The 144,179-nt window shown below is 34.0% G+C and overlaps 2 protein-coding genes across 3 annotated transcripts; one reads left to right on the top strand and one right to left on the bottom strand.

Annotated features, from left to right (window-relative positions):
* Window positions 1-5,238: 5,238 nt before the first annotated feature.
* LOC105203208 (protein GVQW3-like) lies at window positions 5,239-5,715 on the bottom strand. The gene has a single exon (XM_011171978.1). It carries the CDS (start codon window positions 5,713-5,715, stop codon window positions 5,239-5,241), a length of 477 nt encoding a protein of 158 aa, XP_011170280.1.
* A 7,462-nt stretch (window positions 5,716-13,177) lies between these two features.
* LOC105203209 (neurotactin) lies at window positions 13,178-114,728 on the top strand. Of its 2 annotated transcripts, none has more exons than XM_039457522.1 (7): window positions 13,178-13,536; window positions 40,393-40,611; window positions 90,057-90,245; window positions 91,542-91,755; window positions 99,289-99,784; window positions 100,617-101,288; window positions 113,947-114,728. In XM_039457522.1, the coding sequence occupies exons 2-7, from the start codon at window positions 40,402-40,404 to the stop codon at window positions 114,335-114,337; spliced, it is 2,172 nt and encodes a 723-aa protein (XP_039313456.1). In that variant the 5' UTR covers window positions 13,178-13,536; window positions 40,393-40,401; the 3' UTR covers window positions 114,338-114,728. The 2 variants fall into 2 exon arrangements, with proteins under 2 accessions (XP_039313456.1, XP_039313451.1); XM_039457517.1 differs by having other exon boundaries at window positions 13,179-13,361.
* The last annotated feature ends 29,451 nt before the right edge of the window (window positions 114,729-144,179 follow it).

Here is a 144,179-nt window from a genome sequence, read left to right on the forward strand (position 1 = left end):
AATAAAACTGCTACATTCAGACAATTTTCATGCTAGAACAAAGCTAACAGGAATGAAACGAGGAAAGTAAGGAAAATAAAAAGGGTGACGGTGTGCCAATAGAAAGAGTGTTAGGAGAAATGTTAAAAGAATAAGACGGTAAAAACAAGGGAAAAAACAGCTATAGAAAAGATAATAAGACAGATAATGCAAGGAATCTGATTTATGGAGAATAGTTTATGTAAAACGGAGGATATATTATAAATGAGAGAATGAATGAATGGAAGGAGATTGGAAGGAATGTATAGAGATACGGAGACGGTGAGAAGAGTGACAGTATAGAAAAGAAGTAGCGAAGGAAAATGTATATAAAAATGTAAAATAAGAAGAGAAACAGGTATAGATATAGGTATCGATATAGATTGTGAAAGTAAACGTAAAAGAAATAAAAAATGTAAAGGTATAAATGAATGTATAAATAATTGTTAATTAAGGATCTTGGGCGGCTTGGAATATGAAAAAGAAGACAGAGAAAACTCAGATTATCGGCCGTTGGAGATTAAAGTTATAAAGCATAAAGGATGGAGGAAGAGATATAGGAGACAAATAAGAAAAAAAAGGAAATAGAATAAATATATAAGACAAGGAGGCGACAGAGGTGTATAGGCAGAAAGGAAAGAAGAACCAGAATTTAAGTAAGAATTGGAAGAAAGGGAGGCTGTTAGATTGTTAAAGAATAAGGAACAAAATGAGACAGCAAAATATTTTTGTATAAAAGATACAAGAATAATATAAATATTATGAGTATATTATATGAAAAATAAAATATATATATATATATATATATATATATATATATATATATATATGTATATATGTATATATATATATATGTGTAAAATTGTATGCAATAAATAGCTATTATTGTGTGTGTGTGTGTGTGTGTGCGTGTGCGTGTGCGTGTGCGTGTGCGGTGTGTGTGTGTGTGTGTGTGTGTGTATAAACACATTTATTATTATTTGTGACGTGTATAAGTGACATTAAATAAGACATCCTATAGGAAAGCCTTTTTGAGATAATTTCAGTAGTTACCGATAAGGCAACAATATTTTAGTAATATAATTTTCAGTTAATTTTGAAACGAAAATTATTGGACACAATCACCAATATATTTACTACCATTTCAGTGGTGAAAAAACAGTAATAATATATTTTGATTATTATGACTAATTCTTTTTTAAATTAATTGGAAATCATTATTAAAATATTGTTGTCTTATCAGTAACTACTAAAATTATTTTAAAAAGTCTCTTTTATTTAGGCAGTAATATTTTGGCAGTAATATATTTTGGCAGTGGTACGAAATAATTATTGACTTCTATGTAATTGCCAATAATATTTTGTGTAATATTCTGTAACATTTCCTGTGATATTCAGTAATATTTTTTGTAATATCCAATAATATTCCTATGTAATTATCAGTAATATCTATGTGTAATCGGCAATAGTTCTTTTTTGTAAGGGCCAACATCAACTGTGCGCATTATTGCGTATAATCGACAAAAATAAATATCACACAGCAAAAAATAAACACGAAATGTTTCAAATACATTTAACTGGACACGATACATTCCAAGTTTTCAAAAAAAAATCTTTTTATCTTACTTAAATTTCGAAGAAATGCTGATTATCAGAAATTACTTTAACTGTTGCAAAACACATTTTTCACCACTACGATTTCAATATGACGCCGTTGCCAACAAAACTTTTTAGCAACATCGTTACATTAAGACGTGTTTATAGTATTTAAAGTAAATTTTTAATATGTACCTATAAAAAGATATTTCCAATTATCGAATTACCCTGTCTAACAATTTGCCTCGGTCTCCCCTATTTTGACAGCTGATATAGCAAGGCTTGCTTGTGAAAAAGTGCAATTGATTCTATGCAGTAGTTTTTGTTTGTTGCCCTATCAAATATGGAAAGTACAAAGCAGCATTTTCGGCATATTTTACTTTTCTACTATCAAAAAGATAAAAATGCTGTTCAAGTAAGAAAAAAATTATGATGTGTACGAAGAAGATGTATTGACAGAACGCCAGTGCCAAAACTGGTTTGCAAAATTTTGATCCAGCAATTATGATGTTGAAGATGCACCACGTTCTAGAAGGCCAGTTGAAGCTTATAAAGACATAATAAAGGTATTAATTAATGCAAACCGACAAATAACAACTCGTGAGATCGCTGAAAGGTTAAGTTTACCGTTTCACCCAAATTCGACCGTTCATGATCATTTGAAACGCCTAGGTTTAATCTCAAAGCTCGACATATGGGTTCCTCATGTTTTTACGGAAAGAAATCTGTAGCGTCGCGTTGACGTCTCTGATTTACTTCTTAAACGTCAAGAAAATAATCCGTTTTTGAAGCGCATCATCACTGAGGACGAGAAATGAGTTGTCTACAACAATGTTAAACGCAAGAGATCATGGAGTAAAAAAAACCGGTTCAAAGCACTTCAAAAGCCAATATTCATCAAAAAAGGTCTGGACAAATTGAATGATTCACTTAAACAGAAAAGGCCAGAGTTGATTAATAGAAAAGGTGCAGTGTTCCACGAAGATAATGCAAAATCTTACACAAGTTTGATAACTCGTCAAAAGCTTTTACAGCTTGGATAGGATATACTGTCACACCCACCATATTCTCCAGATCTGGCACCTTCTAATTATTATTTATTCCGATCTCTACAAAATTTTTTAGACGGTAAAACCTTTACTTCAAATGAGAAAGTCAAAAATCATGTTAGATCAATTTTTTGCCAGCAAAGAACAAAAATTTTATGAGCATGGAATCATGCTACTGTCAGAAAAATGCCAAAAGGTATTGGACCAGAATAGACAATATATAATTCAATAAAATATTTATTCACTATAAGAAAATCGTCTTTCATTTTCATAAAAAAAAAACAAAATTACTTTCCAAACAACCTAATAGTTCGGTACGTGTCCAAAAGATGGCTGGCTGTTGTGAATATGTCATAGTGACAGTTGATTCCATTGGTTTCAGAGAGGTTAGACATCTGTCAATAATATTCATATCGCTTTGAGTTTTCATACAAAATCTCTGTTTTTTACTGTGTTGAACTTGTCAACTTTTGTTTTAACTAAGCAGCATTTGCGGGAGGTTTTAGTTTTCTGCTTTAATTGGAAGAAAAGTGTAGCTGAAACGCTGGTAGAAGTCTATGATGACAATGCTCCAACTGATAAATCATGTAGGGAATGGTTTCAACGTTTCAAGAACGGTGATTTCAGCATTGAAGACAAGTCTCACTCTGGACAGCCAAAAAATTCGAAGACAAAGAATTGGAGGTATTACTCGATGAAGATCCGTGTCAAACGCAAGAGGAGCTTGCAGAATAATTGAAAGTTACGCAACAAGTAGGTTCCGTACGATTGAAATCCATGGGAATTAGGAATGGACTAATTTGTACCCCTAATAATAATTAATAAATTCTTTTAAAATTTTTGTTTAAATCATTACACAACTCTTATACAAAATAACTTTAATAATTTAAATTAAAACCAGGAAACAATGAGCTCAAGAGCCACGCAGGATGTCAGACGCAAATAAATAAATCAGCTTAAATCTAATGTCAAGCAAACATTTCGACCTTTAATGATGGTCTTCTTCAATACAGATTTACAAATCTATAACACAACAAATTAATCGCACTTATTAAGATATAAATTTATTGAAATAAACAAATAAAGATCAAAAATAAAAAATAAAAACAAGTTACCGAATAAATAGAGATTGTGTAAAACCGCGATGTACATCTTTCAACGTCTTAACATAATAATTTTGTCTCATTACATGAAAAAGACGAAAATTTTTCTACCGACTTAAGGTAAGGGATCGTAAAAAATCTTCTCACACGTTTATCCCAACGCAAGTGTCATCTTTATAAAAAAGGTGTTTGAGTCTGAAAGGACCCCGCACTAATTATATAGGAAATTGGATTTCGGTGAAATCGCGTAATTTTTTAATATGTTGTGGCTTATAACCTACTGAACAAAAAATGTAATGGACACAAAGCTAAATAATGGACAGTTTTTGAGCTACAGCCAGTCAAATATGAAAAATTATGGTCTGCGCGAGTACTATATCCCTACTCTTGGCATAACCCAGGACCAACGAACATGGACGTAGTAGGGGGCTGGTCCCATATGTGTGTGTGTGTGTGTGTCTGTGTGTGTGTGTGTGTGTGCGTGAGTGCGTGCGTGCGTGCGTGCGTGCGTGCGTGCGTGCGTGTGTGTGTGTGTCAGCAGAGATAAGGACCCCACGGTTCGTCACTCCCGTAGTATTTAATGACTCCAAATTCTCTCTGTTGTGTGTGTGTGTGTGTGTGTGTGTGTGTGGGGGGGGGGCTCAATAAAAATAAAAATAATGATTTTAATTGATACACATTTAAAATAACTTATTTCATTGTACTCCACATCACTCATTTTCCTCAACATTCATATTCTGTTGAGGTGGTCTCTCAGCAGCATCTACTTCATTGTAGATCAGGTGCAAGAACTGTGGGTACTTGTGCGCACGTAGCCAGCGTGTTATGGTATTTAGGAGACGCGCGACACCAACCCAACTTTCGTTACCCTTCTTCATCATTATTAAATAAAATATTAGATGCTGCTGAGAGACCACCACAACAGGATATGAATGTTGAGGAAAATGAGTGATGTGGAGTACAATGAAATAAGTTATTTTAAATATGTATCAATTAAAATCATTATTTTTATTTTTATTGAGCCGCACGCACACGCACACACACACACACACACACACACACACACACACACACACACAGCAGAGAGAAATTGGAGTCATTAAATACTACGGGAGTGACGAACCGTAGGGTCCTTATCTCTGCTGACACACACACACACACATACACACGCGCGCTCACACACACACACACACACACACACACACACACGCACACACACATGGGACCAGCCCCCTACCACGTCCATGTTGTTGGTCCTGGGTTATGCCAAGAGTAGGGATATACTACTGTGTTCAAAAAGTAAGATGAATTTTGTTATAAAATAAAAAATCTTTATTTATTCATTCAAATCAATTTCATCCCCTTCAAAGTATTCCCCCTCCGATACAATGCACTTATGCCAACGTTTTTTCCATTCCTCGAAACATGCCAAAAAGTCATTTCCCGGTGTAGCCTTCAAAGCGCGCAGCGATTTACGATTTTTTTGGTCTTGCCTCGCCTTTAGCACGATATTCACTCGATTGGTCGGTTGTTTCCGGATCATGAGTATAGATCCAAGTCTCATCTCCCGTAATAATGCGTTCGTTGATGTCCTGATAGTCAGAAATCATCTCTTCACAAACTTTAACGCGACGCTCTTTTTCGAGAAAATTGAGTGTTTTTGGCACCAAACAAGATTTGACTTTTCTAAGGCCCAAATGATCCTTCAAAATTGTTTGAACTGATCCAATTGAAATGCCAACCATATCGACAAGGTCTCTAATTGTCAATCGATAATTTTCGAGCACCAATTCCTTGATTTTCTTTACGTGTTGCACATCAGTTGACGTTGATGGTCGTCCGGAGCGTTTCAAGTCATCAGCACGTTCTTTGCCTTCTTTGAAGTCTTTGTACCACTTATAAACATTTTTCTGCGACATAGTCGATTCACCGAACATCCTCTGCAACATTTTGCACGTTTCCGCAGCCGAAATTTCATTCCGCAAACAAAATTTAATGGCACTTCTTTGCTCAACAAAATCAGACATTGTAAAAATCGCCAAAATCACTTTTTGTCGTTTAGAAAACACAAGCGTAACTATATGGCTAATGATGACATTCACATGAAATTTGGCACAGATGTCACTAACAGTAGTACCAACATAAAAATAAAACAGTTTGCTTGAATCGATTAGCGCGGAAAGTTTAAATTAAAAATTCACCTTACTTTTTGAACACAGTAGTAGTACTCGCGCAGTCCATAATTTTTCATGTTTGACTGGCTGTAGCTCAAAAACTGTCCATTATTTAGCTTTGTGCCCATTACATTTTTTGTTCAGTAGGTTATAAGCCACAACATATTAAAAAATTACGCGATTTCACCGAAATCCAATTTCCCATATAATTAGTGCGGGGTCCTTTATCATGAAGAAGATAAAATTTACGTAGAAATTTTAGATAAAGAGCCATCTTATGTTAAAAAATCTATATCCGAGATGTTACACATCAAAAATCAATTGCACTCAATAAACAAAGCGATACCGAACTCTTCTCGGATGCGTATCTTCCTATCCTCGATCGTATTCTCCCTTCTTAGATTCGTCATCCCTTCTTCTTCTATTCCTTTCGTTCATGCCACTGAGGACATCTTGTTTCGGTCGTTGTTATTTGTATCTATTCTCACCGAGATGTAACATCCCATCTCACAATGTTGTGACACGAGTTTTGATGCTTATAGGTATTTTGTATATAATTTTTTGCTTCGTTTTATTTCCTTTTTCTTTTTTTGAGTTTGCATAATTTTTATAATGCGTTTCTTTACAATTTTATATCTTATGACTTGTGACAGTTTTCTTTTATTTCATATTTAATTTCATTTTTATTTATTTTCCGTTTATTTCTTTCAACTATTTAATTTGTATTGTTCTCTCTCTTTCTCTCTCTCTCTTTCTCTTTGTTACAAATTTTAAAGTCATTATTTTAATATCATTTTCTTATTTATTTATTTGTTAGCAACCAATTTATGTGGTTCGTACGAAGCTCTTGTCTCTGCACACGCTCGTTGAGGTCGTTTATTATGTTATTATGTTAAGACGTTGAAAGAAGATGTAAATCGCAGTTTTGCAATCTCTATTTATTCGGTAACATGTTTTTATTTTTTATTTTTGATCTTTATTTGTTTATTTCAATAAATTTACATCTTAATTAGTGCGATTAATTTGTTGTGTTATAGACTTGTAAATCTGTACTGAAGAAAGCCGTCATTAAAGGTCGAAACGTTTGCTTGACATTAAATTTAAGCTGATTTATTTATTTGCGTCTGATATCCTGCGTGGTTCTTAAACTCATTGTTTCCTGGTTTTAATTTATTTATAAAAGCCTTAACTTTTGTTTATTTAATAATTTACACTTCAATTTTTAAAGATTTTTAAAAATATTTTTTTTATCTTTTCTTCTATTTAAACAAAATATATTTTACTTGAAAAATTATTTTATAACTCCGTTATTTAAAAGAAAAATGATTATATACATTTGACTCAAATACATTGTACATATAAAAAAGTTGTTTTATGTCTCTTCCCACATAGAAATTGACTTCCAGTGGATGTCCATCGCCCTTCCATAGCTCCATGGGACGTCTATCTCCATGGTGGAAGTTAGATGGACGTCCATTAGAAGTCCATGAAACCTCCATAGCTACATGGGATTTTACTTCCATCATGGAAATTAGATGGACGTCCATTAGAAGTCCATGAAACCTCCATAGCTCCATGAGATTTTACTTCCATCATGGAAGTCAAATAGATCTCTATTAGACATCCATCCAACCTCCATAGCTCCATGAGATTTTATTTCCATCATAAAAGCCAGATGGACGTCCATTAGAAGTCCATAAAATTTCTATAGCTTCATGAGATTTTACTTTCATCAGAAGTCAGATAGATTCCTAAAAGCGTATAATGCGCATGACGTAATCCTTATTGATCACCAAAAGTTAAACAAGGATAAAATGTTATATTACGTACATCATGCGCTCTCTTTACGGAATTTGATCATTATTTTTTTGTCAAAACAATTATGCAACTAATTTGTTTATAACAATTATAATAACTATGACAATTAAAAAAGCGTCATGTATGTTTCTTTAGTAATTTTTCCCGGTGAATCGATTGGCGCAATCAATTCTCCTCTACAGTCATTTTTGACAATTTGTTTATAACAATTAATTGCAAAATTAACTTTGGCAACGGGCTCTTTACGTCATTAATGTTTTTTCATGCTCCGATACTATTTCTAATTGTTGTTTTTTGACTGATTTGGCCATGGGCAGAAACAGATTTTAATTATTTATATAATTTATATTAAAAATATCTAAGGCTAAATAAACAAAGGGTTAATAAGAGTATTCGCGCGATACTCAAGATGCCAGTTTCTTCTTGTTCAAATCAGCTTTACTTCAAATATAACTTTTTATTAACAATGTCACAAGTGTACGTTTAGCTCATGTTAAGATACTAGGTTATCGTTCCGAAGATCTTAGGTTCGAATCCCGCCAGCACCGATGCGTTTCAAAAATTTATAAAATAATACATAATTGTAATTAGTGAATACAGATTAAGCTATAAAAATAATAAAATCTGTTAAAAAAAAATTTTTTTTACCGTCCACTGAAAGTCCGAACCTCCACGGCAGACGTCCATTAATAATCCATGTAACGTCTGCTGAGACTCCATAAAGTCTCTATTAATGATCCACGTAACGTTTAATGGACATCAATTGTTAACGTCTAATGGACGTCCAATGGACGTGCGCAATGCGGAACTGTGGATGCCTAGTGGCCGTCCATTGGATGTCCATGGAACGTCCACTGGAAGGTCCGAACCTCCACGGCAGACGTCCATTAGACGTCCATTAGAGGTTTTAGTTCTATGTGGGTTACAATCATACAAAAATAAATATATGGGGCATTCCACGTAAAAGAGGTTCACCTAAAAATAAACTGTTTGGAATTTTTTAAATGATAATGAAAACATGTTAGTGGATGTATTGTATAAGGTTAATGATAAAAAAAGTAAGCATTATATGCCTTGCATCGAAGATATTGAAGGCTATTGTTTGAATTTAATAAAAAAAGTTTTTTTTTTAACATTTTTAGCTAAAATTAAAAATTTTTTAGAGACATGTTTTTTAGGATTTTTTCGTACTTTTAGATAAAAATATTAATTTTAGTGACAAAAATTTAACAGTTTCAAAAAAATTAATTTTTTAAGATTTAAATAAAAAAATGAACAATTTTATCCATTTTTAAAAATCAAAAAAAATTCTTAAAAATACTTCAGTACATGTAGAATATTGCACCATAAAGCAAATTTTGGGATCGCGATAAGATCCTCTCGAAAACAAATATTTTTTCCAATACAAAATTTCACCCAAAAGCTAAATAATATCAATTTTTATTGGCCAATTATTTAGTACTACATAAATAACATATTTCTAATAAATAACTATAAATACAAAATAGTTGTGACGTCTGTATTATATATTACTTAGACTTATTTTTTTTAATTTTTTTTGGAAAAAAGTCTCATTCCTTATCAAAACAGAATTTTTTTTTTAATTAATTGATCTTCTCTTGCAAGAATAATTGCATGATATTTTAATGTAGCCAGAAAGTTTTTGGAACCAAGATTTGCATTAACGAAAACGATTCCGGGTACATTAAAAAATCATGCGATTATTCTTGCGAGAGTAGATCAATTAATTAAAAAAAAAATTCAGTTTTGATAAGAAACGAGATTTTTTCCAAAAAAATAAAAAGAAATAAGTCTAAATAATATATAATGCAGACGTCACAACTATTTTTTATTTTATAGTTATTTGTTAGAAATATGTTATTTACGTAGTACTAAATAACTGGCCAATAAAAATTGATATTACCTAGCTTTTGGCTAAAATTATAATTTTTTATTGGAAAAACTATTTGTTTTTGAGAGGATCTCATTGCGATCCCAAAATTTACTTTATGGTGCAATATTCTACATGTATTGAAATATTTTTGAGAATTTTTTCTGATTTTTAAAAATGGATAAAATTGTTCATTTTTTTATTTGAAACTTAAAAAATTACTTTTTCCGATACTATTAAATTTTTGTCACTAAAATTAATATTTCTATCTGAAAGTACGGAAAAAATCCTAAAAAAATCATGTCTCTAAAAATTTTTTAATTTTAGCTAAAAATGTTACAAAAATTAAAAAAAATTTTTTAAATTTAAACGATAGCCTTCAATATCTTTGATGCAAGGCATATAATGCTTACTTTTTTATCATTAACCTTATACAATACATCCACTAACATATTTTCATTATCATTTTAAAAATCCTAAACAGTTTATTTTTAGGTGGACCCCTTTCACGTGGAATGCCCCATATACTAAAATATAAATATAAATATTGTTAGAATATAAAGAGTTGATTGCAACGATTATCGATCGTATGGTCGATCTATCGATTATCGATTATCTCGTTGCTTCTTCGCTCTTGCTTCCCTCTCCCTCCTCTCGCTGAATTGAGTGACCGTGTGAGAACACTGATTTTAACAAGCTCGTTTAAATCTGAAGTGGACACTTTGGTTACTTTTCTTGTAAGATAAAGATGAAGATAATATACGTTATAATATTTTAAATAAAGATAAGATAAAGCTATTTCATTATCTAGATACTATTAGTGTTGTAGCCTAAGCTAACACCACTGCATAGCAACAAAAAGCGATTTCGTTGCTATACATATTAATTTTAGGCAAATACTTGCGCTTCGGAATCGACCGAAACGCGAGAGCAACGGAAGGCACAAATTGTCTTTCGAAACTTTTTTTTGAAAAACGTGCAGAAATCGCGACAATGACGGAAGACGCAGATAATCTTTCGCCGGATGTCGTACCGTCGCCGATTCAGCGTGCAGGCGACTTGCAATTCAGGATCATCAATATGAGAGGATAAAAAGGGCCTCCAAATCGGAAAACAGCGGAGAATAATTTGAACAACCGTCAAAGTAACATCACGGCCGTGCGTAACATATACATCGAGCCGTAATGCGATACGAAAGAAGATAACGCGCACTGCAGCCCAATATAACGGGGCACCTAAGAATAAATACTACATGTACGACAAGAATATTTAAAAATAAATCAACATTATATTGTGATAAAAAAAGGTGTATCTTAATTAGCAACCCGTCTGAACTTGCTGCTGTCCCGTGAGTTCTAACTCTTCAGGCAAAAGCGAATCTCGAAGTAATATATATTTAGTGCTCACCCTATATTTCGTGCTCACCACACGAAAATAACATTATATAGATAACGGCAAACACTGGATGTCTGAGTAGTTTATCCAAAGTTCAAATAAATATCACCAGGTGATAGATATTTATAAATCCTATAACTTTCATTTGAAACATTTTTCCATTAAACTAATATTTTCCGAGATATTTTGCCGTTCCAAAACTTTTGCCACACCTTGTATATATTTATATATAGTTATATTTGATATGTATACCTTTGTATAATTATATGATATAATTATTTATATATAATTATATACAGAAATTTTTTACCAGGAGTGACTAGAGCACACAGTCTCATAAAACTGTTGGGTTTCCAATAAGAGTACGGGCTATCTCGCAATTTATTTACAAAACAATGTTTAAATTTATAATATGGTATACAGAGAATGATTCAAAGCAGAGTCGAAATGATTATGTTTATTTAAGATTGTTAAAATTAAACCAACGCGTCTCAAAAATTGCGCTTAACTCTCATTTGCCTGTTTTTTATATGTATATTTTTTAACATAATAATGTAACGTCGGGCTCTGTGTGATTGTTTTGAGAATTATAACACAAAAATATATTTTTAGTACATCCAAGAACTTTGATTCTGTTCATGGGAAAATTTTCCAAACTGAGAAGTTGTTATCTTTCTACATACTTACAGTTCATGATTAACGTAACGACCAATAAGCTCTAGTAGTTTCATTAATCATGAACTGCGAGTATGTAGAAAGTGGTAACTTCTCAGTTTGGAAAATTTCCCCATGGACAGAATTAAAGTCCTTGGGTGTACATTGTTATGTAATTGATGAAAATTATCATTTTGAATAAAAATTTCTTTAAAAGGACTCGTTCTTAAAAGATTAACTATTTAGTTTACAAACTACAACATTTAAAAATAAAAATCTTTATTTAAAAAATTAAATAATTAAAGTTGAAAAAGTAAATTATTTTTTCGTTTGGTTTCCTTCAATTTAAATCCATAGTAATTAAATAAAGACAAAAGAAGAAAGTATTGTGATGTATGTTATTCTTTTCTTATTATGAAAAAAATTCTGATATTTTATATATTAAAAAAGTTTTCATAATTTTAAATATATGAAAATTTCTAAAAGAAAGAAAACTTTAAACTTTATCAATCTTCAGCAATTTTCTTTAAAAATTAAGTAAAAAAAGAAAATTTAGAATATTTTTGAATTTACACGTATTCTTACATAAAAAATTCTAGGAATGATATAAATATTTTCTCAATATGCCTGAAAAGTGTTCTAATGTGTTTAAAAAAATTTAAAAAGTTTTTTAAAAAGTAATAAAGTTTATATCGAAATTCTGAAAAATTGTGTAAAAATATTACGAAGAAAATTTTTCACCAGTTTTATATCGTCAGTATTAAAATATAAATAAAAGGAAACTAAAGATGTATATGCATATGTATATGTACATATGTCAATATTCCTGAAGAAGTTGATAACGTCTTGTCAATGTTAAGGTCGACCGTTGCACACCAAACAGTCGATCTTTTGTATCATCAAGATGGCGCTCCAAGGTGTGTCGACGAGGAGAATACAGTATACTTCCCTCGGATGTATTGAGCACAGTGCCGTAATAATTTGTTTGCATTGACTGAAATAGCGTTCTCTTAAAAACTGTAATGTCACCTAAGTAAAATTTCTTTATCAAGAGTATATTATCAAAAATTAATAATACCATTATATTATAAAAATTATATTATCAAAAATTAATAAAATCGTTATCATTATTTATACATTTCATAAATTTAATTTTTTATTAAATGCTTATAAAAATTTTACAAAAGTCATCATTTAAGAAATTAATTTTCTCCTAATCTTGTTTTAAATAATTCTACTTTAACAGCACATAATATCCTACAAATTTCGAACAAATTCGTACAATGTTATGTGTTGTTAGGGTATATTTTTGCCAAATTTTACTTTTTGGGTATATGATTCTTTTTAAATGTTTTCTTAATGTTGAAATATTTTTCAATATTCAAATAAAAAATTTTTTTCTAAAATTTGTCTAAAAATTTGTGGCCTAAGGGATATAACCTATTCAACCCATGTCTTAATACGGTACTGGCCGAGTACTCTCTTCACCGGCGTCCCAACATTCAACGGTAGCGCCAGTCGCATACTTGGCGTCCTCGTGAGGGTTTCGTGATTTTGTGTCGTTCTTCACTTTCGTAAGAGTTCCGCGGCGTCAGTGACAACAGAAAAGCTGTGGCACGCACGTACGCAACGTGTCTTCACTATTTCCGCAGGACAATAAACGGTAATGTCATTGATCTTGGTTGCGGCTTTTATGATTTTGTAACTGTATTTGCGCGCGCGCGTGTATGTGTGTGTATGTGTATGTGTTGTATGTTCGTGAGTGAGTGTGTGTATGCGCGCGCGCGAATGTAAGGGAAAACGATAACGGCGTCCATCGGTACCTTTTTATCGAGAGGGTGAGTTTCTCGCGCTTTTGTTTCTATGTTTGTACTCGCACGCGCACAAATGGGATTAGCCGATTTTAGGTCGTATTATTAATACTGTGAGTGTGAATTCGAGATCAAACTACAAAATTTTCAAAAATTTTCGTGCAATTTCGCATAAACGATCGTGATTTGGCTAAAATATCGTATATAATTTTGTTCTAATCTCTTCATGATTTCATCTCAGCTTGTTCTTTTACAAATAGGTATCTTAAATTGAATGAAGATTTGTAATTAACTCGCGAATCTAGTTACTTTGGCGCACGATATTTTTCGCGTCGTTAACCCAAGCGTGGACACCTGAGTACGTATTTTGTACACAATTTTTGTTCTTAACGATAGCTATCGATATCATTGCGCAACTTTTTTTGCTATAAAACATATCTGCGCAATGACACCGACAACTATCGTTAAGAACAAAAAGCGTGTATAGAATACATACCCTGGAGTGTTTTTACATCCCAGCAGCAGAAATGCTCAAGTCACAGTTGTTTTTTACTGACCAAAAATCCATATTTATTTTTCAATTGAAGGTTTCAGATCCTAACTTGTATAATAAAGCGTTTATAACCCGTACGTTCACTGTAATAATTCATTGAAACTCGTTGGAGCATTCAAAACACTCCAAGTGTTCGTTTACATAAGGTTTGTTCGCATTGCTTGAAATTAACAAAAAATCTTGTACTTGAAATGAGATAAATATATATTAGAAAAGAGAAACAATGAAAATACTGTGTACAAAAAATATAACCAATGCGAACAGATCTATAATGTAAAGATTTAAGAGTATGATAAAGCTCTGCGTACAACAGAAGAAATATGAAGAATAAATAGTAAATATTAGATCTAAAAATTAAGAATAGAGATTAAATATAACATACAACAAATATAAGACATAGATGAGTTACACGGTCATAATATAAGCTCAATAATATAATTATTGTACTTCAGTGCATGAATCTCACAGAATAGTTGATCTAATCTATAAGAAAGTGTTCATTTATGTTTAAAGTTTGATACAGATAGTGACATGTTATTTGGCAAAAATTTCTTCCTTTTTACCAAGAGATTATTATTTATTTAGTTATTTTTGTAGTCTTTATCTTCTTTATTGCATAAATGTAGATACATTTTTATTAAATTAATTAATAATTTGTCATCTTTATTATATTAACCTATATTTTCATTTTTCATGTAATTTTCAAGAATATTGTTTTATCAATTTTTTCTATATTTAATGTATTCACGTAAGTAGCTATGATCAGCGATCTTCACTATTATATAAATTATATTTTATTTTTAATATTTTATCACTTTTATTTCTAATTTCTTCATTGTGCGTTTGGTCATTCTATATCATGATTTAAAATAAAATGATTCTTAAATGATTTTTTAAAGCCCAAGAGTATATATAATATTATAAATTTGGAATAATAATAAAAGTGTTGAATAACACATACAATATATTTGTAAGAAATTCATAAAAGACTCTAGCGAATAATTCATTTGTTAATTTATATTTATTAGGGAACATAAATATAATGAATAACTTTCGGTATTTAAAAAATACAATATTTAAGCAGTGCTAATAAGAATCAAGAGCAATTATTAACACACAATTCTAATTATGAATTCTCCCAAAATTTATTGAAACATGAATATTTCGATTTACTTTGAAATTATCGTCAGCGTAACAATATTTCCAAATTTCATGTAATTGGTCTTTAGTTCGATAACGGTTGAGTTAATCACTAGCGAATTACTAAATCCGAAGTGACAGCTTTCATTTGTAATGTTATTTTAGAGGAAGTGAAATACTTTTTTCTGTAAATATATATGATAAAATATTAAATTGACAAATATGTTAATTAATCAAATTGTTTAAATGTGATTCACGCGAAATAAATGAGAATGTGTAAAAATGCTCTGGATTCCAGTTTAACATACATCCGTATCATAATTTAAACCGTAGATAAGAATTTGCAAAGACAACGTGGTTATTGTTCAAGATCCGATTTTTTAAGATATGTATCCGTCCATTGTATTATACATTATGTCAACTGACCAAATATATGAGAAAACAAGTAAGAAATGTCAGGTGAGAAAGATATAAATATAAAAAATATTTATAAAAATAAAAATAAGAATGTGACTTGTCAAACAGTAAAAAGAAAAAGTACAACTAATACAGATGTAATGAGTATGTCATACAATATATTCAATTATGTTAAGTGAAAAAGTTACTTAAATAAATAAGCATTAAAATAATAATCTCTTATAATTTTTTCAAAACTGATAAATATGATTGATGTAAGCATTCGGTATCAGTAGAGAGAAACCCAAGAGTGGCTGTTTTTATGAAACCATTGATACTTCTGTACACTACCGTCAGTACACCCATTTTTGAAATTAGTATTACATTATAGCACATATTTCACAACACTGCTGAAAAATAGCTCAAGTCTGTTTTTAAATCATACAGTGTGTATACTGAAAAAAAATATCCCGAATTCAAAAAATTTTATTTGATTCAAAAACATAATTTCATTGTATACTTGCAAAGGGATTTTTTATTTAAGTCAAATATTATATATGTTTAAATTAAAAAAATATACCGTAAAAGCAAAGACGTAATTTTGTTTACAAATAATAAATTATATTTAATTTTAAAAAATGTCTTTTTAAAGGGACAATCTTTATAAATACTAAGAAATAAACAGATTTTATAGAAAGATATATTTATAAAGAAATAATTATTTTTTAAGTAAAAGAAAGACTTTTTACACAGAGAAAACAATTTTTTCAAACTTAATAAATTTTATTGCATCCAAACGAATTTGTTATTTGGAATGGTCCAAATAATGTTTGAATCAATAAGTACGATTATTTGAGTTTGAAACATTATATATCTTTGCCTTAAATAAATTATTTGTTTGAAAGTAACAAAATATATACTTAAATTTAACTAAACATTAAACATTAAATTTTTTTTACTTTTTAACGGATTGTATTATTCTTGCAGCTTAATGTGTATTCACTGTTTTGCATATAAGATTCTATTTTACTAATTACAATTACGTATTATTTTACAACTTTTGAAAACGCATTGGCGGGATTCGAACCCAAGATCTTCGGAACAATAACCTAATACGCTAATACTGAGTTAACAGTACACTTGTGATACTGTTTATAAAAAGTTATATTTGAATTGAAGCTAATTTTAACAGGAAGTTATTTGCGTCTTGAGTACCGCACGAATACTCTCACTACCTTTTTGATTATTTAGCTTTATATATTGTTTCATATTTATATAAAAAATAAACTATAAATGATTTAATATTTTCAATAAAATATTTATTACATTTAATTCAAGCAATCGTTACAAAATAGTATAATATTTTTAAATAAATTAAAAATTGACTTTAAAAAACATTTCTTTTAAAAAAATATATATTTCTTTTAAAAAAACTATTAATTTTATATTTTTAAAAAACTAAATTTAAACAAATATTTACTAAAACGTTATTTTTAAAATTAAAAAATCTAGATTTAATTTTTTTAAAAATCATTTACTAGATTTTAACAAATGTTTTATCGTAATTTATTATTAATAACTTTTTAAGTTTAAATAAATAATTATTTAATATCAATCTTGTTTCAATTTTTGATTGTTAGAAGGAAACATGTTTCTTTCATTTTAATACATAGCATATTAATTTTACATATATAAATATTTAATAACAAATTTTTTCTGAATTTTTATCTGGTGGTTTTAAGAAAATTAATTTCTTTTATTTTAATAAATCATTTTTCAACTTTCAATAAATTATTCATTAATATTACGCGTTTCTATTAACTTTCGATTGTTTGTTTAAAAGAATCAGCTTTTTTAATTATACTAGGGAAAAAGGCGCGCGCTATGCGAGCGCTATACAGCTTTTGTAATTTACTCGGTACACACATTAACTCTTGACATACATAATTGTCAAAATCTTCGCAATGACAATAGTACACAAAAAGTAAGTAGTACACGAAAAGAAGTAAGCACAACGGGAAAACCAATCAGCATTGTGGGAAAGCGTCAACAATAAATTTCGAGAGATGCGCGACTATCGATTTAACATGAATTTTTTCAGATAGGATTAAATTATTCTTGTTCTTTGAATAAATAATTATTTAATTATAAAACTTTTTTTCAATTTTGGGCTGCTTGTTTTATGGAAACTGGTTTCTTTTATTTTAATAAAACATTTTTTTATCACAAATTAAATACTTATTTAATCAACCTTTGTTTATTTATTTTTGACTACTTGTTTTAAAAAAATAGGTTTCTTCTTTTTATTAAATAATCTCTTATAATCAAATTAACTGTTATTTAATATCAATGTATAGAATAATTCAATTTAAAAATGATAATTTTTGTTACATGCAAACAATTGTTTATTTATTGTAATAAAATGTTTTTGGAAACAAAGTACACATTCAATAAATTTAAAAAATCAAATTTAAAAAAATCGGTTTATTACATTAAATAAAATTTTTTTTTCAGTGTATGTTATTTTTGTATTCTCTACCATATAATTTTAGCACAGATTTGAATTTTTATCGACAATGTTATAAATTAAATGTGCTATGTAGTGCTAATTTCAAAAATAGGTAGATTTATTGGTGGTAATGTAGACTCATGCAAATTGAATCTTAGGGCGAATTAAATCATTATAAGTTTTAGGACAAGTTTTTATTAGATTTTTATTTTATACGATCTGTTTTATCATATTATTTACTTCTGCGCGTATCCTCTGCAGTGAAAACAATAAACAATTATATATTGTGATTCAGTGTTGGTTGATGATACAAACGCAGAGATCATAAGTGCACGAAGAAATTTTGTTTCTTGTATAAAATTACGATCCCAATTTTGTGAGTTTGTAATGAAAAGGCTTAATGGACCCTTTTAAAGAGTTTACTCATTTATTTTTATTTTTGTTCAATTTTATTTCTCTTAAATTGATGATTTGCTTCACACCCTCTGTTTAAAACAAATCGGACAATTTCCATTTCTTTCATTGTGCAATAAGAAATGCTATATTTATGTATTATTTTATTATAAATATAAAACTCAAGTTAAAGATGTTAAAAATTTATAGTAAGCTTAATAACAAAACTAATATTTTATTATTTTTTGCCTATCTAGAAAAATTGATCTGATTTGCTTCGACTTATTCTATGGAAGGTTTCAACGGTTTTATGAAAAAAGGGAGAAATAGCTGTTTTTAGGTTTCTCTCGGATATTAAACTGAGTCTTATTTTGCATTTGAATATGAAGTATTTCTGACATCAATTATTTATAGAATAAACGCTCATTATCAAGATTTAAACATTTTCTCAGTTAAAATCATGATTAAATTTTATCGTACTTTTTGTAACAGAAAGTTTGGTGATGTTCCAATTAATGTGATCCAGTTAATATATACAAACATTCTAGTTTTTAATTTTCTTTTAATCTGACGCGTCACATACTTTACATGCAATTTTTTACATTATGTTTTTCTAAATTAACTATAGAAGAATATTCTAATGTACCTGCCAAGCTTGTAAATCTAAGCTTGTATTCTAATGTACCTACCAAGCTACTAAAAAAAATGCCATTTTACAATTTGTACTATTCTGATGATCTTAAATTTATTCAATATTATATGATATAAACAAATCAAGAGGATAGTTCTTTATTAACACCGTTCTTTACTAATGTCACTTTTTTGTTTAAATGTGTGTTTATAAAATAGCATTTAAAAATGTGTGTTTAATGTGTTAAACTAAATTGTTGGAATTATTAGTAAAAAGTGTATTATGTCGTTAGGAGCCTTCTCTTTTACACGAAGTGCACCCCTTAAGTAGATTTTTAAATAAATATCGTTTTAACGCAAAATAAATAATGCAACATTGTTGAAATGATATTTTGATAACTAAAATAAATGTTGTTCGAACGTAAGAGAAACATTCACGCAATATTGTTGAAATATTATTTTGTTAATTGGGATAAATATTGTTCTAACATTAGAAAAATGTTAATGTAACATGATGTGTTACGAAACTTTTATTTTAATGTTATTGAAATCTCAAAATGTACGTGAAAATTAAATTTGTTTACAATGACGTTGTATACAATGTTACGAACTACATATTTTAAAAAGTTATATATTTTTAAACATTATTGTGATGTGAAATGATATTTTGCTTATTGAGACAGATAGCTTGACATCTAAAGTCGCAAAATTTAATTCTTAGAAAGATTAATATCTCGTTTTAAGGGCAGAGTGATGCTTTTTCTACTAAATTTTCTCATTTTATGCAAAAACGCGTCAGATAAACTTTATTTCATTGAAATTAAAAATGAGATAACTAAACTAAATGGTTACCGATAGATATAAAATAGATATTCGATTTTAAAATATAGTTGTTGGGATGACAACTTTGAAGAGGAGAGGTATTTAATGTAAATACGTGACAGTTGATTAAAAATATCAAGACAAAGACAACCAACGACGATAGCTGACTATCAACCCTGTAACGATACGTTCACGCACCGGACCGTCTATACTGGATGTAACACTATTCTAACATGAAAACGGTTCAAGCTAGATGAATAAAGATTATCATTTTTTTTGTAGAAAATCTAATTTTCTATTCTTTTTTTTATTTAAAAACTTTTTTCGTAATTTTGGTCTATAATCATAGTATGTGTTCTTCCACTTGTTTTCTTTTAAGATAGCGGCCAAAATACGACCGATTGTCATATTTTATCATTATATTTATAAGCAAAAATATATTGGAAATATGTGTACGCTTTAAATTTTTTTGATGCTATAACTTTTCCAAAAGTTTACAAAAATTTTTTTCGTACTTAGAAACTAAAAAATCGACATCTATAATTTTGCGCACTTTTTTTTTAATCCTATAGATTTTAATCATTAGAATTTTTAGTCATTAGAATATAATCCTATGAGAACTATTCACAATCTCAACAAAACTTGCAAAAATCTTGAAAGTGTTTTCATACTTTGAAACTACAATGTTGATATCTGTGACTTTTTCATTTGTAGACTTTTGTTATTATGATCTTTGATAGAATTTCGCGGGAAAAACTTTCCAGAACTTTTCAAAACTTTCAACGAAACTTCTCATTTTTGAGAAAAATATTTTTTGTATTTAAAACTACAACGAATGTTGATATCGAAAAACAGTTTTCGGAATAGGAAGGGGGTGGGGGGTATTGTAAAAATACTTATAAGTATCAAAATTATTAAATTAACTAGCAATTTAAACATCGATAATGCTTAACAAGCTTTTTCGGTCAATGCGTATATATAATATAAACGATATCCTTAATATGATCAGAAAGTGCGTCAAACAAAAGCCATACCAAAAGCAGACTTCAGTGTTCAATTTCTTAGGTGAATTAACAAGTTCAAAAATCTTAATAAGAAAATTATGTACATTAACCTAATATTTTAAAGTTGCAACAATTTTTTTGGTACTACTTTTGAGTACTTAATCTTGTTCTTTTTTTACTTTCTTAAATGGAACTGTTTCTGAAGGATATCGAGAATTCTAGAACTTGTCGAAAGGAATCATATATGTTATTCAAAATTATTTGATGCTAATGTTAGATGTGAAGTTAGCATCCTCATTTTTCAATTAATTAATTAATTAATTAATTTTTTTGTTGTTGTTATAATAAACAGAACTATATGTAAAAACTATTTAAGTAGTACACTCGCAATAGTAGTATCCAAAAGTTAGATTTCATCGCGCACTCAGTGACGATACTCCTGCCAGTGAGCGAAAACTTTTGGTTGCGTCGCACACACACGCAGACAGAAATAAATACAAATAGATGCAGACTAACGCAGCTTGATGTTCACTGGCCAGATGCTCGCTGGCCAGATGCTCACTAGCCGTTCCCTACAGTCGTTTCCATATGTCAAACACAATAAAAAATTGTATTCTTTTCACGTCTCTATTTTTCTAAACTAAAAAATTATGATATTTTTTTTCACAATATCGATTTCATGTTCCTTTATCGTATGTTTGTTTTTTATTAACATTTCATTTCTAATTTATGCATCATAAAAATAAATGCGACATTTTTATAAACTTTGTATAGGCGACTCGTATAAAGATATAAAATGTACAGTTTTTAATTACTTATCTTAGCATATTGAAATGGCCAATCTCATTGTAATTGTATCAACGTGTCTTTTAGTACAATGTATAATTTCAGTTTTCAAGAAATTTTCATTATTTTCAATTTGCGAGTAGATTACTTTCAGAACTCTTCCTTTTATCTTTTATAGAATAATCTAGAATTCTTAACAGAACTACAATTTAGTATAAGGGTGACTATAAGGTTGATAACTTGACACATCCAAAAAACATATCAAAAAACAGTAGGATTCAATTTTATTGCACGCATTAGCAATAATTAACATCCGATCCAGTTGATGACGTTTAAGATCTGTTATAAGATCGTCAAAGAATTTCGTATTCGCAATATTACGGAAAAAGTTTTATAATAAAGAAAAATGTTACTCTATATAAAAAAATAATTTATTTGTATATTTCCAAGTAAATATTTATTTGAAACTAATTATATATTTTGTTAAGAAAAAAAAATTTTTTCAAACAAAAAGTATTTGATAAAAGAAATTGAAGAATTAAAACAAAAGGTAAAATATTAAGCACAAATATTTACTTCGTTGAAAAGATTTTTTTTTTTTTTTTAATTGTATATATACGAGTATATGTATATGTACGTATATACAGCAAATTTAATGTATATAGAAAATCTTATCATTACAATAATTTGCATTATTTTTATATTACTATACGCTTGTGATCCACTCTATGGCATATGTTTATTATCAATGTGTAATCCTTCTGTTATAAAAATTTAATTGCAATATTTGTATTACATGTAACAATGTGCATGTGATCCGTCGCTTAATATTTTCGAGCGGGACAAACTCTTAAAAAATTTCAACTCTTCTACACAAGACTCAACATCTCTATTGAGATAGCTAATAATGTCTTCAATTTTTTAGAATTAACTTTCATTAAAACAAATGGTTATCTATTTTTTCAATTGATACACACTAACACAAACTGACTTTCTCAGGCATCTAAATTTCCATTCACAACATTTTAATATATAGAAGGTCACAATTATAGACTTAACGGTTGAAATGTTATTTTTGTCGCATTATAAATTTTATAAAAAACTTTAATTACTACTACGTTAACGGAACATGATATCATATGAATCTTCTGTTTTCATGGAATATATGAATAATATCTCAAATATAATATGCTCAAAATATTTTTATAATATTTCTAGAATATTATTTTTCATATGTTGCTACAATATTATTGTTGCTAAAAATATTATTAATACATTTTGTTATTTATACTTATTTTTTAATACAAATTTTTTCATATTTAATTTAATTATTGTATCATATTGACTTTTTTTCTACAAGTTGTATTCTTATTTAAATAAATAACAGAAAAGTTATTCCAGATGCTATTTATTTGTAAAAATCATTAAAAAGAATTATAATATTATATATGGTTATATAAATAATATACTTTAATCATATATATTTCATCTTTTTGATAACATAACTTGATCTACCAATAATAGAGGAGAAGAGGGTAATATGACATCCATTTTCATTTTATTGAATGCCTTTGTTTATAGTTAATATTTTCTATTGAAACTTGAACGATTACATTCGTCAAAGTGTTGTTTGACAGGTTCTAGACTCAAAGTAATAAAATATTTATTATTTAAGACGTGATTTATAAAAGTCTAATGCACTGCATTTCTAATCGGAAGAAAAAAAGTGATTGTAATATGACTATTAATAAAAATAATTTAAAAAAATTACTTTAGTTTGCAAGAAACACAGTACCTTGTTACAAAATTATATATTCTTAATTTTTCATTGTTTAGAATTTTCCCGATTTAGAATTTTCCTGCGTTCAGAAGCTTTAGAAATACAATTAGAAATTTCTTTAAAAATATCATTTTATTCCTGTTTAACATTAAACAATAAGCATAAAGTGATGTCTCTAATATTTCTAAACACCGCTCTTTAGAATGACAATTGATTTATCGAAGAAATATTTTGCTATAAAAATTTTGCTTAAAAACCATATTAACAAAATTTTATGTTATTGTTTTAACTTTATATAACTTGAAATGTGTTTACGGCCACATAAAAAGTTAAATAACAAAAAAAAACGCTCGAGTGTATGTACCTTTGTGTGATGATACACTCAAGTTTAAGAATAATGAGGAGTACATGTAACTAAAGGTTAAATGTGTACCTTGAAAAAGTTTAGAAGTGCTCAAAAGTAAAAATGCCTTATAATAATTGTCAGTCATTATGTATTGGCATATTAGCAATACCAAAAACGGCGGGCTACTAAACGAATAACTCCATAAGCAATTGTTAGAATACGTCACCTAACAACGGAAATAATAAAGGTAGCCATATTGTCGACAGTAGCTATAATACTCTCTTCTTCTCTACATGTATTAACACAAAGTGTTCACAGATCACTAGGGATCAGTTTGCAGAAGTCTTAGAAATCAAGCAACGTTCTGGTGCGGTTGGATGGGTGACTGTTTGGAAATTTCCGGAAAGAATTTCTAAGGGATTTTATTTTTGTTGCAGAAAATATTTTTTTAAATGTTACAAAAATATATTGTTTTAACTATGAAAAATACTATGAAAATTCTGCATGATGTTATAAGTATTATACATATAGTGCAGGATGTTCTCACGATATACTTCGAATCACTGTACGGCGCAGATAAGCACAGTATTTGCGAAGTTACCATAGCGCGTATATCGAATATTATAAGGATATCAGTAATTAACTGTTGCAATACTCTCGGATATACTTGAAAAATATTCTCGGAATATACTTGTTCCGTTAGGGTAATATCTTAATAAATAATGGTTGAATTTTATTTTTTTTCTAACATTAAGAAAAGACCTCTATTAAGCTGGACCCCCCCACCAGCGAAAATCAAGTTCGCACTAGGTCAAAAATTTAGTGCTATTTATGTGCTAATTTGTTACTCTAGTCCGGATTTTTTTGCTCAAGCCGTTTAGAAACATTTAAAAAAAAAAATGGGGGGGTCCAGCATAATGGCAAGCTGGACCCCCCCATAAAAAAAAAATATATATACAGTAGCCCCTAGGCAAAAACAACTACGCTAGAATTTGTTGCTAATTTGTTGCTCTCATATAAGACCAAAATAAATATAAAATTATTTATTAAATATCATTATGCGTGGAGCTTGCGCGCCGCGCTGTATCATCCGTCACCTTATCTCGAAATAAATTGCTGCTTGCATAGTATTATATTAAATGATAGAAATCCAACTACTAAAATAAATGCAACTTCGGAATTAGTTGCTAGATATAACTTGTAAAAAATATATTTGTTCGCGCGAGGCGCGTGCTATCCACGCACAAAGTAATTATTTTCAACAAGTTACAGCTAGCAATAAAATCTTAATCTTATACCAAAATGTTCGTTAGACATCCTACTACTAAAAAAAATTGATTTCGGATTTAGTTACTAATTATAACTTGTAAAAAATATATTTATTTCTGCGAGGCGCGTGCTTTCCACGCACAAAGTAATTATTTTCAACAAGTTACAGCTAGCAATAAAATCTTAATCTTATACCAAAATGTTCGTTAGACATCCTACTACTAAAAAAAATTGATTTTGGATTTAGTTACTAATTACAACTTGTAAAAAATATATTTATTTCTGCGAGGCGCGTGCTTTCCACGCACAAAGTAATTATTTTCAACAAGTTACAGCTAGCAAAAAAATCAAAATCATATACTAAATGTTCGTTAGACATCCTACTACTAAAAAAAATTGATTTTGGATTTAGTTACTAATTATAACTTGTAAAAAATATATTTATTTCTGCGAGGGGCGTGCTTTCCACGCACAAAGTAATTATTTTCAACAAGTTACAGCTAGCAAAAAAATCAAAATCATATACTAAATGATTGTTAGACATCCTACTATTAAAAAAAATAAATTTTGGATTTAGTTACTAATTATAACTTGTAAAAAATATATTTGTTCGTGCGAGGCGCGTGCTTTCCACGCACAAAGTAATTATTTTCAACAAGTTACAGCCAGCAAAAAAATCTTAATCTTATACCAAAATGTTCGTTAGACATCCTACTACTAAAAAAAATTGATTTTGGATTTAGTTACTAATTATAACTTGTAAAAAATATATTTATTTCTGCGAGGCGCGTGCTTTCCACGCACAAAGTAATTATTTTCAACAAGTTACAGCCAGCAAAAAAATCTTAATCTTATACCAAAATGTTCGTTAGACATCCTACTACTAAAAAAAATTGATTTTGGATTTAGTTACTAATTATAACTTGTAAAAAATATATTTATTTATGCGAGGCGCGTGCTTTCCACGCACAAAGTAATTATTTTCAACAAGTTACAGCTAGCAAAAAAATCAAAATCATATACTAAATGATTGTTAGACATCCTACTATTAAAAAAAATAAATTTTGGATTTAGTTACTAATTATAACTATTAGTTATAAACACTTTATTGTGCACGAATTTACAAAGAGCTTTTGTTTATATCCTAAAACGTATTGAGCGTACAAGCGCGTGGCACAAGAAGAGAGTAGGGACTTACAGAAGTGAGAGGGGAACAGGTTTAAGCGCGAAGGCAAGGTTAGTGCCAACATTAACATTAGTAACTAATATCTAGCGAGTGTTGCCAATACATAATATAAACTAAAAAGAAACAATTATTAAAACCAACACTCCCCCTCAACGCGAGCACACTTATAAATTATGTTTGTGTCATACCCATTCCTTGCATACATTTGTTATGGATAAGTTTAACAGGACTTTTAGTCAAGATATCCGCGTACATACTTTCGGAAGGAGTATATTTAACATCAATTTCGCCACATTCATATTTTTCGCGTACAAAATGATATTTTATATCTATGTGCTTTGTGCGCGTGTGGTGTATCGGGTTTTTCATTAGGGCTTGAGCGCCTTGATTGTCGCAATAAATGACAGTTCGGTTTGCTCTAAGATTAGTTACACATAATTCTCGTAGTATACCGCGTAAATAAATAGCCTCTTTAGTGGCTTCTGTTAAAGACATGTATTCAGCCTCGGTACTTGATAAGGCTGTGGTTCTTTGTTTTCTCGACTCCCATGTTATAGCAGCATTCGCCATCACAAAGAAAAATCCTGAATGAGATCTTCTGTCGAGAGAATCTGATGCCCAATCTGAATCGGCAAAACCAAAAAATGATTTTCCGCTTTTCTGAAACTTTAAACCTTGACCGGTCGTTCCTTTTAAATACCTAAGTGCATGCTTTGCTGCAAGCCAATGCTGCTTATTAGGGTTTTGGTTAAACTGACTTAAGTAACTTACGGTATAAGTTAAGTCTGGACGTGTTGCTACCGCTAAGTACATTAAGCTTCCGATTAAGGACTGATACTCGTGTCTATTTACTTCTATGTTATCTAAATCATTATTATCTTTTGACAGATCTAATTTTGGTTCTAAAGGAGTTGCTTTTGTCTTCGATTCAGACATACCAAATTTAAATAACAAATCTTGAGCATACTGTTTTTGTGACATAAAAGTAGACTTTGTAGTTTGATCTTGAATAAATTCGATACCTAAGCAATAATGAAGTAATCCTAACTCTTTAGTTCGAAATTCTTGGTTTAAACATTGTACTAACTCACGATAAGAATTAATGTTGTTAGTAGCAACCACCAAATCATCTACATAAACTAATACATACAATATATCTGAATTAGATCTTTTAATATAAAAGCATTTAACACCGTTTAATGGAGTCATACCGTGACCTTCAAGTCTCGAGTTCAGCTTCTTGTACCATTGCCTACCAGACTGTTTCAAGCCGTAAATCGATTTGTTGAGACGGCAAACTAAATCTTCTTCGCCAGGACTTATGAAGCCGTCAGGTTGCCTCATATACACGGTTTCTTCTAACTCTCCATGGATATACGCCATCTCTATATCCAATTGGTATAAGGTAAGCCCCAGTTCCGCTGATAGTGCGGTTAAGATTCGAAGGGAACTTAGCCTTGCTACCGGAGAATAAGTTTCAGCAAAATCAAGACCTGGTGGCTGCGCGCAACCTTTTGCAACCAAACGGGTTTTTCTTCTCTCCACCGTGCCGTCTTGTAGGTACTTGGTCCTTAGCACCCAACGACATCCGATGGCTTGACAATTTTTGGGAAGTTCCACTAGGGTCCATGTGTTGTGACGAACTAAGGCTTCATATTCCTTTGACATGGCCCTTTTCCACTCAAGCTTATGTGGGCCAGTTAATGCTTCTTCCACGTCAACATCTCTTATTGCACTGAATGCCATTTGTGCATTTTGTTCTGTAGTATCAGTTTGAGTAATGTCAGTTTGGTAGAGCTTCCGTGGTCTCCCTCTTTTTCCGGTTTTTAACAGTTTGGGTCTACCGGGTGCTCGTTTTGGAGTTGCGTAATCTTTTGGACTTGTGTAATTTTCTTCGTGTGTGTCTACTTCATTTTCAGACTGTTCTTGACGGTCTTCTACATTTTCTTCGTCCACATCGTCTTCAGTGAGTTCTTCTTCTTCGTCCTTTTGCTTTTCTTTGGATTCCGTACCTTCTCCTGTAGCTGGCACTTGAAGATGAAATTTTTGAATGGAATTGTCTTCATTTATTAGAGTGTGATCCGTTTGTTCTTCAATGACTTTTACGTCTCTACTTTTGATTATTTTTCTTGATTCGGGATCCCATAGTCGATAGGCTTTTGCATCAGTTGCATATCCTAGAAAAATATGCTCTTTTGACTTTTGATCAAACTTTCCTCTTGTTGCAGTTTTATCCAAGACATAAGCTTTGCATCCAAAAGTTTTAAAATGTGAGACATTTGGTTTTCTTTCAAACCAGCTTTCATACGGCGTAACATTTTCCAAACTTTTTTGTTGGACAGCGATTCCTAATGTAAGCAGCTGTAGCGATAGCTTCCGCCCAAAAAACCTTAGGTAAATGAGCTTGAGATATCAGACATCTGGCCATCTCCACGAGGGTGCGATTCATTCTCTCAGCGATTCCATTTTGCTGAGGAGTATGAGGAGTAGTATATTCTCGCTTGATTCCTGCCTTTTCAAGTTCGCGATTAAATGATTTTCCACAGTACTCAAGGCCATTGTCGGTTCGTAGAATTTTGATTTTACGATCCTTTTGATTTTCTACGAATGACTTATATTTCATAAAAGCTTCTTTGACTTCGTCTTTTGATTTCAAAAAATAAACTGTTACCCATCTAGATTTGTGATCTATAAAGGTAACAAAATATCTGGCGCCACCTAAACTTGTAGTTCTCATTGGGCCACAGACATCAGATGAGACAAGTTCCAATAGCTCTTGGCACTTGGTATTAGAGTGTTTTGGAAAAGGATTTGTAGTCTGTTTATTTTCTACGCAAACCTTGCAAGAGAAATCTTGTTGAAGAAAAGTTGGGGTGCCTAGAACCAAGTTTTGTGAAAATAATTTCTTTAAGTCGAACATGTTTAAATGCCCATATCGTCGATGCCACAGTTCCGCTTGTTTGATATCTGTTACGGCATTGCTAGCGAAATCTGAAACTGGTTCTATAATATAAAGGCCATTTTTTCTTTGGGCTATTACTAGCTTGTCTCCTTTTTGATTTAAAATTACAGCAGTATTTTCGGTTAACAAAATTTTACGACCGTTAGTTGTTGCTTTCGATGCTGAAAATAGATTTGTGCTCAACTTGGGGATATACAATGTATTTTCCAATTTTACTCGGTGGATGCGTTTTCCTTTTGTTAAAGATAGATAAACGGTGCCTATACCTTTTACTTCTGTTAGTTCATTGTTTGCAAGTCTTACCTTTTGGTTTGTAACTTCTTTTAAATCGACAAACTTGGAACGATTCTTACACATGTGGGATGTCGCTCCACTGTCGAGGCACCATACGTCCGTTGATTCTAAATTTGCGCTGAACGTATTTGCAACAATTGCATCCTGATGTGATACATGTTTGTGTGCATCTTCATTAACAGCATAAAAAGCATCTTCAGCACATGCAGCTTCTTCGTTTTTTTTGTTCCAACATTGTGTAGCTTTGTGTCCCTTTTTGTGACAGTACGTACACTTGATATAAGGCTTATTTTCCTTATTCGACGTCTTCTTGTAGTTCTTGTCGAATTTTCCTTCTTGTTTAGAGCCAAATTTATTTTTATTTGCTTGGAATGCGTTTTGTTGGTTTTGTGTCGATTCTTTTCCTCTTCTGGCCTGAAATTCTTCTAAAAGTTTTATTTTTAATATTTCAGGAGTAGGTAATACGTCTCGGGCTTCTATGGCACATCTAAAATTTTCATAACTATCGGGGACGCTATATAGAAGCAATATTGTTACCAAATCATCCGCGATTTCAACGTTCATTTCGTTTAGTTTATCGATGATGCCAAAAAATTTATTTAAATGTTCATCCATACCTTCTTCTTGAGACATCTTTGAGAAAATTAATTGCTTTAACAATGTAGTCTTACGCGCTGGTCCTTTAGACTGGTAAATTTCTTCGAGCTTTACCCATACATCTCGTGATGTTTGGCAGTGTTTCACGTGACATAGTTCCGATGGAGATATATTTAAAATGATATCAGCCTTTGCCTTTTGGTCAGCTAACTCCCATGTCGGAATATCCTGTTCTGCTTGCGGACGAGTCTTCATGCCATTTACATATAACCACCGTTCATTACGTACAAGGACTGCTTGCATTTGCATTTTCCAAGTGTCGTAATTATTTTTGGATAAATGCTCTATTTGTGCAACGTGCATAGACATTGTAGTCGTTCGTTAATTTTTACGTGCCGTGCAAAAAAGAGATAACTTAACCTCACTTTTGTATTACAACTTGTTACGGTTGTATTTGTCTAAGGATCCGTAAAATAACACAATAGATATATCTATTCGGGACTCTGGGCCCATAACCTATTAGTTATAAACACTTTATTGTGCACGAATTTACAAAGAGCTTTTGTTTAAATCCTAAAACGTATTGAGCGTACAAGCGCGTGGCACAAGAAGAGAGTAGGGACTTACAGAAGTGAGAGGGGAACAGGTTTAAGCGCGAAGGCAAGGTTAGTGCCAACATTAACATTAGTAACTAATATCTAGCGAGTGTTGCCAATACATAATATAAACTAAAAAAAAACAATTATTAAAACCAACAATAACTTGTAAAAAATATATTTGTTCGTGCGAGGCGCGTGCTTTCCACGCACAAAGTAATTATTTTCAACAAGTTACAGCCAGCAAAAAAATCTTAATCCAAAATCAATTTTTTTTAGTAGTAGGATGTCTAACGAACATTTTGGTATAAGATTAAGATTTTATTGCTAGCTGTAACTTGTTGAAAATAATTACTTTGTGCGTGGAAAGCACGCGCCTCGCATAAATAAATATATTTTTTACAAGTTATAATTAGTAACTAAATCCAAAATCAATTTTTTTTTGTAGTAGGATGTCTAACGAACATTTTGGTATAAGATTAAGATTTTTTTGCTGGCTGTAACTTGTTGAAAATAATTACTTTGTGCGTGGAAAGCACGCGCCTCGCAGAAATAAATATATTTTTTACAAGTTATAATTAGTAACTGTTGCGGGTTTAAGGATCGCGAGTAAAGAACAGGATACGTTGTTGCAGGATACGGATAACCAGTTTATTAAGATACGTGGCGATACAGAGTCTCGCGTGTAGACGAATGGCTACCGAACCGAGATCGTGCCAAAAAGAACCGGGAAGGAAGGGTAATGTAGATAGGCGACTAGAGGCGCTATCTCCGCTTTTACATGCGGATCGCCCAATTGACCAATGGAGAATCGCCAATACTTCCCCTCGAACCGCAGTAAAAATTCTGAACTCCGTCATTCGATGAACCTCAGTCCCAGAAGATGAATGCAGTTTTCGTGTTTGGCTGCTGACAGCCCTTTGGTGAGGACATCCGCGGGCATCTGGTCGGTAGGCGTGTACTCAATGGATATAATTTCCTTCTTGACCGCGTCACGCACAAAATGATGCCTGATGTCGATGTGTTTAGTGCGTGAATGATACACAGGATTTGCAACCAATTTCTGTGCACCCAGGTTGTCGTTCTTTAGAACAACACTTGGTAAAATTGTTCCGAAGCCTTTCAGCAGTCTCCTCATGTACAAGGCTTCCTTCGTCGCCTCGGATAAGGCCATGTATTCAGATTCTGTGGACGATAAAGCCACAGTCTGCTGCTTCTTCGACTCCCAGCTGACCGCCGCGCCGCTTGCAATGAAAACGTAACCCGTGTAAGATCTTCGATCGACATTACAGCCACCCCAATCAGCGTCCGCGAACATTACTGGAGAATCATCGCTGCGTTTGAATACGAGACCAATATCACTGGTCCCCTTTAAGTACCGCAGCACTCGCTTAGCTGCCTTCCAATGGGTTTCCCCGTGACAGTCATTAAATTGACTTAGATGACTCACAGCGTGAGCTATATCGGGTCTTGTCCCTACAGACAAGTACATCAAGGCTCCGATTAATTTTCGGTAAGGAAAGCTTGCCTCACTCTTGTCCTCTTCATCCTCTTCGACGATGAGTTTTTGACCAGGATCCAACGGTGTCTTCGTAGGTCGACACTCTGACATCCCGAATCTGTCAAGAATGTCTAATATATAACCTCTTTGACTAATGGAGATGGTCTTCTTGCTTCTGGTGAACTCCAGGCCTAGGCAGTGTTTGACGCTACCCAGCTCCTTGACCTCGAATTTGGTACTGAGATGATTCTTTAGTCTCCTGACCGTCTCGTCGTCACGTGATACTAGTAGGATGTCATCCACGTAGATGATTATAAAACATATGCTCTTCGCTTCCCCGACGCGATAAACGCAAGGGTCAGCTTCAGATGCAACCGCTCCTATACTTCGCAGTTCGCCGTCCAAACATGTGTGCCAGGCACGTCCCGCCTGCCGCAGTCCGTATAGGGCCTTTTTAAGCAGACAGACTACGTCCTTTTCCTCCAGTTCCTTCCACATCTTCTTCGCCGTTTCCCGAACAGATTTGTCTCCTTGTTCGGCTCGAACGATATGCTCCAAGATAGCTTTGAGATACATTGGAGGTTCCATAAAAATCCTTTCCTCGACGTCGCTATTCAGATAAGCCGTTGTTATATCGAGTTGCTCGATTTTCATGTCATGTTGGACTGCTATAGCTGCCGCTGCGCGTATGGAACTTAATCTGGCTACTGGTGCGAACGTTTCATTAAAGTCCACGCCAGGTATTTGGGCGAAACCGCGTGCCACTACTCGAGCTTTTCTCGTCGCGAGATTTCCGCTGGAGTCATATTTATTTCGCAGAACGAATCTGCTTCCGATTACTTTCTGATCTTCGGGACGCTCGACAAGGCTCCACGTTTTCTTTTTAATTAACGATTTCACCTCCGATGCCATGGCTTCTTTCCAAGCTGATGAGTTTGCTCCTGATATCGCCTCCGCAGTGGGAATCTCCGCGAGAAAAGCAAATTCTGCTTCCTGCTCATTCTCACCGTAGTCTTTCCGAGGTCGTCCCGGCCGTCCTGTTCGAATTATGCGAGGGCGTCCGCGTCTGCGAACTGGCTGATCTATCTCATCTTCCGTCTCTATTTCATCGACGATCTCTTGGAAATCTTCTTCTGCGTCCGGCTTTCTTGGTGTTAACTGGATATCGATTTCTGATGCTTTTGGGTCGTCATCAGTGTGATCACGTGTATTGGACTCCGAATAAAAATCCTCGAACGATCCTCTTGACTCTTCGACGTGTCCTTCCAGAAAACGCACGTCTCTTGTGATCTCTACCTTTCGAGAGTCAGGTAGCCACACTCGAAAGCCCTTTGACTCTTCGGAATATCCTATGAATACTCCTTTCCTAGATCGAGCCTCAAACTTCCCCTTCGTTGGACTTCTGTCTAGGCAGTATACTTTGCATCCGAATTCTTTGAAATGCTTTACCGTCGGCACCTTGTCGTGCCATGCCTCATAGGGAGTTCTTCCATCTAACTTCTTCGTTGGACAGCGGTTTCTTATGTAATTTGCCGTACAAATTGCCTCTGCCCAGAAGTATGGTGATAGACCGGATTGAAGCAGGAGACATCGCGCCGACTCCACCAACGTCCGATTTTTCCTTTCCGCCACGCCATTTTGTTCTGGCGTATAGGCCGTTGTGAGTCGACGCTGAATACCTTCCGACTTTAGATACTCGTCGAATTCCTTGTTCACGTATTCGCGTCCATTGTCGGACTGGATGCTTTTTATCTTCATGCCAAGTTGTTTCTCGACGAGCGCCTTGAAAGTCTTAAACTCTTCGAACACTTGACTTTTGTTCTTAATAAATCTTACTTCGGTCCATCTAGTGTGGTCATCTGTGAAAGTGACCATATAAATCGAACCACCGTTCGACGGTACGCGCATCGGGCCGCAAACGTCGGTATGGATGATACCTAACTTCTCCGTTTCTCGACTTGATTCCTTTGGAAATGACGGCCGCGTCATCTTCCCCTGAATGCAGATTTCGCAGCTAGGGTCCTTGTCTGTGCTCTGGATGTCTATTCCACGAATGGCGCCATTCTTAAGAGCGCTTATCAAGTCCCGAAAGTTTAGGTGACCCATTCTTCGGTGCCAGATCAACAAATGATTCGCTGACCTTGTCGTATTCTTCTTGTCTTCGTGCTCTGCGTTTCGACAACTTTGAGGCGATGCTCCCTCCACATAGTAGAGATTATTGATGCGCCTCGCAACCAACGTTTCGGACCCGTGTTTATCCATGATCGTGGCTTTTTCATTATTGAATATCACCTTGTAGCCCTTGTCCGTGATTTTCGAAACTGATAACAAGTTTGTGCGGAGCTCGGGCACGTGTAATGTGTCGGTTAGAGTCACATCGCTCCGCTTACCATCCAGGGTTACCACGATTTCGGCAGCGCCCTTTGCCTTAATTTCGGCGGATGCATTGCTTGCTAATTTCAAGTTTCCTGGCTCACTCTTCTTGATCTCTGTGAAGGTATTGATGTCCTTGCAGAGATGCGACGTGCACCCACTGTCCAAACACCAAACGCTCTTGTCGCTGTTGGTTGTCATCTGACATACGTCGCCTTCATCGATGGTCGACAGCAGACTTACACTCGCGGGTTTCTTGTCCCTTTTCGTCGTGCACTCTGAAGATTTGTGTCCTTCCTTGTGACACTTGAAGCATCGGAATTCGAATTTTTTGCTTTTGTTCTGGTCGTCCTTTCCATGACGATTCTTCGGCTTCCATTTCTTTTTGTCTGCTAGCATGGCTCCTTGTTGCGGAGTCGACGTAGCTGCTCTTCTAGCTTCATACTCCTCGGTTATTTTAGTGCGCAAGTTCTCAGGCGTGGGTAGCTGATCTCGACTTTCGATCGCGCATCTGAAATTTTCGTAACTCGATGGTAGGCTGTAGAGCATCATGATGGCGAGTTGATCCGGATTTATGTTAACGTCCATTTCAGACAATTTGTCCACAGCATCAAAAAATTCGTGTAGATGCTCACGTACATCGCCTCCTTCGTTCATCTTTTGTAGAGTAAGGCTCTTCAATAGTGTGGCCTTGCGTGCAGGTCCCTTCGACTGAAAAATGCTTTCCAATTTAATCCATAACTCACGAGATGTTGCACAGTTCTTTATTTGCTTCAGCTGGCTGGCACCTATGGATAAAATTAGATCGGATTTAGCTTTTTCGTCCTTAATTTTCCAATCTCGAACTGCTGCTGCTGAGTTCGCATCTCCCTCTACGATTTCGGGTTTTGTGATTTCTCCGCTAACATAACCCCATGCGTCGTTCTTCACTAGCAGTGCACGCATCTGTAGTTTCCATGTGTCGTAGTTCTCGCGCCCGAGCGCTTCGATACGTACGTTACCGTTGGCGTTCATTTTTTTTTTTTTTTTTTTTTTGTTAACGCGCGTGTTTGCTTCAACGACCGAACAAGCGCCTCCGGTATGTATATATCCGATCTCACTCTTTCGTTCGACCTCCCGCACGTACGCCAAACAACAAAAAAAAAATCGTGTTCGTGCTCTGTCTTATTCACTCGCACTTTCGCGGATTTTTCCCGCGCGCACCGAATTTCGCGCCAATATCGTTCCGCGCGTATGCCAATGTCCGTTTGCACACTCTCACTCGGATTCCCGCGCGCACTGAGTCTTACGCCGACGCCGTCCTGCGTGTGTGCCGATATCCGGTTGTACACGCTCAATCGGTCCTTTCGCGCACACCGATGCCGTTCCGCGTGTGTGCCGATATCCGGTTGTACACGCTCAATCGGTCCTTTCGCGCACACCGATGCCGTTCCGCGTGTGTGCCGATATCCGGTTGTACACGCTCAATCGGTCCTTTCGCGCACACCGATGCCGTTCCGCGTGTATGCCTAATCAAGGGTACTTACGAATCGTGTTCGTACTCTCGCTCTGTTGGCTTGCACCTTGTGGGCTCTCCCGCGCACACTGATTCTCGTACCGAGATCGTCCCTCGTGTAGTATGCCAAGAAAAAGGAATGTGAGCACTCGCGATTTCAGACGCCCTGGGCCCATAACCTGTTGCGGGTTTAAGGATCGCGAGTAAAGAACAGGATACGTTGTTGCAGGATACGGATAACCAGTTTATTAAGATACGTGGCGATACAGAGTCTCGCGTGTAGACGAATGGCTACCGAACCGAGATCGTGCCAAAAAGAACCGGGAAGGAAGGGTAATGTAGATAGGCGACTAGAGGCGCTATCTCCGCTTTTACATGCGGATCGCCCAATTGACCAATGGAGAATCGCCAATAGTAACTAAATCCGAAATCAATTTTTTTTAGTAGTAGGATGTCTAACGAACATTTTGGTATAAGATTAAGATTTTATTGCTAGCTGTAACTTGTTGAAAATAATTACTTTGTGCGTGGATAGCACGCGCCTCGCGCGAACAAATATATTTTTTACAAGTTATATCTAGCAACTAATTCCGAAGTTGCATTTATTTTAGTAGTTGGATTTCTATCATTTAATATAATACTATGCAAGCAGCAATTTATTTCGAGATAAGGTGACGGATGATACAGCGCGGCGCGCGAGCTCCACGCATAATGATATTTAATAAACAATTTTATATTTATTTTGGTCTTATATGAGAGCAACAAATTAGCAACGAATTCTAGCGTAGTTGTTTTTGCCTAGGGGCTACTGTATATATATTTTTTTTTATGGGGGGGGTCCAGCTTGCCATTAAGCTGGACCCCCCTATTTTTTTTTAAATGTTGCTAAACGGCTTGAGCAAAAAAATCCGGACTAGAGTAACAAATTAGCACATAAATAGCACTAAATTTTTGACCTAGTGCGAACTTGATTTTCGCTGGTGGGGGGTCCAGCTTAATAGAGGTTAAGAAAAGGCTATTGTTCAGATTTCAACTTAATAACCTTAATATGATTTTGCTTATGCTTCTATAAAAAAATTATTTTACTATTACGTCTTAATACAGCAGATAAATTTATTAGAATACTTAAATGTTAACCTAATTTTACGTTAGCCTTTTCAGTAATTAATAAATTAAATAAATTTATTAAAATGCATAATGCTGCCCACCTATCCTTATTTCGTGGGGTACAAAATCAATTTTTTAAGGCAACGCTGGACCAGTCTCTATACGTGCTTATTTTTGGATACTCATATCTTTTAATTAGATTAACAAATCTCAAAATCCTTATCCATAATAAAAGTTGTGACAAAAGCATACTTCGCTAACTATAATTTAATACGAAAAACAAACAGATTAAAAAATTATAGTTAGTTTTAGACATTGTATGTATAAAATAAATAGTTAGCGAGATATGAATTAAATGAAAGAATAATATGGCGCTTGCAGAACGATCCTAGAAGTTTTAACATAAAAGATATAAGTGCATGAAAATTGTTTATGTAATTTGCACGTGGAATTGGTGCGAACAGCAGAAATTGTGTTCATAATAGTTGAGAGATCTTGCATTAGAGGTGCTAAAGTCAAAGGACATGGATAGATGAGTATGTTTGACAAAGAGCGTTAGCCTATTCCTCTTTCACTCTTCGCTTCACGCGCGACTCTCAATCCGTAGAAGAAAAATCTGCAGCAATATGCACCGACGTCAAGTGAGTTCCACAGTCGGTCGTCAGTTCAGCATTGCCTTAAAGTATGAAACTTCTTATGTTGGACAAACCCGTAGAATGTTAAAAAATAGAATTGATGAATAGGGTAAATTCGGTATTTACGCCGCAGGGGATGTACGCCGCAGCAGTTACAAAAAATAGAAGGAATAAAAATAGTTTGCTCACCACCACTTTGTTATGTGCCTTTAAGCTATATTAGTATTGTATTGTTATTACAGTTCTTTATTGTTAATATTAACGAAAATATCGTGAATTGAATTAATTTTTTCACGTACAAGTAGCGCGATTGTGTATTACGATCTACATAAAATGATTACTGTAGAAAATATAAAAGGCATTATTTTATGATATGTAAATGTTGAGCGATAGTAAAGGATGAAATACAACCAAGATACAAATGCATAGCTCTTGTATTCTTTATTTAGTTTGATATCTTGTATATTTTACTTGTTTAGGATATACGGTCTTTTCAGCGAGCGGGATTTATGCCGTAATACAGACACTGCATGATTAAAAAGCAGCACTTACCCTGCGTTGAGCACTATGTTGAGAACACAATGCGTACATATCTGCACTCTGTTGATGTCTGTGCATATTAATTTCTTTAATATTGCATTATTATTACTCTGTAAACATATTTACTGTTTTTATTCCCTAATAAACTTTGTAAACACATTTTGTAAGTCATTATCACATATCATTATGTTATTTTATATCATATTTGTAAATGTTATTTGTAAATAATTGATGTGCCGTGTATCTTACACATGAGTAGTCGTAAATCCCGCCACTTTTTTATATGACAAAAATGCAAGGGTTTTTTAAGTTTCTTTTTCAAGTATAAGAAAAGAAATATTTCATATTTAAAATTTTTTTATAATAGTAAACAGTATGAAGTTTTTATTGGCATAATTTATTTTCCTTAAACATAGTAAATAATACTCGATAAATTTAATTTTTGATAGCTACGGCGTATATACCGACATTACCTTATAAAAATAAATTAAAAGAGGTGATACTTAAAAATCAATTATTACTGAACATCGTATTGAATGTTTTCACGATTTTAATTAAAAAAACGTCAAAATATTAGGTTAATTAGATGAAGAAGTCTATTTTAATAAATAGCTTATATCTGAAATGATACATATCAAAAATAATACCTGGAATTACATTTACAAAGTGATACTGATCTTGATCTTGTCTATTTCGATCTGATTAATAAGTTGGGTATCATGAATTTTCTAGTTTGCTATCTTTGGTTTATATAGCATTATATTGAGAATAGTAATAAGCACTGTAAAAGAGGGAAAGTATATGACATATTCTTTTCTTTTTGCATTTTCACAATTCTACTCGCTTTGTCATAATTGTAAAGCTTGACCTTTCTTTTTTTCTTTATAAATCAAATTTACTTAACTTCTAATTATTTAAAAATTTCTTTAAAATCAAATTATGTCATTATTATCATTGATTTTAAGAAATATGATTATAGAAGTGTTAACAGTTAATTTAAGCTTTAACAATGGACTTCCGAATGACTATGGGTATATTCTGAACGGTGTTAGTTTGGCTTATTCTTTTTCCTAAAAGTTAGCAGCCATGTAACTAAACGGAGTGTTCCGTACTCATCATTTAACTTGCAAACATCGTAATAAATCGTGGATGCTATGTTAAATCAAAAAAAGATGTCAAAAATGCATTCTTTAGAAATACAAGATGATAATGAAACTTACAATTTTTTCCTGACAAAAGATATAATCGATTTAGCTCATATATAGTGGTAAATATTGTAATAAACTATTACAAAATCAAAATTTTTCTTATAATTTTTAACTTTTCAGATCAATCATACGCAGAAAAAATTTTAATTATGCAAAAATAAAAATATCTCCAGTTATTTAATAAAAGTAAATCTACAAAAACTGAACATATGATAAAAAAGTATTAAAATTATTACAAAATTCCAATATTATACAATTTTATGTATCAAATGATATTTATGATATTTATCTTTGTTATGAAAAATTTCTATATTTTCATCACTTGCGAACTAGAACTTGTAAAAGCCATATCAAGTATTATAGCTTTATTTCGATTTAAATTTACATATATTTTATTAGAAAAGAAGAAAATATAAATATTTGTTCTTGAAGAGGTGTTGATTTTTATAGGTTAAATGATGAGTGCGGAACACTTCTCCGTTTAGTTGGCTGCCAAAACTTTTAGAAAAAAAAAGCCAAACCAACACCGTTTGGAATATATCCTATATAAAATAAACTGTCTTGCATTTTTCAATTAATACTTTAAGAAAATGCAGAAAACAAAAAATCGATATTTAAAGTTTTCAACTTACTTCCCTTCTTAATTTTCAACATTAAAGTCAAGCAAGTGGATATCTTAACAGTCAAGCGTGTCAAATTCACGATAAAATTCATGTTCCATGCTTAATTAAACGCGAGCTTTTTCCAATGTTCGATTTCAGGAGTGGAAAATGAGCCAAACGGATCAAGACAAAAGTATGGACAAAAAGAAGATCGCCGAGGAGGAGAGAGAGAAAATGCTGAATGCTGAGAATACGAAGCACGGCGCCGCACCTGCGCCTGATCTCGAATCTGAGGAGCAGAAACCAAAGAAGAAAATACCAATCGGCGGCATCAAGATGCCTGGTTTCTGTCGTACGAAGAGCAAAGAACCGTGCAAGGTATGGCACTGCGATATTTTATCTGAGTCTTGTTTCTCGCGACGGAACGAGCCGCCGGTTATGATATTCTAAAGTTGTGATGGTAGAACTTTTAGTATAGGCTCTATGGATCCGGTATTGAATGCCTGTTCGCAACTTGCGTTGTACCTTAACGCTTTCTACATGATTGGTTTTCGAATTTTTCTCATATGGAAACCACACTTTGCATATATCTCGTTTCAGTACAACAAGTGTAGAAAACATTAATAGTTATATTATTTAGTGATTGTATCATCTACTTTTATGTAATCGGTGGTCGCATGGATAATTGCTGTCACATTTCTAATTTGTGATACGATTGTAGAAAGATAAGAATACTAGGTAGTGATGTATGCGTGCATTTAAATAACATGATGCAGAATTGAATGTACGAATAACAAATCTGAAAAAGAGTTCTTATTTAAATATATAATAGAGACCTTTTAATCAAATACTGGTTTTAAGGCAAATTTTGGCAAAATCCTTCGAGAAAGAAGAATATACATTAGATGATTTTTACTCAAATGGATTTTTGCAAACATTTCTTCAGCATGACTAATACTAAGATCAAATATATATTTTGAAGATTGTTAACGATTTGTTTTATCTTTTCTCGTTTAATTGATGGAAGTGTCAAAGAGTAATCGAACAAACTCAACCGTTTCTAGCCTTCTTTCTGTGTTTGTCGTTTTTAATATTGTCGCGAATCGATACCAGGTGCGCGGTTATCGTATTCTGCTTTTTTTTTAACCTGATGGAAAAAACATCGTTACGGGTCTGCGAACACCCCACGTTAAACATATAGGGAGCTTACGTAGAGGAAAAGGTACTATTAGGGGCATTTATTTACATTTTATTCAATAATTTTGCTAATAATCAATATTTTATGATAAATTGTACGATTAAATTTCGTCAAAATGTTGTTCAGATTCTAGACTTAAAGTTAACTCAAGTTTGACACTGTGTTTGACACTTGTTTGACTCAATGTCAAGTAGAGCGATCGCAAATAATTCTTTGCTCATGTTGCATCATTTATACGATTAACAAATCATTTAATTACGTAGGAGTAATAATGAAAAATTGCTGTTTCTCGGCGGAATAAAGAACATTTAAATTGTTTCGCTGATTATTAACAAAATGACAAGTAATGTATAGCGATGTTTAAATACCGCATCTCTGACATTCTCGATGGCTACATTATCTCATGATATTACAAATGGAACTCAGAATAGAATGACCATAAGAATTCGAAAAAGAAGATGATCTGAATAACGGCTACTGGCTACGTTTTTGCATAATTATGTTCGACATGTAGAAAGAAATACTAACATTCTAAAAAGCGACTTATGTCACTCATCAAATTTGTACTTGAATCCACGTATTTGATATTTAATGATGTAATATACAAACCAACATTTAACACCCCAATGAGTTCACCATTATCTCTGATCAACTGATGTTGTCATGCAAGACTTAAAGGAAAAATCATTGCAAATGGCAAGCACAGAAATCTTTTTCTATAATATTATTGCTATGTCAATGACATACTATTTGCAGCTCTTGTCATTGCAACAAGATAACATATTAAATATTTTTAATAGTTGGCCGTCTTAAGTTTGCTGTAGAACATAAAAAAATTATAGCACAAACTTTTTAGATTTTACATTACGTGTTATTAATGAAAAAATCCATTTAGACTGGTATTATAAAGAAACGTTTTTAGATAGAGTTTTATCATATTTTTCTAAATCACATTGCCACAAAATAAGTACAATTTATAATCTTGTTGACAGAGCAATTTTGTCGTCTCACCCTTAATTCCATAAAAAAAATTTCAAACTCTGCATTCTTTAGATAATAGGTTTCCTTTGGAAACCATTTTCAATAGTATTTTATAGTTCTCCAAGTGGAGATTGTAGTATGACTTTAGATTTCTATAAGTGGCTCTTTAACCTTCAAATACACTGATCTCGTAAAATATGTAAACGATTTTTTCGAGTCTGAGAGACTTTTTTAACTTTGAAAAGCTATAATTTTGGTTCCAATCAATATTTTTCAATAATTTTTTCTTTCTCTTTCTCTCTCTCCCCCCCCCTTTTTTTAAATAAAAGTTCAGCATTTTAGAAATGTGACTGCACAGAAATGTGACTGTGACAACGGCATTGTCGAAAAATGATTTATTGTAAAGTTATAATAAAAAAACCATTTAAGCAAAAATAAAAAATTGTTCAAAAATCCACTTTTCTTTTAATAAATTATATCTTGGCAATAATAAACTTTTAAGGACTTTGAAATACAACATTTTAAAGCTGAAGAGTCATACTTTGAAAAAAATTCTGGCATTATCATTCCTGTTAAAAAATATACTTATGTAGCAAGGCAATATGAGGTGTTTTTGATTAATTTAAGGTGTCTAAAATTGAAAATTTATGTGTTTCGGACCCTGCACGTAAGTCCCTTTTTCTACAGCACTAATATTTTAATTTTAGGCAGAGTATATGCGAGTAACATACGAACGGACCTGTTAAAACGTGTTTTGTCCGGTTTTTTTAAATATAAAATTATTCATAAAAAAGTTTCACTTACACAAAATATTAGTTACACAGACCTCAACAAAACTTTGCTACCGTACCGTTCAAATTCTAGTTAACCAAAAAAGTTGATCAACCATATCAATCGAAAGAGGAGATTTCAAACTTTTTTAATCCCCTGATCCAAACATCCTATCTCATTCCATCTTCACACAGCAAGCGTTTGAAACTTCATTTGAGGTCTCTTACACCCACTTGTGTTTAAAGGTTAATAATAGTTCACCTTTCATAATTCGGGGTGTTTTATAACGTGAGCCTTCAGCAAACGAAAATGGATTCAAAAAATCAAAAATGAATAGAATTGAAATCAAAAAATCAAGAATTTGGATTCTGCAATAATCACATGAAAAGTGATGATAATATGAGCAGTTCAGAAATAAATAAAAAAATTGGTTTCATTTATAAAAAAACGTACAGTATTTTGTTACAAAATTATATATTTTTAATTTTTCATTGTTTATAATTGTTTTTATTTAGAATTTTTCTTCTTTATGTCGAATTTAAAAACATTAGAAATATTATTAGAAATATTATTTTATCCTTATTTAACATTAAACAACAAGTATGAAATGATATCTCTATGTTTTTGAACGCCCTCTAGAGTGACAATCGATTTATCGAAGAAATATCTTGATATAAAAATTTCGCTCGCTTAAAAGAGCCACGTTAATAAAATTCTTTGTTATTTAACTTTGAATAACTTTAAATGTGTACAACCGAATGAAAAAATAAATAACAAAAAAATACTTGGGTAGAGTATTGAAAAGGTGAACCTTCCAATTTGATTGCCAATTGTTATACTACTGTATTTTGGTGCGCTGATTACAAATATGATAATAAAAATCACCGACAAGATCATCTTCAAGGTAAAAAATTGAGGTAAAACCCAGGTTTTTTTATTTTTTTACATATATCTCAGAAAATATTGATTTTCTAGAAAAATGTGCCAAATAAAAATAAAGCTCTTGAAATTGTCTACAATAAAACTTCTATGCATAATTTTCGTAATCGCAATGGTATGCGTAATCATACTATTAAATAGCGCATGCTCGTAATTGCGAAGTAAAATATATATTTGTTCTTTTATATTAATTATATATGTTCTGTAAAAAGATAAAATAAATGTAAAAAAACATTGTTTCCGCGTGAAGCGAGGTTGAGTTGGGTTAGGTTAGGTAAGTTGGGGAAAGGTTGCGTGGGAGGAGCGGAGCTTCTCCCTCGCCTAAGCGTTTACTTTTGACGCAAAACAGTACTAAACGTAAAAAAAACTCATTTTAAAACAATTTTTTCTATTATAACAACTAAAGTGTTGAAGTTCCACGTGAAGCGAGTATTTTTCATATTACCTTGTTTTTTTCGAAAACTATTGGTTCTGTGCAAAAAATGTATAATACATCAATGATGTATTATTTCAAAAGCTATAACTTTTATTTGAAACATTTTTTTATAAAATAAATATTTATCAAAGTAATATTAAAAAAACCAATATTTTTCAATCTTTTTTTAAATTTTTTACCTTGAGGATGATCTTGTCGGCGATTTTGATTATCATATTCGTAATCAGCGTACCAAAATACAGTGGTATATAAATTTGCAACCAAATTGAAGGGTTCACTTTTTCGGAACTTTATTCAAACACTCAAGTGTATAGACATTTATGTAATAATACGCTCAAGATTAAGAGCAATGGGAAAGCATGTAATTAAGTGCTAAAGTAATCAGGAAAACGCGAAAAGATAGCAATGTCAGTTGAGAGTCAATTTTCACGTTACCAATCACAAATATTGCGGCCTCGTTCAGATCTTGCGTATTTTCATGTACATATTTCTCCCGCATTCAAAATACTTCGCAATCGCAGATGCATAAACATTTTTGAAATTTATGTCGTACATTTTTTTCGAAAGCATTACAAATTAACGACTCATCATAACGTGAAATATCTCCCATATAAAGAAAATACGGAAAATCGAGATAAATAAAAAAAAAATTGCAGTGTAGTAAAATCGCTTCTCTCACAATTGGCAAAATATGTCTCTGGTACTTTTACACTTACATATTTAGTCATCCAAAAAGCTATCTAGAAATTGCTACGAATTAATCAAATCTATCTAGTTTCATAAAATAACATCACGGTAATTTTTCCGCATTCTTTCACATTCCAGAAAAAGTCGAGATCTTGTACAGATACTAATGCCGGGTCTACAATGAGTCGGTAGTCTGTAGTCGGTAATCTTATCGTAGTCTTAAGCCACGATCGGTGAGTCGGAAGAGAGTCGGAAGGGTAATCGATGAGTCTGATCGGTGAATCGGTGAAGTTGGCCAACAGCCAACTTCTAAGACTTACGACTTAAGACTGACCAATCAAACGCTTATGTTTGATTGGTCAAAAGTGATGGTAACTATGGCAACGCGCGAACTTACACAAGTCACAGCATGTGAGTTACCGATGTCTGTTAAGTTAGCAATTCTAAAATTGGTTGTAGGCTTAAAATATTCTTCTATTTATGTGCTTTCGAAATATGCAAGACAGGATTTTTATACTCAACCCCTTGATCGAAAAACCGATCCTGAAGTGAGCACCCCACCGTTCAGCTACAAAAGTAAACTATCAGAAAGAAAGCAATTCTGAAATCGATTGTAGGCTTAAAATATTCTTCTATTTATGTGCTTTCGAGATATGCAAGACAGGATTTTTGTACTCAATCCCTTGATCGAAAAACCGACCCTGAAGTGAGCTCCTTCAAAGCCTCCTGGGACACAAACAAGACGTTCATCAGACGCTATTGGACATTATGCAGCTATATGTTACAGAAAAAATAATAAATGGATGAAATATGATGACTGTAAGGACACAGAACAGATTTTAAATGCAAATTACGCTGTTTGTCCACAGCTTATATTATATGCAACGTAATTATGCATTTAATAAAAATAATATAATTTCAAAAATCAATTCATAATTAAGCAACTTATACAAGTACATATATATTTTGTTAAAATGAAACAATTTTAGGAATATGTCAAAAATCTTTAACGAAGTTAATAAAAAATGTTAAGGAGAAAGCTACATAATAAGCATTGATAATATTTGAAAGCTATCAGTGATCATGTTATACTTCATATATTATTATTTTCAAAATTATTAATGCGACTAAATATCTTTCAAATATTAGTCGCGCGCAAGAGCGTGAACTGCTACTTATGTTATGTAGCGTAATGTTATCAGAATTTGCATAAAAAGCATTGATTATATCTGCAGGTTAACGCGTATTTTTACATTTAACTAAGATACTCTGCAGATATAAGTCGCGCCAATGCGTGAACTGCTTATATTATAAATAAGAAAAACAAGTACACTATATTACATTGTTACATAACGTGCATCGATAATAAATGAAGGATATTTAAAAATTATAGATGTCATTTAAAAATATAAAATCATAACATTTAAAATTTTCTGAATTCAAATTTTTGATATACAAAACATTTTTAAAATAACCACAATTTTAAGTATTTTAACCTATTACAAGCACGCAACCTATAACATCCAAATACACTCTAGATACTAAATAAAACATCAAATTAATTCATCCTTCAAGTATTAGTCGCGCAATTATAGCGTGAACTGCACTATTATATATGTAACATTGCACTAGAACGTAACGTAAAGGAGAGAGAGAGAGAGAGAGAGAGAGAGAGAGAGAGAGGGAGAGAGAGAGAGAGAGAGAAAGAGAGAATGAATGAATGAATAAGCATTTATTCTGTCCTAGGGCAAGCCCTCTAAGGACGCACAGAAGTACAGAGAAACGTAGAGAGTAACAATAATATCACTTACGAACTAAGAACAAACGAAATTGCAGGAGAAAACTAAGCTGCAAAGAAGAAGTAGATATAACTGAGATAACTAAACTATATAATAATTCTATAATAACAAACAAAACAAATGAAATAACATAACGGTGATTGTATTGTTTGTAGTGAGTGAAGCTGAGGAGCGCTATGTGCCAGGCGGGGGGGGGGAGGGATTATAGCGCGACCGCGGCTCGATAAATAGCCGAAGAGCGAGCGCTTAAAGGCGCTAGCTGAGGCAGTCTCCCTGACGGCAGGAGGGAGATTGTTCCAAAGAGAGCATGCGGTCGAATGAAAGGAACGTTGGTAGGTGGAGGTGCGGCAGAAGGGGATGGCGAGATCGAGGGATGAGGAGGGGGAGGAGCGCAAGTGTGAGAGAGGGCGGTGAAGAGGACGGAAATTTTCTGAGAGATAGGAGGGAGACGAATTAAGGATGATTGAAAATAGGAGGCAACATGTGAGATACTCCCTCCTGTCGTCAGAGCTGAGCCACCCCAGCCTCTCGTAGTACCCCGAAATGTGCTCATCCTTGCGAAGATTGAAAATGAACCGAACGCATGAATTCATTAGGCGTCTTAGCTTTAATTTTTGTTGCCCTGTTAAATCTGTAAAGAGGGCCGCGCAGTAGTCAAAGACGGGGAAGATGAGAGCCGTGACGAGCTGAGTACGGAGGCGCAAGGAGAGGCAGCCGGAGAAAGCTTTTAGCCGCCAAAGGATGCCGTTGACGCGGCTCGAGGTGCCGCGAACTTGTTCCGACCAGCTGAGAGAGCTGGATAGACAGATGCCGAGATTAGTGACCTTGTCGGTTGTTTCAATTGGTGCACCGTTGAGGTGAAGTTGGATACGAGAGGAGGGGATGCTATTGATGAATTTGGAGGACCCCAGGAGCATGGATTTGGTTTTGCGAGCGTTAAGAGTGAGAAAGTTGGTCAGGGCCCAGGACTCGATTGCGGCAATGTCCGCTCTGACCTTAGCGAGAGCGGTGTCAATTTCAGCAGGTGGAAAGTGAATGTAAATTTGAAGGTCGTCCGCGTACAGGATGTGGTTGCAATGTTTTAGGACGGATCTGAGATCGTTAATGAAGAGTGAAAAGAGCAGGGGGCCGAGAACCGAGCCCTGGGGGACCCCGGCGAGAACAGGCATCCAAGACGAAAAGGAGCCGTCCGGGCCACGCACGCGCTGGTGACGCCCCGTAAGATAGGACCGCACCCATTGGCAGGCGGAGGGAGACAGGCGGAAAGAGCACAGCTTACGAAGAAGGAGCTCGTGAGAGACCGTGTCGAAGGCCTTTGTAAAGTCGAACAGAACGAGCAAAGTGACCTTTCTTTTGTCGACGGCCAGTCTCACATCGTCGAGCAGCTTCAGTAGAGCCGTTTGTGTGCTATGCCCCCTACGGAAGCCGGTTTGGAGAGGATCAAGAAGGTTGTAGGTCAATAGGTGGGAGGAAAGTTGCTCGAAGGCAACGCGTTCGAGCACTTTGGACAGGAAGCAAAGCAAGGATATAGGGCGGAAATGGGAAGGTTCGGAGGGATGCTTGGATTTGGGAAGTGGAATAATGTGAGAGAGTTTCCAGGAGGAGGGAAAGGAGGAAGTGGTGAAGGATCGGTTAAAGATATCAAGGATGAAGGTAAAGATGCACGGAAGACACATTAAGATGAGGCGACGATTGATGTCGTCGGGTCCGGAAGAGTTGGAGGTGCTGTGGCGCAGAGCACGCAACAGAGCGTCGGGTGTAATATGAAGGAAGTAAAAGGTGGAAGGGTCAGCCAGAGGCGAGGAAGAGATAGAGAAGCAAGGAAGGGGAGAGAGAGAGTAAGGTGGGCTAGAGGGAGAGATTTGAAGAAAGCCTGGCGGCGGGATAGGGGGGTCGGGTGAGGCGAGGTGAGCTAAGGAGAAGAAGGAGTTCAGGATTTCTAGGGAGACATTTAGATGCGGACACTGGGTCCCAGCGCTAGCGAGGCCCAGAGAGCGCAAGTCGGACCATAATCGTGCTGCGCTGGAGGTCGAGCCAAGCCTTTTGGTCAAGTAGGTATTTTTGGCGGACTTAATAGAGGCCTTGGCTTGGTTGCGGAGCACTCGAAAAGTTTCCCTCCTCGAGGGAGAGGGGAGGCGGAGGAAGGCTCTCCTAGCTACGTCCCGCCTTCGCAGGAGAGAGGGAGAGAGAGAGAGAGAGAGAGAGAGAGTGTGTGTGTGTGTGTGTGTGTGTGTGTGTGTGTGTGTGTGTGTGTGTGTGTGTGTGTGTGTGTGTGTGTGTGTGTGTGTGTGTGTGTGTGTGTAAACGTATGCATATAAATGTCCTACAGTAACGTAATAATTCTCCATAAAAATTAGACTTTGCAAATTTTTCGATGTTACCATCAAGTAAAAAAATTGAAACAATATTCATAAATGTATCAATACAAAATGTGATTTAATATATTAAAATTAATTATATTCAAAACATTTTTAAGTCTTATTTAATTTCCTTACTATTTCCTCAATTTAGTGATTTACCTATAAGTATATAATTAATACTTAAAACGTCTAAATTAAATACCGCATATATGCAAAATTTAAACAAAAAAAATCTAGATCGTAAGCTTAATACAATGTCTGCGTTTCCATTGAAACTTTACTCTTGTACCGAAATGATAGGGTGCTCACTTCAGGGTCGGTTTTTCGATGAAGGGGTTGAGCACGAAAATCCTGTCTTGCATATTTTGAAAGCACATAAATAGAAGAATATTTTAAGCCTACAACCAATTTCAGGATTGCTTTCTTTATGGTAATTTACTCTTGTAGGTGAACGGTGGGGTGCTCACTTCAGGGTCGGTTTTTCGATCAAGGGGTTGAGCACAAAAATCCTGTCTTGCATATTTTGAAAGCACATAAATAGGAGAATATTTTAAGCCTACAACCAATTCCAGAATTGCTTTCTTTCTGGTAGTTTACTCTTGTTCCATTAGTGTGTATTTGTACTTTCTGAACGATTTTCTGGTCGAAGAGATTGAGTACGAACATTTATTTATATATCGTTGAAAAGCACATAAAAAGCACTTAATTCTAGTGTATTAATTTTTTTATTTTATTAATTATTTATATAAGTGGGTGCTGGCTTAACGTTAAGCTGGCACCCCCACCTTCAATTTCATTTTCCTGCTAAACCGCTCGAGCACAAAAATTTCAAATTGGGTACATAATTAGCACATAAAAAGCACTTAATTTTGGCATAGGTGGTGTTTCGGTTTTTTGTGGTGGGAGTGCTAACTTAACAGACATGAGTTAACTTCCATCCTGACGATCCTTACAATTGTGAGATCAACAATTAATAAAATGAATCTTGACGATTTGAAAATAATAAAAATTGAACCAATAGTCACCGGTATAAACAGTCAAAACGTGCACTTTCCACAGCTTGCTTTCTTCCTATTGGTTGAGCCGAGCGACTCGCTTTACGACTAACGATTCATTGTAGATGCAAAAAATTGAAAAGTAATCGACTTAGGTTAAGATTTAAGACTTAAGACTTCAGACTTACGACTACTTCAGACTACCGACTCATTGTAGATCCGGCTTAAAAGATAGCTTACTAAAGATATCTTCACAGATGTCTGAAATAATATTTCAAAATATTGCACAAGATATCTTTCAGATCGCTAAAAGCTGTCTTTTTGAAACTTTTCAAAACAATGTAAGATATCTCAAGACATGATATTTTTCAGAAATCTAAAAGATATCTTTTTGTTTATGTGAGATTTTTTATATCTGATATTTTATAATAGAAGACATTTGGAACATTCATCCAAACTCATTGTCAGAGAAAAATAACCTAGCAAATGGATGTCAGATTGATGTTGAATTTTTTAATTATACCGAAATAATATTCAAAATTTAAAACTTATTTCAAAGTCTATGCTCTGTATAATATTTTTTAATAGTGGCGAGGTTGACCATATTCAAAAGCCCAGGAAACTTATTTTGCAAGAGATGCAAAATAAATTTTTTTATGTACATGATTATTTAAAAAATATAGACTAATCAAATATCCAGTTTTTATAATTCTACAAAAAATGTTTACATCCCAAAATCTAATAAATATTATTTGGGAATCAATAATGACAATTATGTCTGGATTATCCATTATGATAAAATAAGATTTTATCATTAATAATTACGTTTGTCTTCACCAACCGCATGAATAATATCAATAATTTCATTTAAATTGTAATCTGTTTTAAACTCAATTTGAAATTGCCATTTATGGTAATTATTTTTATTTCCGACAAGTTGCAGTTTACTTACACAAAACATAATTGAAAAACTCCTTCTATGGATAAATTCAAAGTTTCCCTAAGCTAGTAAATGGAGCTGAGTAAATGGCGTTTTATCTTTCAACACTTGCACCACTTGAGCATGTGCATGTTGTTTGGCTTTACTAATGATAAAAGATCCAATTTTCTTTCAGTACATTATCTTCAGTGACGAAGCCTAATTTCAGCACAATGGGCAACTTAACAGGCATAATTGTCATTATTAGTCCTCAAACAATTCTTATTAAACTGAACAAGTAGATAATCAACACCGTTGAAATACATATATACATTAGCGTGAGAGTATAGATGGATACTTAATTGGTTCATATTTTTTTGATAAATGAGTAACTTTTATTTTTTCAGAATAAGTTGCCCAAATTAAACATAAGATGAGAATGTCTATAAAACATGTTATCTTATAGGATAATGTAACAAAATTATTGTTTATATTGAATCGCAACCTTGCTCGAACTAGATAAATTAATTTTGAATTGTTACTCTTTATTTCAAAATGTTATTTCTTTTTTCTTTTATTGCGTTTTGTTTTTTATTTACTATTTCATATTTTTTTGTATTATACATTAAGAGTAACCTAATCTTCTGTTTTAAAAAAAGTTTATTTTTTTGCTTCTAGGACCCTATTCTTTCTCAAACAAATTACTTTTGCTTACGAAAATGATAGTTTTGTATCAGTCAATTACAATTTACAAACTGTCGTGATATTATATATCAATAATTATTCATATGTGCTCAAGAACAAGTACTACGAGATATCTACAGGATGTTTCAGAAATGCATGTTAAAATACTTTAAGAAGTAAATTTATACACCAGAAAAAGTAAGAAACGTCATAGAAACAAGTTATGTTCTACGTAACTTAGTTTTCAAGTTATGGATGATTAAAGATAGTATTCAAAATGCCCGTCTTGTGCATCAGCACACACTACTGTGCAACTTAGTACATCTCGATCTCATCTAATGTTTACAAACAATATCCATGAATACAAATTGGACAGAATTTCAGGATCATATACCTTTGCTATTAGGTAAAACTTGTGGTTCATGCGCTATAGTTCTCCGCTTCATTTCCATTTTGAAGTAAGAGTATTTCTAAACAATACCTTCGCAAACCAATAAATAGGACAAGGGGGATTCACCTTATGGCCACATGGTTCCTGATCTTAAGCTTTAAACAAACTTATCTCAGAAAATACATAAACATATTTTCTAGTCTGGGAGATTTTTTCAACTTTGAGAAGTTATAATTTATTTTAAGTTATAAAAAAAAACAATTAAGCAAAAATGAAAAATTGTTCAAAAATCCATTTTTTCTTAAAAAAAAAAATCATATCTTTGCAACAAAAAACTTTTAAGTACTTTAAAATATGGCGTTCTAAAGATAAAAAGTTATACTTTAAAGAAAAAATTATGATATTGCCATTTCTTTTAAAAAGTATAGTTATGTAACAAAAAATATATGAGGTATTTTTGGGTGCATAAAAATCCACTTTTTTTTTACAAAAATGATATTTTTGCAACAAAAAACTTTTAAGGACTATAATACGGCGTTTTAAAGCTAAAGAGAGTCATACTTTCAAAAAAACATTATGTCATTGTTATTTTTATTAAGTATAATTATGTAACAAGGCGAATTCGAGGTATTTTTGATTAATTCAAAGTGTTCAAAACTAAAAATTGGTGTGTTTTATGATATATTTTGAACCCTGCGCAGAAGTTCCCTTTTCCACAGCGCTATATATATACACATACACACACACATACATATATATATATATATATATATATATATATATATATACATATTGAGGGTAAAAAACAATTTGAAATCTCTTTCGATTGATGTGGTTAATCAGCTTTATTAGTCATATCAACTAGAATTTGAACGGCACGGCAGCAAAGTTTTGTTGGAGTCTGAGAAACAACTATTGTGTGTGAGTGTAACTTTTTTGTGAGTAATCTTCGATAAAAAGTCGAATATATATATATATATATATATATAGTATTCTAACTTTAGACACAGTATATACAAGTAACATATGCAAATGGACCTGTTGAAACGTGTTTTATCCGACTTTTTATCGAAGATTACTCACAAAAAAGTTACACTCACACACAATAGTTGTTTCTCAGACTCCAACAAAACTTTGCTGCCGTGCCGTTCAAATTTTAGTTGATATGACTAATAAAGCTGATTAACCACATCAATCGAAAGAGATTTCAAATTGTTTTTTATCCCCAGTCCAAATTTTCTATCTTATTTCGTCTTCCCACAGCAAATGTTCAAAGTATCAGTGGGTCTCCTAAGACCTCTTACAAGGAAAGTGCGCGAAGTGCTAATCGCAAATGGGTACGAATTATATATTAGGTCTTATCGAGTAGAGTTTAGCTGTGCAATATTTTGTTTGAATGGCGCTGTGCGCAATAAAGTTTACAGTTATATAGCGTATTATAAAAATCCGAAAATGTTAAAGTATTTTGAAAATAATCAATTATAGCGAAAAATATGTAGGAAACAAAGTAGAACTTAAAAATTTGCCTAATGATAACAAAAGACTTTGGATGAAGTTTCCAAATTCATATAAGAATCAGTTGAATTTTTTTTAATAGATCCCTCTATTTCTTAGCAGATAATTTTAACTAATGTCGAAACGTTTTTGAAACACTGGTTACAAACATTTTTTCAATATAAACTTTTTGAATTATGAATCCTCTATTTCAACAAGTATTGTCGGCATTAGCATGTGTATGTGTATTCACGCTCGCACGTGGAGATGGACCCCATGGCTCGTCACTTTCGCGGTATTTTTTGACTCCAAACCGTTTTTTTTCCGCGCATTTTACAAAAATTATTATGTTTAATGCTCTATTTAATAAAACATAAATCGTGTTTATTTCATTTTAAAATAACAAAGAGAAGAAAAAGAAAAAAAAAAACTAATGATAATAGTAACGTTCGAAAAAACAATTAGAGATAAGTTGTAAAGCGAGGTTTTCTACTGACGGGGGTGCCGTAGGCCGACCCTCTTACACCCCTTCGCGCGTGTGTGCGTGCGTGCGTGCGAGTATATATGTAGTTTTTTTAGTATTTTTAAGATGACGATTGAAATATGACCGACTGCCAAATTTAAATAAGAAATTCGTTTTCAGGAGCCAAGAATACACGGAAAAACTGCACGCTTATTTAATTTTCGGCTGCTGTAGCTTTTCCGAAATTTTATCAAAAAAACTTATTTTAAAACAGTTTTTCTACTATAATATAACGACTAAAGTATTGAAATATGTATAGAACCTTATTTGTAGAGTTTTTTGTAAGCTTTATGTTTTATTTGATACATTTTTTCGTAAAATAAATATTTTTTGAAATCATTAAAAAAAAAATTGTTTTTTCTTTCATCAAATATATCTCAAAAACTGTACAAGAACGCCAATTAATTTATAAGGAAAAGTTGACCAGGACCTTCTCCTTGATAATGATATGTCAAGATCAAGGTCGTCAGAGGCTGCTCTCCTGTTATGCACATTTACCTGGTAACTTGATTCTTATATGAATTTGGAAACTTTATCCAAAGTCAACTTTTGTTATTATTAGGCAAATTTTTTAAGTTTTGCTTTGTTTTTTACATATTTTTTGCTATAATTGATCATTTTCGAGATATTTTAACGTTGTCAGACTTTTATAAGATGTTATATAACTTTAACTTCTATTGCACACAGCGCCCTCTAGAAGCGCCGTTCAAGCGAAATATTGCACAGCTAAACTGGGTAAGACCTTTCTAACGATATCTAATTTGTACCTATTCGCGATTAACACTTCGCGCACTTCCCTTGTAAGAGTCAATTGGTATCATTCTTCTTGTAGACACAGACAGCTTTAAGCCATATCTTCTGTCGGTCGATGAATGCAAAACGCTGAATAAAAGAAGGAAGCAGTTTGTTGCTCGGATTAATATCCAGCACATCTAAAGAACTCGTGAAAGAGTGGACTCTTTTGAATAAATGGACCGTTCTTTGACCATTAAAAAATATTGTCCTTTTGATTTGTCATATATCTACATATTTGCAGACTATAATTTTTATGCATGATTTCGATATGACATAATTTTAAATAATTTAACTTTCCCAATAGAACAACATTTTTTAAATTAAATGTAATTTAATAGAAGAGAAGGAGGTACTATGGTACCCATTTCTATTTTATTGAATAACTTTGTTTATAATTAATATTTTCTATTGAAACTTAAACGATTACATTCGTCAGAATGTTGTTTGACAGATTCTAGACTCAAAGTAATGAAATATTTATTATTTAGGACGTGATTTATAAAAATTTAATGCATTGCATAATCGGTGAAAGAAAAAAGTGGTTGTAATATGGCTATCCATAAAAATAATTAAAAAAAATTAGTTTACTTTAAAAGAAACACAGTACTTTGTTACAAAATTATATATTTTTAATTTTTCATTGTTTAGAATTTTCCTGATTTAGAATTTTCCTGTGTTCAGAAACTTTAGAAATAAGAAATTTTATTAAAAATAACATTTTATCCTTGTTTAACATTAAACAACAAGCATAAAATGATGTCTCTAATGTTTCTAAATACCGCTCTTTAGAATGACAATCGATTTATCGAAGAAATATTTTGATATAAAAATTTTGCTTAAAAAACCATATTAACAAAATTTAATATTATTGTTTTAACTTTGTATAACTCGAAATGTATACGGCTGAATAAAAAGTTAAATAACAAAAAAACACTCGAGTGTATGTACCTTCGTGTGATGATACACTCAAGTTTAAGAATAATGAGGAAGTGCATGTAATTAAAGGTTAAATGTGTACCTTGAAAAAATTAAGAAGTGCTCAAAAGTAAAAATGTCTTATAACAATTGTCAGTCATTATGTATTGGTATATTAGCAACAATAAAAACGGCGGGCTACTAAACGAATAACTCCATAAGCAATTCTTAGAATACGTCACTTATTAACGGAAATAATAGAGGTATTGCAATAGCCATATTGTCGACAGTAGCCATAATACCCTCTTCTCCTCTACTTATTGCTAATCCTATTCCTCATTTCATTGATATTTTGTCATAGCGGGCGATGTTCGGTCTCAGGAATGACACTATGTAATCTGAGATTGTTATAAATTTTATAATACGCCGTTCACTGTGTTTAAAAGTATTCTCTGTTATTAATATAATACATTATTTTTTGTATTATTTGTGAGGTACTATTGTGTTTTTCTAAATTAGTTCCTCGGGAAGCCTATTCCACTCAACAGTCGCATTTTTTATATGTAAATTATATGTATATATAAAATTATATTTTTATACATATTAATACATATAATTCATGGATAAATTTATACGTATAGTTCACACTTTAAAAAAGATTGACCGTTGAGTGGAATAAGTCTCCCGCGAAAATCACTTTCAAAAAACGCATTTGCAATAGTATTTTACGGGCGGAAAACTATTGACAAAGATATTATTAATTATATATTCTGTTTTGTTACATAATGAATTTATGTATAAATACTAATTATATATGTGTATATTTAAAATATACGTAAAAAATTGTGCTTTTATACATAGTAGAATTCATGGATAATATTTTTTTATAGTTAAACATATTATAAATAATAGGATTGTTAAGGTTCTATGGATATTTATTTAACAATTGGCATTATGTTAATATACGTGCAATACGTCCGTTGCATGTACGCAACCGTTACAAACGCAGGTCGGTGTTCAACTGACAAAATGCGCAGAGAGATACATAAAAAAGGGTTGAACACAATAGCCTAGAGATGGCATCCGTATCTTAGAACCATCAGGCCACTAGGCTCAGGCACGAGAGTCCAAATTCTAAATAGTTTCAACACTCTCTCCAGAATTTGACTCTCTCACTCTCACATTCATTCTGTCTCGCAGGTATTCAAATCTGACACGCGCCAAAGGTTTTGTCAGAATATCAGCTACCTGGTCCTCGCTTTTAATATATGTCACGTTTACAATATTCTTTTCACACATGTCACGTATGAAACAATATCCAACGTGAACATGTTTGGTTCTCTTATGGAACTCGGGATTCTTTGCGAGTCTCATAGCACCCTGATTGTCTATCCGCAAGTCGACCGGCATTCTATGCTCGTACCCGATATCGGTCAGCAATTTTTGCAACCACACGATATCCTTCACTGTTTCACTCGCCGCTATAAATTCAGATTCAGTGGTGCTTAGAGCAACACAATCCTGTCTACGTGAGGACCAAATCACTGGACCCCCAGCTAGAAAACTCATGCAACCACTCATCGACTTGCGCGTTTCAGAGTCTCCGGCATAATCCGCGTCACTATAGCTCACAGGCACATCGAATTTGTTTTTTCGATACATTATGCCTACGCTTTTCGTACCCGATAGATAACGTAAAATTTTCTTCACCGCATCCCAGCACGCTTTATTGTAGTTTGACAAGAACCGACTTACAAAACTCGTCGCGAATGCAATTCAGGTCGACTAACAACCGCTATAAACATTATCGATCCTACTACCTCGCGATATGGAATTTTAGAAGAATCATTCGTATCTCCGCCGTGAACACTGTCTATCGAAGCCTTATCGATCGGTATGCTCACATTCTTGCACTCATTCATTCCAAATTTATCCAACATTTTCTCAATGTATTTTTCTTGATTTACAAACACAATTCCATTCTTAGAGTCTCTATATATTTGCATCCCGCAAAAATTACTCACGTCTAGAATCTTTATGGTTACAAAATCACTCAAAGCCTTAATCGTATATTCTATAGCGTCACTGTTTTTCGATAAAATTAACCCATCATCTACATACAGAGCTAAAATCACCGCGCTGCCCTTGACGCGACCATTGAACACACACGGATCTGCTTGGCTTTTCACAAATTCGAAATTACACAGGAATTCGTTGAACGTCTCGTTCCAGCATCTCGACGCTTGCTTCAGCCCGTAGAGCGATTTTTTCAATTTCAGGACGCAGTCCTTCTCGTCGTCCTCGACTTTGAGACCATCTGGAATCTTCATGTAAATATTCTCCTTCAACCTTCCATTCAAAAAGGCCGTTTTGACATCGAATTGTACTAATTCAAGATCGTGCTGTGCCACCATCGCCAGCAATACTCGCAACGAGTCGTAACGTACCACCGGTGAAAACGTCTCATTGTAATCTATTCCCGGTGTCTGCATAAAACCTCGTGCGACAAGACGAGCCTTGTAACGCCGGCCGTCCTTTAAATCTTGGACCTTGAAAACCCATTTGGATGTTATCGTCTTCTGCCCAACATCTTTCACGATTTTCCACGTACCATTTTCTTCATGTGCATGTAGTTCTTCTTCTACTGCTCTCTCCCATTTCTCACTGTCTGGCCCCGTCATAGCTTCGACGAATGTTCTCGGCTCCTCAATCGCTGCCCAACACGCCTCATAGCGAACCGGTGCTCTGCGTTCCCGTTGCGAACGCCGTATACCTTCACTCGTTGCTTCCTCAATCAAGAGCTTATGCGCCTTCTTAGCCTGTTCGTCTTCAATCATCGGAAGCTCTTTTAGCATAGTTGCTCCTTGAACTTCTTGTTCCATCATAGGACCAACATCCTCTTTAATCGGAATTTTTACTTGTACTTCCGCCGCCTCCTTGTCGCTCACTGGAACATCTTTCTCGTGTATCGTCACGTCTTTCGACTCCTTGATAGTTCTCGTTGTTGGCAGATACACTCTTGCGTTCCCTGATTCGCCTTGAAAACCTACAAAGATCCCCTTTTGAGCTTTTGAGTCAAATTTCTTACGGAATAAACCTGGAACATGTATATATGCATCGGAACCGAACGTTTTCAATTTCGATAAATCTGGTGTCTTTCCAGTCCACATCTCGTAAGGTGACACATCTCTGTCCTTCCGATTAGCAATACGATTGAGAATATATACTGCATAAGCCGTTGCTTCTGCCCACAAGATCTTCGGTAGATTTTTCGCGTGGAGAAGAGTACGCGCGCACTCGACAATCGTCCGATTATCACGCTCCGCCTTGCCATTTTGCTCAGGAGTAAACGGTGCTGTCACTTCATGCTCAATACCTTTCTTCTCCAAGTATCTTTTCATTTCATTGTTGACGTATTCGCGACCTCGGTCCGTTCGAAGTACTTTAATAGATCTTCCGAAGCGATTTCGCACCGCAGCTTCAAATATTCTAAATTTTCCAAATACATCAGATTTATTTTGCATAAAGCAAATCACGCGAAAGTCAGTAGCATCGTCTTTAAAATTTACATACCAGCGCGATCGACCAATTGACTCAACTTCCACTGGTCCCACCACATCACTGTGTATGACCTCACCTGGTTTAGTATCACGTCCAACCTCGGTCGATTTGTATGATTTTCGATGCATCTTTCCCATTTGACATGGTTCACAAAAGAATGACTTTACCTCCTTGAGATTGACCGACGGCAATAATTTGTGTTTGACCATCCTCTCAATAGTCCCAACGTTCACATGCCCGAGTCTCTCGTGTAACGTCTTTAAATCTGAATTACACTCTGCAGCATTCGCCTCGCTGCAAGGAATAGTCTTAAATGCTAAGCAATACACATTATTCGACGCTTTCACACCCTCAGCTACCTTAACGCCATTGTGCATTAGTTCCGCTTTCCTTTCCGTGAGAGTCACACATATGTTTTTGTCCGTTAAGCGTCCCGCAGACAAAAGGTTCCTACGCAAAGTCGGCACAAAAAACACATTATCGATACGAGCCTTTTCGTATCTTCCATCGACGCATTTCATTATTTCGACGTAGCCATATCCCTTCGCAGGACAAATTCCGTCGTTGCCCACTTTTATGCTCTCAAGTGCTCCATCTTTATAGTCTCTGATCCACTCTCGACGAAACGTGGAATGTAGTGATGCACAACTGTCCAAAAACCACGTGTCTTCCGACGCCATATTCTCATGATCAAACATGGCCGGGAACGCGAACGCGCACGCTGCACCAGAGCCACTCGATGCACTACCGGAAGCACCGCCATTTTCAGCAGGCTTCTTCTTCGGTTTCGTCGGACATTCCCATGCGAAATGTCCCTTTTCAGAGCATCGGAAACATCTAGCATTTCCTTTCTTCTCGGCTTTCTTGAATTGCTTGCCCTTATTCCCGCCTTTATTTTCCGCGTTGCCCCTCGTGCCTTTCGCTGGATTGACCACCATAGCAGCGAGCCCTTCACTGATTTGTTCCTCCTTGAGTACATTCTTTTCTTCTTGTAGTAATTTATCAAGCAAATTTGAGATGGTCTGCGCACTCTCCGGAACATTAGCCCATGTGGTCTTAAAAGCACGATATTTTGACGGTAGCGTCGACGTAATTTTGGCCATGATCGTGTCGTCGTCGATCTCCTTCCCGATATCACGTAGCCGGAAGGCACGATTTTGCACACGCGCCACGTGCTGCGCCATAGTGCAGCCCGGCTCCATCGCGTACCCATGGAAATCCTCTAATAACGACACCTTGTTCGTTGATGATCGCTGTTCGTGGATCGTCGATAATTTCTTCCACATATCATGAGCAGTATCACACACTGTAAGATACTCCATTTGTATCTCGTCACACGCCGTAATTATGAGGAAGCGCGCCTTTGCGTCCCTCTTCTTCCAGGCCACGCGCTCGGCATTTCTCGCCGCCGCATTCGCGCCTGTAGCTTCTTCAGGAAGCATCTCACTTCCCTCGACAATAGCCGATAATTCATTGTAATCGAACAATGTTTTCATTTGAAATTTCCACGGTTGGAAATTCGTACCGTTGAACTTCACGATGTTACGTAGCGAAATCTCATCACTAGCCATCTTGAGCTCGACCACGTGTTTCACACGACGCGTACGCAGAAAAAATGTTTAATTTTATCCAAAATACAACGCAAAATGCCAATTGTTCACAAAATATTATGCACTCACGCGCCCTGGGCCCATAACCTGTTAAGGTTCTATGGATATTTATTTAACAATTGGCATTATGTTAATATACGTGCAATACGTCCGTTGCATGTACGCAACCGTTACAAACGCAGGTCGGTGTTCAACTGACAAAATGCGCAGAGAGATACATAAAAAAGGGTTGAACACAATAGCCTAGAGATGGCATCCGTATCTTAAAACCATCAGGCCACTAGGCTCAGGCACGAGAGTCCAAATTCTAAATAGTTTCAACAAGGATTTTATAATTAATAACAGAATACTTTTAAAGACAATAAATGGCATATTCAAAAATTTGTAACAGTTTCACGAGGGGTTGGTCACTAGCGGTTATGGTGTACAAAAATTACCTTTAACACGGATTACCTTTAAATTACCTTGGATTACTTAAGATTACCCAATACTAGCTCAGATTATCAAATACTACCTTATATTACCCAAGATTACCTTAGAGTATTAAAAATTACGTCGTATTTTCTGAGATTACCCAAGATTTTACCAAATTTACTTTGCTCATCTAAAATTATACGAGTAGCTAAAGTATTATTTCTTCAAATCAATTTTAGATTTTCACTGCTTAAAAAAAAACAATTTTACAAAACAAATATTTATTACATACAAGAACACAAAAATATAAAAATTTTTACAAACAGAATATGTATTATATGTATACATAGTAAGAAGTTTGACTACTTTTAATGTTCGAGATCTTTTAATATACTAACAAAACAATATCCTATTAAATATAAATATTAAACCTCTGTGAAGTTAGCACATAATAAATATTAATAGGTATTTTATAAAATAAAAAAATATTAAAGAAAAACACTAATAGTAAGATGAACTCTTTGTTAAACAATATTGCAACTTATTGTTAATGTTAAATAAAAAATTTTTTGACTAATCAAGTCAAGTATAAATAAAAAGGTACATTTGTAAACAAATATCTTAAAAGTTTTATGTGTATGTACTTAAAAATTATTTTTAAAGTCTTAATGTAACTAAAACTTTTTCTTAATTTTTTTTAATTGTTTTATAATCAATTTTTATCAGACTAAGAAATAGTTAAAGGATTAACACCCTGCATATTAATAGGACCATAAAACTCGTATACTCTCAACGTCTTGAATGTCATCTTTTTGCGGCTACTTAAAAGCTTCTAAATTTTGCAACAGAAATTTTATTTTAAATATTCGATTAGTTAATTTTTCCAAGACCCTCCCTATATACCATCTAGTGTCATAATAAACAGGGTAATACATTTCAATATTTATTACAACCTCCGAATTGTCATTTTCAGTGTCTACTTGATGACTTAAATTGTGAAAACTTGTGGAATTTTATCTGACACGCACTAATCTATCATTACTTAATTTTTTATTATTATTAAACAATCAAAAGAGATGATTTTTTTAACTATTTTTGTCTGGTTTGTTAAAACTACTTTTATAAACGGCGACTTTTCTTTATTATCTTTTTTCTTAATAAATTCTGGATCATCAACATAATCTTTTTGACAAAGGTCATCGTCCAATTGATCATCATCAAAATTATCAGTTTCAAAGACCAAATCAGTTTGTAATCTTGTTTCTAACATTGATTCTACTTGTGTTGTAATATCTAATTTTGATTTCAAATTTGAAATTAAATTATCATCCTCATCATTATTTAAATCAATATCTTCCAAAAAATTTTCTTCCAAACATTTTGGGAAACAATTAATATTTTTACAATACGATTCAGGAATGTTGTTTATGCCAATTTTATTAAGGTCCGATTTAGCTTCTGTAAGAGTAAGAGACATAATAAATAATGTTTTCAATTTCTACATCATCTGGGATATCACCTAAATTTTCATTACTTCCAATACCTAAACGATTATGTACTTCCCTTGGGAAAATAAACTGATCTTTTAAATCATTTTTGACGTTTTGTATGATTTGAATTTTTTTAATTCTATTCATAATATCGTTCAAACTAAAATTGACTATTGTAAAAAAAGTCGAAGTTAAGCTTCTTGTTGTACGAAAAATTTGTTCGCATGGTTGGCTACTCATCAACCATGGGACGCACATACTAGAATTCAAGTTAGAGTCAGATACAATTTTTTGAAAAAGCATAAGTAAGAAGTGAGCATTGATTTCTACTGACATATAGAAATTTGAAGTAATGAAATTTTTTGATAGAGTTAAATTATTTTATACTAAGATCCAGTTTTGCCATATTCAGAAAATACAGATTTCCAAATTAAAAATAATCTCTTTCTATGGGCCAAATTTTTGTTTAAAAATTAATTTTCCATTTTGATCGATTTCAATAATAAAACCACAAAAACTGTATCAAGCACAGAGCGCGTAGCGTCTCGCAACTTACATCAAGTATAGACCAGTACAGACTCGAAAAAGACTGCGTTTCCGATATGTGATTGTTTTTCGGCAGCGAAATGCATCGCGTATGCGTATACGCGAAACAATGAAACGATGAAGTCTTCCGTAAACACGTGTGGCGGGCACAACTTTTTGAAACAGTAATTCTTAACAATTCTAAAACGAATCCAAAGAATAATCAATATAAAGAAACTTTAAAAGATTTTGCACATTTTTTTAAATTGTGGATAAAAATGTATTTCGCAATTTTTATATATTTTTAGTTATTTTTAGCTTCTTTGAAATTTGTTTTGAATCAGGCGGACTTATGAAACTTTACATACCAATTTGAACGGCATTATTCTATTTATATCCATTATCAGCAGGAAAATAAATACAACCCATTGTTCATTTTGAGAGAGAGAATTCCGTTTTAAGGAATTAAAAGATTTACTTTAGGCAAATTTCTTAACGTAAAGAAATTTGCTTAAAATAGTTTGGCAATTTCGCAATTTTTAAACGCTCGTATATTTGCAGCCTGAGAAAAAGCATTACAAGATGTAATACCGCAAAAATCTAGCAATGACAATTTTTAGATTATAAAAAAAGCAATTCTTTTACGTCAACTCCAAAAGTTGATTAAAAATGTATATTATTGTACAAAAATATAACATGCTCAGCAATAACGTTCACTAAAAAATCAAAGATTACCTTAGATTACCTCAGATTATCTGAGATTACTTTAGGAATACATAGAATTACCTACAGATTATTTGATATTACCCTTAGATTACTTAGGATTTCCTAGAAATTACATTGGATTACCCAAAATTACATTGGATTACCCAAAATTCCGTTTGGATTGCCGCTGAATTACCTAGCCCTTGTATAAAAATTACCTCAGTGACTAACCCCTCGCAGTTTCAGATATAATGTCGTTCCTAAGATAGAGCGCTGCGCGCTGTGATAAAACAGTAATGAAGTAAGGAATAGGAACAGCAATAGACATGACCGACACATTTCAATTACAAGCCCAAAAGTACAATATATATAAATCCTGCTCTGATATAATAAATTGAATTCGCAAAAGGATATTTAAGTAGTGTCTTGACGATTTTTATTTGTGTTTACATCATAAACATTCAACAAAAATCAAAACATGACATTATATTATATAATACTGAAATTCAAACGTTTCAAATCTCATTTGCCATTTTTTTTTACTATAAACGAGAAATTCATTGATCATTAGACACATTACTATCTGATTATTTAAAGAAAAGTAAGTTACATTTTAGATTCTCTGACTTCATCAAATACATTAAATTAATACATTTATACAGTTTCGTAATTTAAATATATTAATCTAAACACTAAAATATAAAGATTATTTCATCTGTTTAATTTTTTAATAACAAACGCAGATTCGAGCATTCCATATTTACTTATATGGTACTTGTGAGATCAGTATTTTGAAATCAATTAGAAAAATGTGATTTTTTACACAGACACTCAGACATAATAATAGATCTATAAAATTAAAAATTTTATAGATCTATTATTACGTCTAAGTGTTTGTGTAAAAGTCAAGCAAAAATTAATTTATAAAATTTAAACATTTTTAGTGATATTTTGAGATGTGACATATATGTCCTTAAAAATTTGCTGACAATTTGTTTACATGAAACATAATTGATTATCACGTGAAAATAAATCATTCCTCAAATAATAATAACGAATAAAATTTTTGTTTAAATATAGAGGAGAGAAAAAGGTTGTTACATAGGTGTAGGCTAATACTATTACGACATCGCGTATAATTCGCGTTAAATTTTAAAAACAATTAAAATTATTTTGTTACAGTCTACACAACATTTTAACGTATAATGTATATACATTGCATATATTTCAATAGATATTACATATCCTATGCACATACAGTGATACACAAACAACGTACATTGAATATCGTAGGTATATGCAAATGCAACGCACTGTATGTACACTGTACATCCATGTAATATACATGTGTCGAATAATATACATTTGTCGAATATTCCATGTATACACATTCTATGTACATTCTATGTACATTCTATGTTCATTCTATGTATATTCAGTATGCATTTTATGTATATTCAGTGTACATTTAATGTATATTCTATGTATATTTAATTATTAAATATTGATAAAAAAATTTTTTTTATAACATATCTTATTAATTCCTATAGCTTAACCTGTATTCACTGTTTCGCATATGAGATTTTATTTTATTAATTACAATTACGCATTATTTTATAAATTTTTGAAACGTATCAACGCCGGCGGGATTCGAACCTAAGATCTTTGGAACAATAACCTAGTATCCTAACACTGATCTAAATGTGTTTAGATTCTACGCTTGTGAGAATGTTAATAAAAAGTTATATTTGAAGTAAAACTGATTTGAACAAGAAAAAACTGGCATGTTGAGTACCGCGGGAACACTCTCATTAGCCCTTTGATTATTTAGCTTTAGATATTTTTAAAATAAACTATATAAATAATTAAACCTGTTCTTGCCCATAGCTAGACTAGTAAAGATAGTAAAAAAATAACAATTGAAAATGGTACTGGAGTATGAGAAGACATTATTGACGTAAAAACTATGTTGCAAAAATTAATTTTGCATTTAATTGTTATAAACAAATTATAAAAAATGGATTGTAGAGAAAATTGGATTGCTCCAATCCATTTTGCGGGAAAAATTACTAAAGAAACGTATATGACGCTTTCTTAATTGTTATAGCTGTTACAAACAAATTAATTGCAAAATTACTTTTTGCCATGTGCTTTTTATGTCAATAATGTTTTTTTACGTTTTGATTCGATTTCCAATTGTTATTTTTTTAGCTATTTTTGCAGTCTGGTCATGGGCTTTAATGCAAATTAAAATAAAAAAAATGGCAATCCAATCTTAAATTAAATTATTAAAAATTTGCATATACATATATATAATTTGTTTTCTTGTACTGCTCTTTTTTCGATCATCATGGCTGCGTTCAGTAAAAAAAAAGCAGATTCCTTAATTATTACGATTGGCATTTACGTTTAGATTCAACAAGGATCTGTAAAGGCAAGATTCAATTTTATTAATACATGACGTATATATTATGTGTATTCTAACTATCATCTTAAATGAATATGCATACCATGTATATCTATACGATATTCTATGAATATTAATAAATGTATATATATCCATGTATGTCGCATGTATGCGCATTCGATGTACATACATGAAATGTACATGACGTATATATTATGTGTATTCTAACTATCATCTTGAATGAATATGCATCCCATGTATATCCATACGATATTCTATGAATAAATGTATATATATCCATGTATGTCGCATGTATGCGCATTTGATGTACATACATGAAATGTACATGACGTATATACTATGTATATTTTAGCTTTCATCTTGAATAAATATGCGAATCATGTATATCTATACGATATTTTATGCATATTCATAAATGTATATACATCCATGTATGTCACATGTATGCGCATTCGATGTATGTACATATATGAAATGTATATGACGTATATATTATGTATCTTTCAGCTATCATCTTGAATGAATATGCATGCCACGTATATCTATACGATATTCTATGAAGGTTTATAAATATATATACATTTCTGAATATTCTATGTATGTACATGACAAATACAGGATATTTTTTTCACATTACGAACATTACATGTATATACATATTATATCTAATGTTTACTGGGTTAGACATTGTAAGATGATTATTGATTATTAGTGTTTAATGCGATTTGATAAAAACTAAATTTTAGTTTTGCAGAGATTTTTATAAGTTTATATTTTTTACGTAATTTTGAGAAGTATGTTATAATAAATATGAATTTTTCAATAAGCTTAATTTATTATGAGAGACTCTCCTGGAAAAACTTTACTTCCGTGCCATTTTATTTTAGTTGAGCAATAAACTTGTTCAACCATAGCGATCGATAAGAAAACTTCAAACTTTTTTTCCACTTAGCTCAAATCTTCTTTCTTATTCCGTTTTCACACAGCAAGCATTCAAAATTTAAGGAGGATTTTCAATAATGTGTTTAAGGGTTAAAGCTTTTAAATGTCACTTTAAAATAATGTAATTAGTATGCGATGTAATGTCTGTATGAACTCGACATATACCATAAAGTTATATTATGTACGTAAGTCATATGGATTATTGATACTATGACCGCTCTTGCAACTTTACAACCTCATAGTGAACATTGTATAATGCTTACTATAGCAGCAAAGAAATTAATTTAAAAAATTACTTTTTAAGCCAAAGAAATTATTTAAAAAAAAACTACTTTTTTAAAATAAAATGTATTTTATAAAATTTTCATAAAACCTTGTTTTGTGGCACTTAATAGTGTGTCTACAAAGAATCCTTAATTTGTGATTTTTAAAATTAAAAGTGCTTTTTATGACATTAGTGTACCATGATCTCCCTGCTATCTCACAAATGCATCCTTTTCTCCATTTTTAATAAATTACTTTCGTTCTTTATATGATGAACTTCTACCTATAGGATAGGATGATGATCTATCTATAGAACACTATATGGCTGGTGTTCATAAGAATTATGTCTTTAATATTTACTGAGTTATTTTAAGAAAATAAAATGGTACTTGTTTTTTTTATTTGTACTTAATTGACATAGTTATTTAGAATTAAATTGATGTTTGATCATTATACATAACAAATATGATATATAAAATAGTACAATTCATACCAAAATATTACATGATAATCGATAAAAGATTGGTAATTCTTAATATATATGCGACTCTTTGTATAAACGCCTATGACAATGAAATGAAAATTTATGCAGATTTTATCTTTATCTCAGCGGAAGTTGTAAATTAGCACGCGTGACAGTGATTTTAATATAGCTTTCAAAAAGGACTTGTAAAAATGTGAATTTGACAATAGGCGGAGAGGAAGAGAGGACAGGAAGAGGAAGAGAGATAGCTCACAGGGAGAGATTCTTTCGTGGCGACACGCAAGTTTATATTTATAGACTGTACCAAAGGGTGGCTTCCGCACAGCGGCTACGGAAGGGTTGAGAGAGTCGAAGAGGGGTGAAAATTGCGTCTGATATCGATTTTTGCTCGGTGAAACCCACCACCAATGGACGATCAGGTCCCCATCATAGCGCAAATCTCATTGATGCGATGCGACAGGTGCCACGAAACCATTTCTGTGTTCACGAAGTTCAAATTAAACGAATCTTTTATTATCTATACAGCTAATCTAAATTAGCTCAGAAATCAAAACTAATCGCAAAATTGGATTTGATCGAGACACTATATTCGCATCTGAATGACATCTCCAAAAGGAAAAGCTTTCCCTAGATAGTAAGCTGACATCGGTTTAATGTCATTTCGTCAAAGATATTATTTTTACGTTAACATGACAATGTTAATTTGATATTTGGATTTGTCGAAGAAGAATAACCAGAGTTGGAAACGTTATCTTAAAAAAAAACGCGTTATCGTTACTTGAAATACAGATTTGTTATTTTTTCCTTACTTTTTGATAATGCTAACGTATTAGGTTGTTGGATTTTACAATGATATTATTTAATAATCAGTATCCCAAATAGCAACGTGTCTGTATTGTTGCATATTGCTTGCATCATAATGCACATATTAGCAAATTTGTAGCACCTGAGTCTGTTATGTTGCTATAATAAGTATAGGATTTATACAATGCTGCCTTATTGCCAATAACATGAGATAATTTTAATGCAGTTATTTTACCGTAGAACTGCTAGCAATATGTTCACACATTATCGTCTGCATGTTGCTTGAATTCAAAATCGTTGAAGACAAATATCTGGCAAGAGTTACCAACATCATGAACAATCACAGATTTGAGCAATTTTACTGAGGCACGCTTTTCTATCTGGGATTATATGTAATAATAAGTATTAAGAATAAAATCTATATATAAAACATAACTTTTTTTTGTATCTATTAGGCTTGTCTAACAAGTTTTTTTATTCTTTATATTAATATTATTAATATAAATTTATATTTTATTTTTTACTATTTTTGGTATACAATTCTTATAGATATTTAGATTAAACGTTATTTTTAAAAATTAATGTCATTATTACGTGTGTCTTCCAATATTTATTGTTAGTACTGAATATTTATAATACGAGGTTTGCTCGATAAGTAATGCCCCACATTTTTTTTCTCGAAAACTATTTATTCTATAAAATTATGTTTACACATATGAAAGAATGATGTTTTATCTACTCCCTCTATTTTTCTACATAATTTCCTTTAAGTTCTATTGCCTTCTTCCAGCGATTCACTACAGCGTCTATGCTCTGTTGGTACCAGTCCTCGCTCTGGTTACGGAGCCAAGTTTTCATTACGCTAATCATCTCTTCGTCGTCTTCAAAATGTTTTCCGGCCACTAAAGGATAGCATTCGTGGAAAACATTTTGAAGACGACAAAGAGGTGATTAGCGCAGTGAAAACCTGGCTCCGTAACCAGAACGAGGACTGGTATCGACGGGGCATACACGTTCTTGTTGAATCGCTGAAGAAAGACAGTAGAATTTGAAGGAGAATATGTAGAAAAATAAAGTGAGCAGATAAAACATTATTTTTTCATATGTGTAAATATTATTTTTGTAGAATAAATAGTTTTCGAGAAAAAAATGTGGGGCATTACTTTTCGGGCAACCCTCGTATATATGTAATACGTGATGTGTATGGATTTTTTGTACTAACAGTGACTAATATTATGAAAATTGTAACCTTTTAATACCTTATAATTTAGTACAAAAGCCAATATTTATGATGTTAGAAATTGATTCGAGTTTTTAGATCAGGAAATATGTAGTCAATAAAATCGTTTCTCCATAAAAGCTGTAAGTTGATTAGCTACACAGTTCTTGGTCAAAAAACTCAAATTGATTTCTAGCATCGTGGACATTGGTCTTATTTAATTAAAGTGTAACATTCAAGTTAACTCTCAAGTTGAGGACAACACTCAATTTACGCCCAATTTCCAATTTCACTAAATTGAGTGTTATTTTAAGTGTCTTTAATAATCGCTGATGCATTTTTTTGGTCGGATATCTCTTGATTATCTCGTACATATTTTTGTCAGCAAAAATTTCTTTAATTTTTGAGATATATTCAGAGTTATTAATAATCACAGTAATATTGCTTTTATTACAATATTTATTATAAACTGCTAAACAATATTTATTATATTGTCATACCCGTGCCACATTGTATGCGAGCAAAAGTTCGTCATATGTCAAGTTATATGATCTTTGACAATATGATCTTTAACAATATGATCTTTGACACATTTTTCTATGAAAACAAGCCATAATATTAATAGTTTTTTTTTTATTATGATTACATTTTTTTATTATGATTTGTCATGTGCAATAGCTTGTTGATAATAGGTATTGATTAATTTTTATATAACGGGCTTTCTTTTGATACGGGATAATATCTTGCTGAATATGTTTAATAAATGTATTGAATTTAATAAATTTAATACAAATGAAATTAATTATTATAAAGTCAATTAAACAAATTGTTACAAAATTTCAAAATTTTTTACTATTGCCGCATAAAATTGAAAAATCGAAAAAATTCAGATAAAATATACGCAGCAAATAAATATATATAAATCAAATCCAAGAACCTTGAATAGGCAGAAAAAGTAAATCCGCGAGAAAAGAATTAAAAGTTTTGAATATAATCATTATTGTAATTAGTGAAGGCTTTGTCAAGAAAAAAACTTTGCAATAACGACGTTTCGTGTCAAGGCTTTCCCGCATGATACAAAATAATAAATGCGGAATTAATGCTTCCTCATCTTATTATACAATACAATTTCAATCATGATGTGGAATATTGGAGGAGGAAATGTGTATTGCTTGCTCATATGCTGGATTTGCATGCTTGTAAAAAGCGCAGAATTGCGATAATTATCTAACGTTCTATATTATTTATTTGTGGTTTTTTTAAATCGGACAAGATTTTTTCAGAAATAGATTAAATCTGTAAGGAATCTTCGTGTATTCTTAATTCCATTATTGCATAATAGTATACTTACATACATACATACACACACACACACACACATATATATATATATATATATATATATACACACACATATATATATATATATATATATATATATATATATATATATACTCATATACATATAGTATTTTCACAATTCCGTCTGACGTACTGGTTTACGTAAATCGATCCTCTCATTCACTAACCGGTGGATTCGACAGACCGGAAAATTGGGGTTTTCCTTCTCGGTGATCACCCTCGCTTCCGGCATACCATCTGTAACATGAAAGAATTTTCGTCAAAAAGAATAAAAAAAATATTAACATTAAATGGCTACTTAACACTAACTTTAGTTAACAGCACATTAATTGCATAGTAGTAATTGGCTTTAGGATTTGGATGATCAATTAAATAAACGCCATGTTAACCGGCTAAGTTTGATCCAATAATTAGTTCAATTTTTAGATGTCATGATACAAATAGAGAAAGTTTTATTTTTTTACAGTAGTAATACAAATCAAAGATTGATTTAAATTTCAAAAATATTATTACGCACACACAGCCGTGCGCGTAATAATATTTTTCTCAAAGCTCTTGTTATATGTCACTTGCGCACTCCCACACAGAAAGAGAATTCTCTTAAGAAGAAATACGTATACTTTTATTATTAGGATTTTAACTATGATCGCCACAATAAGGGTATTCCATGTCTATGTTCATACTACACTCTGAAATATGAGTGCGTAGTATGAACAAACGTAGAATATCCTTATTGAAGCGGCCATAATTAAAATTCCAATATAAGATAATATAAGGAAAGTGAAGTCATTCATAAGAAAAAGCACGTCCGTACATATGCGCGCACGCATACACGCACGCATCACGCGCGCGCGCGCGCACACCACACACACACACACACACACACACACACACACACACACACACACACAAATAACAAATATACAATTATTTTTTAATTAACTATAACTTAGGAGTTTTGGAAATGATTAATCTCCGATTTTGTTACAATTTTGTGAAAACCTTTATTTATAAGCCCTCAAATGAAAGCCCTTAAAGGGATTTTTGTCGACTTTAATAATAAAACTATTTTTTTAAGATAAAATAATAAAAATACATGCTTTTATCCATATTAGAAAAACCTTGTTGATCTTCCATTATTTTTGATTCAGTAAAATAAATAAACAAATGTCCCAGTAGCTGGACATGTCCGACCATATATTAAAGAAACAGTTATTATTAAATATTTATAAATATAAATCATAAAGTAAATATTTTTTTATATCATTGATATACAGGGTAATTCAGAATAACCCGTTGTCCTTCAACGGACGTATTCCTGGTTGAATTTTAAGAGAATTTTTTCTTTGGCAAAAATTTAACAGATGCTTAGATTTTAAAATATAAGCCCATTAAGTTAGCGTATCACGGGTCGAATATAGATGGTACGCAGGGGCGGCGCACTTGCTGTTACGCGCGGGTATGTCGTGAATCGCCTGCTGCGCTTAGCTGATACAACACACAAGAGTCTCTCTCCTCTTTCTCTCTTTCTCTCTCTCTCTCTCTCTCTCTCTGTCACATTACAATGCTAGCTTTAAACTTAAAAATGTAATTATTTTTCGTCTTGATTTTAATAATTTTTATAAGAAAAATGCTAAAAAATTTGTTGTACAGTCGAAGAATAAAACAAAGAGTTACTCAAAATCTACAAAAATATTTACATCTCGAGTTTTTAGAAACAGTAGTATTTTTTTGTTACAGAGAGAGAGAGAGAGAGAGAGAAAGAGAGAGAGAGAGAGAGAGGGAGAGAGAGAGAGCGTGCTTGCGCGAACAAGTTTAGGCATATTTTTGTATTATTCTGTAGAGCGATCAATTAGATGCCTTTATGATGAGACAAACCAAAATTTTCTTGATCCTGTCGTAAATTATCACTTTAGAATCACAATACACAATTCATTGACTTGAACGATAAAACTTGAGCAACTAATTAACGATCACTGCAAATAATTATTCGGCGTGTGAAAATATCTAGTCCGATAAAACAAATGTTTATGCGCGACGAACAGACAACACGTGTTTACTTGGTAACGGGAAAGAACCGACTGATTTTATTGGTTATGTTATGATCGAATGTGAATGCGTGATTGATCGAACAGAAGTTAGAACGCGGCAATTAAAAGGATTAATATTGTTTTTAATAATAAAATTTATTGAAAAGTATTACAATTTTAAGTTTCTTTATTATTTATTAAAAATTGCTTCAATATTTTGAAAAAATTTAATTCGAAAATTTTCTATTTATTTTATTAAAATTATTATTTTTTTTATATCAAAAAATTCTAATAATTTGTTAAAACCAAAAGATTGTTCCTTGAAATAAATCATTTGGTTGCCTTGAAAAAGGCAGATTAATTCTCTTTGAAGAGTTTTCTTCATAACAAATGCTCTTTGTTGAAAACTTTGGTCTGTCTCATCGTGGAGGCAACTAATTGATCGCTGTGCAAAATAATACGTAAATAAATACACCCAAACTTGTTCACGCAAGCACGCTCTCTTTCTTTCTCTTTCTCTCTCTTTCTCTCTCTCTCTTTCTCTCTCTCTACAAAAGAGTACAAAGAATTTCTTGGCACTACTTTTATCAAAATTATTAAAATCAAGACGTAAAATAATTACATTTTTAAGTTAAAGATAGCATTGTAATGTGACAGAGAGAGAGAGAGAGAGAGAGAGAGAAAGGGGAGAGAGAGTGGGGATACACACTCTTGTGTGTTGTATCAGCTAAACGCAGCAGGCGCCTCACAACACATCTGCGTGTAACGGTGAGTGCGCCGCCCCTGCGTACTATCTGTATTCGACGAGTGATACGCTAATTTAATCGACTTGTATTTCAAAATCTAAGCGTCTACCAATTTTTTGCCAAAGGAAAAATCGTCTTAGAATTCGACCAGAAATACGTCTCTTGAAGGACAACGGCTTATTCTAAATCACTCTTTATTATGCTTATATATAGGGGAAAGTGGGGTAAATTGGACCGTGTTCCAAATCGGACCTTTTTAATTTAAATGAATACGGTTAAGCCGATTTGCTTGCCATTTATAATGTAAAGTCTTTATAAGACACCAAACATGTGACAGCAGTTTGATAGTTCTCTGTTATATCATTCACAGAATAATCGCGAATATGAATTTTCAGCCATCGTGCGAAAATTTTTTTAAAAAAGAAAATACTTGTAAATCATTATTTAAAAGGTGTTAAAAATTTGAAAGATAATTGATTTCAGATAATTAAAGAGTGTAGAATTAAAAAATATAAATTATTTTGTGATCTCTTTTGCGGTTTATTGTAAAAATTGTTCCAAAGTTCGAAAAGACTTTTGTCTAAATCGGACTTTTACGTCAGATTGCAACCTGATCATAACACTGGTAATCGGCCGACCAAATCTGGTGCTAGAAATGTTAAATTAGTAAAATATTTTGAATCATCAGACTCAGAATAATTGAATTTTATTGATTTCAACTTTAATTATATAATAACAATATCATAACATGACCGAGAAAAGTCTAACTATATAAACTCACTAATTTGTTTTTTTTTCTTTAATAAAATTTTTATTTTTTACTGTCAAATTGCTCGTTTTTATTCAATACTAAAAAAAATACATTATAATCTTTTGAAATTTTATTTAAAAGCTGATAAAAATGGGAGTGTCCGATTTGGACCAGGGGGTGGTCCGATTTGAAACTAATAGTTCCAAATCGGATCGGAAAAAGCATTTTTACATTTTCCGTTATAGTTCAACACAGATGAGAGATACGTCAAAATAATCTGAAGCAAAAATGAAGGAAATTAAATTACCTTTCCATTAGCATCTTCAGTTTTACAATCGGATTTTATTTGCGTCTTATAGAGAGCAAAAACTGCAGCTAGGTCCGATTTACCCTACTCTCCCCTACTAAAAATTTAAAGTCTTGTAATATTTACTTAAATAATAATTACTACAATGAGCTGAGATACATTATATGAGATAATAAACTTCAATCTTTAACAATTTTATTAAAAATAAGTAATTTTTAACATAGAAAGAAACGTTTCCTCATAATTAATTTTTGAAAGAAACGTTTTGATTTTTTTTTAAGTAAAAGTGATCCGTTGATTTTCTATAATTTTTTTATTTAAATTAATTTAATATATATATTTTTTAATGTCCGATTACTGGTACTAGTTAAGCATAGGGAGCTTAGTTCCAATATCCGTCCACATGTTTGACAAGCTGAATTTATAATATTTGTAATATGCAAAGTTCACCGTGTATCCAGACGGTATTGGGCGAGCTTGTACAATCGTGGAGGTGCGAGTGATCGACAGATTTTACAAATTGAAAACGTAATAGTAACACGGCGAATCGGCTCTTTTGTAATTCAGTTTTCAAAAGAAATAAATTGTTTGTCCCAAATATTAGGAGTATAAATAAGTGTCCACCGTTTTTTATCAAAAATTGGGCATTTATTGTGAAAGAACGGTACCTAATGTTTTATTCGAAGTATTGTCCATCGCTAGCCACTACTTTTTCCCATCTTTCTGGCAGCATACGGATACCGCATCGGAAGAATGCTTCATCTTTTGAAGCTATCCACAAATCGACCCAATTTTTTGTATTTTCATATGATGTGAAGTGTTGCTCAGACAGGCCATGCGCCATCAATCAAAACAGGTAGTAATCAGAAGGAGCAATGTCTGGTGAATACGGCGGGTGGTGTAAAACTTCCCAATTGAGTGTTTCCTGGTAGGCTTTGACCGGCGCCGCAACATGTGGACGAGCATTATCATGCTGAAGAATAACTTTGTCGTGTCTGGAGTAGTAGTGGGCACGTTTTTCCTTGAGTACTCGGCTCAATCTCATCAATTGTGTTCGGTAGAGAGCCCCAGTAATGGTTTCATTCGGTTTGAGCAACTCATAATACACGATACCAAGCTGATCCCACCAAATACACAACATAAGCTTTTTTCCATGAATGTTCGGCTTGGCTGTTGATGTTGAAGCATGACCAGGTGGTCTCCACGATTTCTTCTTCTTTGGGTTATCGTAGTGGATCTATTTTTCATCACCAGTGACTATACGATGCAAAAAACCCTTTCGTTTATGCCTGGCAAGCAGCATTTCACATGTGAAAAATCGGCATTCAACGTTTCTTGGCTTCAGTTCATATGGAACCCAGTTTCCTTGTTTTTGAATCATTCCCAATAATTTTAAGCGATGTAAAATTGCTGGTTGAGTCACTCCTAATGTAAGTGCAAGTGCTTCTTGCATTTGGCACAAATCTTCATCTAATAATGTTTCCAATTCCGCGTCTTCGTACACTTTCGGCCTTCCGCTACGTTCTTTGTCTTTGACGTCAAATTCACCGTTCTTAAACTTATGAAACCACTCACGGCAACTTCTCTCACTTAAGGCAGCCTCACCATATGCTTCTACAAACAATCGATGCGCCTCGGCTGCAGATTTCTTCAAATCAAAGAAGTAAATCAAAAGCTCCCGAAAATGACGCTTATTCGGCTCAAAACTCGACATTTTCGCACGAAAAAAGATATATGATGCTGATACAAAATCGCTAATATTTTAAGGTTATGTTGCCAGATGTCCAACCTTACGATATAACGTTTTACAACAGACAATTTCAACTTTAACATACTAGTGGCGCCATTTTTTTGTGAAACGGCGGAAACTTATTTATACTCCTAATAGTTTTTTGAGTTTATTTAATTTGTGCTACATAATAAAGTTTATATTACCATATAGATATCAGACCGCAAATTGTATACCAAAAACAAATTTAATATAAGAAAGGCCGAGTCGGTTATTGCAAGATCTTTGCGCTGAAATAATGTGTTATATTATTCTATTTATTTATTCATTTTTTATTCATTTTGTCTGTGCGCCGTTACTTTCTGATTCAAACAACACAAATTTGAAAATAAAATATAATTAAATTGAAAATCAATTTAGTAATACTGATGCTAACTTCGCATTTTTATAATCTCCCCACCCCCAAAGAAAGTAAAAACTTTGATGCAAACAATATTATCTTGACCAGGATTTGAATCTGGATCCCTAAACTATCCGGGAAGGGCGTCTTAGCCAGTCCGACCACTGAGGCACTTCAACTTGGTATACGCGAAGAATTGCTATGACCAACTCGGCCTTAAAAAAAAAAATTATTGGTATAACAGTACAACAAATGTTAATTACTAATAATGTAAACTTTAGAACAAATTTAATAGAGGAGAAGAGGGTATTATGGCTACTGTTGACAATATGGTTACCCCTATTATCTCCGTTATTAGATGACGTATTCTAACAATTGCTTATGGAGTTATTCATTTAGTAGTCCGCCGCTTTTTAGTGATGTTAATATGACAATACATAATAAGTGACAATTGTTATAAGACATTTTTACTTTTGAGCACTTCTAAACTTTTCCAGGGTTCACCTTTAACTTTTAATTACTCATACTTTTTCATTATTCTTAAACTTGAGTGTATTATCACACGAATGTACATACACTTGAATGTTTTTTTTATTATTTACCTTTTTATTCAGCTATACACATTTTGAGTTATTAAATTAAAAGTTAACAAGTTAACTTTTTTTTTATTATTTTTTTAATTTTTTAAATTTGAGTTATTAAACAAAGTTAAAACAATAACATGGAATTTCATTATTTTGGCCTTTTAAGCGAAATTTTTATATTGAAATATTTCTTCGATAAATCGATCGTCATTCTAGAGAGCGGTGTTTAGAAACATTAAAAACATTATTTTATGCTTGTTGTTTAATATTAAACAGGGATAAAATGATATTTCTAACAAAATTTCTAATGGTATTTTTAAAGTTACTGAACGCAAGAAAATTCTATATTAAAAAAATTCTAAACAATGGAAAATTAAAAATACATAATTTTGTAACAAGATGCTGTGTTTCTTCTAAACTAAACTAACTTTTTTAAATTATTCTTATAGATAGCCATATTACAACCACTTTTTTCTGCCACCGATTATGCAGAGCATTAGATTTTTATAAATCATGTCTTAAGTAATAAATATCTCATTATTTTGAGCCTGGAATCTGTCAAACAACACTTTGACGAATGTAATCGTTCAAGTTTCAATAAAAAATATTAATTATAAACAAAATGATTTAATGAAATGAAAATGAGTGCCATGTTACCCTCTTCTCTTATATTAAATTACATTTAATTTAATAAATGTTGTATATTAAATTTGTTGTAAAGTTTATATTATTAGTAATCAGCATTCGTTGTATTATTAATTTATTCAAGATATCTCATGTGTTTTTCATTAATGTAAGTAACCATTCAATAAATATCCTTTCTTAGAATACTAACAATTTATATAAATACTAATAATTTATTGAAAATTCAATAAATTATTAATATTTATATATCAACTTTATAGTATTAAATATTTGAGTCATAATTAGAAATTATTTTAACCTTAAAATAACATACAAAGATATTATTTTTGTTTTTTATATTATTATTTAAAAATATTATAACTAATTGAAATTAATTTAAAATAGATTCTTATAATTTGCGAAGCTTTTCTATAAGAAAAGCAATGTAATATTTAATATTTTTAAAACTACATTATTTGAAAAATATAAAAATATTACTTCAGTAAGGACAACTAAATAAACATGTTTTTCACAAAGAAACAAAGCTAAAGAAATTTTGCAGTAATATATTATTTTATTGATGACATTTTATTCACATTTAAATAAAAATAAGTTTACTAATTTTATCATTGTTTTTATTTCTTTTAAATATTTTTAATATTATAATATTTTATTAATCTTATATTTTATTCATATTTAAATAAAAATAAGTTTAATAATTTCATTATTGTTTTCATTATATACAGTGTGTCCCAGAGCGATGTATACATATTATCACGGTGAGGTAGAAAAGATCGAAATAAATCAAAAAGTCTAATATTATTTTGCGATATTTGTAGTAACTTTTGAGTAATAAAATATTAAAGTCGGTCGAATAAGCGCGCGAAGCGACAAGCGGTCGCTCGCCTAAGGCGTAGGACCGCCCACCGCGGCCCGACTGTAGGCAACGCCGTGACGGTAAGTGACGCGCGGCGAGGAGAAGAATAGCTTGGCACCGCACCGCTCCCTTATGACTCCGCACCACGCCGTGGCACGCGTCAACGTTATACACTCACGATTACGATTAAGTATTTTGTTTTTTGTAATATTTATAGCATTTTTTATAGCGAAAAAGTTAAATAATGCAACTTTGCGAATATAGCATGCTGATACCTTACATTCAAAAGCATAAGAATACAGTAAATATTACAAGTTTTAACGACAGTACGAACTCATACAGCACAGAGAGATTGCAGGAACATTGCAGAATGATTTCATTGAAACATTGTGATATTGCATTTTGATTGCGAAACATTGCTGCAACATTGCTGGAAGATTGCAGCAACATTAAAATGTCCGCTTTTTAAAATATTGCGTTGAAACATCCCATTTTTCCAAAATATTCACATAAATATTATTACAGCACATAATTCCAATGAACAAAACAATATTTGTGTAACATTTTAAAAAACATTTTTCGCAAAAAAAATCTCGGGAATCTTTTTCGGAAATTTCCAAGCGGTCATCCATTCAAGTTGCGACTCTGGTGAACGTTGCTTGACTTCCGTGATCGTTGCGAATTGATCCCTCATGATGACCTGTGAACACTTTATGCTGATATGTGTATATAACTGGTAGATCAGGTCAATATACGTTATCGAAAAAATGAAATATGTATAATTAGAACACGGTATTTATATAAACAAATATAAAATTATAATTTTTTTTTACTAATTTTGCAAATGCAAAATAGCATTTGGAATAACTTTTCTATTATTTGTTTAAATAAAAATGTAATTAGAAAATATATATCAATATAATACAATAATTAAATTAAATATGAAAAAATTTTTATTAAAAAAACAATTAAAAAATATTGTTTGTTCGTTGGGCTGTAGATCGAGGTTTCTTTATATATGGATCTATTTCGTCTATTGATATAAATATTTATGTTTCTTAACAATACTATGATGCACACAGCACCACGGGACCGCATGCCTTTTTCTAAACGTCTTAGAGTCAACATTTGAAGGATGTCTGCAGACGTCTATGTAAAGTCCATTTGCAGTCAACTATGAAAGCCTGACTTGGATGAGTCGATACTTACAGTTGACATATGGACGGTTGTACTATTAGGGAATGTTGACATTCAGCGGAAAATTTAGTAACGTCGCCCGACCGTAGTTTGCTAAATGCGGATGAATAATTATAGATGAGTTAAATTAATATATTATTATACGCAAATATTTTGCTTTGGCTCTTTATTGTTACTACTTTATTCAAAAATTATGATATTGCATGTTTCCGGAATATTACTGGCATATGGCATGCAATGTTGCAGGCATATTGTTAATTTATGTTTCTGCAATGTCTCCGTAATATTGCATTGCAATCTGTAACATTGCAACATTGCTGCAATGTTGCTGCAATGTTCTGTGCTGTATGGGAATTAATTATATTTGAGTTCCACCATTATGTGTAATTTCAAAATAAGTATAAACTGTTACTTTTTTAATACTTTTAAATACGGCACGATATTTAAAAGTGTGCTGCTGATTATTTATTGCAGTTCTAATAAAATATTTCGTTCTACGATCATCAATTTAAGCACAGTTACAGCAGCAACATATTTTTTAATATTAGCTTTTATATTTTTTTTTATAATAATGTATTAAATTACATTTAATGACGTTACTTATATTCACAGTAACAATGTGCTATATGATTACATAAATATTTATAAATGAAAACTGTCGCTAGAACTAGAATAAATTATATTCAGCACTATTTATCCGAGTATCTTAGCGTGCTTAATATGAAAAGTGTAAAGGAATGGTAATAGTTAAAATTTTTTACTTGAATTTACACATAATGGTGAGATTCAAGTAGTATTAATTAGAACTGTTGTTTAAAGAGATAATATTTAATGTGTTTTTGTACTTTAGAGAGAGATATATATATATATAATGCTACATTCGCAAAGTTACATTATTTAACTTTTGGTTTTTCGCTATAAAAAATGCTATAAATATTACAAGGAATAAAATACTTAATAATTATGATCGCGAGTGTATAGCGTTGACGCGTGCCACGGCGATGTGCGGGGGCATAAGGGAGCGGTGCGGTGCTAAGCTATCCTTCTCCTCGCCGCGCGCCACTTATCGTCACGGCATCGCCCACAGTCGGGCCGCGGTGGGCGGTCCTACGGCTCAGGCGAACGACCGTCTGTCGCTTCGCACGCTCTTATTCGGCCGACTTTAATATTTTATTACTCGAAAGTTATTGCAAATATCGCAAAATGGTATTAGACTTTTTGATTTATCTCGATCTCTTCTACTTCATCGTGATAATATACATCGTTCTGGAACACCTTGTATAAATAATATTAAAAAAGTATTTTATTATTTTGATAAAAAAATTATGTTTTTATTAAAGGATTGACTCTTAAATGTTTGTCTACTGGAACATTTATTTTATTTCTCTAATAGAAAGAACTAGATATAATATAGATTCAAGACAGTGTGTACAACAAGTAGAAGAAGGGCCATAATGTCATAACATCGCAAGTGTATTTACAAGTTCTGATTGCGTCTGACAAAGTTTCTTCCAAAACTTGTTCTAATTCTTTTTTAACTTTATTCGATTATCCAGGGCATTCTTCATCCTGGAGATTGAAATTACTATCCTGAAATTTTTGAAACCACTTTATATATGCTATAAGATACAGCATTTTCATTTAAGGCTGAGAAAAACATTTCTTTAACCTCGCTAACCATTTTTTTACTTGAAATGCGAAAGGATGCAGTGCCTCACATGTTGCTTTTTAAACGACATCGCTTTTGTTACTATTTTTATGAGGTATTAGCAGGGCCGCCGAGAGGGCAGGGAGGGCTATATCCCCGGGGCCCGGACTCTCATAGGGGGCCCGCGGCCACGGATTTTAGCACAAAAGAAGTAACCTTTTTTTTTAATAAAAAACATGGTTTTAAAAAAATAATATTCATAGAGGGGAGGTTCATGTTTATACACAAACTATAAATTATAATTCATAGAGTTAAACATAAGGAGATAATTGATGATGTTCTTATTATATATTTATATCAAAGACATAAATCTAAATACGACATAGGAGTAGACAACGCAGAATCTTTTAATTTTTACTCGCAGCATATCTAGTTTAGACACATCAAATCATACCGTCTTATTTGTTTTACATTTGTATTGTAGAAGCTCGCTAAATACGCGATGTAACTTGCATAGAATAGAGCTGCAAACTAATTGACTGACTCGCATCGCTCTCTTATTTATTCTTTTCAAAATCGGCTTACCGGAGTCACCGGAGAATAAAACAAGCCACTATCAGTTATCTCCGATCTCCGCCAGCGTTCTCACGTTATGTCTCGAAATCCGCAGTGCCGCAGTTCGCTTGTCGCTTAAATCAAAGTCGCGTATACGTGCGCTTTCAATTCTTTTACGATCATATAGCATGAAGTTGAAAAAAGTTGTAACATAGATTGTTATTTATTTCTGGATTTTATATAAGACACCGTGTTGGATTCATAGATATTATTTGACTGCAGTTTCCAGAAAGGTAAGAGCAGAAAAAACGTGTGTTGGAATTGTAATTGTACTCGTGTTACGATTAAAACTGGCACATAATTATTTAAATCCGATAATTAGGTACCTCGTTCGACAATATATTTTCAAATCGATTATTCACTCATGTCTGTTTCTTTGACAGGAAGTGTGTGTTTGAAATAATAGTATTAAAAATGAGCTACAAATATAAATCAGGAGCACAAAAGAGGAAGGAAAAAGAAGAGTGGGAGAAAAACCTTAAAGACGCATCAAAAAAACAACTTTCTTTGTCCAGATTTTTAAAGCCTTCTACTTCTCAAGACGCAACTTCATTAGAGCTCTTTTCAACGTCAGAACCTTCGACATCACATAAAGACAAAATTCAGTCTGTTTGCGTTGATGCTGACACTGATAATCATACTCTTCCAAATAATTTAATATTAATGTCTTCAGCATCGTCAACGCCAATCACTAAAACATATTTCGATGTAGGATCGCCCACCTTTAACATTGAAATTGATATTACAAAATCGCACGAAAAGTTGCCTGAAAGTTTTCCAGAAGATAGTACAGGAGGTGTACTGCCGATCTCCATCTTTAAGAAGAAACTAGCGAATGGTGAATTTGTGCCTAGAGATTGGTTAGTATGGAGTAGAACAAAGAAAGCCCTCTATTTTCTGCCATGCAGAATTTTCAGCAGACTTCCACAATCTCAACGATCAGCTTTAACATCATCTGAAGGTTATTCCACTACACAAAAGTGGAAGAAATTACATGACAAAGTACCTGAACATGAGAGAAGTGCTTCGCACAAGAATTGTTACATCGCATGGAAAACGGAACAGAGAAAATTGAAAATGGATACTTCATTAAGTGGCTTATTGTTTAAGTCTATACAACATGAGCAAGAAGTGTGGAAAGAAATCTTAAAGCGACTACTTCATGTAACTTTGTTTTTATGTGAGAGGGGTTTGGCTTTTCGCGGAGACAGAATTGGAGACCTTTCCAATGGTAATTTTCTTGGACTTCTCGAACTTCTAGTAATATATGATCCGATCCTAAATGACCATTTACGGAAAGTGCGTCACTCGCAAGAAACCGGTACAAGACTACAGATACACTATTTATCATCAGATATTCAGAACGAGTTTATAGATATCTGCGCAGCCGAAGTAATAAACTATATTCTTCAAGAACGTGAAAAAGCAAAGTATTTTGCAATAATTGTGGATGCAACCCCAGACTCTGCTCACATTGAACAAACGGTATTTTTAATAAGATATGTAAATTTGACCGATGAAGCTGGAGGAATTTATAAAATCGAAGAGCGTTTTTTGACATTTGCTGATTGTGCTCAAAAAACAGGGGAAGCCATTACCCAGCTTATAGTATCAAAACTTGAGCAATTTAAAATTCCTTTAGCAGATTGTCGAGGACAAGGCTACGACAACGGCAGCAACATGAAAGGTGCTTATAAAGGGGTGCAGGCAAAAATACTGGCTGTCAACAATCTAGCGATCTATTCTGCTTGCGCCTGCCACTCTATCAATCTTTGCGGAGTGCATGCAGCTGAGAGTTGTAGTGCTGCACTTACATTCTTCGGAGTTATACAAAAATTGTATAATTTATTTAGTTCCAGTCCCCAAAGATGGGAAATATTACAGAAGAAAATAGGTCACTCTCTGCACTCAACCTCTAAAACTCGCTGGTCTGCCAGAATCGAGAGTGTAAAACCTTTTGCTGCTCATCTCCCAGGAATAGCGGAAGCACTGAATGAGTTGTCACATCTCAACTTATCAGCAGAGTCTCAGCGTGACGTCAATGGGCTCAAGAATTATGTACGGACATTCAAATGTTTAGTTATGTCATCAATTTGGATGAAAATTTTAAAACCTATTGACATAGTCAATAAAATAATTCAGGCTCGAGGGGCAACAGTTGATGTTACTTGCAAAAATTTAAGTAGTTTAATAGCAGAGTTGAAGGCTTTACGTGATGAAGGATGGGAGAATATTTTGAATGAAGCTGTCATCGTGGCCAAAAATATCGGATGGCCAGAATCTTTCCAAGAGGAAACAAAGAGGGGTCGTAAGCGAAGAAAAATGGCAGACGAAGAAGAAGATGAAGACGACGGAGCAGGACAAGTAACTGCAGATGTGACATTCAAAAGAGAAGTTTTCTATGTTATTTTAGATCAAGTGATTGAAGACCTAACTGAGCGCTTTAAATCTATGCAAGAGCTTTGTGAAAACTTTTCCGTCCTTTGGAAAATGCGCTCTATGTTAAAGGACGAAATTGAAAAACGAGCAACTAATTTGGTGCGCAAGTATTCTATAGATCTGCAGTATGAGCTTGTGAATGAAGCAGAGGATTTGAAAACCATTTACGTTGCAAATTTCGGCGAAGAAACTCTGCAACCTTTAGAACTATTGAATGCTCTTCAAAAAATGAATCTTGCTTGTTTGTTTCCTAATTTGTGCATCGCTTTCCGTATCTTCCTAACAATTCCCGCAACAGTAGCTAGTGCTGAAAAGTCATTTTCTACTCTGAAACGAGTTAAGAGTGTTCTGCGTTCCACCATGTCTCAGGATAGGCTACCCAGCCTGGGTGTGTTGGCTGTGGAAGCTGAACTCGCGAGACAAGTCAACATGGAGAGTTTAATTAACGATTTTGCTTCAAAAAAGGCCAGAAAATGCAATATTTAAATATCATTGTGCAATATGTGTAATAATGTAAGCCAGCTTGTGTAATGCAGATTGTAGTGAGCTTTGCCTTTTCGTGTGCAATGTATTTAAGTATTTATATACAAGTAAATATTTACAATTATAATTAAATATTTATAATTATAAGTAAATATTTATAATTAAAAATTTTATGATTAGTAGTATTTTTTATTGATTTACACTGGCTGTACTTTGTGAAGAGTTTTCTACCGACTTCTACAGTTCGCTTTGATGGCAAAAAGAATATTTTTTTGTAATTTGTAAAGAGTTGCCTTTGAAGGAGGGAGAACAGTAATTTTAAACAACATAATGTCAAATCAAGACATTAGGTATTTTAAAGACGTATAATAAAAATCGTTTAAAGGCGTCTTTAAGATATCTTATGTCTCGATTTATAACATGCACTGTAAAAAATTTGTGTAAAATTACAACTATTATAGTGGGTAATTTTGAGACCCACTATAATAATTGTAAATTTACACATGTTTGTATTTGCAATATACAAATACAAGTACAATTTACTTGTATATTGCAAAAACAAACTTGTGTAAATTTATAATTATTATAGTGGGTCGCAAAATTGCCCATTATAATAGTTGTAAAAAATTACAAACTTTTTTACAGTGTGTTGTCTGAGATAGTAGCCCTGGTGCCCGGCAAACCTCTCGGCGGCCCTGGGTATTAGCAGCTCCGTTAACTATTATATTTCGTTTTAAAGCTAAACGATGACGTTTTAATTTGACTACAATGAAAGATCAAGATTTAACTTTGAATAGATGCTGTAGTTGATTAAATATAGAGGCCAAGAATTAAATTATACACCTAATAATTGTTTAACATAAAAATTGTTTGACAGTCATAAAAAGAATTGTAGTTATAGTATAATGCTAAATTAAATGTATTTAAAAAATGGTAAGCGTAGGGAGCAAGTAGATCGATTATTGTCTGCTGTACAGCCTATAATAGGATTATCATATCACGGTAGATATTAAATTTATTAATACATTAGGTTTCGAAAGTGTGGGCTCGAAAACCCATCATAGTATCGCACAAATACACGTCGTGAGCCCGTGCGTGTATGGATGCATGTACTCGAATACACATGTAACGGACAATTGCGCCACGCGACTCCACTTGAAAGCATTCGAAGTCCAAATATAGCATACGTCTACATGTAAGCATCAAGCGCATCCCCGAGCGGTAAATGAATGTTTCGGATAATCGACTAACATGCAGAATTGGCTGATCCAAAAAAATATGTAAAAACATCGTTTTAATTGATGTTGCAGATAGCATGAATTATGTTTTGGAAACTTTGGAATTATAATAAAGCGTTATAAGTTAAGTTCAAGTTTAATACAATTCTCATCCGAAGATCTGTAAAATAATACAGTCTTGGATAAATAAAAATATTTTTTGTTTTAAGTAGTTGTATCATTTCTTATTTACATCTAAATTAAGAAGTTTTAGAGATGTTACCTAATGCTATTTTATTGAACTAGAATGATAGTAGTTTTATTAGAACGCAACTCTTTAAATATAAAAACATGGCAAAGTTTATTTATTACAAGCAGGAAGCATCAGATTTCCTTGCCTTTAATTATGAACTTGTTTTGCGTTAAATATCATTATTGAGATGACTTAAAAGCAACGCCTGTTCAATCTAATTGTAAGACGGTAAGGGTTTAAGTATTAATGGTACTGACAATCATGAAGCTATTAATTTGTATTTCCGGCGTTCATGAAACTCGTAACTGATATGAGAATAGCTTCAAGTATTCGAGTCACTTTAAATGATCAACATATCAAATAACTGTTCACGGTAAATTTTCAGACTGTCCTATGGTTTACATTAATAAGCAAACGAGTAAGTTGTTATTCAAAGACATATGTCATTATTTTTAGCTCAAATTGATTGTTTCATTTCTTAGTTGAAAAAATATTAATGTACAAATTTTTGAGTTATTAATTACAAATCAGAAATTTTTACAAAATTTAAAATATTAAGTAAACAAATAGATAATCCATATTTTTCAATCAGTTAAATTTAGAGAATTTTTTGAAAAAAAGTAATACAAATTTTTCAATCAAAATATTCACGATTGTTTCTATAATTTTGAGCTATTTTTTGGGCTTAAAATTATAGAAACTAACTTTTAACTCGGAAAAATGCCTTTTGATATCACAAAGTCATCAAATCATTTTCAGATCTCATTTAAAAGTGGTTTTCAAACAAGATGTGTCCAACAACTGTTGTTAAAGCAATAATTTGATCTTTATCTCTAATTATACTTTCTACATTGTATCTTTTTTTTTTAAAGACTATTATGAAGAAAAGTAGCTAAAAGAAAGAAGACCAATATCGTTTTTAATCCTTTGCGGCATATACTTTTCAATCAGCCAAATTTTAATAAAACTCTAAAGTTTCAAAGTCACTGATTTTGAATCTAAAGTAATTAAAAAATTTTTTAATTTACAGTTATAAAAAAAAAGTATAAAAATGTGTGTAAAAAGTTTGTAAAAATCGTAAAAAATTGAATAGAAAGATAACGTATGTCTCCTGCAAACGCAAATAAATTGAAAAGAAATGGGTTCGTGTTATTGTTGCCAAATCTAAATACTTTAAACTTGAGTTTAAAAGTTCCTTAAAATTTGTTTTAATCTATGAAGTAGGATTGAAACTATGGAATTTCTATTCTTTCAATTCAAAAAGAGTTTTGCTAGCCATGTAATCCATTTTAATTCATGAAACGGGATTGAAATAAAGTGATTCTTATAGCGATTTCGGTTGGGGCGCACCGGTTGCACATTTCAGGTGTCGGTGCAACTTTTGTGTTTGGCTAATCAAATAATGCAGTTTCTCAATGATGCCGCGTGTTCGTCTGGACTCGATACATCTCACAAGTGCATATTGGTTGTACACAAAGTGGACCTGAGAAAATAGTCGGAGCCAATTTGTGTGCCACCGGTAAGGTAGCACACTGGTGCGCCCTAGCCGAAATCGCTATTATTTTTTCAATCCAAAATAAATTTTTACAGATTACGCAATCCATTTTAACCTTTAGCTGATACAATAGATTTTGTATACTTAGCCTGTTTACAAAAATGTTTAGCATTCATAAGGAATTTGTTTCCTTCTCTCCTAAATATTTCGAATATATTCAATTTCTCGTCCTAATAAACGGAAATGGATTCAAAATATTTAAAATGGATAGAAATGGTTTCAAAAAATCAAGAGTTTTAGGATTCAGCAATGACCACACGAATTCATTTCTATCCAATTAAAATTTAAGAATTCCTTGAATCTGTTTTAATTCATGAAGTGAGATTTAAATAATGGAATTTCTATTTTTTTCCATCCAAAAAAGTTATTCGGGCCATATAATCCATTTTAATTCATGAAACGGAATTGAAATAAAGTGATTTTTTTTATTTAAAAAGAAGTTTTGCGGGTTATTCAAACTATTTGAATCTATGACATAAGATTGAAATGACGTAATTACTATTTTTTAATCCAAAATTTATTTAAATGAATTAAAATTCATCACAAATTTTCAATTTATTTAAATCCATTTCCGTTTACTGGATCACTGTACCACCACAAAAAAACGGATATCAAAAAGGATCGATTTCTCCTATTTTTAACGTGTAACTAAATGTAGTCTGATCGATTTTAGGATGATGAAACCAAACCGGCGGAATCCATTGACACAGAATCAACCCCCGTGGTAACAAAAGAGACTGAACAAAATACCCCGTCTGCGGAAAAATCCACCACGCCTGCTAAGGAGAAGGAAGGACAAAAGGGAATTCTAAACGCTATTCGATTACCTCTGGTATCATCCGTTTTTCCCAAAAGGAAGAAAGTAAGTGTTTCTTGCGACAAAAAATATTTTATCTCAAAATTTTCGAAGAAACATGACGCCAAAATGTTTCATCGAAAGTCGGATAGTTGGAAATATACAGTAGTACTTAAAAGTTTTCTAATTGTAAGTAGCAATTGACTGGGATTGAGTATTATCCTACTAATTAGTGTAAGATGGAGTGATTGCTCCCCCCTCCCCATCCTACCAACTACGTATACATACAATCTTTTACGATTACATGCTAATAGCAAATGTCTTGTAAGTTTCAACCCTTAACTCAGAAAGTACTTAATAAAAATAAACTTTATTGTAGTTTTGAGAAGCTCTTAGCATCAGCTATTAGATTAGAAAATCAAAAAAAGGATGTTCCATTAAAAAAAAATTAATTTGACTTTGATCTGACTTTGGCAACATCACACAAGGTCAAATTAATATCATCAGTAATTATTTTAAATCCTGCAACTTTGAAACATTTTTTTCAAAAATATTTCATTTTTTAAATATTCAAGAGGTCTGGGACCTTCCATACACCCTGTATTCTTTATAATTCATTGTAATACTTTTAAGGTAATATTATTTCTTAACATCTCTGATAGCATAAAAGTTTAAAAGATATGAAGATATTCCTTAGAGATCTTTTGGGTGTTTTTACATTTTCCAAACTTTTGTATCGTCTAGGATATAACATTAAATTTATTTAACTTCAGTTGAAGTAAATACGTAATTATTTTATTTAATAGAAAGATGTAAAAATTTTTTGAACACATGCATTTTTCTAATGAGTTTTTTACTTGGGAATAAAAACCAAAAAAATTTGCGAAAAATTGAAAAAAATGGTTTTTTTCTGAAACTTTAAAATTATAGTGATATCATTGAAATAACATTTAACATTATTTTGTTACATATCTAGCAAACACGAAGTGTTAAAGTTTTATAATTATTAATTATAATTTCCTACTTAACAATATAACGAGTGTGATAAGTAATAGTTACATTGTTGAGTGGAAAATTATAATATAACTGTAATTTGGTAGGATAAGATATTATTGAAAAAATATATTGTACTATAATACTTCAATATTACTTATTAACGTGTAGTATATCAGTATTATTACAATATTTCTGTAATATTTTACTATAGTATATAATGTTTTGGATATGTTGCAATACTATTGCAATATTTATTATACGTGCTTGTGAAATATTATGTTGAAATACAAATTTTTTGGGAATTTATCTTTCTGTTTTTTAAATTCTTCTCTAAATTTTATCTTTTTTCTTATATTTCTTTTTTAGGAAATTGATGCCGAATTAGGACAAACCGGCGCTGCCGGATTAGCAAGTGTTGAGACACTCGACGATGGCACCGCCGAGAAGAGCCCTATCGCCAACGAGGATGGCATGGAAACTGTTCGACTCGACGGAGAGGATGGGATCGACCATGTCGAGTCACCAAAGCATCCGTTGGTAGTCTGCATATCCTTGCTCAGAAGACACATGGTTGTTTCAGGTACGAAAATACAGAATTTATTTTCATGGTATTTAATTCATACAATACATATTTTCTAAAGGCATCTGTAAGATATTTTAAGGATATTTCAATCTACTTTTATATTATAGTTTTGTGTTATTGTATATAATTTACTTATTTCTATTTTGAAATCCAATTTCTTCTTCAAAAAGCATTATTTCAGCATTATTTTATTAGAACATAGTTGAAAGATCTCATAATGCTGTGTCTTTTATTGTATCCTGTGTAATTTTTAATTATAAGAAATAAAACGCCGCACCGCCGCGTACATCTGTCGATTATATCGTATACTATTTTACCATATTGTAATATTCGTAGAATATTGCAGTATTATTTTAAAATTATATATCATATTGCAACATAATGCGAATATTAGAGAAACATCACATTGCAATATATTACAGTGTAATATATCCATAGACTTAGAAAACTATAGACAGAGCGTAAATTGCTATTTTAGGCAAGGGAAGGTGTGATAATCGATGTAAGGGGAAGCATAGGACAAAATCGATAAATTTTGGTCAAACTCGGAACGGCTCATAAGTGAGAGTTCGTTACAGTCCATCACTGTTAGTCCGTTTAAATCCGTTAACGGCTGTTTAAAAGGTTAGACGTTATTGCTTGTTATCATTTATATTTTGTGCCTGTCAAATAGAGTCGATTGCATCACAATTGGCCGCCGAGACGAGGTAAAATGGGCTTTTGTGTTATGTTCGGTTGCAAAAACCGGAAATTTAAACGAAACCAATAGATTTAGATTAATTTAGACTTTTTAGGTTATTTTATTATACATATTGTGTAATATGTATATATATATATATATATATATATATATATATATATACATATATATATCGATAAATAATATAATAAACAATTTAAATATATAGCTTAATGATATAAAAATTAATAAAAGTTCTCGATTTTTCTTTTGTATTGCAATATTATTTAATTAAAATTATAATCTCAACCTTTAAAATATTAAAATTACCTACTGAAAAATGGTAATAAAACATAACAAAATTAATGTCAAATCAGTTAATATACCATTTTTCACTGGGTATTGCTATTTCTTACAAAACAAATTTTGTATTTATTTCTATATATAATATATGACAGTTAACATTTAATTAATTTATTATATTATATTTAAAAAGTTTTACAAATTGAATAGAAAAAAATTGAATTGAATTGAATGGGATTGGTAATGCCGAACACATCCGAACCGTACCGGAAACAGCCGAGTTTGTCCTATGCTTCTCCTTACCGCGTTTATCACTATCCCCGCATCTTACGCTCGCGGTGTCGTGGTGATATCTTATTGGCTACGTTCCATTTCACGCATAATGCGCATGGCACATTATTTTATCCTTGTAATTCCTCAAATGTTAAACAAAGACGAAATGATACATCATGCGTGAAATGGAACGTAGCCATTAATGTAGCTGTAACCTGTACATTCTCCGTCCGAAATTATCGCATTATCGTTTGTACACCAGATTCGCGCATCTGCTTTTGCCTCCGATTTTGTCTCTCTCTCTCTCTCTCTCTCTCTCTCTCTCTCTTTGTCTCTCTCTCCCGCGTTACAAACAAAGCACTTGGTAAGAAATTCTTCATTTTGATTACACGTTAAAAAGATGATTACACATGATAATTACAATGACAAAATTATTTACAAAAAGATATGGGCAGCAAAGTGAGGAAAGTCTAGCGGTTAAGGCAGTCGGTCGCCCCGGCGCCGCTGCCGATGCGTTCAAAACCACGAATAATAGTCGATAAGACTGTGCACTTTAACATTAAGGAACTGCCAACATTAGAATAACATAATTATTCTCGTTTATGCCGATTATTTACATCATACACATTCACTTGCTTTATATACATTCATAGCGCGTATATTTACACTCATTGTACAAGCATATACAATATTCTCTTGTTTTATATACATTCATACCGCATTCATACACGCTTATGTATATCCACACGACACTCATTTGCGTTCATACAACATTCTCTTGAGTTATACACATTCATGCGACATTTATTCACATTTATATAAAAGCATATATTTTTTTTTAGTTATGTACATTTATACCACATTTATTTACGCTTATATACAAACCTACGCTTTATATACGGGCATACTACATATATATATTCACGCTTATGTACAAATATACCACATTCTCTTGAGCTATATACATTTATACCTTACATTCACTCAGAATAAAACACTAATTTCTCTCATACTTTTCACTACAATCAATTACCCTGTCACATTTTCTCCGATCCCAATTCAAAATTACGTCACCGAGCTTAGCACACACTCACGCCTGGGTGTAACAGTATATAAGCTACAGCTCGTATGTTCTAATTTTTGGAGGTAAAATGCTAGTGTATACGAGATAAGTATAAATATTTGAGCTTGACATCTTCATTAAAATAGTTGGACAAATCAAAATTTTGGATATTTTATATAATTTTAAACGTTTTAAATTTGTGAAATGCTATTTAAACCCATAAAAATATAAGAAATTGATTCGCAAATTGCTTATTTACATTTTATTAGTTATCTGTGTGTATTTATAATTAAAATTTTATTATCTATTGTAGATAAGCATTTATAATTAGCGCAATTTGAAGATTTCATACTTTTTTTGGACAAATGCATATTTAGATTGAATTAGATTACTTAATTTTAAGATATTTATTTTTAAGTATATATCCCTTGAGTTGAAATAGGAAGATCTTTCAATCACAATACAGAGATAGCACCACTTGGGTTTTGTAGAAAAATTAAAAAAACTACCACCTGAGTTGGCATAAAAAGACTTTTCAATAAGAATATTAAGATAGTACTATTTAAATTTTGTAGAAAAGTTATGGATTTGAGACGCGCTCGCGCGCACGCGGACACACGCACGCACGCACATTGGCGCCTTTTTTTACGTTTTTTTTTTTAAGGGTAATTTTGAACTGATCAATAAAAATGTAATGGTAGTCTTACTTAAGCTTTTCAGAAAAAAATAGGGATTTGAGGCGCGCGCGCGCGCCCACACACACACACACACGTGCGCGGGCAAGTACGCATGCATGCACACACTTGACGCTTTTTTTTTGAAAAAGTAATTTTGTACTGATATACGTTTTGTAGTGTTAAATAATATTAATAACCATGACTTGGTTACTAATGTTGGTAACTAAATAGGTAATAAAATACTGGGAGTTATGAAAATTGGAAAGTTGAATTGCAAATGATCTTTCAATCTCCTTAACCTTAAAACTGTCTGCTGCTCTAAACAAACTATTATGTACATACACTAAATTAAAATTGCCTCAATTCATTAAACATTACATTTCACAAAGTTTTTAATCTTATTTATATTTATTATACTTAACGTTTCACAGCACTTTTCACTTTTGACATGTATAAATTAAAATTTTAATTAACAGTTTCAGCAGTAAAAAGAAGTTAACCGATTCAACATTTTATTTAGAATACGCGGTGCGCTGCACGAAGCGGTTAAGACAATGCTGGCGGTCTCTATATGTGCTAATTTTTCGACACTCATATCTCTTAATTGGCCTAAGAAATCGCAAAATCCACAATTTTCCACAATTTTCCACAATTAAAGTATTGACAAAAACATACTTCACTAACTATAATTTAATACAAAAAACAAAATAAATAAAAAGCTTATAGTTTAATTATCGGCTTCTGCAGCCGCTTCGTGACAATATGTGCCTCATATAAAAGTTTTAGACATTGTATGTATGAAATAAACAGTTAGCAAAGTATGAATAATTAAACAAAAGTACAATACCGCGCTTGCAGAATGATCCTAGAAGCTTTAGTATGAGAGATATAAGTGTTTGAAAATTGTGTTTATGTAATTTGTACGTGGAATTGGAAAGAACAGAATTGTGTTCATATAGTTGAGAGATTTTACATTAGAGGCGCTAAAATTGATGGGCAAGGACAGATGAGTGCGTTTGATAAAGAGCGTTAGCTTATTCTCCTTATTCTTTGCTTTATGCGTGACTCTCAGTCCACCGAAGAAAAATTTGCAGCAATCTGCAGTACCGACGTCGAGTGAGTTCCATTGTCCAGCATCGCCTTAACCCCGCTTTAATCCGACGACAGGGAAGCATTTATCCACGCTTGGTGGAGGCGCAGAACTCTGTACCCCGTTCGTGGGTAAGCGCCAATAGCTCAATGCAAACGAGGAGTGTTGCCGACAACCAAAATCACTTGGTCGAGTCAAAGTTGTGTGGATGTGGAAGTCTTGAGCGTGTGGATCGGTGGGAGCAAGATCAGATTAATTGATTATCAAGAGCGCTTGATCTCTTTCGATCAGGATAGCTTCTCGGAAAAACGATCGAAAGCAAAGAGTTCTGTTGCTCAGAATCTCCGTGCTTATATGCCCAATTGATGGGGATGTTTGGTAAAATGTTGAATGCTGTGTTGAATCTCAAGATGCTCCTCTGCCAAAAATGTGCGATTAAAACCGATCAAAAAAAAAGTAATCCGAATCGATTTCTGCACCAAGAATATAAAATTTTATGTGGAACAGCGTTCCATACACACGTCATCTTTTAAAAGAATGAGAGCGAGTATTCGTCTCGATGTTACAACATGTAGCTCCTAAAGGTTCACTGAAGTATGAACCTTGGTATGAATTGCGAAGTCGACCGTGGTGACGCCTAGATATAATGCCTGTGGCCGCACTTGACTCACGAGAATTCCCCCGCGGCGTGGCTGCCTAGCGGTGGCGCCAGCACTTATTTGTTCACGTGGGGTCTTACACACGAGAGAACCGAATATTGTCATGTCACCAAATTGTCAATAATAAGCTGCAATTTAGAATCTTTAACAAACCAGATAGCCAAGTTGTTGCTGTTAACCGTATCAGCAACTAATATCGACAAATTATCATTTTTGACACTTTTCTCAGAAATCTGACGTGATAGAGCAATTTGCTTACCAGATTCGTGTTCAGCGCGCAAAAATACAATAGGAAATGGTAACTTTTATTCAAACAACAGAAAAAAAGTCTAAAAACGGCGCCCTGTGTTATGAGAAACCATCACTTTCAACCCTTTATATCTCCGGAATCGCGCTTATTCTCATCTTCAAATTTTTCTGGGATTAATGTTCCATTATATAGTACTATTTGGCATAAAGAAAAGTTTGAAATTCGAGGTCCAAGAAGTAGGCCAATTTTACTGACCCTCTTTGATAATGGCAAATTGATAGCATTTTGATGGCATTACTTCAATATACTTAAAAGATATACGTATGATAGCAACATGATGCCAACTGTTGCCATCGGTTTGCTGTTCGCGTTTAACAGCATATTGACAACATGTGACGGCATATTTCATTAAAAAAAAGATTAAATTTGAATCAAATTTAATCTTTTTTTAAATGTTTTTTTAACGAAAGATGCTGTCAACATGCTGTCAATATATTGTAATTGCTTTTAATTTATTGTGCAAAATTAAATAACAATACAAATTATTATTTACATTTAAAAATATAAAATTTTATATAGAACGTTGTTCTATACATGTAATGTTTGAAAAAAGTGAAAGCAAGTACTCGTCTCGAGGTTACAATAAACAGCGATTGTCCCAGAAATCTCACTGAAATGTGAGTTGGTGAGTCGGCCGCGGTGGCACCTAGATATAATGCCTGTGGCCGCACTCGACTCGCGAGAAGATTCCCCGCAGCGTAGCCGCCTAGCGGTGATGCAAGCACTTATTTGTTCGCGTGGGGCCTTACACACGGCGGGACCGTCTAGCGGAGATGCGCGCGCTCGCTTATATGCCATCAGTTTGCCATTATGTTGTCGGCACGATATTGTATATGAAATGCGAAATCATCGAATGTCGTCATCTTGCTATCAACATAACACGTTATTATTCCTCATTTGCTCTTGAAATTTCATAAACTGTTGATGGCTATTTGTTCTCATGTTGCTAACTCAGTTTGCATAGGACTTCAGTGTCAGCAAATTGACGGCAACTTCACAACAACTCGTGAAGTGCATTAGTTTACTTAACATGTAAAATCACACTTGGCTATCAGGGAATATTCACTAAATATTCTACTTCTTGTATTAAACTTTTGATATCATACGTGCCATTATTTTGTTGACATATTGCTGTCATTAAGATATATACGAATGCAAGCTCACGACGAGCCGACAGTTTGCTGTCAACATGATATGTTATTATTAATAAACGTTTGCTTTTAACATTTCATTAACTGATGTTGTGTTTTTGCTCTCCTGTTGCTGACTCAGTTTTACGTTAAATTTTGTAGCCAGGAAATTGCCTGCAAATGCATAACAATACATGCAATGCATTAATTGCCTGATGTGCTAAATCTAGCTTGGTTATCTAGGAATATCTATTTAAAAAATGATAATTGATGGACAAATTACATTACATTCTGAATCTTTTTGTTAACATATCCGTTAATCTTTTTGATCAAGTACTGTTTTGTTATTTAAGTATGCCGTCATAGATATTCTTGTGATTTTTTCAGTTTTAAATCCGTGATATTTGAACGCTTCATATTAATTTTTTTACTATTTTTTTTTCTTTCAATAAACAAAGTCCAGTCCTGTCTTTTATTCCATATATTTTAAAATATAGTTTGATATTTACAGTTAAAGAACTCGTGGTTTCTTGTTCCATAGCTACATTGATATTTATAATATCAGAAAAAGTCATCATTGTTTTCCACGGTCTCACTCAATTTAATTTTTTATTTTTTTATTTTATGTGTTTAAAATTAGTGAACTTTTTAAACTAACGTAGAGGTCTTATGTAGAGGTAATGAACGAATTGCCGAGGAAAGTATCTGCGATAATCAGAAAAACAAAAGACATAACAATATAGCGAACGATGCAAAAAGGAGAAAAGAAGTTACACGAACGGAGCAAAATATCTGAAGCGAAATTTTATGAAAAAAAGAAAAAAACATAATTGGAACAATTTTAGCATAAGTATAGGCGCGCATTTTAAAAATATAAAGCAGATCGTATTTGTAATAAAATTGATATTTACGAGAATATTGATATTTACAAAAATATCGATATTTACGAGAATATCGAAAACGTCGAAAATCGAGATAATATTTATTTTGATATCGCTTATGAGATCAAGACGAGAACCCGCTTTTCGATATTCATGCAAAACAAAATAATATTAAAAAAAATTATTTATCTTGTCTCGGCGCGTCATTACTGCGACTACTCAAGACTACTACTGTACATCTTGTTGGTTTCGCACACAGATATCTCGTTTGCAATTTTTCTTTTGCTTGCTCGCGCTGACTCCAACAAATTGTGGTACAATCGTCCCTCGCTCCATTTTTCTTCTCTTTTCTTTCATTTTTTTCTCTCTCGGCGCGTTTTTGAAACGTTTTCGAAATCTTTTGACTGTAATATTATGTGTATTTATTTGTACTGATCAGATTGCTATACTTAAATTGGCCAACAGTGGTAACCCTACTGATCCTGCTCAGCGTCATCGTCATCATCTCTATCGCCTGTGCCGGGCCCAGGAGAATTTCCATTCAGCCACTCAAGAACGGCAAATATATCGAGGCAGTAACGTCGTGTGGACCGGTACAAGGCATCCTGGAGGATGGCGCCTACGCATTTCGCGGTATTCCGTACGCGACGCCACCAATCAGTAATCGTCGTTGGCAACCGGCTGAATCTCTGATCCGTATCGAGCACTGCTGGAATGGCACCTATCTGGCGCACAATGCTTCCGAGAGTTGCTGGCAACGTGAAATATCTGGTCGTATGGATGGCGTTGAAGATTGCCTCTATCTCGATGTGTTTACCCCAATAGTCGGATATGATTCCCCGTTACCCGTGGTCGTTATGATCGGCGCTGAGACCTTGACTGGCGGTTCGCCTGGAGTGATGCAACCTTCGGCCAAGTTGGCGCGCGTCCGCGACATCGTATTCGTGCGACCAAATTTCCGGTATATTATATTTACTGTTTAAACGTATTTCTGACTTTTTCAAAACCCTGGCAAAAATTTTTCTCATATAATAAATATAAAAATTCGTCATTTTTTGTATATTAGGTTTATATAAAAATTAATTCGGTGACTTTTTAAAAATTTACTGGTTATTTATTTAAAAAATCATATATCTTTTAATCTTCAAAATATTTGTCATTACTTTCGATGACTTTGTTCTTTTAGATAACTGACGAATTCTCTCTCAAAAAAGATGGAGGTTTTGATGCAATAAATCATCGATGCTCTTTTGCACTTTTTTCTTGTGTTTTAAAATGTGTATCAATGAAATAATGTTGCGATCGAAACAGATCCATAATTTGATTGGATTAGTGATTAGGTAGCGGAATAAATCGTAAGGAGAATTTTGCTCAGCACTATAAATAAAAGATGTTCTTTGTTCCTTTTGCGATATGTGGTCGAGTTGTGTTGCAAAATGATTTGCCTCGATCTGTATAAAGTATATGTTATGACCAGTAATTATTCTACAATGTCTAAATAAACTGTACCGAAGTAATTTTAACAGTTGCTCTTAGTATTTAACGTATATTATACGATATATCATAAAAATCTGCCACCCTAGGTATATTCCACGACCACTGTCCTGTCTCTATGTAGATTTTAAAAATTATATGAAGGATTCTGAGAAAAATTTTGCTTGAGAATGTGTTCTCTATCTTATCTTATCGTTAAAAAAATAATCGGATTTTTTTTACTGATTTGCTGTTAATGTGAACTAAAGATATTAAAAAAATACTTATATATAATTAAGATGTTCATTATATTTATTTAGAATGGGAATTTTCGGATTTCTGGCGGCCGAACCTCTCACTAGAGCAACGCATCCTCCAACTTCCGGCAATTATGGGCTATCAGACATTATAGCGGCTCTTCAATGGGTACAATTAAACATTGAAAACTTTGGCGGTAACAAGTCGTCCGTCACTCTGTGGGGACATCGGGCGGGCGGCACTCTTGTAACAACGCTGGTTGGCTATCGTAAAGCCAAGAGTCTCTTCTCAAAGGCGTGGATATCCAGCGGTAGTGCAATTTTTCCGGGCAAGGAATTGGACAAGTATGAAGCCATGAACAAACAGTTCCTCGACTCAATCCGCTGTAGTGATGCCGCCTGTCTCAGAAGCAAGAGTGCTGAAGATCTTATGGATGCTGTACCAGAGTCGTGGTATGTCGGTAACATGGGTCTGCCGGAGATGAAGGAAGCCGGACCCTCCTACGAAAAAAGACATGAATGGCTCGTTCTCGATGGCACGATTCTTCAGGAGCACATCGGTCGGATCTTGTCACAAGAGAAACTTACGGTAAAGGTAGTGATGGGTACCACAGCGCATTCTGGCACCCCGGTACAATACTTGTCGCCGAACTTTACTCTCGATACATCGCAAGTCGAGAAAATTGTACAAGAATCCTTGCTTGGAACATCGGGATTTACAGATGAAGCTGTGAGGTGAGTTATCGAATGTTACAGTTAACGGTTGACGTGGTATATTAAGATCTCAAATTATTTAAAAATCTTTTATTTTAATTATTTTTCTCTTATAAATCTTTTTTAATAAGTCTCAAAAGTCTTTTTTCTCATAAATAAACATCCCATATAACGTGTAATATTACATAAATATTACTGTATGATTACATACAATATGCTTGAAATATAATGTGTTACATTGAAATATTACAGAAATTACTGATATATTACATGTTTACGAATAACATTGAAGTACATTGTTATAATAGTATCAAAGTAGCAACCTTTATGAAAAAATTAATAAATTTTAACTTGAGAATTAACACTCAATTTGAGTGTCATTTCGGACCGTCAACGCCTACTATACCTTTTTATTAGAGAAAATAGCTAAATGACGTTTTAATAACGTCTTATTGACGTTAGAATCATTTAAATGAAATGATTGAATTTCTTGCATTACTGCTCAGTTTATTTTGTGAACTCTTTCCGTTCATTCTTCGGTACTTTCTTTGATTACTCAGCACGCTCTATGATAGAACCGGAATTATAATAAGATGACAAAATAAATTCTGTCGTAAAAAATTGTTTCAAGTAGAACCCAACAAATCTAAATTTCGTAATTAAACAATTGCATAAATGTTACAGTATTGCAATCATGATATATTATAATTTATATTATTATATTGTTAGGGTAAAATCGCATATTATGGGATTCCTTTCTTTAAACGCTTGTAATTTTTTAAATTTATAACATCAATTAACTTTGATTTTTATGTTAAAATTATAGAAAATGTATTTAAATTATATCACCAAAAGTCAAGTATCACCAAATATCAGATAATAATCAATAATAGCTATACTTTATTTTATATAATTTTTTTTATCAATTTTGCCATTTCAAAAAAAAAAAGAGTTCCTAATATGAGACATAAAGGTTTCCATATATGAAATGGTATCTCATAATAGAAAACCAAAAAAGAAAATAAAAACTTAGTTAAAACTAGAATTTTACTAATATATTGAGAATACCAAATTACGGTTTCTGGTAGCACGGTCTCATACCTCAGTCAAGCGTTGTGCCGTGTGCAACGTTGACTAGCAGAAGAAGAACATATACGAACAAATTTCATCATACACATACACGGTACGTACGCTTGTAGACGGCATGTGACTGTGCTACTAGGAATCGTAGTCCAGCATTCTTACATCAACAGAATACAGAACTTGACAGTTTGTGGTTATACCGATAAAATATGCATTAAATTTATAAAACAATACGATAAATAACTTATTGGGATTTTAACTATGGCCGCCTCGATAAGAATATTCCACGTTTATGTTCATACTACACTCTCAAATATGAGTGGATAATATAAACATAGACGTGGAATATTCCCAGTAAACATTTTGTACACCCAAGGACTTTGATTCTATCCATGGGAAAATTTTCCAAACTGAGAAGTTACTATCTTTCTACATACTTACAGTTCATGATTAACGTAACGACCAATAAACTCTAGTCGTTTCATTAATCATAAACTGCGAGTATGTAGAAAGTGGTGACTTCTCAGTTTGGAAAATTTCCCCATGGACAGAATCAAAGTCCTTGGGGTACATACATACGTAAAAGGATATCAAATTGACACCAAATTCCAGCGGAATTTTGTACCAAAACCGTATCCTACTGTGTCCGCATTAGAATGCCCAATGTAAATCAAATCTGACAAACCTATCTGAAATCAAATTGAAATCAATATCAGAACAAATTTGACAATAATGTAATGATAAAATGGCATCAAACACAAACTAAATCTGTTATCAAATGCGTTGACAAAATGATGCCAAACACAAACCAAATCTGTTTTCAAACGTGCTGACAGAATGACACCAAATACAGATCATATTTGATGTTTCCAAAAACAACAAAAAAAGTTCTTTTTTTTTAAACAGATTTTATTATTCTTATATCTTAATCTGTTTTCATTGTTTTACATATAACATTTTAATTTACTCATTACAATTACGTATTATTTTATAAATTTTTGAAAACGCATGTCGACGCCGGCGGGATTCGAACCTAAGATTTTAGAACAACAATCTAACACGCTAACACTGAGCTAATTGTACTCTTATGATATCGTTAATAAAAAGTTATATTTGAAGTAAAACTGAATTGAACTGGAAGAAACTTGCATCTTGAATATCGCGTGAATATTATCACTAGCTCTATGATTATTTAGCCTTAGATATTTTTAATATAAACTATATAAATAATTAAAATCTTTTCCTGGCCAGATCAAAAAATAACAATTAGAAGTAGTATCGAAGCATAATAAAACATTATTGACGTAAAGAGCACATTGCAAAAGTTAATTTTGCAATTAATTGTTATAAACAGATTGTTAAAAATGACTGTAGAGAAAAACTGATTACACGAATCGATTCACCGGGAAAAATTACTAAAGAAACATATGACGCTTTCTTAATTGTTATATAGTTGTTATAATTGTTATAAACAAATTAGTTGCATAATTGTTTTGATAAAATATAATGGCCGAATTCCGTAAAGAGAGCGTATAACATGTGTAATGTAACATTTTATCCTTGTTTAACTTTTGATGATCAACAATCATGCGCATATGCGCTTTACGGAACTCAACTAATGTTGCATTCTTGTATGATAAATGCTGACATTTTCGTAATAGCAAGCTTACTTACTATCTGCCATCAATTTGTCAATCATACATACAACAGATCTGTCTGCTATCAACTTTCAATCTGTCGTGTATTTTGACAAAGGAATAATGTTGCATTCTTGTATGACAATTGCTAAAATTTTTGGAATAGCAAACTTGTTTAATATCTGTTATATATTTGTCAAAACTTTCAACAAGATTGCTTGCTTTTCACCGTCAATTTGTCATATACTCTGAAGATAAGATTGTAATAAAGGTTCTAACCAAATAAAGAAGGTCGAAACCCTTCCCCCCAACCCCTCCTACAATGGATTTGTATGAAATTTAACCCATCCTTTTCTTTTGTCATTAAAAGAAACTAAGTTTTCTACATTTTTAAATCCCGGGCTTCTTCCTATCGTCCATAATCTTAAAAAGTTGTTTTTTAGTAAATAATTTTTGTCTTTGCGAGTTTTTAATGAATCGATTTGAAATTTTAACTGATATTAGATATGATTCAGATACATAATAACAAATTTTAGTTTTCCATTTTGACAGAAAATTCTAATTTTACAAGCTGAAAAGTTTTTAATTGTAATATCTCGACTCTCACAAGACTTGCTGTCTCTATATTTTAATCATAGTTGCATTTTCATAAAAACTACCACCTTGATTTTTTTCAGAATTTTTGTTTTATATGAGAACACCTTTAAATACTCCAAAAACCACTTTTTTCACTTTTTTTCGACTATTTTTCGAGGTTACTTTTGCTTGTAAAGACCAATTCGTGACTGCATCTGATAAATATTTTATTCTCTACTGGAACATCATCAAGCATCGGAGATCATCAGGCATCATTAACAAATATCTTAAAGAATATCATGTTTCTGATTTAAAACACATCACGTTTTCGCTTGTTTTCGTCATTTTCGTGTATTTAATAAAGCACGCTTTTTTAATCTTTGTCCGGATAGATTCGTTACTTTTTATAAGAAAATATAATATATTTAAATTTAAACACCTAGGTGTCTATGATTTGCGAAATAATTAAATCTATAATACAAACATATTTGTATTAAATATCGTTTTTGTAATAGAATATTATAGTAATAATAATGTACAAAGCAATAAAGTATCTAATATGTTTAATGAACTTCTCGTTGTGGTACAGACGTTATATGATGTCACGTTTCGGTTTTCTTGTTTATAAGTAAACAAAAATAAGAATAACAAAAATTATGTAGTTATATACAACTGCGTGGGTTAAGTATAATTTCATACAACAGTTGTATACAACTGCATAATTTTTGTTATTCTTATTTGTGTTTACTTATAAACAAGAAAATCGAAACATGACATTATATAATGCTAAGAAGTGTTTAACGTAAAACGTTTTAAATCTGATTTGCTTTTCTCCTTATGAAAAAGTATTACTGCTGAAAAAATCACACACAAAAAATTACACACAGAATCTGCTATTTTCTGTAATTTCATTAGATTGGCATTAATACGTCAGTAATCGTATTACCGCCAATCTAAGGAAATCACAGCAAAATAACAAATTCTGTGTGTGATTTTTTTGTGTATAGGATAAAGTCAGTATATACGCCGTAGCTATCAAAAATTTAATTTATTCAGTATTATTTACTATGTTTAAGGAAAAGAAATTATACGAAAACTTCATACTGTTTATTATTATAAAAAAATTTTAAATATGAAATTTTTTTTCTTATACTTGAAAAAGAAACTTAAGAAAACCCTTGCATTTTTGTCATATAAAAAAAGTAATGGGATTTACGACTACCCTAATAGCAGGGACGTCCACGGAACGTCCTAAGGACAACCTGTCGGGACGAGCGGAATATCCTGGGGATTACCTGTTACAGTCCCGAAACGTCCTGTAGACTAGTAAATGAGCGCCTCATTCTTGCCTGTAGACATCCTGTGGACATCCCATCGGGAATCCTAAGGACATCTATTCGCAATTCTCGGAATATTCATACGCATTTCAGGACCATTTTAAGATATTTAAGGAATATCCGCCTAAATATTAGGAGTACAAATTGAAAACCGCCGTTTTTTGTCAAAATTTGAGGATTGATTGTTGAAAAATGGTTACATACTTATTCTTGAAAGTATTGTCCATCGCTGGCCACTACTTTCTCCCATCTTTCGGGCAGCATACGAATCCCGCGTCGAAAAAACTGCTCGTCTTTTGCGGCGATCCACGAATCGACCCAGTTTTTGGCCTCTTCGTAATAATGGAAGTGCTGCTCAGCCAGGCCATGCGCCATTGATCAGAACAAGTGGTAATCTGAAGGCAATGTCAGAAGAATACGGCGGATGAGGTAAGACGTCCCATTTCAATGTTTCCAGATAGGTTTTAACGACCTGAGCAACACGAGCGTTGTCGTGCAGCAACATCACTTTTTCGTGTCTTTGCTCGTATTGTGGCCGTTTTTCCTGCAATGCTCGGCTCAAACGCATTAGTTGTGTTCGGTAGCGAGCTCCTGTGATGGTTTCACCCGGTTGCAACAGCTCATAATAAATCACGCCGAGCTGGTCCCACCAAATACACAGCATAAGCTTCGAGCAATGGATGTTTGGCTTGGCCGTCGATGTTGATGCATGGCCGCGGTAGCCCTACGATTTTTTTCGCTTTGGATTATCATAATGGATCCACTTTTCATCGCCGGTTACAATGCGATACAGAAAATACGATGCCCTTCCGTTTTTGCCGTTGGAGCAGCTGTTCGCACGCGAAAAAACGCCGTTCGACGTCTCTCGGCTTTAATTCGTATGACACCCAGTGTCCATGCTTTTGAATCATTCCCATGGTTTTCAAACGATGTGAAATAGCTTGTTGAGTCACGCCCAATGAATCTGCAAGCTCCTGTTGCGTTTCAGATGAATCTTCATTCAGTAATGTTTCCAATTGTGCGTCTTCAAACTTTTTCACCTGTCCGGGATGCTCCTTGTCTTCTACGCCGAAATCACCACTTTTGAAGCGTTAGAACCATTCTCGACACGTTCTTTCACTAATGGAAGCCTCACTATAAGTTTTTACAATCATTCGACGCGCCTCAGCCGCAGATTTTTTCGAATTCAAGGCAAAAAGCAAAACTTTCCGCAAATGACGCTTATAGGGCACAAATTTCGGCATTTTCGATCACAAAAAAATATATAACGCCGATAAAAATTCACAACTGCAATGATAAGGAATTGTTGCCAGATGCCCAACCTTACATTTAAAATTTTTGATCTAACGTTTGGCGCCAGCATTTACCGCTGGCGCCATCTACTGGAAAACGGAGGTTTTCAATTTGTACTCCTAATATATTATATTGTCACACTACAAAATTTCAATGAGCAAAACAATATTTTAATAACATTTTAAAAAAACATTTTTCGCAAAAAAAAATTGGGAATTTTTTCTCGGAAATTTCCAAACGGTCACTCATTCAAGTCGCGACTCCGATGAACGCCCACGCAACACAAGGACGTTTTTTAGACGTCTAATGGACGTTGCGGTCCGACATATCTTTGACGTCCAGTGACATACCAATTGTGTTTTGTAAACGTCTAGGAGACGTCTTTCGGATGTACAATGTACCGCCTTCGGACGCCAAATGGACGTCATTAAAACGTCTCGGCAGAACATAAAAAGGACTTTTATAGACATTGTTTGGACATTTTTTTATATTGCGCGGTTAGGACTTTATTTAGTAAAAAACGATATTTGTTAGTAAAAGTAGTATTAACTCTGCCGAAAATGTGCGATTAAAACCGATTTAAAAAAAAAAAGTAATCCGAATCGATTGGGATTTTTGCATCAAAAATACAGTGTTAAGACAGATTGAAAATAAAATCGAAACCCACATAGATTTATTTAAACAGAATACATTAATGTAAAACGTAATAAATTTACAAAAAATTATTTCTTGTATCTTTTTCGTCAAAAAAGATTAAAAAAAGATTAAATTTGAATTAAATATTTAATTTTGTACAAGATTAAACAACAATACAAATTGTTATTTACATGTAAAAATTATAAAAATTTATGTGGGACAGCGTTTCACACACACGTCACATTTGAAAAGAATGAGAGCGAGTATTCGTCTCAAGGTTACAACAAGCAGCTTCTAAAAATCTCACTGAAGTTATGAGCTGGGGAGTTGGCCGCGATGGCGTGCAAATATAACGCCTGTGGCCGCATTCGATTCACGAAAAGATCTCCCGCGGCGTGGCCGCCTAGCGGTGGTGCCAGCACTTACTTGTTAAATCCATTTCAATCCGAAATTACAGGATTTCATAAATTATAATTAAATCGAATTTTAATGTATACATGTATTTGATTCACAGAATCATGTAAACAGATATGATTCTGTAAATCAAATATATATACCTTGCTGTTAGATATATAATTACTTTCTTTATATTTTAAGTTTACGTTCCAAAATGTTTTTTCCGAGAAAAATTTTACTGGATTTAATATACGTTATTATTTATTTATATTTTAAGTAGAATTTTCCTCACAAATAAAATGGCCATTAAATAGCTTATTAAATTAATCGTTATAATATTATACATATGTATTAAATATGATATAATTTAAATATTGTATATAATAAAATATTAAATATTAACGAATAATATATTTTATTAAAAAGCTATATACTATATATTAAAGCTTATCATATTATCAAAATTTAAAGTTTATGTTTATATATGGTTAAATATCTTTTGTTAAATATTTTTTAACACAAAAAATTATCTTTATAATTTTATAATTTATAAAATTCTTGCGTTATACTAATAATGCTAATGATGATAATAATGAAAATACTCAACTTTGTTGACATATATGTATATAGCGGACCTTTTCGGAACGTACCACTGATATCTTTTGGACATTTAATGGACGTCCTTAGAACATGTCTTATTTAATATAAAGAACAACGCTCGCAATTTTCGAATGCATATTTATTATACAGGGTGCGAGAAAAGTTCCGGGACGGCGAAATATCTCGAAAACTAAGCATTTTAGGAAAAAGTGTTTCTGTTGTAGGGTTTAAAAAGATCTATTTACTGATCTTATCAGTTTGACCTTGGATGGCGTCGCCAAGGTCAGATCGAAATTACATTAACTTTTTTAAATGGAACACCTAACTTTTTATTGCATATTCTTGTAGCTTATCTCGAGACCTTTCCAAAACATTACAAGAAAGTTTATTTTCGTTGAGTACTTTCCGAGTTGTGAGGCTTGAAAGCTACAGTGTACTGTAGTGTGGGTCCAGCCACTCTTGCCTTAACTGGCCGGACACACGCCACACTTGCCTTAACTGGCCGGACACACGCCACACTTGCCTTAACTGGCCGGACACACGCCACACTTGCCTTAACTGGCTGGACCCACACTACAGTACACTGTAGCTTTCAAGCCTCACAACTCGGAAAGTACTCAACGAAAATAAACTTTCTTGTAATGTTTTGGAAAGGTCTCGAGATAAGCTACAAGAATATGCAATAAAAAGTTAGGTGTTCCATTTAAAAAAGTTAATGTAATTTCGATCTGACCTTGGCGACGCCATCCAAGGTCAAACTGATAAGATCAGTAAATAGATCTTTTTAAACCCTACAACTTTTGTCTGAAACACTTTTTCCTAAAATGCTTAGTTTTCGAGATATTTCGCCGTCCCGGAACTTTTCTCGCACCCTGTATATGTCGGGAACATGTTTAATATACATAATATGTTAAATATTACGAATCATCCCAAATTTGTCCTGCGGACGTCCTACAAACGTCATACTGCAGCTATGATAAACTAGGATGTCCTTTGGACGTCCTTAGAACGTCCTATGGACGTACGAGATACTGGAACATTACAAGAACTTTTGTGAACATGTATCGGACGTCCGGGGACGTCCATGTGTTGTGTGGGCGTTGCTTGACCTCCGTGATCGCTGCGAACTGGATCCCTTGTGATGATCTGTGAACAGTTTATGATAATATGTGTATATAACTGATAGATTAAGTAAATATATATTATCGAAAAGATGAACTATGTATAATTAAACCATATTATTTATATAAATACAAATAAAATTATAGTTTTTCTACTAATTTTTACAAATGCGGATTAGCATCTAGAATAACTTTTCTATTATTATTTGTTTAAAAATGCAACTAGAAAATATGTCAATATAATACAATAATTAAATTAAGTATGAAAAAATTTTTATTAAAAAAAAACATTATAAAACATTTAAAAAATATTGTCTGCTCATTGGGATGTAGATTGAGGTCTCTTCATTCAAAGATCTATTTGTTTATTGATACCGTTGTAAAATTCTTTGATACAATTAATATTTGCCCTTACTTTTCCTATCTGAATGTATAACCATTTATATTAAAGAATTTTACAACAATTGCAAAGCTGTATTTTCCGCTAAACGCAGCCAATTTTTGATGATACATGAGCAGCGGCTCTAATCTTTATATGTTTGAAATTGTGAAATTAACATTTAATTATTATATGTAAAAAAATTTTTTCTATTTTATTTTTATATTCTATTTTATATTTATTTATTTTATAAGGAATTAAATATGTGATTAATTATTTAAAAACAATATATAACTTTAAGTTGATCTTTATGATTCAGAGTAACTGTCATATGTATTATAGGCCTGTTTTTTATTGCTGAAGTAGTGCACATTCTGCGTTAAAAGTAATATTTAGATATATGTTTGAAATTTGATGAAAGCAAAAAGAAAAATCTAGTGCAGTCCAATGCAGCAATAAAAAACAAATCCCACATATACTTAATTTTCTGATACAATACAAACGTTTTTTCTTTTATTAGAATAATTTTATATGTTTAAGTATGATTTATAATAAACCCTTCTTAAATTCTTTATATACATACTTACATATTATATATATTCTGGATTAATCCTCCATAGGCAATCTCGATCTTTTTTGTTTGAAGCGAAATTCTTAATCTCAAATTTCTTTGCTCAAATTCAAATTTTTATTAAATAAAAGTTTTAACATTAAAGGAGTTAGTTATTTGATAATGTAGGAATGTGGAAAAGTATTATAACCGTGAATTTTTCTATTTTCCCTTAGCTTTCCTAGTTTGTGCCATATGACACAGAGAGACGATCCTTAGGACGTCCTTAGGATCGACTTAGAACTTAGACGTCCCAAGGACGTCCTTTGAATACAGTGTGCTGTGTGGATAACTTAAAATTATGTCCAGTGAGTATAATGTAGGCTGTATATAGAATTCCTTTAGTTTATTTAACATTCCTCGGGAAGTCCTGAAATTTTCATTCTAGTATAATATCCTAAGTCCGTCCCATTATTGTCTGGGACATTCAGGACGAATTCAGGATCATCCCGAGGACATCTTGTGCTATTAGGGTACTCATGTGTAAGATATACGGCGCATCGATAATTTACAAAGAACATTTATAAATATGATATGAAATAATATAATAACTTACAAAATGTGTTCACAAAGTTTATTAGGGAATAAGAACAGTAAATATGTATACAAAGTAATAATAATGCAATATTGAAGAAATTAATATGTACAGACATCAACAGAGTGCACATTGTATTCTCAATATAGGGGCAAGTGCTGCTTCCCAATCACGCAGCGTCTGTATTACGGCATAAATCCTGTTCGCTGAAAAGACTGTATCTCTTAAACAAGTGGAATATACAAGATATTAAACTAAATAAAAAATACAAGAGCTATGCACTTGTATCTTGCTTGTTCCATCCTTTACCATCGCTCTACATTTACATACCATGAAATAATCATTATGCCTTTTATATTGCCTACAGTAATCATTTTACATAGATAGTAATACACGATCGCGCTACTTCTACATGAAAAAATCAATTCAAGTGACGATATTTTCGTTAATATTAACAATAAACAAAAAACTGTTATTACAACACAAAACTAATAGTCCATAAAGGCACATAACAAAGTGGTTGTGATCAAACTATCTTTATTCCTTTTATTTTTTCTGACATATGCGCTGTAAATCCTCCCGCGGCGTAAATACCGACTTTACCATAATTTTTTCGGCAGTGATACTTTTTTATAAGGGTCTTCTGTACCACAATGAGAAGTTCATTAAACATATTAGATACTTTATTGCTCTGTACATTATTATTACTGTAATACTCAATTATAAAAACAATATTTAGTACAAATATGTTTGTATTATAGACTTAATTATTTCGCAAATCATAGATATCCAGTTGTTTAATTTAGATATACTATATTTTCTTATAAGAAGTAACGAATCTATCCGGACATAGATTAAAAAATTGCGTTTTATTAAATACACGAAAATGACAAAAACAAGCAAAAACATGATATGTTTTAAATCAGAAACGTGATCTTTAAGATATTTGTTAATGATGCTTGATGGTGATCTCTGTTCCATTGGAGAATAGAATATTTATCAGATGCAGTGACGTAATTGTCTTTACAAGCAAAAGTAATCATGAAGAGTAGCCAAAAAAGGTAAAAAAAGCGGTTTTTGGAGTATTTAAAGGTGTTCTTATGGAACAAAAATTGTAAAAAAATCAAGGTGGTAGTTTTTATGAAAATGCAACTCTATTAAAATATAGAGGCAGCAAGTCTTGTGAGAATCAAGATATTACAATTTTAAATTCTTTTTTGGCTTATAAAATTAGAATTTTCTGTCAAAATGGAAAACTAAAATTTGTTATTATATATCTGAATCATATCTAATAGCAGTTAAAATTTCAAATTGATTCATTAAAAACTCGCAGAGAAAAAAATTATTTACTAAAAACTTTTTTTAAGATTATGGACGATAAGAAAAAACCCGGGACTTGAAAACTTAGGAAACTTAGTTTCTTTTAATGACAAAAGGATGGGTTAAATTTGATACAAATCCATTGAGGCGGAATTCGACCCTTCTTATTCGGCTAGAGCCTTTGGTAGAAATCTGCTAATAGTATCGGATATAACAATGTATGCGGATCATATGCGGACCAAAATCTGTTGCCACCTTTGCAGTTGCACAAATGGTTATAGGGCTCCTTATAGAGGCGGTCATAGTTAAAATCTCAATAGTGCACGAGTACGTTAAAGCGGCAAAAAAAACAATGAAATTATGATATAAATGTTAAATAAATACCTTCAAGTCATGATTATTATTTTACGTCTCCGCGCGTACGCTAGAGTACTCTTAATATGAGATACAATCTATACGCAGCGCGAGTGTAGATTATATCTCATATTAGAAGTACTTTGAGTTTTTCATATTAAACAATAAGAAAATTAAGAATAAGACTATTTCTCGTATTACGACTTTCATGCCTTACTGTTTCACAATCACCAAATCTTTATAATTAAACAAATCATTGCCTCTCATATTTTCCTATATTTCCTATCCTTAATGCAACTTTACATTATCATTGTTACAGAATTTATTACCAAATATTTATTTATTATATAATAAACAATGTTTAAAGACTCACTTTAAAAAAATACCTCGACAGTATCCAATTTCATAAATGTTTTTTCTTAACGACTGTACACATAATCTAATAATAAATTTTTTACTAAATAGGTTTCACTCCAAGAGTAATACGTTCATGATGGAATCAATCATATGCGCTTATTAGTTCAACAGAAACCTCGCTATTTCATATTAGGAGCCTATCTCATAATAGGCGACTTTATCCTGTACAAAGTTTAAAATCAAAAATTTACACTTAGGAATGTTTCCTTGTCAGTTTTGCCCATTCTACCTATATGCAAGAGTTTTATTATTAATTATCAGACACCCTGTATATATTAAGCTTGGCGAAATCCGAGAGAACAATCTGTGATGTTCTTTTTGTCAATGTAATATTGCTGTTGTTATATGCTAAATGTGATTACATATTGTGCTCATTATTTTCCAGGCGCTATAACAATACGTTGAAGGGATTGGTCACAATGATCTCCGACATCCGCGTAATTTGTCCATTACTGACCCTCGCCAGAATGAGAACCAACATACCGTTTTACGTAGCCACCCAACCACGTCGACAGTACCTGGCCGATCCCGACAGTGATGCCGCTGCCATTCTGGGAACCTATGCTGCCGTCACGCCTGAGGAAAAGAGACACGTGTCTGCTATGCAACAGCTGTTTAACCATTACGTATGGCATGGCGAGGTCGCGCAGGTTGATCAGTCAGGCGCAAAGCGAGTATTACTCGTTGGTCAAGATACACTGCTCGCGCAGGGCTATCCGAATTGTGATTTCTGGATAGAGAAAAACATCGTCCCTATGTATGGCCGAATCGATTAGAAAGGCTTTTATCATCATGCACGAATCTATGTGCTAGGATTTTTGGAAATCTGCATCTCGAGTAACGCGTATCTGTCCGTTTAATTTCCGCGGACGTCACGATACAGATACTCAATAAACACAAACAATAAGATAACATTAATGTTATAAATCTACACTCAACAATGTAACAGTTGTACTTATGTTACATTACATTTGTGTTATTGAATATGAAATTATAATATTGATGTTATATTACTATTAATTAGTGTTTACTGAAATATGTACTACTTAAATAGATCGATAGGCGTTAAATGAGATTTTGCAGATTAACGAATGAAGATCATGCCTTTATGGTGCGACGTATAGTAGTACCTGTCTAATCATGACAATTAATATAAAAGCCAAAATATAAAATATAAATTAAAAAGAAAAAAGATAAAGAAATTTGTATGTAGATATCCGTGTACGTGAGTTCGTTCTCAATGCTGAAGTGTGACGATATTTTACGAGCTATATAGCAATGAGAATGTTGTTCTTTATATCCGAGAGACAAACGTGCGTTCGATCATAAAATTGGTGGACCGTTATATATGTATAAAAACGCGAATCAAACTGATATACATATATTGCATAAAGGCAGTAACCCAAATAACAAACAATATTTTTATAAATATTTTTGAAATATTTTAAAAACATTTTTAAAAGTATTGTTTACTATTTAAAAAAATGTCCCAGATAAAACAAAATCATAAAAAAATTAAGACATCAAGGAAGTCATTTTAGAAAAAAATATTATGACCAGTATTCAGTCGATTTTTATTTTAAGACTGTTCTAAGTAATGTCTTAAGTAGCATTTTAAGACATTACTTAGAACAGTCTTAAAATAAAAATCGACTAACAAGGGAACATTCCCAAATTTCTGATTTTAACGAAACTTTGTATACGTATAGGTTACATAAATAGATGAATTTAGAAAATGCTGTCCAAAAACAGTTTTAAAGGGTAAAATCACCTCTCGTGTAAAGCGATTTTCGACTTTTTTTTGTTTTATCTCAACAATTATTCAAAAGATCAAAAAAAGATTTAAACCAAAGTTTTACAATAAAATTATCTCTATTCATTCCTGTTAGTAATATTTTATAAAAATACTTCTAAAAAAATTTTTTTTTTATATTTTTAAAAAATGTTAATGGTGAGAGTGAATAGAGATAATTTTATTGTAACACTTTTGTATAAAACATTTTTTGATATCGTGAATAGTTTTTGAGATACAACAAAAAAAATTAAAAATCGCTTTATACACGAGGCGTGATTTCACTTAAAACCAGTTTTAGGCAGTAGCTGATATTTTCTAAATTTATTTATTTAACACACGCACACACACACACACACGCACACACGCACACACACACACACACACACACACACACATATATACAGGGTGACCCATTTTAACTTAAGCAACCAAATAACTCGAAAAATAAGCACACTACGAAAAAATGTTTAGAATCAAAATTTCGTCATTTCGAGGGGGACGTACAATGACGTTAAAATCAGCTCCCCCCCCCCTCCCCCTGGGCGGTGAGGGGGGGCAAATTTGAAATCTAAAATGGGAACCCCTATTTTTTATTGCATATTCAGAATCTTTGGCTAAAAACACATACAATTTGTCTGAAACATTTTTCTCGATTCATGATAAATGACGCTGTAATCGACGAAATTCAATTTCTTCGATTTCTCTTACTGAGAACCCATGCTTACGATTCTGCAATAAATTAACAATAAAAATACCACGTTTTCATTGTTAATACTCGAAATTAGTCTTAAAACAAATTTCTCATTATTTTTTATTACTCATTAATTACTTCTCAAGAAACTGCTTTTAGCGTAACCCGTAGCTAAAAGCAGTTTCTTGAGAAGTAATTAATAAGTAATAAAAAATAATGAGAAGTTTGTTTTAAGACTAATTTCGAGTATTAACAATGAAAACGTGGTATTTTTATTGTTAATTTATTGCAGAATCGTAAGCATGGGTTCTCAGTAAGAGAAATCGAAGAAATTGAATTTCGTCGATTACAGCGCCATCTATCATGAATCGAGAAAAATGTTTCCGACAAATTGTATGTGTTTTTAGCCAAAGATTCCGAATATGCAATAAAAAATAAGGGTTCCCATTTAAGATTTCAAACTTGCCCCCCCTCACCGCCCAGGGGGAGGAGTGGGGGGGGCTGATTTTAACGTCATTGTACGTCCCCCTCGAAATGACGAAATTTTGATTCTAAACATTTTTTTGTAGTGTGCTTATTTTTCGAGTTATTTGGCTGCTTAAGTTAAAATGTGTCACCCTGTATAAAGTTTCATTAAAATAAAAAATTTACCACGTGAAAATGTTTCCGTGTAAGATAAATAAAATAAAATAAGAATATGAATACCGGCTTTTAACCTCATTCGATACATTTTTTACGATGATTCTAAGGTGAGTTCTTGATATGACAATGATTATAAGTGATTTTTTTCTACTTATAAAGTCATTTTACAGTCATTGCCACATAACAATTTAGGAAAAATGATTATAATCTCATTCGATATTCGATTTTAAGAATTCATCACTAATTATCATCAAAAGTATATCAAGTAAAATCATAATGATTAAAATGATTTCTGATGATTGATGTAATCCTAATCTTATTAAAATTTTGTATTTTATTTGAACATGTCAAGAAAGACGCGTAGAAGAACACAAGCGAGGAAAGAGACGGATCGACAAATTAATAGCATTATATGATTATTCTTATAAAACGTAAGTGAATAGGCACAAAAGGGATAGAAGGAGCAACAATTTTCGGCAGCTTTTTAAGACTTTTTAATTAATCATTATTAAGATTTTTTAGAAATTAGATATTTCTCAAAATCGAGCGCAAGATCTCGATACGGTTAAGACATTTCGGTTTGTTATTCATAATCATAAAAATATCTTATTATTAATATGCTTCTTCGTATTTAGCTCATATGTAGACATAAGAATGTAAAGAAAAGTCTCAGAATATAAACCTAACTTAGTAGATTATCGACGCATTACCTCGGCGAGAACGAATTCTTATCTTTACACATAAAACGGACCATACTCTTTGCTACGGAAAATATTCTTGAATCGGGAAGTTTCATTTTTCCGAAGAATCATGTGGGACATATGCGTTGCATCGCGTTTATGGAAGTAATATTTTATAGGACAGAAAATGTTAGCTCCCCAATGAACAACTAATAGTAACATAATATCAATATTATAACTTCACACTCAACAATGTAATTGTGACGTACATGTACTATATTACATTTATCTCATTAACTACAAAATTGCAATATATTATGTTGTTGTTAGTGTTTACTTTCGTCAACAGTTTCTTTTGTACGAAAATACGAAGTTTTTATTATCAATACTTTTTTATACATTTATAACTCGAAGAAAACGGTTCTTTTCTACTATGACGAGAGAATTACAGACTGAATGAATATTATACATGAATAGTATTTGTCTGCTCAGACTTAAAAAGTCCTCGTGGAGATTCTCTATATTATTCAGACTAAAGCTGCCAAATTTAATGTTTTGTATACCATGTGTCACCCACTTGAATGATAAAGATTCTATTATTGCATAGTATTTTTCAATTTTTTATATGCAACAGATAATGAATAAGGCAGGTAATGCGATCTACAAGCTTTCCTGCACATCTCTCTTCCGTAAACGCGACTCGCATCCCAGAAACGATGATATTGATACTCAATTCATTCTTACATTTTTACGACTTATAATTATTAATCAATGCGTTATTAAGTATTATTTATTTTCATTAATATATGTGATAAAATAATATCTACTCAAGAAATCTGTATGTTGTTTTATTTTATAAATAGGTTGTTTTTTGCATATTTCCACTGCCTTAAAATATCGGTCATGCAATAGGACAATGGTATTCGTGACGCTTTGTCGCCACTAATATTCTGACTGATCGTGATTGAAAATATACTGGAATTCTGAGGGTGTATTGCTAGTATATGGTATGCATACGTGGAAGATACATTTGAATAGCCTCTAAGAATATTTAGCAACGAAATCGCATACACTGAGAAAAAGTTGTTAACTTGATATTTTAAATTTCTTTGGTTTAAGTATTTATGAATTTAAGTTATATGTTGATACAAATACTTGAAATAAAGTTTAAGGACTCAAAATATATTTATAAAACATATCCAGATAGCAATGTGCCTGTATTGTTGCTCGCATGTTGTTTGAAATTATAACATGTGTTCCTACCAGATTTGCAGCAACTAAGTCGATATTTGTTGGTAAATTGATAGCTATACAACATTGAATAACAATTTGCCAGCAACTTTGAATAATTATAATTGTGCTGTTGCTATTATGCCATAATAATTTATAATATCACACAATACTGTCATATTATTGACAACGTGAAGTAACTTTGATGTTATTGTTAAACTACTGGCAATAAATATTGTTGCTTCAATATTGGTATATTTGAAATTATTGCAAACAAATATACAACAATTTGCCAGCATCATAAGCAGTCACAGATTTTGCTTAGACATATTTGGTTATTTGGATATAGGTACTTGAGTTTCAGTTCAAATATTTTATTTATTTAACTTAAATGTATGAATTCTTTTTATACACTAAATATAAACTAAATACAGAAGTACTCGAACTAGAAAAAATTGCAAAACTTAGTCAAGTTAACAATTGCTTTTTCAGTATAATATACAAAGTTTAAAAATCCGAAAATGCCCAACTATATTTGAAATTATTGGTTCCATTAGAAAATGTTTTAAACAACAATTATAAGATTTTAACAAATACATGAAATGATGCTACCCATTTGACCTTCAACACAAATGTAGAGAAGTTTTCATGTTAATTCTAAAATTTTAAATAAAGATCCCTTTTCGTTATTTAATATACTTATAACTGATATCGAGATCTTTTCAAAACACTACAATGAAATTTTTTTAATTGAATATTTTTCGAAATATGAGTTGACAAAGTTAAGTTGTCATCAGATAGTGGAAAGTTGGAAGTCATTCAATACTATAGTAACGACGTAGGGTCATTAAATTATCTCTGCTGTCACACAGATGGGCGCACGCACACACACATAAGAGACATAAATCCGATCAAGTTACCTTCACATGAATAATATTAATATTGAATAATACTAATACTAAATATACCTGAACATGTCAACTCATATCTCGAAAAGTATTTAACGAAAAAAAATTTAGTTGTAGTTTCTTGAAAAAATCTCAATCTCAATTACAAAAATATTGAATAAAAAATGCAGGTTTCCATTTAAAATTTTAGAGTTGACATTGAGAACTTCTCTATACTTGTACTCAAAGTCAAACGAGTATCACTAATATAATTTGATGCATTTATTGAAACCTTATAATTTTTTTTAAATAAAAAAGTTAGAGGTTCTATATACAAATTTATAGAATCTAATAAAATTATTTTTACCAATAAGAGCCAGTACTAGATGCTTTCGTGCATTTGATGTCTTTATATTAATCACGAATTATAAAGGGCGTTCTTACACTAATAACATAATTTACAATATTTTTGTAAACATTTTAACTCACAATTTGAGTTTTCTTCAGTGCTTGTTCATTATGTCAACATCAATGATTAAATTGTACCTGTTTGTACGAGATTTCTTCTGTGACAACAAATTTGTGAAATTGTATTATATATGCATTTTTGTATTATACCACCGATAGATAACTAAACTTAAACTAAACTTAAACTAACTATTATTTGAATTTTTGTTATATACTCAGTTTATATACTCATCACATGACAATCGCTTGACATCATTTTCACTTTCACAACTAATAGTTATAGGAAGTTGTCCAACTTAGCTAGAACCGTGTTTGACGTTTTTGATTTATAATACAACTTGAAAAATTTGCTGTCACAGCTAGAAGAAATCTCACGCAACAAGTACAGTTTGATCATCGGTATTGCCATAACAAACTTGCATTGAAGAGAACTCGAATTATGAGTCAAAATGTTTGCAAAAATATTGTAATTTATGTTATTAGCGTTGTAAGAACGCTCTTTATGATTGATTTGTGATTAATAAAAGGATACAAAATGCACAAAAATATTCGGTGTTGTCTCTTATTGATCAAAATATCTTTGTTAGATTCTGTAATTATAATTACATAACTTATAACTTTTGTCTGAAACATTTTCCCATAGTAATAATTTTAGAGATGATTGGCCGTATCCGGACTTTTAAACTATCCTATTTATACATATAACGAGCGTTATATTTTATAAGGGAATAAATTTCAGAATATTATGAATATTTTAGATATTTAAACCGCTTCTGCTTATGTGATCTTGCGCAACTCTTCACGTGATCACGAGAATTACATGTAAACGTATATGCACACGTTATCTCTTTAATTAAATAAAATACGTGTGTATATACTTCGGTGTACATTACGTGTCTACATCATTCGATCACAATTACACTGTGGCTAGGTGATATGTGCAAAAATATTACTGGTGACTTATATTGTACTCTTGAATGTTTAAAGATACTAAGGCGATTGCATTCCATCGAAACTTCATAGAAGTGAAGCCTACACTGTCTCTCGCTTCACTTGTACGGATATATGTATAAGGAAGATTCGTCTAGTATCGACCGGCGTATATTATCGACCAAAGCTAATTCTCACTTTTGTTGTCACACATAAAAATATTTTACGTGCATAAATAGATGCATATTACACATGTGTGATGTATATTACGTGGCCGTATTATTGCAACGTAGCGGACAACTTTTTCATCAGCGTATTAATTATGTCTGTTGAGAATTATTTTCCAAAGCTGATCTCTTGTTTCTCAGGTAGTTCAATGATTTTATTGCATTATTCATACTATATTTAGTATATTAAATATAAGAATATAGCATTAGTTTAATAATTTTCTTTGTACGCAGTATAATTAAAAAATTTTTCCAAGTGATATTAACCAATATAATGTCGTTTAGTACGGACCAACCTCTTATCTCATAGAAATTTTTTCATGGGTACATATTCTAATTTATTAGAAAATTTTTCAAGACCTTTCACCCACAGATAAGACTTTAGAAAAGAAAATAAAACTAAGAAACGTACAAACACAAATATCATAAATTTTGACATTAGATAATTTCATGAAAAAACTACAAGATAAAAATAAGTTGGTTGAACAAAAAAAAAATTAAATACGGAAAAAAGAAAAATTGACAAAGAATTTAAAAAAATAAGAAAAACAATAAAATTTAAAAAACATAAAAAAGCTAAGAAAAAAAGATATAAAAAGTCTATAAAATTAAAGAAAAAGATAATTAGAAAAAACATTTAAAAAAAACAAGAATTAAAAAAAAGCTAAACCATACAGAAGTTACTGAATGTGTCATTTACAAAGAAACGTTTAACGAAGATTGGGTAGAGAGCATTAAATATTTAGATTGGGCACACGTCAAATGCACAGATGACGAAAATATTTATTTTACATATGTTACATGTATAAAATATTAATTTAAAATAGAAACCTTCTGTTCTAACAATTAAATGTCTCTTTCTTATATTATTTATCATTCTAATCTAAAAATATAATAATTTAATAACTGGTCCATATTAAATGATAATTGTATCCCAATTTTAAATTATAACATGTCTTTTTTCTAAATATCATTTGTTTATGTCCAACAAAAGATAAAATAATTTCCATCCTTTTAGTAATCAATATACAACAAATCACTTTTTTTTATTTTCACGAACTCTAGCCTAAGTTATACTAAAAAAAACTTAGAACAGTCGATACTAGATGACTCTCTCCTATTATAATTATAAAATTATACAACGACAAATTTAAATTATTCACGGATTCAAAACCGTTAAATTATTTTTCTTATCATAGTTTACACTTTAATATATTAATTTATTAAAGGCGATCAAGAAGATGATCTGCGGCAAAGTAAACATACTTTCATACCCAATAAACACCAACAGTAACATAACACAAATGTTATAATACACTACATAACAATTATTTTGTTGCGGAATTATAACACTAATATTTTCTTTCTAGTTGGTATTTACTGGGTACCAATCCCTAAAAACATCACTTATTGTGTGTGTGTGTGTGTGTGTGTGTGTGTGTGTGTGTGTGTGTGTACAATATACACATATATACATACACACACGCACACATACACAGGGTGTCCCAGAATTGCGCATTTTCCCCCTATGGAGGACATAGAGGAGATGAAAAGGATCAAAAAAATCTTATATCATTTTGCGATATTCGTTATAATTATTGAGTTATAAAATAAAACGTCTAAGCCGATGACGCCGCACCTATAAGCTAAGCGCGATGGCGTGGCTTAGACGTTTTATTTTATAACTCAATAATTATAACAAATATCGCAAAATGGTATGACTTTTTTTATCCTTTTCATTTCCTCTATGTCCCCCATAGCGGAAAAATACGCAATTCTGGGACACCCTGTATATAAAATTATTGAAAAAATACATATGATTTTAATTCATCATCATATTGACAGATAGTTTAATTTATTTATATAATGCATCAGTATTTTCATACAATACGCGTTAATTATAAGTATAGAGAGAGAAATTGGTTTGTATTATATATTGCTAGGCCTTGTATCATTAGGTGTATAGTGGTGGACAGAATAGTTGCAACGTTTTTCTTCGATGGATTTTAGAACACAGTCTTGCTCATCGAACGTAATTAATTAGATCCATAAATAAAAACTAATTATGTTCAATCATTCGATGAGCAGACTACATTCCAAAAACCATCGAAAAAAAGTGTCGCAACTATTCTGTCCACCACAGTACATGTAGAGTCTCTCAGACTGATTTGAATTGTGTGTGTGTGTGTGTGTGTGTGTGTGTTGTGCGTGCGCGCGCGCGTGCGTGTATGTATTCCCATTTAAAAATTATGTATTTATTTGAATATATTATATATATCATTGTCAAAAGCCACAAGGCTTTGCGGTAAATTGCGGCTGACAACCTTTGAGGCTACTTGCACATTTTAAGCGCGATGTGCATTTGATATTTCGAACATATTTTTCATAATTATCAATATGCTGTGTGTATAACAATTTTATACTGTATCTACGATATCATCAATAAAAGAATTATACATTAAACAACAATTAATAAAATTTTTGGATAAAGATCCAAAAAGGTGAACCCTCCGATTTGGCTGCAAATTGGTATACTACTGTATTTTGGCTGAATACGAATATGATAATAAAAATTACCGACAAAGTTATCTTCAAGATAAAAACAAACTTGAAATATCAATTTTTTAATATTATTTTGATAAATATTAATTTTATAAAAAAATGTTTCAAATAAAAACTATAGTTCTTGAAAGAATACATCATTGATGTGTTATACATTTTTTTGCACAAAACAGCTTTAAAAAAAAAACGAGATAATATAAGAAAAATACTCGTTTCACGTGGAACTTCAATACTTTAGTCGTATATAATAGAAAAACTGTTTTAAAATGAGTTTTATTTCAGTACTGTTATGCGTGAAAAATAAACACTTTGACAAAAGAGGGGCTCCGCCCTTCCCCCGTACCCTCTTCCCAACTTACCTTTTTTTTATAGTTGGGAAATGCGTTTTCGCATTTCCGCACCCTGTGGGGACAGAGCGCGGGGTATGTAGGGCACCCAGCCCAATCAGGGCCGATACACGCACTAAACCCTAACTTTTTTCGGCGTTTGGGCTCGGGACGGACCATGGAATCGGGCTGAGCATGCACCGCGATCCGTCCTGACCCAAACAAGTCTCCGCCAGGGCGGAGACTCCCCTCCGGAAGTTAACAGCCGACCAGCGACAAGTCAACTGCCCTAACCGGGATGCGAGTTTGCGACACCTCCGGCTCCCCAGCCCTCGGTGTCCCGCATTCCAAGCCCCAAACGGGTGACCGGTCAAATACCCCGCCGTCGACACCGCAAGGGGCGTACCTCCTATTTACAGGGAAATAAAATGGGGACCATTGATTTGTAATAAGTCCCCATCGCCCTGCTCCGGTTCCCTCCGACTTAGCAAGGGAGGAACCACATCGCGATTCCGCTTGATGTTAACGCCGCTCGAAATGCCCGCGTTGTCGCAATAAACAGGAAAGAGGGCGAGGCAAACATTTGTTGGTGCAAGAACCTGCGTCGACTTTTCCCTTCCCTGCTCCTTCTCTCCAGGGAAGTCCCCTGATTATCCTGCCGGGCTCGCTCGGCAACCTCCTTTCGTGACATGACTGCGCCGCAGAAAGAGGTCACCGCGTTCCAGCACTTAGTGCTGGTGAACGTACTGTCAACGGCCGACAGGGCCAGATCGTTTCTAATCGTTAAAGTGAGGACACGACGCTTGTCGGCCCATGCCGGACACATCTCTAGAGTGTGGCTACGCAGTGTCTTTCACCTCTGGACAATGGTAACACTTGGTGGAGGCCTCCCATCCAATCTTCTTGTGCAGGTATTCCCCGAAACAATCATGCACGGAAAGCACCTGCGTCATGTAGAAGGACAGGCTTCCTTACGTCCTTCACACCCACTCCTCGAGGATGGGCCCGATGACCTCAATTCGGCCCTGGCACGAGGGAGTCTTTCCTACCAGTGCTGGATCATCTCTCGTATTGCCTTCTCCTCGTTTCCACCATTTCGTGTGTAACTGGCTTGCCCCCGCGGGCAAGCTCCTTCTTCCATTTGTACATGCCCGTAAGGTAGCAAGCTACGTAAATCCACGGGGCCGAGTGAGCCAACATGCACGCCGCCTCCAATGGGACGGCCGTACACTCATGCAACCCTAGTGACCATCTTCCTCTGCTCCCCATGCAGGAGCTTTGCGTTTCAGATGGAGGCCAACAGGGACTGCCACCACAGGGGCGCCCCATACATGGTGATGGAGCGCACCACCCCCATATAGAGGCAGCATACCCTCTCACTAGAGCCTCTCAGATTGGCCATTAGACGGCAAAGGTTAGCCACAGAGGCACTAAGATTGGCAGCTAATCGTTTGAAGTGGGGCTGGAAGCACCACCTTTTTTTTGATTACGGAGGGGAAATGCGTTACCGCATACCCCAGGCCCCGGGGGAGGCCTGGTAGTTATGTGGGGCTCTCCCCTGCCAGCAACGTGCCGGCGGAAGCCTACCCACTAAAACCCATCCTGCCCTGGTCCTTAATTGGGGGGCTCCGGGAACGCGTGCAGCATACTTCCGGAGCCCCCGGGGACACCCTGGTACTGGAAGCCTCTGGCAGGGCTGTAAGGCCGAGTCTGCCTCAGGTTGGGGGAAGGGGAACAACGTCCCTCTCCCGCCTTTTACCTGGTGTTTGGGGGTAAACCCCGGGGTATCCGGCCCCCGCCGTAATCTCAGGGCCTTTCGCGCCGAGCTATGCCGGTGCGGAAGTACTCCTCTCTGAGGGAGAGGAAGTGTTTAGTTTCCTATCTCTACCCGGCGAGGCGGTGGGGGGAACGACTCCGTATTATGTCGCCAAGTTGCTCTCCCCCTCCCCTCCCCCGACGTCAGGTAGGGTCTGCCTTGCCGGGCTCATTGCGAGGAGCCCTCCTCCCACGGCTGCGTGTCCCAAAAGCCGGGCCAGTAGCCGTAGGGAAGGAGGGGCACCTTCTCTCCATGTCGTCGCTCGCCTCTTCCGCTATAGTGCGGAATGAGGGGGCGACCGCTGGAAGCACCACCTCGAGTCGAGGATTAATTCCAGATATTTCATCTAAGATTTTACTTGACCCGTGTTCCCTCGACCATAATATGAAATTTTTTTTTACATGGGGAAATCCTCATGGATACCCTTTTCTCCCGGGGAAGAGGGGAGCCGGCTATGCCGGCCTCTTACCGGCTAAAACCCCATGGTGGTCTACTTTTATATGAGATGTGGAGGGGTTGCAAGACATTCTCCAACGAACACCTTCTGAGCCCCCAGCCCTCTCCCAAAGTGGGAGGAAACCGTCCTATTGGAGACCGTTGCGGGACCACCACGCAACGGTCTCCCCTACCTAGGAGCTGCGTGCAATGGGATCGGGCGTCACCGCGCCCGTTTTCTGCAGCTCCCACCGGTCCCAGACTAGAGGGCTGGGCACAAGTCGCCCGTACCTTCCTCCAATCCGCGACTTAGAGTTACGAGGCCCGGGCGTACGCCCGGGCTCTATTTCCTATTCTTTTTCTACGTGAGGGAGCGGTATCCGGGGCCGCCGCCCTCCTCCTCTCAGCACTCTCCTTCTGCGAGATGACTCGCAGAAAGAGAGCACGGCTCCCCATTCTTCCTCCCCTTCAAGCATGGCCTTAACCATGCTCTCCAGGGAGAAGTCATCCCCATTTATACCCAGGGCCTGGAGTAGGACCCGACAGTCACCCTCCCATGCTGGACAGTCCAGCAGAGTATAATCTGCCGAGCCACCAAGCCCCGCAATGATGGCACACCCTGGTGGGTTCCCTTCCTATGCGGTACAGGTACTCACCAAAGCAACCATGCTCGGTGAGCATCTGCACCAGCCTAAACGTTAGGGATCCGAAACACCGCCGGCCCACCAATTCCTTCAGCACTGGCCGAATGGCACTGAGGACGCAAACGCCCGTCCAGGGACCGACCCTCGCCCCACTCCTCGACAGCCCATCGTCTTACGTTGAGGCACCACACCTGCACCATAATATGGTGGCCGGACCTTTTTCTTTCCCTTCTGACTTAATAAACCCAACCAAACTCAACCTCGCTTTGCGCGAAAATAATGTTTTTTATTTTTATTTTATTTTTTTACATAATATATACAATTAATAAACCGCACTAATGACGGGTGAAGTGTGGAAAGGGATAGGCTATAGGACCACCATTTTGCACCCCCCCCCTCCCCCCATGTGCGTGTGCGTGTGCGTATGCATGTGTGTGTGTGTGTGTGTGTGTGTGTGTGTGTGTGTGTGTGTGTGTGTGTGTGTGTGTGCGTGCGTGCGTGCGTGCGTGCGTGCGTGCGTGCGTGCGTGCGTGCGTGCGTGCGTGCGTGCGTGCGCTGTGTGTGTGCGTGCGCGTGTGTGTGTGCGTGCGCGTGTGCGTGCGCGTTTGCGTGTGCGTGTGTGTGTGTGTGTGTGTGTGTAGTTATTACACGTGTATGGACGCTACAACTCGTCAATTTTGCAGTATTTTTCTTTTATATGTTATTATTTTATTTTTTGATGATTACGTGTATACCGTTGCGATTACGAAAATTATGCATAGAAGCTTTATTGTAGACAATGTAACAAACCGCCTTTCCGCTTTCCCCTCGGACCGTTCACCGCTCCACGCTGTCCGGCCGAACACCCACCGAAGCCAAACAACCGGCGCACGGCGCCGAATAAATACTTTCAAACCGGCGTAGGGCGCAAAAACGCATCCGCGCGTTGAGATCGTCTCCGCGCGCCCGAGAAGCGGCCGAAGTAGCGGTCGCCATCTCAAGTGGCGGGGATTCCCTCTCCGTTACCAAACCGTCCATACCCTCGTACCGCCCTTCTTCTCGAGATTAAGCTATATAAGCGCCGCCACTTCGACAATCGAGGCTTCTTCTTATTCGAACCGTCCGTCCGTTAAGAAGTGGTACTCCTTCCGCTCCGAACCAAACTCAAGTGTCTTGGATTCTGCTGAGAAATTTCGAAAACAAGCATTCTATCCGCTTCCGATTCTACGGGCTCAAGCGCCTTGGGCTCAACCGAGAGATCTCGGTGAACCGGAGAAATCACGATCCGATTTTCTCTCGGTCGGCACCAATTCACTATCTGGTGTGTGGAGTTCCGCGCCTCTACTAAGAGATCTTAGCATAAGTCGTTGCCACCGCCGCAACAACACCGCGGTATTAACCGCTGCGCGTCGCGATCGCACCATATCAGAGTACAACTGTACCGCGCGCGCGAATCGTATTGTCACCTTGCCCGCGCGCCCGCGGCTTTCGGCAAGGCCGAGCCGGCTTGTAAACAGGGATTCCGAGTTTGGAGAAATTCGGCTCGGAATCACCTACGTGTATATATCTCGCGATTATTCGTCCATCCGCGCGTAGTTCCCGCTTCCGAGCGTTATATTTTTTGTTCCGTTAGTCCGCGCGTAGAAATAAGTTCAACGTCACGCCTGTCCGAGCGTCATCTTCATTTGTCCATCTGCGCGCCGCGTCCGCGAATACTGCATTGTATCTTCGCTTTCGTGTACAATAAACTGAGTTCTTTTGTCCACCTTCGAAATCAGTCGTTCTCTCGGCAACCTACCGGCGTCCTCGTCTACCAAAATAACACCGCCCGTGCGTGAAGTCAAGTCGTTACAACAATTTCAAAAGCTTTATTTTTTATTCGACATTTTTTTCTAGGAAATCAATATTTTCCGAAATATATGTAAAAGAATAAAAAAAACCTGGTCTTTACTTTGATTTTTTATCTCGTCGGTTTCGTTATCTCGTTCGTAACCAGCCCATCAAAATATAGTAGTATACCAATTTGCAGCCAAATCGGAAGGTTCACCTTTTCGGGACTGCACCCAAATTTTTTAACTCAATCGTAAAATTTGACATTAAATATAAAAATAATACTGCAAAAAAATTAGATTTCTCTCAAGGAGCGACATAAATACAAATATAAAAACATAACATGACGCAGTAGAGATAAAAACATTAGTAAAAAAATTTTAATAAAGTTTTGTTGAAAATAATGATATTTAAATAACATTTGTTAAATTTTATGTTTATTTTAAAACAATTTGACTAGTAATTTACTTTGTGACAAAAACACATAATTTTCAAAATGAGAGGGCAGTATACTAAATGTTTCGAGGTGTTTTTGGATATTTGCAGTACCTAAAATGACTTGTAAAGCTGCTGTTAAATATATGCATAAATTAGATTTCGTACGGAAGTGGTAATACGATACAAAAAACAAAGTACATTGATAATTTTCCTGATGAAAAAAACGCGAGAAACGTAAGAAAAAGAAGGTAATTTTCAAGTTATTTCATGAAAAGTCTCTATTGACATTGCGACAAAGATAAAAGTTATTCGCCAAAAAGGGAATGAACATTAGTATTGTTATGACCGTGAGAGATTGTTTTTTCAAACGCCCTCGCGCGACTAAGTTAAACGCGCACGTCTAAAAGGTAGAGCTTGTTTAGAAAGAAACGTCTTTATTGTAAAAACGTAAAATACCATAGCATAAAGCAAAAACATGAACACAGAACAAGGACAACGATCATCAATCTAATAACGTTATACGGGAAGACAGCCGCTCTCGAGCCGGAACATTCATACCGGTCGTAACAATATAATGACTTTCAAAAAGCAACTAAACAAGGCAAACAATTTTTAGTACAATGCTGAAACCTTTTTTCTAATTAGAGTTTGTCAAAAAACAACGTTTATGGATTATAAAAAATTTGAATCGTGTTTGGACTAATATAATTTTTACTAATGAAGCACCTTTTTGCACATGATTTCCTGCCAAATATGCATAGTCTTTACTGGGAAAATTGCCTTTGCAGCCCATCGTTAAACATTCAGTTAAGGTCCATGTTTGGGGATGCTTCAATCTTCATATTTTTGGCGTTTTGTACTTTTTTTATTCATAATCTAAATGCTGAAAAAATGCTCGAAATCTATCGGTGAGCATTGTTACAGTCTACTAAAAAGTAGTTTGTATCAGATAATGAATTGCGGATAATGTGTAAAAAAATCTGAAACACCGCGGCAGCTTGTGTACTACGAAAAGCCGAAAATGATTCAAACTTTGCATTAGCCTGCGCAATTGTCTAATGTAAATTTAATTGAAAATATGTGGTCCAATATTAAAAGCAAACTTTAAGAAAAGTGTTTGTTCTTTGAAGCAGTTGTGTCACCATATCTAAGCTAACTTGTAACGATGCATTCCTTCATCGTTCCCCTTTTTTTTACATGGAGAAATTCATCATGGATATCTTTCTCGGGAAAGAGGGGAGGGTTATGCCAGACTCCTACTGGTTAAAACCCCATGGTGGTCCTCTTGACCTAACAAAGGGGGCGCCTCGGGATCGCAAGCATTTCAACCCCCCCAAACCCTCATTGGTCCCCGCCTCTCCTCCCGAGAAGGGGAGCGGCAGGAATCCCATCCTAATTTGGAGACTGCTGCGGGACCATCACTCAACGGTCTCCCCCACTCGTGAACCGCGTGCAATGGGAGCGGACGTCATACGCGTCCGCCCCTGCGGCCCACCAGCCCCGGTGGAAAATGCTCTCATGGCGCGGACGGGTTCCGATAGCGCACGGTGCAATAGCCCACTATTCAATCACCTTGATTTATCTAACTTAACCAACGGAAAAACTAGGTATCGGCCGCTGTGAGTGGTGGTGTGCTATCGGTCTCGTGTGCTATCGGGATCCGCCCTCATAGCGCCTCCCCGCCAAGACCCGAGGGATTACAGAGTCCTACGCAGGAGCTCTTCTCCCTCTCCTCTTTCTCCGTGAGAGCGGCGTCCACCGCTCGCACCATCTCTCTTTTGGCGTCCTCTTTTCGCGAGATCACTTTCTTGCAGAAGAAGGTTGTCGCTTCTTGTGGACAATCTTTGAGGTTGTTTCGTATTTTATATTTTATATGAAAGATGCAAAAAAGGAAATCGTGAAATCCTCCGGATGTAATAATCTGTTAAAAAAACTAAAAAAAAGTTTTTTATGTTTTAAAATAAAAGAAAAAACGGGCCCAGACTAAAATTTTTGTATTAGCCAAAGTTTGCGAAAGTTGTATTAACGTCTATACGTAGTGTTTAAAACGGTTATTAAAACGTTATGCCATGACTATTAACGGTCGGTTGTAAAACAGTTGTATTACAAGTTTTAATGTCGTTAATGCGACGTTAGAAATCAATCGTATAGATTCCCCACTTAGCTGACATAAACATTTCAATAACGTTACTATCTGTACTTTTAGTTGCAGTACGGTTGTAAGAAAAGTTACAAAGTTTTAAAGAAAGTTGTATAAACGTTTCTATAACTATCATACTACTAGATTTTGCTGGGTAAGAACGGCGCTTTGTAAGACCATATCGGATCATGCTTTCTCTCTTGACCCAGCGTCAAGTGAGAAAGATGCGTGGGGAGCTCATCTGTCTTCTTTTTTCTCAAGCAATCTCTCTCCTCGACATTTATTCTTTTCTGTCTCGAGCGTTCTTGCTTTTTCTCATTACAGGTATAATATAAGAAAGTTACTTTTCGTAAAATACTTTCCGAATTATAAGGCTTTAAAGTTTCATTGTATTGTAACATTTAATCCTTTATAACTCAAAAGGTATTTAACAAAAAGTAACTTTCTTAAAGTGTTTTGGAACGCTTTTAAAATGCAGCTATTAGACTTTGAAATGAAAAATAGGATATTCCATTAAAAAAAATCAATTAATTTTTTAAAATTGCATTCCTGATCTATTTTCCAAAGAGGCTTATGATGATTTTCGATAACACTTTGTAAAGCTTCTAAAGTTACATCATTGTTAGTTGCTGTTTTAGGTCTCCCAGACCTTTAATCTGCAACGGAACCCGTTCTTTTGAATCGCAAAACTGTCTTATAGACAGCAGCGAGTTCCGAGTTATAAGGATTAAATGTTACAATATAATAAAACTTTAAAGCCTTATAGTATAACTCAAAAAGTATTTTACGAAAAGTAACTCTCTTGTACAGTTTTGGAAAGCCAGCTATTAAATTCTGGAATCATAAATAAGGTGTCCCCATTTAAAAAAGTTGAAGTGATTTTGATCTGACCTTGGAAACGCCATCAAAGATCAAATTGATAAGTAAATAAATCTTTTAAAACCCTATGACTTTTATTTGAAACACTTTTTCCTAAAATGCTTAGTTTTCGAGATATCTGATCGTTTTCAAACTATCTCCCATCACTGTATATATACATATACAAGGTGTTTATTAATGGTTGTCTTCACGTTTTACCATAGAAGCACGCACTTGTTATTTCTAATATAATAATATGTTAGAAATACATATCCGTTGGTAAATCATGCTCCTATGGTAAGAAGTGGGTCCAATCATTAATGAACACTCTGTGCGTGTGTGTGTGTGTGTGTGTACGCGCGCGTGCGTGTGTGTGTGTGTGCGTGCGTGTGTGTGTGTGTGTGTACAGGGTGTGACAGAACTATCGCACCTGAAATATATCATGGGATAGAAAACATAAATGCAAGCAAAAAAGTCCTGAGTTATTTTTTGATCTCTTGTTAGATGTCGTACGATGTTAAAGTTAACGTATCACCGCCCGTCTATACAAGAAAAGCAGGGACGGTCAATAGACGGGCACGCGGGCGGAGCGGAGCTGACAAATTACATAGCGGGAAAACAACGATGAGCAGCAAAATGGCTACACACACACACCCAAATGAGAACGCGCGCGCACGCGCACACGGTACGTACACGGACACACACATGTACACGCGCGCACAGACACAGACACACGCACGCACGCACGCACGCACGCACGCACGCACGCACGCACGCACGCACGCACGCACGCACGCACACACACACACACACACACACACACACACACACACACACACACACACATCTCTCTCTCTCTCTCTCTCTCTCTCTCTCTCTTTCTCTACCTTGTTAAAAAAAATCTCAAACATCCTAAAATGCACAATTAAAATAAACGTTTTGGCATTTTTGTAATAATCTATCAATTTAGTGTAAATTAATTAATTGTTTATTTTATTACAGTTACAATAAATGTTTGAAATGTGCACCTTTTACTTCGATACACATTCTTCCTCTTTTTTGTACATTTTGCGTAGCTCTTTGAATTTGATCATTGTTAATTCTTTCAATAGTGAGGAATACTAATTCCGTCATCTTGTCAGCTGTATCGATGTTGGTGTGCATAAATATTCTTTCTGTTATTGCTCCTCAAAGAAAGAAGTGGCATAGATTGTAATCCGGAGATCGAGCAGGTCACGGATTTATTAAACCTCTTCCGAATTATTAGGGGAAAATTTTGTCGAGATAACGGCGAACTATGCCTTTAAATAAGATTTGTTGAAGTTGATATTAAAAGTAGTTTAATGGATAATTACACTTGAATATAAAGTTTGTCTCAAACAAACGATATGTTTTTAATATTAATTATAATTAATCTAATTAACGAGAAATCATTGTATAAAAGCAAGTTATTCTATATATGTACACTGTGAAAAAAATTTTCGTGGTTTAAGTAAATATGTTATTAAAATCATTTAAGCAAATTATTTACTTTGCATAAATATATCTTACTTGTTTGTAGAAAATATTATTTTTTTGAAGTATTACTTACTTTTTTGAAGTAATATTTACTTGCGTGAAGTAAATAATTTGCTTGAATGGTTCTAATAACATATTTATTAAACCACAAAAATTTTTTTCACAGTGTACGTACATAGAATAACTTGCTTTTATACAATAATTTCTTCTTAATTAAATTAATTATAATTAATATTAAAAACGTATCGTTTGTTTAAGATAAACTTTACATTCAAGTGTAAGTATCCATTGAACTACTTTTAATATCAACTTCAATAAATCTTATTTAAAGGCATAGTTCGCCGTTATCTCGACAAAATTTTCCCCCAATAATTCAGAAGAGGTTTAATAAATCCGTGGCCTGCTCGATCTCCGGATTACAATCCATGCCATTTTTTTCTTTGGGGAGCAATGAACGAAAAAATATTTATGCACACCAACATCGAGATAACTGACAAAATAACGAAATTAGTATTTCGCACTATTAAAAGAATTGACAATGATCAAGGTCAAAGAGCTACGCAAAATATACAAAAAAAAGCAAGAATGTGTATCAAAGTAGAAGGAGCACTCTTTGAACATTTATTGTAACTGTAATGAAATAAACAATTAATTAAATCATACTAAATTGATAGATTCTTACAAAAACGCCGAAACGTTTATGTTAGTTGTACATTTTAGGATGTTTAAAATTTTTTTAAACACACAAAGTAGAGAGAGAGAGAGAGAGAGAGAGAAAGATTGTGCGTGTGTATGTGTGTGTGTGTGTGTGTGCGCGTGCGCGTGCGCGTGCGCGTGCGCGTGCGCGTGCGCGTGCGCGTGTGCGTGTGCGTGTGCGTGTGCGTGTGCGTGTGCGTGTGCGTGTGCGTGTGTGTGTGTGTGTGTGTGTGTGTGTGTGTGTGTGTGTGTGTGTGTGTGTGTGTGTGTGTGTGTGTGTGTACAGCCATTTCGTTGCTCATCGTTCTCCCGCCACGTAATTTGTCAGCTCCACTCCGGCCGCGCGCCCGTCTATTGTCCGTCCCTGCTTTTCTTGTATAGACGGGCGGTGATACGTTAACTTTAACATCTAACAGATGGCTCAGATCAAATAATGACTTAGGACTTTTTGACTTGTGTTCATGTCCTTTATCCCATGGTATACTTTAGGTGCGATAGTTTTGTTACATTCTGTATATATATTGTAATAAAGTAGCAAGCAGTTTAACTTTCGCGTTTTGACTAGCAGTAACGTCTCGATAGTGTCCTATCAAAGCGCCGTTGTGGTTCCTTGTCGGGATTGGTTTTCGAGCCTTTCCAGCCACCGATTGGTCCGTCAACCTTTACCGTTTTTTGGTGTTGTTGATCTGCGCGCGCATACATGTAGAAAGGAAGACGAAGTCGCAGAAGAAGGCTCTACGCCATGACACGTCGAGTGAATAAAAAGGCCGTGCTTGTTATATATCAAGACTTCTCGATATTATGAGACCTCTCCCTTCAGGAGTTTATAAGAGTATCCCTCCTGCAAGTTGTAGTTTTGGTAACGCTGTAGGCGGGAGATACAAATCTGGTGCCGCATTCTTACAGCCAAAATTCAGAAGTGGGATAAAGAATTCTGCGAGCACACTAACAATCGGGTCAGTGATTTTGTTGTTCCGGTTTATGTTATACTCTTGTGTCAGGGATCACCGGCGAATAGTTTGTCGTATCGCAAGTGTGATCGGTCGCGCCGTTTGAGGAAGATTTAGTCGGCAAGAAATTGTCGAGATAGATACATCGTTTCGGGAGCCTTCTCACACGGCCATTAAAGTCGCGCGCACAAACCGTGTTAGCCGCCATTAAAAACGCGTGTTACAGTTCAGAAAACGGTGAAAACCCTTCAGGAAGTAACAAAATGAATCGGGCATACTTTGAGCAGCTTACTCTTGAGCAACTAAATGCTGAATTGAAGAAACGTGATTTATTAAGAAGTCAAGATATCACAGTTTGCATTGATTAGTTAGTAAGTTATGAAGAACATCAAAACGGTGCGTCGCATTCGTCAACGGGCCAATCAACTTTGAAAGACACGTCCATGGATTCAGCGTCAAACGCAAAGGTAATCCAACTTATCCAGAAGTTATCTAACCAAATCGAGGAAATTAAGGTAAAGCAAGACAATTATGAACAAATTTTTTCTCGATCTACAAACCGAAAATATGACGTCTCTCAACCGGTCTCCCCCGTGCCGTACCGAATATTCTGTACACCGGTATAAGTGAACCACCCGGTGTTTCTCAGACATTTGAAAGTTTTAGACATTTACCTGGACCATCACAGGCTTTCTTTGGCGCCGGCATTCCAGTGCACGATGCAAATTACAACGGTGCATCAGTGCTGTCTACTGTGATACCAGGCAACGCAGTGAAATTATTAGCATCTCAAATCCCAAACTTCAGCGGATCTGAAGAAGATAACCTTGAAATATGGTTGAGGAGAGTGGATCATGCTGCCCAAGTTCATGGAGTACATGAAAGTGTCAAGGCAATCGCTGCTACAAGCAAATTGATGAAAAATGCAAGAGAATGGTTCGAGATAGATTTAGGTGCCGTCACAACCTCGAGAGTACAATTTAGAGAAGCCATTACGAGGCGCTTTCGTCGACGCTCTTTGTTTGGCGATAACATGCAAAAGGTCGAAGCAAGGAAATGGAACTATCCCAAAAAAACGTTCCAAGAGTACGCTATAAAAAAGTTAACATTTATGCATCCTCTTCAATTGCAGCAAAAAGATTATGTCAATCTGATTATTCGTGGAGTGAACAACGCATTAATTTGTGGTACCGCTGCCGCATTGAATATACAAACAGTGGACCAACCACTGGTATAAAAAAGTGTTCGACAAGATGAACGACATAACTAAAGCCTATAATGGCTCACATTTGAAGCGATTATCGCCTTCTACGACAAGGAAAGAGGAACACAGAGAGCGTCCTGCGCAAACATCAAAGTTAACGTTTACGGAGGATTCATCTACAAATTTCAGTCCTGAGGTTACGTGCTTTTATTGCAAAGCAAAAGGAATACGAAAGCTGACTGTTGGAAGTTGAAGAAAAAGGAAGGTACCTTGACCTCTACAGCAGGGCCAGTTAATCAGCTTCTGTTGCCGCGACAGAAGAAACAAATAACACAAAGAAGACCAGCGTGGAAAACCAACCCGAGGTCGACTGCGTTCGAGAGGACTTTTGTTAATTACAGATAAGTGATTCGGTTGTTGGAATCAATTCGGTAAACAAAAAAGACTGTAGCTTATTAGCATTAATCGATACCGGTAACCCGGTTTCATTCATACAAGAATCGGTGTATAATATTCTTTTCGAGCAATCGTCAAAGTTCAAAAAACCGCAGATTAAAAATTTCCGAGCTTTAAATGGCTTTTTTATACCAGTGGTTGGTTCAGTTAATTTGAATATTTGTTTGTCATTTATGCCTAATGTCTCTACGCATTTTGCTTTCCATATTTTAAATAATTCGGATTGGTCTACTCACTTGGTACTAGGTAGAGATTTTCTTGAAGTAAACAATTTAACTCTAATATACAATCCAACAAATTTAAAAGCTAAAAGTAATTTGAGATTAATCAAAGAAGTCACATCCGCAGATGAGATTGACGAGGAAGATACTTTATTCGGTGAAATCAAAACTGATTTTGGCCTTAAAATCAACAAGCAGGTACGTCAAGTGATAAACAAGAGGTTGAGTTACAGTTCACCGAAAGATTCAAGTTATTGCAAACTCGTTGGAGCAGCGGCCGCAAGACAAGTTCGAATTAATACACGGACTAGTGTACAGAAAGTGCCCTGATAATGAGTTGCGTTTTTATGTGCCAGAAGCCATGGTTCCAAACATTTTACGTGCTTATCACAATGATAATGCGCATTGCGGCGTTAAAAAGATATTTCAAGAAATTTACAATACCTATTAGTTTCCCTCAATAAGAGAAGCAATTAGTAATTGTATAAAAAACTGTTTAATTTGTCTTGTATCTAACACTTCAATGCATAGCAAGGTGAACTGCAGTTAGAGGAAACCCCAGACTTGCCTATATCAGTTGTACACGTGACCATTTTGGCCCAATGGTGACTTCTAACAGATTTAAACATTTTGGTTCTCGTGGACGCTTTCACGCGGTTTACATGGCTTCTTCCTGTTCGATCTACGAGTACGAAGAAGACTATTAGTTGTCTAACTCCCATATTTAATATGTTCGGAAACCCGTTTATTCTTGTCTCTGATCGGGGTTCTAGTTTCACCTCCTCTGAATTTAACAAATTTATTAGAAATCATAATATTAAGCATAGACTTGTTGCGGTAACCGCGCCGTGGGCTAATGGGCTTGTCGAACGCGTCAATCATTTTCTTAAAAGCTCTCTTAAGAAAGTCGTGGAAGACCAGGAAATATGGTTAGACAATAGCCGAAATCCAATACGTAATTAATAACACGTATCACTCAGTCACAAAATGTTCTCCATCCAAATTGTTGCTTGGGTACAAACAATGCAACAATCAGGATTTACCATTAGTTAAGTTCCTAAATAATCTAGCCAGGTAATATTTTGTCTTCAAAAGAGTTTTTGGAACAAAAAGAAAAAGATCGAGAAATAGCCAAAAAAGTTTTTGATAATTTAAAAGCTTATAATAAAATAATGTACGATAAAAGACATAAAAAGCCAACTCAATATCAAATAAATAATCTTATTTTGTACGAAATACATCAATTAAACCAGGGGAAGATAAAAAGTTAAAACCCGTTTATCGTGGTCTTTATCAAATTATGAAAGTGTTGAACAAAAACAGATACGTGGTGCAAAATATTCCTGGGTGTACAGTCGTGAGCTAAAAGGTTGCAACACATTTTCTTCGATGGTTAGATGGTTCAATGCTTAATTGGTTGGATCCACACGTAAGAAGCAATGACGTTCGCCGTTTGATGAGCAAGTCTACATTCTAAAAACAATCGAAGAAAATGTGTGACAACCTTTTAGCTCACGACTGTACAATCACTCAAAAACCATATAAATCTATCTATCATCAGATAGACTTTGAAGATACATTAAACTTAACCCAAAGTGACATTTCTCAATCTTTCTTCTCATTTACTTCATTTTTATATACATTTAGACTTTTATAGTAACTCTTACTTTTAGTATAATTTTAAGATTGCGTATAATTTTAATTTTGTTCATTTTTATAACTTTGCCAAAGATTTTTCCCAAATTCATAGATTTAAGCTACTAATTATATTATGTAATTCCAAGTTTACTTAGTTATAAATGCGTCCAATCAACTATTGTGAGACAATCAACGGGTGACACTCTTTTGGACACAGCACGATTGGACACCAACCAATCATCTTGACTTATCTAACCAAACCAACGGAAAAACTCTAGGCATCGGCCGCTGTGAGTGGTGTCCAATTGTGCGGTGTCCAATCGTGCGCACCCCCAATCAACAACTGTAATTTAATTTATGTTCAATGTTTGAGGACGAACAGCCTATCAGGCTGGCTAAACTGTAAGAAAATAGCAAGCAGTTTAAATTTCGCGTTTTAACTAGCGGTGACGCTTCGATAGTGTCCTGTCAAAGCGCCATCGTGGTCCCTTGTCGGGATTGGCTTTCAAGCCTTTCCAGCCACCGATTGGTCCGTCAACTTTTACCGGTTTCCGGTGTTGTCAATCTGCGCGCGCATACATGTAGAAAGGAAGACAAAGTCGAAGAAGAAGGCTCTACGCCATGACACGTCGAGTAAATAAAAAAAACGTGCTGTTATACATATACCAAGACTTCTCGATATTATGAGTGCTCTCCCTCCAGTTTATAAGAGTATCCCTCCTGCGAGTTGTAGTTTTGGTAACGCTGTAGGCGGGAGATACAAATCTTCTGGTGCCGCATTCTTACAGTACACACACACGCGCACACACGCACACACGTATGCGTGTGTATGTGTGTGCGTGCGTGCGTGCGTGCGTGCGTGCGTGCGTGCGTGCGTGCGTGCATGCGTGCTTGCGTGCGTGTATATATATATATATATATATATATATATATATACATATTTATATTTATATTTATATTTATATTTATATTTATATTTGTATTTATATTTATATTTACATTTATATTTATATTTATATTTATATTTATATTTATATTTATATTTATATTTATATTTATATTTATATTTATTTTTATATTTATATTTATATTTATTTTTATATTTATATTTATATTTATATTTATATTTATATTTATATTTATATATTACATGTGCAACCGTGCTCGCCGACTACCACTCGTTTCCCAGTTCCTTATATTCGTCAATCTCAAGCAGCCCCGCTTTTCCAGCAAGTTCCATTGCTGCGTGGAATTCCTGAATGAAGTTATTTGTCTCTGCTTTCCTTTCCCCTGCCCCACTCCCAGTATGGTAATACTGGAAGAAATCCCATACAAACCTTTCCCTCCTCGATTTTATTTTACTCCCGGTCCTCACTGGACGTTGGAGTCATTAGTTACATCATATCTTGTCGCTCCATCCCATCTCCCCGAAGGCACACACACACACACACACACACACACACACACACACACACACACACGCACACGCACACGCGCGCAAGCACACGCACGCACGCACGCACGCACGCACATATATATTATATATATACATATATAAATTAAAAATTAAGTTGTATTTCAATAGAGAGATATAATAAAAATTGTATTTCAAGCGATTGGTATAATAAGAAATTTCTATTTTGTTAACATTATAAACTTTATGTTTATACAATGTAACAATTGTATAATTATAGAATAGAACAAATGTAATCCTTAATTTTCTAATCTTTCTTTGGTGTGTTAAAATAAAATCAACGTTTATTTAATAACCGTCTCATTTATTCACTGACCTTCCATTATCTCTCGCTCTAAACAAAAAGATCGCACTTGGTCCTACCCCGAGCTAAAACGATTAGATTCGTTGGCTCGAAAAGGGACTGACTAATACGTGTAACAAACCGCCTTCCCCCCCCTCGGACCGTCCACCGTTCCAGGCTGTCCGGCCGAACAACCGCCGGACAGCGAGAAACCGGCGCACAGCACCAACGAAACTTTCAAAACCGGCGTAGCGCGCGTATACGCATCCGCGTGTCGAGAGATCTCCGCGCGCACGCGCTCCATAAAGCGACCAAAGTGGCGGTCGCTGCCGATCTCGAGCGGCAGGGATTTCCCTTCCGCAACCGCACCGTTCCGTACCCCCGCACCGTCCCTGCCCTCGAGATCCGACTGTATAAGCGCCGCCGCTTCGATAGTCAGGGCTTCTTTTCCGTCTGCCTTCCGTCCGAGAAAGAAGTATATCCTGAGCGCTAGTCGGAGTTAAGAGAACTTAGTTTCCGTCAAGTGATCTTGACAACTAGCTATCCGCTTTCCAGACCGCCGGTTTACGGGCTCAAGTCCATCTTGGGCTCCACCAGGAGATCCTAGTAGTCGGCACTTTCCCGATCCGCTGCCCTACCACGGCATCGACTTATGACTCGGGGTGTTGAGTTCCGCGCCTCCACCAAGTGATCTTGGCGTGAGTCGATTGCCACCGTACAACATCGCGGTACTAACCGCAGCGCATCGCGATCGGATTCGAGGTAAAGTACGGCTGTACCGCGCGCGCGACGTCTCCGGCCGTGGCCGCGGCCTTCGGCAAGGCCACGGCACCAGCGCGTCAACAGGGATTCCGAATTCCGAGAAACTCGGCTCGGAGTCCCTCACTTGTAAATAAACACCGCTTGTAAATATTTTGTTTAAATCCGACCGTTCCGATCACCGCGTTCGACTTTCCGTCTTTGTTTGTCCGCGCGTTCTGATTTTCCGTTTGTCCGTCCGCGCGTAGATATACGAGGTGTGTTCAAAGAGTATCGCAAATTTTGAATTTTCGCGGGTTACGTATATTCGAATTTCGATCTTTTTGTGGCGTTATGTTGGTACTCATGTCTCTCACTTATGCCGACAAGCTCGGCCATTTTGAATGTTCACTTAATTGTTGACAGCTGCTTTGCTTGCACGTGTTTTGGATCGTCTTCGATTTTTACCTATTCAAAAAAATGGATCAAAGAACCTGTATCAAATTTTGTGTGAAAAACGAAATTAAGTGCGCGGATGCATTCCGAATGTTGACTGTGGCATACGGAGAAGCTACCTTGGACCGAAGCAACGTTTATCGGTGGTACAAAATGTTCTCAGAAGGCCGAGAAGATGTGAACGACGAAGAGCGTGCCGGACGCCCGAGCACTTCAACAACAGACGAAAAAATTAATGAAGTGGAGAAAATGGTATTGGCCAATCGTCGAATCACCGTTAGAGAAGTTGCTGAGGACCTAAACATATCGATTGGCTCGTGCCATTCGATTTTTATCAATGATTTGGGCATGAGACGAGTCGCCGCGAAATTCGTACCAAAATTGCTCAATTGCGACCAAAAACAGCATCGCATGAACATTGCTAATGAGATGTTGGACTCTGTCCGCGACGACCCAAATTTGCTCCAGAGGGTCATAACTGGTGACGAATCGTGGGTTTATGGTTATGACGTGGAAACCAAAGCTCAATCATCTCAATGGAAGCTGCCGCACGAACCAAGACCGAAAAAAGCGCGCCAAGTTCGGTCGAATGTGAAAGTTTTGCTGACAGTTTTCTTCGATTGCAGGGGCGTGGTGCATCATGAGTTCTTGCCACAGGGTAGAACGGTCAATAAGGAATATTACCTGCAAGTTATGCGCAATTTGCGCGAAGCAATCCGCCAGAAACGCCCGGATTTGTGGAAGAACAAAAATTGGCTTTTGCACCACGATAACGCCCCTGCTCACACATCGTTGCTTGTGCGCGACTTTTTGGCCAAAAACAACACACTAATGATGCCGCAGCCACCGTATTCCCCAGATCTGGCCCCCTGTGACTTTTTCTTGTTCCCTAAACTGAAGAGGCCCATGAAAGGACGACGTTACGCTACGCTTGACGAGATAAAGACGGCATCGAAGGAGGAGCTGAACAAGATAAAAAAAAATGATTTTTTGAAGTGCTTCGAAGATTGGAAAAACCGTTGGCACAAGTGTATAATATCTCATGGGGATTACTTTGAAGGGGACAAAATAGATATTCATGAATAAATAAATAATTTTTGAAAAAACACAAAATTCGCGATACTTTTTGAACACACCTCGTAAGCCTTCTTTACGTCCGTCTAAGCGTCATCGTCATTCGTCCGTCCGTGCGACGCGTCCAGAACGCCACTATCTTGTACCACACCGTCTACGCGAGATAAAGTGTATTTTATCTACCATCTACGACGTCTAGTTCTCTTGGCGACCTCATCCGCGTCCTCGTCCGCCGAATTCACGCCGTCCCGTGCGCGGAAAAATCAGGTCGTTACGTGCGTGAAATGGGTGACACTCTTTTGGACACAGCACGATTGGACACCAACCAATCACCTTGACTTATCTAACCAAACCAACGGGAAAACTCTAGGCATCGGCCGCTGGGAGTGGTGGTGTCCAATCGTGCGGTGTCCAATCGTGCGCACCTCCGTGAAATAAGATATCGGTCGTAGGATCTCCCCGACATACTGACCCAGATCTAAATTCTTTACGCTTATACCCGCCCTCATTAACACGCGCGTACGAGTATTGTTTATTACGTTTTTCCTTGCCTACCCCCCTTTTCCTTTAAAGTCACAATAAATCCATTTTACGACTAGGCTGGACGTAACAAAATTATTGCGCACCAACTACTGCGCGTTTATTCTCATTAGCCTTTTTCAAGTTCCAGTTTTAACAAATATATTGTATATTTCCTTCAATAATTAAATTTATTTTTTAGTTAATAATATCCAAACCAAAAATACATGGTGAAAGTATAATGAAAGATATGGCGTCATCAGAGATACCTTCCACAAGTAACTTTCTTCCGTATGCAGTAATCCATTTCCTTTGCAAAGATAGTTTTTCTGAAGTACCAACCAACTGAAAATAACAGTACTTCACCTGAGGTAGTAAATTTTTGTTGATGGCCTATAACGAAAAACGTCAGTACATTGATTGAAAATTGTGTACAACCAGAGAAGACATGGATGAAGTACAATATTGAGATACAAAAATACTGCCGTAAATGTTATGAATAATACAAGTATTTTAATTATTTAAAGATATATTTGTAACAAAACGCCCCTCCACCTTACGCGCGCCGTTAATTCGCTCCGTCCACCCGAGCACCGGCGAGACCCACGTGTGCGCACCAAGCTAACCTCCCGTCGCGAGCACGCGGCAGCACGCGCGCCGTCCGTGGCGTTCCGTAACGTTCCCACTCCGAGCCCGCTGACCGAGCGCGCGGATTGGTCCGACCAACCGCGCGTTCGGATATATAAGCCGGCAGTGGGAACACCGAGGCAGATTTTCCCGATCCACCGAACTCAGCGAGTCGAGCATCCTCGA

The sequence above is a fragment of the Solenopsis invicta genome, chromosome 2, assembly GCF_016802725.1.
Source record: "Solenopsis invicta isolate M01_SB chromosome 2, UNIL_Sinv_3.0, whole genome shotgun sequence".
Classification (NCBI taxonomy): domain Eukaryota; kingdom Metazoa; phylum Arthropoda; class Insecta; order Hymenoptera; family Formicidae; genus Solenopsis; species Solenopsis invicta.

What these genes read in the sequence shown, in the direction of transcription:
- LOC105203208 (XM_011171978.1), bottom strand. Translation starts at nt 5,715, where the DNA reads ATGTTGCAGAGGATGTTCGGTGAATCGACTATGTCGCAGAAAAATGTT.
- LOC105203209 (XM_039457522.1), top strand. Translation starts at nt 40,402, where the DNA reads ATGAGCCAAACGGATCAAGACAAAAGTATGGACAAAAAGAAGATCGCC. An exon ending in AGAGCAAAGAACCGTGCAAG is followed by an intron (nt 40,612 to 90,056) that starts GTATGGCACTGC and finishes GATCGATTTTAG; the next exon opens with GATGATGAAACCAAACCGGC. An exon ending in AAGACACATGGTTGTTTCAG is followed by an intron (nt 91,756 to 99,288) that starts GTACGAAAATAC and finishes ATTGGCCAACAG; the next exon opens with TGGTAACCCTACTGATCCTG.